At 31.4% G+C, this 114243-nt stretch overlaps 4 protein-coding genes and 2 long non-coding RNA genes across 7 annotated transcripts; all 6 read left to right on the forward strand.

Moving 5' to 3' along the window:
* The first annotated feature begins 5786 nt into the window (after nucleotides 1–5786).
* LOC132750341 (prion-like-(Q/N-rich) domain-bearing protein 25) lies at nucleotides 5787–16448 on the forward strand. Of its 2 annotated transcripts, none has more exons than XM_060740304.1 (9): nucleotides 5787–5905; nucleotides 8559–8640; nucleotides 9465–9590; nucleotides 12395–12526; nucleotides 12885–13010; nucleotides 13670–13798; nucleotides 14367–14486; nucleotides 14862–14946; nucleotides 15995–16448. In XM_060740304.1, exons 1-8 carry the CDS (start codon nucleotides 5903–5905, stop codon nucleotides 14942–14944), a joined length of 801 nt encoding a protein of 266 aa, XP_060596287.1. In that variant the 5' UTR covers nucleotides 5787–5902; the 3' UTR covers nucleotides 14945–14946; nucleotides 15995–16448. The 2 variants fall into 2 exon arrangements, with proteins under 2 accessions (XP_060596287.1, XP_060596296.1); XM_060740313.1 differs by lacking the exon at nucleotides 15995–16448 and adding an exon at nucleotides 15093–15892.
* A 7840-nt stretch (nucleotides 16449–24288) lies between these two features.
* On the forward strand, nucleotides 24289–29134 carry LOC132750369 (cysteine-rich with EGF-like domain protein 2-B). Its single transcript, XM_060740336.1, has 6 exons — nucleotides 24289–24398; nucleotides 26788–26869; nucleotides 27304–27426; nucleotides 28203–28328; nucleotides 28605–28724; nucleotides 29121–29134. Exons 1-6 carry the CDS (start codon nucleotides 24396–24398, stop codon nucleotides 29132–29134), a joined length of 468 nt encoding a protein of 155 aa, XP_060596319.1. The 5' UTR covers nucleotides 24289–24395.
* A 231-nt stretch (nucleotides 29135–29365) lies between these two features.
* Nucleotides 29366–31185, forward strand: LOC132750355 (uncharacterized). Its single transcript, XR_009628534.1, has 3 exons — nucleotides 29366–29474; nucleotides 30097–30181; nucleotides 30418–31185. It is a non-coding gene; the product is annotated as an uncharacterized LOC132750355 (long non-coding RNA).
* Nucleotides 31186–40592: 9407 nt separating this feature from the next.
* Nucleotides 40593–68517, forward strand: LOC132750321 (E3 ubiquitin-protein ligase DZIP3-like). Its single transcript, XM_060740281.1, has 5 exons — nucleotides 40593–40846; nucleotides 55420–55873; nucleotides 58214–58285; nucleotides 67027–67255; nucleotides 68504–68517. Exons 2-5 carry the CDS (start codon nucleotides 55463–55465, stop codon nucleotides 68515–68517), a joined length of 726 nt encoding a protein of 241 aa, XP_060596264.1. The 5' UTR covers nucleotides 40593–40846; nucleotides 55420–55462.
* A 3574-nt stretch (nucleotides 68518–72091) lies between these two features.
* Nucleotides 72092–80816, forward strand: LOC132750331 (uncharacterized). The gene is made up of 4 exons (XM_060740293.1): nucleotides 72092–72224; nucleotides 79105–79202; nucleotides 80140–80290; nucleotides 80743–80816. Exons 1-4 carry the CDS (start codon nucleotides 72092–72094, stop codon nucleotides 80814–80816), a joined length of 456 nt encoding a protein of 151 aa, XP_060596276.1.
* A 23458-nt stretch (nucleotides 80817–104274) lies between these two features.
* On the forward strand, nucleotides 104275–108735 carry LOC132750361 (uncharacterized). The gene is made up of 3 exons (XR_009628535.1): nucleotides 104275–104348; nucleotides 104999–105274; nucleotides 106245–108735. It is a non-coding gene; the product is annotated as an uncharacterized LOC132750361 (long non-coding RNA).
* The last annotated feature ends 5508 nt before the right edge of the window (nucleotides 108736–114243 follow it).

The raw sequence follows: 114243 nt of genomic DNA on the forward strand, positions 1-114243 counted from the left end.
TATATCTTAGAAGGGCTTTTTTTTTGGGAAGAGGAAAAAGAAAAACACATTGCAAATTTTGTTACGTTTCAAAAATTTTTATTTAACTCTTACAGTCTTTTTCAAAACTTTTTAAAAATTTTTACCCCTTTTCAGTTACAAAAAATTAATTTTTCTGTTTTAGATACAAATAGTTGTGCTCTACCTTCCTTTTAAGGGGAGCGGGAAAGGGCCCTTTTTTGCATTTTATTCCCCTTAAGAAAAACATTTAAATTACCTTTTTCAGTTTTCCCTTTTGTCCCTTCAAAAAATTGTTGTTTAAAGGAAAAACTTGAAAAAGAATTAAAAAGGGTATTGAAATTAAAAAATCACCCTTTTTTGCCAGGGAAAAAAAGATTTAAAATGCAAATTTAAGAACCATTAGCTATATTTTATTTACCCTATCTTATTAAATTTTAAAAGGGGTTTGCTTCTCACAGTTTATAGACATTTTTACGGGGGGAAAAAGGGGATAAAATTTTTCCGCGGAGTTTTTTTTGACATTTTTGGGATGCTGGTTCAGAATTCGGGTGAGAGGAAAATGTCGCACTTGACCCAATTGAACAAATTAAACCTTAATTCGTTGAACTTTTTGTTAATTTAATAATGTTTTGATAGATTAACGATATTGGATGACCTTCTTGCTTTGCAGTGTAGTAGGAGGGCATTTTGTCAAGATCAATGGTCAAGGTCAATGGAGTTTAAAATATTGGTTTTTTACGCTTTTGTTCCACAAAAACGAAATTGTTTTATTGACTGAAATATTTTCTCATGTTGTATGGTGGTCTTCTTTTGTATGGGGTAATTTTGCTTTTGATCAAGAGAAAGGCATGTTTTAAGCAGGGGAAATGTCGGGCAGCCTTTTCATGTCCTACGAAGTTTTCATTTCTTTTTATATATATCGTATCACCAATCATCTATGCATAAAAACTCAGATGAAAAAGATTATTTTGAATAATACTGGTAAAAAAAATAGACAGAATATAATAAATGACATTAAAAATCGTTTGTAGCAAAGATTTTGCGCTATTTAAGAAATTCTTTATTCAACTTCAAAACATTTTTAAGAAGAAAAAACACCGTCATCGTATCTTAATGAAAACCAATTTGTCTGTTGCAACATACTTCACACCTGTTCGCAAGTAATATTTTGAAAATATTTCTGTTTTATAAGTAAAGAACACTTGTATGGTATTTTTCCATCAGAAAGTAACATTTGTCAAAGGGAACAGTTGTCATTTTTTCTTTGTTATCGGTTTCTAAACTGGTCTGTTTTATCTTCATAAAGTTGGTGAAATAAGGTATTAATTCACTACGTATGAATTTACAGATACAATTTTTTTTTCGATAAAACAACTAATCTTGCAACGTATTGCAATTTAGTGATAAAAATGTTCGTTCTTTATCTAAGATTTGCAAATATCTTATTAAATGAGTTTTCTTTGAGGAAAAAAATGTAGGTTCATCGTTTTTAATATTTTAGATTTTTGCAAATGTTAAAAAAATAAAATAGGTATATCCTGCTAAATGTGTAATAAACTTAGAATATTGTCCCTTTAAAAAAATTAATTGGGCATCAGAACAACCTGATGGTGACGGAAACAAATACTTATTTAAAATTGTTTTATTTAAATTGCATATACGTGGCAAAACAGTTTTGATAGTATTTCTTGGATCTAAATAAGTAACATCTGAGTTTGAGAAAGGTAATTGTGGAAGCGCAACGTTATTTAATACGTAACAATTGATAATAAGAACATCGTCAATAATGTTTCTAGATACAATGATTAAATGATATTGTACAAAACTTTAATTTTACTTCATCAAAATACCATTTTAACATGAAAGAATTGTGTTTCTTGCATAGCAGACTGGCCTTTCCGTGTGTTTTACCCATGCCGGAAATTTCATCTGGCATGGGGGGTGCCAGATGAGTCGCGTGCTGTACAATGGCACGCTTTAGAATGACGTCATTTTACCGTTATGAATGAAGTTGCAATTTCATACGCTGTTGTAAGAAAATAGTTACCGCTATAATGATATAAATATCCATTGAAAATAAAGATAAATAATTTAAAATATTATGGAATATTGTAGAATATGCAAGAAAAAATATCTGACATATGTTTGCGGTTCGGATCGGAATATCCGTCCCTCGGTAACCCGCCCATGGGCGGTAACTCGGCAAGCCTCGTTACCGCCCAATGGGCGGGTCACCTCGGGACGGATATTCCGGTCCGAACCGCAACATATGACAGATATTATTATTCTAGCCTTACAAGTCTAACATATGGCATATTTTTATAGCAATTTATTGTATCAGCAAAGTAATATTACCAACAAAAAGCATTATAACTGTAGTTGAATTCCTCAGCCCTGACATAAGTACAGAAATTTACTACGACCGTCAATATGTGCTTGTTAATGGACAGGCTCAATGAAACCTATACTGCAACATTATCAATTTTGCCTTTTTGGACCTTCTTTAAGGTTTTTCAATCCTCTATATCTTAGCGAATTTTAGTAAAATGATATTGTGAATCACCAGTGACTTAATGTGAAGCAGGTTGTTTGTTTCAGTATTCTTGAAACTATTGACGTGCTGGTCAAGTATAGCTAAAATGAAATACACGTTTCCATTTCTATTGTTCATTTAATAAAGCGATTACTTGGCTAAGATTAAAATCCCCCCATATGCCAGCGAGACAGTTACTGTGGTATTGACGGAATATTTATCTGACACTTAATGAGCAAACGCTTGGTTCAAACAAAGAGTTGTAAATCGCAATAATCAGATATTGCATGCCTCCACGGAGTCAAAACTGAAGTGTTTCCATACAAAACGCTGCAAAAGCACTTCTCCTCAAGTTAGTTTATCTTTTTTGTCGCATTAATATTCAAAATTATACGCTTAACTGTTTATTGAAGGATTTGTTTGTGATTTAAAATGTTTGTGTAACAAAATAAATGACGATGTTTCAAACTTTATCACACTTCAGAAAAAAATAAAATACGATAATTCGTGCATGTTCAAATATAGAAAAGAAGAAGTAAAACAAACACAACAAAAACAGTGAAATAAATCTATATGATAAGAAAAAGTAGAAATTTATGTGTACAATTATTATGGATGTGAGTATGTCAAAATGTATTGATATGTCATGTGTATTGTATGTTTCATGTACACTTTGAAGATGTTGACTTAATATGTAAAGGTTTGTGAAAATATTTATCTACAAAATGCCTTTCTAAAAGGCAGCATGACACTTTTGCTTGTGTCCCTTGTTGTTTTCTCGTCTACGGTAAGTATCTTCCCCTTTGCCTCTAGTTTTTATTTCTTTGATTACCCCCCCCCCCCTTCCCCCGGTCTCCTGTCCCCTTCCCCTTTGTGGGCCTATTATTATTTTCTTTAAATTCCTAATGAGTTACAAATTATTTATCATTTAATGATTAACCTGTCCGTGCTCTGTCTTTGCCCTGTCCTGTTTTTGTTTGGGGTCCGCCTGGGCTCCTTGCCATTGATTCTTGTTGCTGGGTCATATGGGGGTTGCGTTCATTGAACGCCGCCTTTCCTTGTTGATCTTGTTTATCATACAGTATGTTTTAAATCTAAATAACAAAGATTTACTGAAATTGATTAGAAAAAAGGTTATTTAATACAATTGATAAGTATTAATTTTGTTTCTCCTTTGTACTAAGGTTGTGTTCATTATTTAGAACTAGATAGTAAACTGGTTTTATTTGCGAATTTCAGTTTAATGATATTAATGAACTATGAGAAACTTTTAATGAAAAATAATTTGATTGCTTGTTTCATAATTATTATACTGTAAGTGCGAGTACAAAAATGATTTACACATTCATAATTTTTTAATTGCTCATTGATGTAACCAAGTGAATTTTAAAAAAATATAAATAAAATACACTCCTACGTCAACAAGATAATTATTGTGTTATTTATCATTCAAACTCTCTTCGTTATTGTGTTATTATACACAAAAAAGATAAAGCCGGTGTTAAATTGCTAATAAACACTGCTTATTATGAAGTACATATATATATGCAGCTGTTTTTAATTTTATTTTTTTTTTTGGGGGGGGGGGGGTTCCCCTTAGCTAAGATTATTTACAAAGCCTTTTTAAGGCTACAATCACAACCAAATTATATTGATAATGTTGTATATGCCTTAGTGAAAGTCGGTGCGAAAAAGAACAGTGTTATATGAAAACCGGCAGCGGAAGTAAAATCCGCTTGAATAAAAAGCGTTTGTGATCTCCCTTTCGTGTCCTGTTAGAATCGAAATAATATCGATTTCAACGATGTTTATTGGCTTTGTACTTGATGCGTAGGAATTGACCGCGAAAGCCAATTTTATTTTTTTGCATCATAATGTGCTGATATGAAATAGCCAATAAACACCGTTGAAACAGATATTGATTCGAAATTGTATCTGAGAAAACCCTTGTTCAAACAATGTCACATGCAAAATGAATATATATAAAAAATATAAATTAAAGGAAACAAAGGTGGTGCAGGCAATATTAGAATTTTCTAAGCAGAAATTTTGGTACGAATTGTTAAAAAGCACTTCATCTCAAGTTAATTGTTTTTCTTTTTTGTCGCATTAATATTCAGATTTATACGCTTAATTGTTTATTGGAGGTTTTGTATGTGATGTAAAAAGTTTGTGTAGCAAAATAAATGACGTTGTTTAAAACTGTACAACACTTTAAGAAATTCCTTTTTACCATATAATGGGAGAGAATGAGCGTTCGTACAGCGCTATAGTATAAAAATACCTAACTATATTCGGCGTATAAAGGCTTCGATAGGCGTGTGCGTTAAATTAAAGCATCGAAACAAAAGGCTATCTGATTTGTACGAGAGGGGGGGGGGGTGAGTTTAAATTAAATTGTCGAGTATTTTGATTTTCTTTCTTTTTTATCATAGGCAAAAATAGAAATACTTTATCTGTCGTCAAAATATGGAACCCCAGAACCGATGTTACCAAGTACGAGCATCTGAATATCATGATCCCTTTGCCCCGTCTTTCTAAAAAGTAATCCCTTGACAAAATGTAGTATGCCCTGGTAAATGTACTGCAAGTACCTGCACTCCAGATAACGCTTTGTGCATGCAGGTATACGATTCAACTCTGACACATTTTCAATAGAAAGGTCTCTATTATAAAATGATTTACATATCGCAACAAAGAATAAAATGTCAATACGTATGTATTGTAAAGTGCCAAAAAATAGACCCATTGTTGATATGTGTTATATGCAAAACTTGAAAATGATGTCTTTTAATTTATAAATATAACATGTAAAATGGCAATTTCATATCAATCTGCAGAAGACTATTGGCGTAATAAATCTAATTACCACAAAATCATTATTCATTGGTTTATCGTAGGAAGTGATATCATATGAAATGTAGTTTGATGATGTTTTCATATGCAACGTTCAACTAAATATGATTTGTTGATACATGTTTGGTAACATAACACACAAGAATACCGTTCACTAACAACCATTTTTTTTTTAAATCAGGAAGAGGTAGTTTGAATTTTCGAAGTGTTTACGCTGGTTATCATACGAGTGTTTTACTTTTTTGTAAGGCTTAAATATTTTACACCTATGACCTTTATTTCAAAATCAGACAATTTATTACAAAAAAGAGAGCATTGATTAAGTACAAAATGCAACCTTGCTTAAAAAGGTACAGACAAATGAGTTTATCGTAAATAGAAGGTCGGTTGCTAACTGACGGACATGTCACGTGGCTAAAAAGATAAGAAAATCATATAAATAAATTCTAGCTGAATTTCAGCGTCCATTGAAAGACGGACGGCGGATTGAATTTTACACACTGAACAACAATCATGGTAAGAATTTATTTTGCATAATTGACAATTCTGTTATTTCTATTTCAATATAGGGGTTAGGAATGCTGCTATCTTTAAGTTATCTAGAAGTTCCTTAATACCATTAGCAAATATCAAGGTTGATTTCAAGGTACTAGCATATCAAGTTCTAGCATGGCTGACATCAGCTATAAGGTTCAGTAGAAGTGTTTTAATTGATCTATATGTCCATTTCCTCTAGAATAGATGATTAGAGATTGTGACTATTTCAAGTAAATTTTCGAAGTTTATTAATGTAGTACACCCCTAATGCACTTTGAAGAGTATTCAAATAGGCTACAATCACTGTAAAGTGTTTTGAAACTGAAGGGCGTAGGTTCAAACCCCAAAATGGGCAACTTTATTTTTCTTTTTATTATTTTTTGTTAATCTCTCATATCCCTAATGGAAGAAAAAAGTGTTTCATTTTAATTAAATAATTATTGTAGGTATTTATTTACTAAATAATGCCAAATTTAATAGCAAACATGATACCAGATATTTTCAAAGTTTAATAAAATAAAAACTTCACGGGAAAAGTATTTTATATTTTGCAAGACCAACCAATATATATTTAAAAAAAAATAGGCAAACTTTAAAAAAAAGCCACTTATTGTGGAACATTTAAGGGATATTTGTAATGAGGCTTTTGGTCAAATAAGAGTTAAAAGTGGGTTGGGTAATGTTACAATTTTATACATATTAAAAACATTTTGTTTAAAAACAATCAATTTGCTTGTTTAATTTGTTACCTAAATGTCACTATTTGTTTCTTAACAATGAGCAAAACAATGAAGAAAACATTTTTCATTATGATAATATTATAGATAATTTAAAGTTTCCTCATTAATGAAAAAAGCCCTTCTAATGGCAAAGTATAAGTTCAAAAAATGTCCATAACTTATAAACCACACGGTAAATTTTGTTTAAATTTTGTATACAGATGACATTTAAGACATTCAACTGTCCTATGTTGTCCTATGCTGTCAATTTTACAGTTCCTTATAGTACCCATTAGGAGTGTTCTACCTTAATGGATTTCTAAAAATGAAGGCATTTAAAGTGAATTGGTCAATAATGGAAGGGCTGTTATATATTTTAAATGACAAATTCCTACGGTTTTTATCAATATTTGAAATTATGGAAAATGTGTCCATTGAACAACAATCCACTTTCATTAAATGTCACAATTTACCTCGTTTGAAATATCTAATAAAAATTGTTAAAGCTTCTTTATTGTGTAAACTTGTCCGTTGCAGCTGATATATAATAGATGATTAATACAATTATCATGGAATTATATAAAAAAAACTGGATCACATCATTAGAAAAATCTAATTTCTTAATTAATAAACTATTTTATAAGCAATAGCTACATCTTCCTTTCGTCGATTGATATTACTTTATAAAATGTTAGTGATAAATAAATGTCGGGAACATCAAATTATTTTACTTTTTTGTTATTCTGTCAATATTAAGAATTATCTAACAATTCGAAATTTTACACCACCTTTTATTTTACAAGCATAATATTTAGACATTAAATGATTAAAGTAGTTGAATTTTGTCTGCTGAATTGAAAAGTGTTTAAAAGTGGGATTGAACAACACTACACTCTAGAGAAAATATATTTTGAAATAGACAAACATCTGTTTGTTTTCGTTGTTTCCCCTCGACTTTTTATGAAATGAACAGACAATTCAAGACAGTAGGACTGTCAATTGTCTTTTAAACATTTGTCCCCGATAGAATATTTCTCTTCTATCACGTATAAGCGTTTCAAAGCGATTAAATGGATTATGTTAAGTGCCGTACAGCCCTTTAAATACAGTGCGTCTTTTGCAAGCGGTTTGGAGCGCCTCGATATTTACGTTTGTAAAGGTTAAAGGTTCGTTAACGTTATCTTACATCTAAACTTTTGTAATTTTTGTAAAATCAGAAACAGTTTTAAATAATGTGATTATATTACTACATACTTCTTATGATATTTACAATAATAATTAGTTATGTTATTAAACAGATACAATAGAATCGAGCCTCCAGCATTTTCAAATTGGCCAAAGGGATTCTATTTATCTCTATTTTACTTGCTTCTCGGTAAAGTTCTAATGTCATGGTTCTAAAATTATATAAGTTTATTGTTGGAAAAGTGGCTACGCTTTGTTAAAAAATTTATCGATCTGAGTTGATAAAAATAAAGACAATTGAATACGCTAAAGTCAAGCAGCATAGAACCTGCTGCTCGAAAAAACATGTCCAAAATATTATGAGCCTGAAACACATGTATATTTGTATAGATTTTTTTCCAATTAATTACTTTACTCTTGACTAATATTTTGTTTGCGTTTTTAACAGTTATTACAAGTTATACATAAATGTCTACAGGCTGTGATAATGTTTTATTTTTATTGCGTGCATGTGAAAAACCTTACCGCTGATGGTGATCCGATTTTGGTAAATTGTTCTACAAAAATATCACGTAACAAAATGTGCTCGTAATACAACGTATATATATATGACTCAGAATTAATAAATAATATCCTGCTCTGCATACTTAGCAATAACGCAAAACTTACTTTGAAAAAACAAGTAAGATGTAATATTTTGTGTATCATTTTGTGTTTTTATTTTATAGGAGTATGCATATCTGTGTTTGCTGGTTTGTGTTATAGTTGTTTTTGTGGACTTTAATCAGTGCGATGCAGTTACAGCAGGAGGTAACTGATATTCAAAATTGTTCACTGCAATACCTTTATCACAATAAATTACTTTGGTAACCAAATTGTATCAAATGATTTTTTAGTGATGTAATGATTTAAATCTGGTAAATCAAGGCGTTTGAAGTCATATAGCCATTTGAGTCAAATTGTTGTAAGGTATCCTTGATTGGTCACCGGGTATATGTATTCCATAAGTTTGTTGCGCACGTTTAAAGAAAGCATGAATTGGGCTATTACGATCTCAACTAGAAGCTAGCATGCTTGTACTATAGCATGTGTACTTATAAGTATAACTTGCATACTTGTTGAGCATTACGTGCGCGCAATTCAACTATGACGTATTATTTATCACGTATTTAGGTGTTATCAACCATGATAATTGTCAGCGTGTTCACATTTATATGCGTGTACATACATGCTACTATTTAGGCATATGATATTTAATATGAGCATAAATACTATTGACACTTGGCATTTGATAGATTAAATAAATATTTCCACACCGTTGTCAGGTCAAAGATATGTGCTACATATATGATTTGGGTATTGCTTTTGTAATTTTCCTCCAGGATGTACCACCTCAAAATTAGGTTTGTTCTTGAGATTGAAATTCATTCATGACAGGTTATCAACTATTTAATATGTAATATTAGCTTCTTACAAAAGAAACCAGTCTTAATTAGGGAACGAGAAGTGGTGAACGAAACATTTTCTTGACAAATTAAGGTTATTGTTAATGTTAATTTTTGACAAATATTTCCTTGTGTGATATATTTGGCCCTGATATAAATAAATTTTATTTCTAAGAATGTTAATTTCAGCTCTTGGTTCAAAATGCACAGTGGCCGGCAACTGTTCGAGTGTTGCAAATTCAACTTGTGATACCAACAAAACATGTCAGTGTATACCTTCATATAAAGCCGTGCAGCAAAAATGTATTTTAAAAGGTAATATATTGAAACCTTCTTCGTCAGGACACTTAGATCAAACATGATTTAATGTATTTCGCTTACATTTCGTAACCACTGACTATAATGTAATTTACAGAACAACATCATGCTTCAAATTTCATAAATATTTTTATTTGTAGGATTAAAGCGACAACAGACACTTTCCGTGGTACTTACATAAATGTCATTTAAACCAAGTTATTTTAGTAATAATTGTTATTTATTTAATCTTTGTGCATTAAATGTCGTTGATCATCATAAAAAATAACATATTTGAAAAAAAATGCCTTGTAAATGATTGATTTTGAATAAAAATCCTAAAATTTTAAATCGTCATATCAAAGACATTTTTTATTTTTTTGTCATCAAACTTTTGGGAAAATAAACCCATACTTATAATATTTCATAGGGAACGGTGTCTCAAATTTTTTCTATCTTTTCTCAAAAAAATATTACGTAACGTCAAACATTTTCTGCGACTTTTTTCAACATACATATTACGTAATTAAAGATAATTAAGTCGCTGATTGAGCAAACAAAAATCCCTGACGCGGTTCCCTCCGTAAATGAATTTCCTTTCATGTGCTTTAAACTGCATGTTAATTGCTTGATTATCAAAAAAGTTATGCCGATTCAAAGTTAGTCCGACCCGCATCAAACGAAGTGTCATAAATCGGCTGTTCTGTCTCGGACCCCTACGTTTCATGCTGATTAATTGCATAATACACAAATATCGCACCAGAGAGGGTCACAAGTTGCGGTAACATACTCTAACAACATTTTATGACCCAGTGACATCTGACCAATTAAAAAGCTGCTTATTAATATCAGTTTATAGCCGAAATTTCTTCAATTCTTAACGTGATTTACTATCCGTCTGGTATCTGTCGCACATGTCTCGTGACTATCGGTAAAATTTGAGGCACTCAGTGGGGGGAAATGGAACGCATTTGCGCAAAGCTAGCGGGGTATTTAATTGTTTCTTTTTTGAAGTTTATTATTATTATCATCAGCATTATTTTTATTATATTATACCAGTGTCACTCTGCCTGTGTATTCGTGTCTGAAATTCCGTTAAAATATAGATTAAGATAACAAAAACTGAGCTTCTGACAGTCTTTTAAAGTCCATGGTAGATCTACAAATAAGAACGGGATATTATATATTTTTTCCACCAAATAGATAATGCTTCACATATTTTAATAAAAATAAAAGGTATTACTCGATCATTATGATCTGGCCTTCTTGACTTCTATTATCATGAATATCATCTATGCACGGCATAGAGATCCAGTTTCTACCGGGATAGACAATAATTTTTTATACTTTGTCCCAGGTTTATTAGTAGATCTACTGTGTCCGATTTACGAGCGAACAATTTATTTTCACTGACAATATATTTTAATATCTTTTTTTATTGATTCATAGAAAAATAATCATCCTTATACAATCTAAAATGGTTTTGAAATTTGTCAGGGACACCTTACCACAAGTCATATAGGCGTTCACATAAAAAAATGTTGTCTGTTTTTGTTGTTGTTTTACTTGACATTGTAAGAGTCAATTATCACTGAAAAAAACTAAAATGAGATTTTTTGCTTAGTAGATTTATCAACCATTTCTGAACACATTCGTGATTTAATTTTGGAAGCAGTTAGTCCAAAAAATGTGTTTTTAAAAGTTTTTAAACGGTACCTGTACCATTTTTATCTGCTATTCGCGTAACCTGTCAATTATCGATAACGCTCCGCCCCCTGTTGAGGCATCAATGAGGGAAATCGGTAGTTCCATATATCCGTGAATTACCGGTCCATACTGGTCCATACTACTCGTAATTCATGTATCGTACAAATACCGTACATCTTTTATGAATATCGTCTACCTTTTAGCATTTTATATAAAATAAGAAATTGTCGGCCAATGTACGTAACATAATGTATAAAACATAAACAATTAAGCATAGCGGCAAATCGCACGACCATGGGGTTGTTTAAAAATATGGTTGCTTAAATATCCATGTGTGAAAATAATTTATCTGTCCCGTTAATCTGATAGATATTACATTGAGATTATGGACTTTTGAACGGATTCAATGGCTTGCTTAACATTCAACCTCGTTTTCTAACAATGTCAAGTAAAACAACAACAAAAACAGACAACTTTTTTATGTGAACGTCTATATGACTTGCGGTACGGTGTCCCTGACAAATTTCTAAACCATTTTAGATTGTTTAAGGATGATTATTTCTCTATGAAAGGGAATTTATTTACAGAGAGAACCCTGTCAGGGATTTTTGTTTGCTCAATCAGCGACTTAATTATCTTTAATAAAGTAATATATATGGTGAAAAAAGTCGTATAAATTGTTTGACGTTACATCATAATTTTTTGAGAAAAGATAGAAAAAATTTGAGACACGGTTCCCCAGATATTATAAGTATGTTTATTTTCCAACAGTTTGATGACAAAAAAATAAAAAATGACTTTGATATGACGATTTAAAATTTTAGGATTTTTATTAAAAATCAATCATTTACAAAGGCATTTTTTACAAATATGTTATTTTTTATGATGATCAACGACATTAAATGCACAAGGATTAAATAAATAATAATTATTACTCAAATAAGTTGATTTAAATGACATTTATTTGAGTACCACGGAAAGTGTCTGTTGTCACCTTAAACATTTGCAAGTATTGAAGAATTAGATGAACTGTGTTGTTTAGAAAATCATTAAAACATCCAAATAATTTATAACAAAATTAACTCCTTAAAATACAATTTGACATAACATTTCAGTATTGGGTGACAATTGTACTAGTTCAACTGATTGTTCAAGCACAAGTCACTTGACATGCGATACAACAACTTCACACAAATGTAAATGTGCGAGTGGATACAAACCAGATAGTGGAGCGTGTGTTTTGAATGGTAACTCAGTAGATTCTATTTAAATATATTTTGTTAGTCATTAACCATAATTATCATACGAGGGTTGTTCAAAAACAAATACGACTGAAGCTCTACTGTTCAAATTTCACAAGAGACAAAATATGGGAACATGTCCCCTATATGCAAAGGAAAACAAACTTTCTCATATTAGCCCGTATTTTAAATATGCTGTGCCTTTAAATCAAGAAATAAAATGATAAAAGAAACATTTTCTATGAGTTTTACATGACAAAAAAGAAAATTGGTTTGAATAGTAACTGTTATCATATTCAAATCCCATCCATTTTGCTATTTATAGAATCAATAAAATCATTGACACCGGGTTTCATTTTTTCAGTTATTGGCAAAACATGCTCGAGCTCTACTGCATCAACTGTGTGCACACTGAAACACTCTGTATGTACTTCTACAAAATGTGCATGTAAAACAGGTTACAAGAACAAGGATGACCAGTGTTTGAAAGGTTAATTATGAAGTAACAATCGAATAATATATCATGATATTACGAGGAGGGAAATTGTATTTTGTACTTCATAAAACTTCTTCCTTATTAATATTTGAGCCGCGTCATGACAAAACCAACATAGTGGGTTTGCGACCAGCATGGATCTAGACCAGCCTGTGCCTCCGTGCAGTCTGATCAGGTTCCATGTTGTTCGCTATCAGTTTCTCTTCTCGTTATAGGGTTTGTAAGCGAACAGCATGGATCCTGATCAGACTGTGCGGGTGCGCAGGCTGGTCTGGATCCATGCTGGTCGCAGACGCAGCACGTTTGTTTTGTCATTGCGCGGCTTATATGTCTTTTGAAATAAAAAAATCATTTTATATATTTTACTATGTCTTACGTCTTATTCATCATCAGTTAGAATTAATCTATTAATCTGATATTAAAATATATTCTTAATTCACATCAAACCAGTGTAATAAAATTAGTTTGGTTCATTTCAACTTATATTATTTGATAAATGCTTAATATAAAAAATGTATGCAAATAACATTTATATTAGACCTTACAAAATAGAGGAAAAAATTTGATATTGTCTCAGCACATTTTAATGGAAAATTGTTTTACCTTGAAATAAACGTCAGTTTTCATTGTAATGATTATTTTCACCAATTTAGTTCTTGGTACATCGTGTGTCTCAGGGAGCGGATCTACTGTTTGTACAACGACAAATTCTGGATGTTCTGCAGCCGGCACGTGTTCCTGTAATGCGAAACATGTGGAAGAAGATGGAATATGCCTTAATGGTTTGTATTTTGTTGTATGGTAAAATAATATTTTGCTTTAAATCTGATTGAATGATTATACTTTATTCAGACGAAATCCTAAATATACATATACAAAATAGATACACATTAATAATGGAATAATAGAAAAAAAAATAAGTTTGTCTAAATGAACTTTAGGTATATTTTGTTTACAAAAACTTTATGACGGGAAGTTTGCCTACAAATGTATATATAGTGCTGTGTGTCCATGAAAGCCTATTAAAGGCAAATTGTCAACGCTTTTCTTAGTTCATTTTTCTAATAACAAGAATGAAAATTTCTTTAAAATTCAATTTCATAAACATTACGACGTTAATGAATAATAATTTCGTCATTTATTTATAGTTTTGCTTAAATGAATACTTTTTAGAATTAAAACTTTTAATTTGAACAAAAAGTATGTTAAAGACCTCTGAATCGTTAAAAATACAATAATTAAAACATTCACACATATGGTTTGTAAATAGGTTTCAAAACGAAATAAAACCTGCTGTATTTTACTTTGTTTTTTTTTCCCTATTTAAACGTTCTTTCATCATATTTTTAGCTTTGGGCGAAACGTGTAAAGCAGCCACGGACTGTGTATCAAATGCTGACTGCGATACAACGGCCAAGACTTGTAAATGCAAAGCGGGATTCGTTGATTCAAACGGATTGTGTGCAGAACGTAAGCAAAATATTTTACAATAGTTTTGATTCAGTGAAAGTCAAGTATCAGATCATTTTAAGATAGCATAGACGTACTCCATTGCTTTAATTAAACACAACTTAAATTGTGATATACTTTTAAATATCATTTTTAATGTTTTCATAAGTAGGTGAAAAGTTTCTGTAGGTGAAATGAGGTAGTTTGGGATTATACCTTTCTATGTTGTTGATTATTCAAAAGAAAAGTGCTCGCATAATATTATGTTCATATGATCAAATGTGACAGCGATCTTTAATTTAAGTGATATTCAAACTTGTGTACATTTGATTATCATACTACAATACACAGACAGACAAATAAAAGTAAATATTAGTATCATATAACTCTCTTCAGCGTCGTCCGCAGTGGCAATAAAGATTGCTATGAGTACTGTTGGCATTCTGATGTTGTTAAATGTCATACTGAAAGCGTTCTAAAAGTAAGATTTTCTTTATATCTTTATTAAATCTTCATATACCAAGATCATATTTTCTAAGGACCTTAACAATTTTATTCTAGTATAAATAAATTTTAAGTAACATTTCTGATCTGAAAGTCGATCTGATATTTTCATTTTTATTATAGGTGGTATAATAGTATGTGTGTTGGACCAAATACAGAAATATTTGTGTTTGTTCGATGCAGATATACAATAAAGTGACAAATAATTCTTCTGTGTGATAAAATAAATGCTTACTGTTGTTAATCAAGTGGTATATGACGTTATTTGAATGTGACGCCGATTATCACTTATGCCTCGAATCATGGAGGAAATAGCTGTGATAATTTAATTTATTAGTTTTGTTTGAAATAAGCGATCGTTAAACGGAAAACTGTTCACCGTCTACTATTGGTTATTGAGATTTGTTTCCCTATATGAAGTTTTTCCGTATATTTGGAGAAACTGACAGAGTTCTTGAACTTTTTTAATGTACTGTATTACTTTAAGAGCACTTACTTTGGCGGTTTTAAATTAAATATGACAAAAAGAAATAAGAAATAGTCCCCGCAATAATGCTTCTCCTTATCAATCAAAATGACATCATATACCAATTGGTTTGGTCACGCGAATTATTGTAGAACATTTAATGTTGAAAACCTAGTTTGCCTTATTGTCGAGTTGACCTTAATTAGATATCATGAAAGATCTTATATTAGAGGCCATATAATAAATATAAGTTTTCAATTACCGTGTTTAAGAAAGTGTTGTAATTACATTACTCAAAACTACTCTTGTTTTGACGTTTGACACACAATTTTCTACCCTTATGTAATATTACAAATATATACATCATTCAATATATCGTTATAAATTTATAGTTATTTTACTTGAAAATCAAGCGACGTAAAGTCATCAAGCATCTTTAATTGTTTTTTTACACTATATTGTACACGAGCTTATTTCAGTTTAATTGTTGAAGCTAAACATTTTACTCTTAAAGATAAATGTATGTATCAAACACCAATACTGCGTTTTAATTTTCCAGATTCTTGCTGAGAGGAAATACAATCTTACAACCCTCGTACAATATATAGTGTAGTGACAGGATCATCTTCTACTTACTCTTTCCTGCCTTTTTTGCCTTTTTTGTCGTTGTGTTTTTTTTCTTTGTAATGATAACTAATATGATGTGTAGATTTTCAGATATATTTAACTAAAAATTAATTTTGCTGTGATTATAATCTGTGCTTTTTTGTTTGTTTATTTTTAATCTTATAAAGCGTTTGAGCACTTTTATTACACTTGTTTTGTTATAAACTATATTGAACAATTGTTTTAATTTTCAAATGAACATCTTACTTTAAAATGTGAATTTGTTATTACAAATAATTCTAGCATTTATTTTGTATATAACATGCCCGAAGATGGTTTTCGAGTTTTGCCTTGTTATATGCTGAATTGATTCCTTTTCACGGAATGGCTTTCTTATTTCACATCATTTGAAATAAAATGTTAAAATCGGTTTTCGCATACAATATTGCAGTGTTGAAATAGTTTAAGATTGTATACGTTTTATTAAAGAAAGGAAGGAAGAACACCCCAACGAGCTATAACATAAAACAACAACAAGATAAACATTATGATACACATAACATCATCATCAACAACAACAATATGATTTAAATATTTTACCAAACATTAGTGTTATAGGTTATGGCAAAAATATCTTACAATATATGAGTTGAATCAACAATGAATAAACATGTCACAAATGAATGAGTGAATGTTTATTCATTATTAATCAATTCATTATCAAAGTTTATACAACTGTATCACTGTCCGCATATTAGGCTTTATTCCCGTCTGATTGGCATATGAACATTTTAAAGCATGTTGCTCATTTGAAAGTATGATCATGTTTTTTGGTATTATAAATTGGTATATGATTGATATGATGATAAATGTGAAAAATTATTAACCCTTTTTATTGGACATTCGTGCATCAACAACATATCATATTGTTTGTTCATTAGAAAAGTTAAATGTTGGAGGCCATTTGATATCAAATATTTTTTCTATGATCAATAAACAGTTGCTCGAATAAGAATGTTTGTTTTATTTGTATCCGAAAGGACGTTATCAATGTTATTTGTCATGATATAATCATCAAACTTTACAAGGTATTTAATAGCATCGTTGTGAGTGTGGCTCTGCAAAGATAACTGTCTTGCAGGTTTTTCTATTCGAGATAGACCTTACGTGACGTTGCCCTCCTGTGTGTGTTATAGACCCTTTCATTTAAGCGATAACAGTCAGTGAAGAGTTACTTCCCTTACCGGATGTGACGTAAATGGGGGATAAAACTATGCATGCCGCATAGAAAGATAGCTTATCGAAAAGTTAAATGCGTAAATACTGATCGTTCAGTTATGATTATAACATGTAAAAATTTACGCATGCATACATAAATTTAATATCAAGACAATAGAAAAAAATACAAAAACAAAGATTGAGATTAATTCTCGCTACGGAGTGAAACAGCGAAATTTCAAAGTGAATATATCTATTAGATCTAGATTTTCTCTAATGCCAGGAACTAAATCAAATTTTAATATTTTATAAACACCCATACACACTGAAATTGCCTATTATAAATTTAAATGGCCATTTTCTAGTTTTCTGTGTTATTTTCTATCATTTAGAAAATTCCGGCGTATTTGTGACAAACCTGAAAATAAGATTGCCAATGTCTTTTAACGATTGTTTTTCAAGCTTTAATAGAACAAAAGCAGAATGCATTCTGTCAATACTTCATTATGCCGTATGAAAAATATTTCAAAGAACCATGCAGTGAAGGATATAATTTTATAAATATTCCGGAAAGAACGAAAACCATGTGGCATTGACTTTTATAATATTAGATTCGCAACAGACGATAATAAGATAATTTTGATAATAAAATTCTATTCTTTAAAGACCTTTTCCCAGTAACTTATTTCATAGATAAATAGATGTGTATATTTAAGCGACACTGGGCCGTAACATATTAATTAACAGGGTGCATATGTTGTATATACAAGCGGCACTTGGCTGTGATATCATAAATCACCAGGGTGCATTTTTTAGAGTTATAACATTACATCAGATTACGTCACTTTTGTTAGTTGTCAAAATATTTATGGTCCGAATTTTGTTATGGATCATCCTAGGGACTTTATTGGTCATGCCTTACTGATTTGATACTCGATCCAGAGTCCTACCAACTGGCACAGTCAAAAATACGTAAAATTATAATTCAGTTAATAACGAATTTCTGTGAATGTGTTTCACAATTTGGTTTTTTTTTTTTTTTTTAATATTTGATAAGCAGAGTATGAATTAAAAGTATCAAGTTGAAAATATTACTTTACCAGCTTAAATATATTGGTGTGATGTACGATTTTTGAGAGTGCATTTTTTGCCGACACAAATAGTATACAGTCATGTACATTCAAAAGAATTTTTACTTTTTATGCCTTTACATTTTTTTTTAAATTACATAGATTTATATTGTTTTCTTCTCTTTGTCTTAGTAATGCTTAAATCAAAATGATTTTTAATAAACCAGTATCTTGCAATTAATAATTACGCAGCCGTTTTTCGAAACTACAGAATCCTTACATTTTTGAAACTGAAAATACTTTTTGGGTATTGTATATTAGCAGAGACATAGATACATTATCTATATCTCTGGTATAAGCAAGTTAGTACGATTTAACTGCCTGGTAAAATTTTCATTATTAAGAATCTAACGAAAATGGTAATCATGATCAGTTACCCAGGAATATGGTCTACTATTAAAACAAATTATAGTAAACATATTTATTCATTTCACCATCCGTTTTATGTAATATCTTATTCAATTACACAAAATTTTGGCAATTTCAATCTGCCAATCTTACAAGAGAAAGGATTAAGATCTTTATATCCCTCTATTATTGTACTTAATCGTATCGGCATTGTCCACCGTATCCCCCAATGACGTCATCCAAGGGCGACAACTTGAATACGGTCTTAATTGAAAGGGTCTATAACGAACAAATTGGTCATTGTATGCTGAATAGACAGATAAGATTATACTTGGATTTTAAGAATAAAACTATTCTAGACAGCCTTCCATTTTCTTAGCATTGTTGATATAAAAACATAATTATAACAACACATTACTCAATATAGCTTAATATAATTATCATCAATTTTCAATAATACAATAATGTGATACAATAATTGAAGCTTAGTATAACTTATCGAGATACATAATAACATACATTGTATATCGTATCATAGTTTGGAGATTCGTTAAAATGTTTGTTAATCGTACACCAATATATGTACAGTGCGTTAATTTGAGTGCGGGTATTATCATTAGTTACCAGCAGTCCAGTTACAGCACTGTCTATCGACAAACTGTGCATGCTCATTGACTAGATACAATTTCTTATTGTGACGTAAAAAGATAAAGATAAACTAGTTCATATGCTCGTATCTTGGTTGTTTTTTTTCTGGTTTAACATATCTTTATGACAGTGAAAGTATTTTCATTTTTGCCTTTGATAGAGTACAACAAAACACTCGGCAATCTGATTTATACTTGGGGGAAACGTCCTCTCGAACAAATAGAATAGCCTCGTGTTTTGGTGTTTTTCTATTTCGTTTACGTTTTTATTAATGTTTTCGGTCAAACATATTGCTTAAATGTTCATGGATGTGCTCTTCATTTAACTTTTGGGACTGAAAGCGAAGTTACCAATTTCTGACAAGAGATAGAAAATTATTAAAAAGTACAGATATTATTTAGATTTCCAGTTGTATATATATTAATTTTATAAATGTCATCTCGAGGCATGCATTTTTGGGTTGATCAGTAAGTGCATTTGTTTATTTTAGAAAATTACCAAGCGTTCAATACCATCCCTAGAGAGGTCTCATTCACAATAGTACACTCAATAATTTCGTTCCTATAAATATGAACTTGATATTGAATAAAATATCATTTGATATATTATCATCCGAAAATTTTGTCTCGAAGTCCAAAACATCAGTATTTGAATTTGTTACTAGCAACACCATATTGCACTCCAATTTAAAGTCGTTTGGAATCATTTGATACTATCCCTCTTACCCTGGTCCGTGTAGATGAATTTTTTGCTTATTTGCCTTCGCTATAGCCATCAAGTACGTTTGTTAAGGTGAAAGAAAATGTGTTATAGAAAAGTTTTTGAAATTATTATTTTTTGATGAGGTTACATGTAACATCGCTGTTATTTCTAAATTATTGGATTTTATTTTATCAAACAGTTTTACCTGTTTTAATACTTGGGACTGTTCCACTTAAAGGGAAAGACAAGGTTAGAATAAAAACTTGATTTCAGAAAAAGAATACTATAAATAATTAATCTGCAAATTTTCTGCAACCAAAATAATAATATTAAACGAATGATAACAAAATTTAAATCGATAAATCACCGATTTCTACAAATCAGTAAGCGCGGCCATGTTTGTGTATTGGCCGTATAAAAACAGGTGCGCGTGATGTCATTTCCCCACATCTTTAGATTTATGATAAATCTAGTTGAATCGTAGGGAAATATTAATATAATTAAGTATTGACCAGACAATTTAATTTTCACAGGAGGTAGAGAGGAGATTTTTTATGGTTCAAAATACGTAACAATATCAAAAAAAAAAAATGAATAAATAAAGAAAAAAAATCAACGTCTACCGGTCGCACCACATCAGGCCAGTGATGCCCGTTACTCCAAACAATGCTATGTTCATTAAAGTCTCATCTTAATGTAATTAAACAATATTTCACAGATTTAATAAATACACATGTTATTATCTGACAAAGTTTCACAATCAAATAATGCAATTAAATAAACAAACGCAGCAACGAATATTAATTATTGAACGGCGATAATTATCTTTATTATAAAAATCTTACTTAAACGTGTTCTTAATAGTACATGTAATTAAATTTTTGCAGTTTGATTCTGACTTTCAAATTTAAAGGTGTAACATATGTTATAATTGATGTACACATTTCAAAAATATAAGCAACTCTTTTGAAAAGTAAATTTTCAACATGTCTGTCAAGGTATGATGCTGCCGTCGTAATCGTAGCCTAATATGAACTGCAGGAAAAACATTTTTATTGGCTGCTCAAAATTCTAATATCTATTTTTTACGCATCATCGGTGAACTGAATGACCTTAGGGGAAATTAAGTTCCACACCATCGAATTATGCTGTAAATGACAGCATGTCATAAAATAGCAACACATTTTTTTTCTGTTACCAATAATCATTTTAAATATTAAGTAGATTTATGATTTTTGGTTTTATTGGATTAAATTTATGGTAGTAGAAATGCGTATCTCTGTGGGAAGTAGATAACGTGGAAAACTTCCATAGGGAACTGGATAAACCCGAGAATATGCGTAATAACAGGGGAATGGGCAATCTTTTGCTGTTGGTACCAGTTTTGACTGGGTGCCTAATTAACCTAACGGGCAGTTTTGTTTTCATACGATAATAGTCTGGCTGCCAATTTTCCTGCGCCATTATCACCAATCTCATTTTTAGCGTCAATGGCGGAAAATCGCGTCCTCAGTAGATCTCTGCATATTGGATTTAGTTGATATTTTAGAATAGAAGATACATGACCGGCGATGTACCCTATTCGGACAGCTTGTCTAGCGAAAATTAAGTACAAAATAAAAGGATATATCGTCAATTTGAAGAAGTTTCTCACAGTACCCAAATTAAATTAATGGTTTATCTTTGAAAATTAAGCAGTCATTGCTAAAACCATGTGGTGGGATCATCATCAAGCTTGAAAATCGCGGCGTCTTCAATCAATTCAGTTCCATATGATGTTTTCATAAATAATATATAATGTACGCAATAAGATTAATAAGTTCTTCATCAAGATATATTTCAGTTGTACCAGCGTGTACATCTAACCGGAAGTGGGTGTAACACGTCACTATCTCGGTCTCGTCTGTCTCGCGAGAATGACAGAACGCCAAAATGGCGGCGCCCATGAACTTATTTCTCATGTAAAAAATAGTGTCTTAAAACACAAATTTCTCACTTATAGGGTTGATGTCAACAGAAATACTGTCATGGTTCCTCTTTTTAAATGATGAATATTTATATTAGACAGACATAAATCCATCCATTCCTATTCCTTTAAGAATGTGCGAACGTTTCCCTCTTACATGTATTATCGTTCTAATGTCTAAAATGTTGCATTTTATTTCATCGAAACATTTGATGTTCTGTACAAGAGTTTTATTTTTAAGTGGAACACACTAGTCTGATAGGTTAGTTAAAAATGTTGGAAACTTGATAATGTTAGTCTCGCAAAATAATGTGATTCTTTTTCTTATTATTATTTATTTTGTTTAATAATGTTGTTTGCCTAAGCGACAGTAGGGTGCGGAAAAAATAGTGTTATATGATAATCTGCAGCAAATGTGATTACCGCTTGAACAAAAAAGTGTTAGTGATTTTCCTTATTTAACCGTGCTAGATTCCAAATAATATTGGTTTCAGTGGTTTTAATTGGCTATCTTACACCGGTTTGGTGTTTTGATGTGCATGGGTTGACCTCGAAGGCCGATTATTTTCGTATCATAACGACACAACCGGTGTAAAATAGCCTATAAACACCGCTGAAACCGGTATTATTTGGTAGAAATTATATCGGACATTTACAGAACAATTTCGTTTTAAAACAATGTGACTTTCTTAAATAAAAAAGGAAGAAGAAAACAAATTATTTAAAACCTATCTCAATCAAAGAGCAGGCAATATTAGATTTTCTTTATCAACACTTAAATGTTTCTACTCAAAACAGAGATGTGGGAAAATTGTTAAAAAAAAACACTTCATCTTAAGTAAATTGTTTTTCTCTTTTGTCGCATTAATATTCAGATTTATAGCGTAATTGTTTATTAAAGGTTTTGCATGTGATTTAATTGTTTGTATAAAAAAATAAATGGCGCTTTTTCACACTTTTAGAAAAATAATTAAATTACGATCAGTCATGCAGTTTAAGTATGTAACGGCACTTAATGAAATCCAAAAGAGAACAGTCAAATAAATCAAAATGAAACAAAAAAGAAGAAATGTATGCATACATTTATTATGAATATGGGCATGTCAAAATTAAATTGATATGCCATGTTTAATGTTTGTTCTATGTACAATTTGAAACGATTTTTAAATATATATACATGTGTAAGTTAGTTAAAACATTTACAACTACAAAATGCCTTTCTAAAACACTAGATCCCAATAAGGATACAATAATATTAATGACAATAATTGGGAAATAATAAACATTTATACAGCGCTAACGTATAAAATACTCAACTACATTCGGCGTATAAAGCATTCGACAGGGGTGTTTTAGCTAAAACAAGAGCATCGGAACAAAATGATATCAGATTTTTACGTGACGTCGCGGCAATTGTGTATAAATCAGATTGTCGAGTATTTTGATGTTCTTTCTTTCTTGTATCATAGGCAAAAATAAAAACACTTCTTGAGTAGTCACAATATAGAATCCGAGAACAGATGTTACCAATGTAAGAGCATCTGAATATTATGAACCCTTTGCTATCTGATAAAAAGTAAACCACAGACAATGTGTAGTATGTCCCGGCAAGTACCTGCACTACAAGTATCGAACTGTGCATTAATAGGTATATGAATTATATAAGCACAGCAAAGCATAAACTTTCTATTCGCGTGTATTGTGAAGTGCCAAACATTGACCCTATGTTGCGATTTGTAACATGCAAAACTTGAAGATGATGTCTCCTAATTCATATACTTGTAGAACATGTAATAAGAAAAAAAATTCTTTTCAATCTGCAGAAGACTGTAGGCATAAACAATCTTATTACAATTAACACATCATATCATCAATGTTCTATTTGTCCAGGTAGTGACATCATGTATAAAGCAGTTAAACGATTTTGTTATCACATACTTTCAACTAAATATGATGTGTTCATGCATGTAAGCGAACATAAAACACAGCAAAAGTAGTTCAGTTGACCTTTTATTCTATACAAGAATTATATTTGAATTTTCAAAGTTCTTACGCAGGTTATTATATGAGCGTCGTTTCCTTTTTCGAAAGCTTTAATATAATACACATATGACCTCTTTTTCAAGATCAGTCAATTCATTGCAACACAGAGCATTGATTAAAGACAAAATGCAACCCAGCTAAACAGGTACAGACACATGTATTAATTGTAAATAGAAGGACGGTTGCCAACTGACGGGCATGTCACGTGACAGAAAAGTTAAGCAAATCACATAAATTCTAGCGCATTGTCAACGTCAGTTGAAGGACGGCGGATTTAATTTATACACTGAACAACAATCATGGTTAAATATTTTTGCATAATTGACAATTCTGTTATTTCTATTTCAACATAGGGAATAAAATGTTAACATGTATGTGATTAATTTATTTAACACAGTACCCCGCAAACATTTTAAAACATAATAAAATCGTCTGAGGCAAAGTTACACATGTGTAATGTATATTCATTTTTTGTAATTATAGAAGATTTAAATTACTTAGATGCATGATATAATGTATTGTAACTATGCAATAATTATCACTTATGTGGACTTTTTATTTTTTCACAAGAGAGACATAAAGAATGTAGCATTGTAAATTTTTAAGGTTTTAAAAGAAAATTATCAGAAGTCTTTCAAGTAAGTGTTAACTTTTACGATAATATTTATATGTTTCAAAGCAAGAATATGTATATAATTATGGTTGATTATCTAACTATTTATCATGATTCTCAATAGCATTTGTACAAGTATTCCAATGAAATTTTTGTTTTGTTTCGGAGAAGGCATATTAATTAGTTTCAGTGAAACTTAGTGGTTGTAATCAAAATGCCCGGTAATTTATTTCAGAATATTTGAGGCTATGTCCCAGCTATTTTAACCTTCTATTGTTGGACAAAATGCTTGTTTCTCTTAAAAGCATCTGCTTGACTAAGTACAATACACAAAGATGGACAATTCTTACCCCCCCCCCCTTAACTCACCCAAATTGCTAATGTTTTGCTATGTCTGATCATTGTATGTGTATTTTTGTTGCCATGCCTTCGTTAAAGGCGTCGAGTATTTTTCATATGGTCATTAGGCAATAAATTTATGCTCCCTGAAAGGAGATCATATAGTCACTTGATTGTCAAGAGTCTACCGTATATCAACCACAATCTTGCTTTGAGAATAAATTGAAAAGGAAATTGATTATGCTTTCACATAGTGAAAGAGACCAGTGGCATAAAGTGAAGGCAATGAGAAAGCGCTGTAATTTGTATCACCTGATCAAAATTATGGCTTGATTTTATTGAAATTCATAAGTGTTAACAATAAAAACAATAAAATACATTTTCTGTACTATAAACTATACATTTTGCAAAATATAATTCTTATGGAACATTATCACACAAAATGTGATTAGTTTATCTTATCAGTCTTTTTAAATCGACCATTAATTGTCAAACTTAATGTAATTCACGAAAACAGATGTTCATGAGACAGTTACTGTGTTATTGATCATTTAATCTGACACGTGCTGATCAAACACTTTGTTCAAACAATGAGTTGCAGAACGCAAAAAAAGTGAAATGATTTAACTTTACAGAGAGGAAGCATGCATTTCAGATTTTAAAATCAACACTCAAATGTTTCTACATGAAGCGGTGCTGTTGGTACAATATAAAAAAATACTTTAACTCTATTTTCATTGATATTTACATTTATTCCCTAAATTATATATTGAAGGATTTGTGATTTAAAATGTTTGGCTAAGAAAATTGACACTGTTTCAAATTATAACACTCTTTGAGAAAGACGTATTTTAATTAAAATATTTCTGCGGCACAACTCGAAATCCAGACGAGCAGTCCAAACCAAAAAAAAGTAGAAATTTATGATCACATTTATTATGGAAATGAGCATGACAAAAAGGTATTGAAAGGGTAGGTTGATATTGGTGCCATATATACATGTATCTTTTTAGAAGTTTGTCTTATATCTGCCGATGTATTATGTAATACATTTACGAGCATTTCATATCAACAACAAATATGTAGAAGACTGTACATGCTATGCAATTAATCTAATTATATTTAACACACAATATCCTTGATTGTTTAAGGGGTATTAGTTATATTGTAACTAAAATATATAGATATTCCAATCATGGCAAATTGCAAAATGTACCGCTGTTATTCTATCCTCATAAATGAACAAATATATGTTTCTAACAGTAGCAACTGGAGTGGTTGCAATATTTGCTACTTAAGGCAGTCCTATGCAAGTGAAAGATCAGCAGTGATTAAGCCCTTGTAATATAATGAAAAGAATTATTTACTTAGCCCTGCAACAACAAATTCCTCATATAGTTATATTTTAAGTCTTATTTGCTTAAATGAACAAACATTTTTTCTGAACAGGAAGGAAAGCTGTTTAAAGTATTCCTTAATACATAACACGAAACGTAATATAAATAGATATTAAAAATTCAAGAAATTTTTATTTGTCTACTTTATCTATTTTCCCTTATTTTTTTTGTTCGAAAAGTGCAACCCCATTATTTTCAAGCGACACAATACTCAGATACAAATTAAATAGCAATGCTTGGAATTTTGTGCTTGGTATCTTGAATACTAAATATTGATTTATTTCGACTAAGTTGTTTTGTGTTTAACTTGCTGATATATTTTTGTGTATTTTAATATTATAGGAGTCTGTATATCTATGTATGTTGCTCTGTGTAATATGTGCAGTTGTAAACCTGAACACAGGCGCTGCGGCTTCATCAGGAGGTAATTGAGTTTAAGTTGCTCGTAACACCTCCTTGTATCATAATATGACGCTCCTTGCATAAACCGATATTCCTTTTAATTCGAATCAAGGTTTTATTAGTAGACCGGTATAGAAAAATCTTCAAGGAGATATCTTTAAAACAATTTTTTGTAAAATATAAAAATTAAATTCAAAGTATAAACAGATGGGCGCCTCATTAAAATGAAATTATGGCCATCAAAGGGTATAAAGTGAGTAATGAGGTGAAAATCAAAATAAGTTTACATTTTGCAATAATTCCTATTTTTTATTTATTTGAATATTGAAACTGCATTTAAACAATTAAAACAAGTATAATTAAATCTTTTCAGTTTAGGAATCCATTCGGATATTTCTTATTAAATTAGAATCTTTTCTTTCGAAATGTCAAATTTTGAATGCCTTATTATTTCAGTCCTCGGTTCCAACTGCACGGGAAAAGCAAATTGTTCGAGTGCAGGAAATGCCTCGTGTACATCAAAAATATGTCAGTGTGATGCCACCTTTAAAGATGTGCAAGGGAAATGCACCCCCATAAGTATTTTTTCATTATCATTTAACTCTGCTGAAACAAGCCCTAACTTAATAATTTAAAGCTGCATGCCTCCAGATGAGCAAAAATATTTCGATAAAATCAAACCTAAGAAAAATGTACTAAGATTTTAGGAAAAGTATAAATATTCAAAATTCTAGTGATAATTTGCATGTTATGTGCGATTTATGACCATTTTAACAGTATTTATAAATATATTTCTACTGCGTTACTAACGCAGTAAGGGCTTTTTTTGCATATTTCAACCTTGTAAAAGTAATTAACATGGGTTTGCATTGACATTGATAATGTGTAAATTGCATTCTTTTAGTTACTTCACAATGTTGTACTGTTGAAAACATTTTCAAATTTTCATGAAAATTAGCAAGAATCTGGAGGCTTGCTGCTTTAAAGCATACATTTATCAAAATATACTTTTGGGTGAAAACTGTGTGAGTTGTCTTTAATATAATGTGACACAATATTCTATTAACAATGTTATTTTAAGGAATGAATTTATAGATTTTAATTTTCTTGAAAGTTTTAAAAGTTTAAAAGTATACATCGAAGAAATAATATAATGTCAAATATTTCCATTTTTATAAGGTAGAACGGTTCACTTTTGTATTAAGTTTTTTAAACTGTTATTTACACTGTTTACGATGTTAAACTTTTGTACCAATAGACAAAATTTCGAAAGACATAATTTTCCTTCTTGTAAATTTCGTTTTATACGGTTTCTATACATAAAATTGATATTAATCACTGGTGATTTTTTTCAGTTATCGGCAAAACTTGTGATATTACAACTGAATCGACTGTATGCACACTAACGAACTCCAAATGCTTTTCAAAAAAATGTGCATGTAAAGCAGGTTACAAGAACAAAGATGACGCATGTGTGAAAAGTATTTACGTTCGATCAAAACCTATTTCGTATTCAATGAAATATTAAATTAACAAGTTTAAATAAAGTTGGATATTTACATTTTTATTTTGCATATTTGTTGTTGGCTAAAACATTGCATAAATTAATCCTTAATTATTATATGGTTTCAACACAATTCACTAAAAGAAATATCAAGTGAGACATATAAATTTGGACAAATGTAGCAAAACGATGAAGCTTGTCCTGTTTAACACGTTTTGAGTATACCCTGTTAATATTTAAATACTCCTTTCAGTTCTTGGAGCTTTATGTAGTACTGGATCAAATTGCACTGGCACGCCAAATTCGGATTGTCTCACAGGCAAATGTTCTTGCACTGCAACTTTTGTTGAGGAAAATGGGGTTTGTTCAAAAGGTGTGATTATTCTGTATAATTTTAGTATAATAATTATATTACGTGTATGTCAAAACTGAAAATATTTTAGTGTATTTTGTACAATCGGAAAGTAAGTTTTCTCATATATATTTACCTTTATTTCATAATTGGTAATATTCGGCATTACGAACTTTCATGACTTAGAAATATTAAGCTCAGGTTTTATTTAAACTCAAGTGATAAATATATTGATGAGTTAACAAAGATAATTCTACTCTTCTTAAACGTCGATCATATTGGGATATATCAAAACATATAATACTTTTCCATAAACGTTGAGCAAAAAATCCTGATGAACGTACAAAACAATCAAGGACCAGTGTCTTTTGTCCTCAATTGTTCTTCATAACATGGTATTAAAACTATAAATTAAAGCGTATCTTTGGTAATACAATGCTTGTAATAATCTCTATCATATATGAATGCGATCACTGTGAATGCTTGAATTAAAAGAAATTGTTCAAAAAAACCTATTCCAATTATTAACTATTTGACAATTTGACATGAATTTTTATAAGTCTGTCACTGGGACTTTCAAAAAGATTTCAGAATCATTAAACTTGTTTCAAATGTTTTTATTATCAATTAAAACTTTTATTTTAAATTCCATTTAGCGTCAAAACTGTACAAAGGTCTCGGATTGTAGTTTAAATGCTAGCTGTGATAAAGTTGGAAGTCCTTGCAAATGTAATGACGGGTTTGTTGCTGCAAGTGGATTGTGTGCGAAACGTAAGTCAATATTTTAATGATAAATTCACAACTTGGGGTGGATTTTTAATTCTGATAGCATTCAGTTCATTTCGACACTAACATTGTTTTAAAAGGAACTTAGTAGAAACTTTCATAACATATTGAATTTCGTTTTTCATATTTCGATGAATTTTTGCCAAACCTCAAATAATTAAATTCATTACTGTACTTGCACCTTGTGGGCAGACAATATTTCTGGCTTCAACTTAAAACCGTTTTCTGCTATTTATAAAGAGATGTCAATGTTCAGATTCAAAAAGTTTGGGAAACAAACTTTATCACTCTTAATGAAACTAATCAACGAAGTATATATCAATTTGTTGTTGTTTTTATCAAAAAATGGGCATTAATGTTAGTCATATAAATCACGGTTCACATAACACGTGGTATTTACATTTTTCTACGAAATTTTCAGTAATTTCATGTATGTAAATGTTACGTTTTTCCATGTGTATATAATCTAAGTTACTCTGTTCATTGTCCTTTGATTTTGTCAAATTGTGGATAACCATCTATGACATAAGTACATCATATCTTTCTTGAACTATATTAGATAGATATAGAACTTTAGACTCATCCGTATTACATTATTCTTCAACAGCGTCGTCAGCGGTATCATCCAGTGTAGCTTTGAGTACCGTATGTATACTGATGATGTTGAATGTTATCTATAAACTTTTGTAAAGGTACGTGTAAATACCCCAAAAACCTTTTTATATAATAAGACTTAAGTCTAACAAACCAAAACTACTTCCGTCTACAATTAAGCTTACACAGTGATGAATAAAAACATTCTCTAGAAACCTTCAATTCAATTCAATACAATTAAAAGTTAAGTTTTCTATTAACTTAATACCTCTTTGACTCTTTTGCAACCTTAGACATTTTCTTCACTTAAACACTTTAATGTTCTTTATTGTAGGTCATGCCGACAAAGATGGATAAAGGGAGAGTATTAAGCGCGTGTGTGTATATTCATTCTATTTTGTTTTTCTCTCTCTAAACTTAAGATAATTTCTGAATATTTTTTACAGTTTTGTTAGGTAGCGATTTATGACATTGCTCTTTAGGCATAAAGTACTTATTTCAATTAACTTGTTGTAGTTTCGTACACTACAATTATTTAGATACAGATGATGCTCAGATGAAGATTAAGGGACTCTACTTAGGTTGTTTAGACTAGACTACGTGACTAGAAATAATTATGTTTAATGCCGTTTAATAGAGGTTGATAACTATTCCGATTTTGAAAAGTTCAATATTATCTAAAAATGAAAAGCATTTAACCCATTACTTCATGAGCATTTTGTGAAAAATGGCTGTTTTCATTGAAAAGTCTCCCGTTACAAGTTCAAATTGCTATAATTCTATAAAAACTGCTTCAACACTAATCAAACTTGGCACAGATGTTTACTGGACCATTGCCCTTGAAACAACGTGCTCAGGCTTTAATTTTCTGTTACCATGGCAACAAGGGGACATCTCAAAATTGCCAAAAAATCACTATTTTGCGTTGATCTTTTCCATCAAAATTGATTTCAAAGCGCTGCAACTTCTCAATGGATTGAGATAGAGTCAAATGCTTTTCAGCGTTGGTTACACGTTACCTTATGATCAATCTAGGGTCATTTATAGCCTCTCACAAGTCCAAAATTTTCTTGGCGATGAGGGGGACTCCGCCCCTTCAACCCCCCCCCCCCCAAACAGAAGGGGCACATCCCTTCTGGCAACCCCCTGATGTATCTTTTGGTTGGGGGCCGCGCCGAAAAAGGGGTCACTTTTTTAACAACATTTCTCAAACAAAAACAAGTGTGTGGGCCTTAATAAGGCATTTTGTCACCATTAGAGACAACAAAAAGGGGGGGTGTGATAAACGGCGTTAAAAGGGGTGTATATAAAGTAATGGGTTAACGTGTTTTATTCAAATTGGAATGAGACTTGCATTTATCGATTTTTCAATTGCATTTTGAGTATATTTCTTTATTATTCTTTTCTGTCATTCCATTTTAAGTGCCCCAGTTAATCTATGTAATATTTTCAAATTTCATGTTTTCTTTTTTATGATTTTAACATTTGGTAGTGTTCCTTAAATACAAAATATGTTCCTATATTTAGACACTTATTGTTTTGTTAATGTTAAACGAGAAGTATAAATTTCTCTAATACAAATACTGTTTAAAAGAAAAATATTATCTGCGCATTGTTATATCTTAAGGCAACGCATTTGTGCAAACAAGTAAAATAGATAACTCAGTGTTTTCAACTCGCTCTTCCTGTAATTCTGATCTATTGTTAATCTGTTTTCCTTTTTTCAATATCTCGGATAAAACATTTTTTTGAACAATTGTTATATTTTCAAATGAGCCTCTTAGTTTAAAATGTGAAATTTGTTTTGTACAAATAATTTTGAACATTATTTTGTATCAAACATGCCTTAGGACGGTTTTTGAGTTTTGCCTAATTATGTGCGATGTGGATTCAATATTTCAATTGGATTTGTCTTTGTTTAAAACATTTTTATTCAGACTTTAAGAATGATCTATATCATCTGTTAGAAATACAATTGACTCCATTAAAGATGATTTTTGCGCATTATTCTTTGAACATCAGCAACAATAGCAATGCCTTTGCAATCGATAACGAAGACGACAACATCATCGACACTTCTACACTTTTTATGATTCCAGGTTACATGCACTGTAACAGCATGACCATTTATTGAAATGTGTAATATGTATGGGCAAAATCGAGGAATAGATATGGAGCAAAACAACCAATTCCCAGTTAGTTACACATGCACAGATAAACATATTAAAAGTGCGTGTGTAATCGGTACACTTATATACAATAACAGTTAATTCTTCATGTTTGGCATAATTCCCATCTGGTTGGCATATGAGCATTCTAATTAATGTTGCTCATTTGATAGTACATCTAATCTTTATAACTATATTCATAATTTGTTATAAACGATAAAAATAATCACGTAACATTCTGAACACTTATTTTTAACGTTATCAAACGATGAAATACATACATTTTTGTTCATTTGAATATTCAGATATTAAAGGCGAATGAATATGTAGTAAATGTTTTATTATCAATAAACAATTATTCTCATTTGACATGTGTTGTGATTTTAAATTTGGGACGTTAGCTAGGTGTTCTGACATATAACAGTGATGTACGTTTTTATATTATACGATAATACAGACTTTATTTTAGTTTGATTGTGTTTGAGGTTAAAATGTTTCAAAGAGGCACTTTTAAGCATGTTCATTGAATAAGCCAGTATTTTAGACAATGTGAAGTTTCTTGAAGACTCGCCTTTAACGGATTGGAACCCACGTGGCAGGCAATCTTAAAGTAGAAGTCTGATGAATTAACCACTCGGCCATGTCGTCAAATATTAATATATTGAATCGTATGTGGCATTAAGTATGACGTGCCAAACAAATTGTATTGGCAATTTAGTGAAAAAAAGATTTAAATGACTTCACGTTTAAATACGGATACGCACACATGACATGGTTGGGTTTTGGGTCAGTTCAGTTGGCGACTTGTCCAGTTTTACTGATAAACGGAATTTATTTAGCCACCCGCTTTGCAATATTTCACTAAAATCATTTAGGAAATAGATCTTGTTCTTGAATGCATTGTTACAAAATATTCTACGGTATGGAGTACAGATGCGCAGTAATATAATCACGAAGACCGTAAATCTGCGTGATTTATTACAAACATCTAAACGGCATTACGTCCAATATTTTACAACAACGCACTCAAAACTAAGATCTACTTCCTTTCTACTTCGTCACAAAAAAATATTGTTAGAATAAATCCACGGTGGTGATATTTGTTACGCCTCAGGGCCGTTGAAAGCAACGATGATTGCTCTTGCAATCGGCCGGAAAATACCGTCGATCATTCTTCCTTATACGTAAATATTTTTGAATTGAAAGTGTGGGACACGGAAATACCATTTTTTGTTTGTATTTATGTTAAACAAGAATTTAATAACAAATAAAGACAATAAGAAAAATGTTTCATTGTTGACGCGCATAACTGGGACAACGATTCTTTAAAAAAAAGTTCAACCACGACAACAATCTTGCTATGTTTACAATTTCATTAATTGTTACCCTGAATAAGTGCTGACAAATCTATGTCGGACGCATGCATATATAGTAATGAAACTATCAAATTATTCCATGTAAACGTATGTACTTGAGTGCTGCGTTCTGAAACCTGTCATTTCATTTAAACAATATAAGATACTAATTTGACTTGTTATTTTCAATACTATTAAGCTTAAAATGTAATGAACATTTTGCTTAATTTTATATATATTAAATTTGACCTTTTACACCATGTAAGTATATGTGACACCAAAATGTTCATGTGCACTTGATAAGTAATTGTTTTGATATATGTTTTATTTCCATTACACATATGTAACACATGTTACACAAGTAGTCTCCTTCGTGACTGGCGTTACAAATGTAGTTTAAATTGGCTACACTGTGTACGAGATAAGATTAAGAGCGGTTTTGTCTGCGTAGGTTTTGTTTAAAATAAAACCAAATGGTAAACAAAAGTTCGTTAAATTTGTAGCAAAGAGGATTATGCGCAAGAACATTATACATTTACATGGAAATAAGTTTTCATTATTGCACTTCTGAAATTCAATATCATCTTACTTAGTATAAAAATCTCTCTTACAAAAGAAATTATTAAGTATATAGATTCTATATAGACTTTGATTTTATTTATTATAAGGTTTCTTTATTTGATACAGTCATTTTATTGAAAATACGCAGATTCAACTAATGATATGGATCCTTTATGTGGTTTTCCTTCTATTAAGTTAAACATTAAATTATACAAACATTATTCTAGATATAAATTATATCAAAAAACAAGTGTTTCATACTCACAAAATACATTCGTTACAAATGTTTCGTCTCATGATTATCCAATAGGTATGCACCTACGTTCCCTAAAACCATATTACCTTTTACTGTGACATCGACCTTGGAAACAGGTATCTGAATGTTGCACTTGTTCATATTACACATTTCTGCAAATAATGACAACTATAACGTATTAATCATAGTTTCATCTGTACAGACATACAAACATACATACATACATACATACATACATACATACATACATACATACATACATACATACATACATACATACATACATACATACATACATACATACATACATACATATGCATACATATACATATAAAAAATGTGCAGCCTGACCGTTACTCGAACCCGGAAGCTTCGGAAAACAGTTCCGCGGCTCTACCGACTGAGCTTTCCGACCGCTTACACATCTTCTCCCTTAAATAGTGGACAGTTCTGAACCGTGACATACTGCGCCACAATATTGAAATTCGTCCTCGAATTTCACAAAGCTACAGAGCAATGCTCATTGAACTCTGAGCTATAAGCAGTCACGCCCAACCTTTATTTTTAAGGTTTTGCCAAGATTATTCCGAACAACTAAAGCATGTATTGTAACTGTGTAATATAACTAAAAAATCGGATGAATTGTAAAAAGTAAAGTTAAGATAAAAAATGTTAAAAACAATTATTTCTCTCATATTGACATAATGCATTTCTAAAATTATTATTTTCTAGGGACCTAAATGATCGCGTATTTATAAAATTTGGGTGTGGTTCTGATGCTTATGATTATTGTTACACTTAAACATTTAATCGTTTGGTCATACCATATCGTTTGTCCTAATGGTAATTTACCTTTAGATTATTTAATGAAAGCAATATTCACGTCAAACTTAACATGCTTAATGCAAATATCTGTCAATACAAAACTTTATTTTATTTTCATCCCTTAGATTCCCCCTAAATACCTGGTAGTAACGATACTTTGGCCCAAGGGACTGTAACTGGCGTATACTCAAAATAAGCCAAGGTATGCCCCTGCTATTTTTGAGTTGCTGATATTTTGAAAATGATAATCGCTTTTTATGACATCATTTAACTTCTTATTCCGGCATTGTTTTATTTTCTTGCTTTAACACGAATGTCTACGTTAGAAGAAAGACAAAAATAAAGACTTTTTTATTTGTTTTGTTGAAACAAAATTTTAATTAAATTGTTTTGTGTAAAGCGATATTCCTTAACGAACATAATGAAAACAGATCAAGACATTTGTATTGTATTTGCACTGCACATTATTTGCTAAAATTGATTATCTAATTTGCACTGTACAATACAACAGAAGCCAAAACTAAATGACATAGTGCTTAATTTTGTAAAAGAAAGAAAGAAAGAAAGAAATAGAAAGAAAACCAGAAAAAACATCGAAACAAAACAACACAATACAAAGACACTTTGCATGGCAGCGATTTTGTTTCAAGATGTCTTGTTTTCAAATGTTCATCTTAGTTTATTTAACATTAATATTCTTCAGCATATCTTAATACATGTCGGGTTGAAGCATGAACATGAGACTAAAAAACAATTTTTAAATACACGAATGATAAAAACTATTGTGTATGCCTCTATTTTATGTGGTAACAGTTCGTGAGCATTCCTTTCACAACTCCTTACTCTATGTGGAAACAACCATATAAATCAAAGAAATTATTTTCAAAAGAATGTTTGAAAATGCTGCATTTCTTTCATTAATGTATTTAAAATTCATGATAGTCTTAGAAAAAAGTATAGTTTATGATGAGTATATGTTGCATTTCATTCATTAAACAATACATGTATGACTGAAATTTGTTCTTGTATGGTAATATGGTAAGTATCTATGCATGTCCAATGCTGAAAACTGTTGTAACAAATACTGGACAATGAATTAATGAGATAATGAGATAATACTAGAGGTGTTAAATGAGTTTATATACGGTCAGAGAGAAAAGTTTATTTACCTTATCCGAAAGTTATAATATTGTATGATTCAGAGAGTTATGTATACGCAGACATGTACCAAATTCTCATAGAATATATGCGATTTAACTCAAACATCCTTAAAAATTTCCTTAAAATATGTCGAAACTTTACAAAAATATTACTTGCTTATGCAAAGGTTTAATAAATAAAACTTCGCCCAACGGGGCGCGGAACGAGATTAAAGAAATATAACGGCGAAACGCGGAGCGAAAACACGCTAATTAGGGGGAGGGGGCGAAGTTTAATAAATAAAACTTCGTTCCCCTTCCCGCTAATAAGCGTGGTTTCGCTGTGCATCCAGTCATTTTAAAGTGTTAATTCTCGACTTTTCGCCTTGTGGGGTCGCGAGGCGAAAACACGCAAATAAGCGAGGGAACGGGGCGTAGTCAAGTGAAACATATCAACCTTTAGGTCACAGTTATTTCGTTACGACTACAAATATATTAATGTGTTAAGACCCGTTTTTTGTTTCAAAATACCGGTAGCTTGAATAAGTTATAAATGTCAACGTCGGAATGGACACTTAACGGATTTCTCAACTATGTATTTTATCACATGCGTATCATTTAACAATTGTTTTTGCGTAAACCGGCGCTAATCAGAGACATGTACAATTAGATAAAGCTGCATTGAAAACTTAAATTTGAATAACTGGAATGTAAGGGATAATTCATAAACTCATGGTTTCTTTGATGGTTTTAGACAACCTTTAATTTGTGAAAATTAATGTCTTATCACTTACTTCATTGGAAGTATAATTATGTATATTCTATTCAAATAGGGAAGGTTGCCATCATGTGCCCATGGACATCATTTAAGCAATCGCGTGGTCCATATATTTACTGCTTGAAATAAAACATGATAAAAAATCATTGATTATCTTAAGGCTAATTTTCTATTATTTTCTTTTGAAAGATATGTTTTTCACTCACTCGACAAAAATTATATGTAGAATGGTACTCATTCGACAAAAAAATATATGTACATTGTACCTCCTCTATTTTCAGAACATATAAAAGTCTGCCAAAAGGCGAAAAACATTAAATTCTGACAAACCAGTATTAGCAAATGAAAAAATATAAGAGTAAACGATAATGTAAAAGGATTAACATTTTTAATTTTTAGAATATTGCAATACTCCGCTTAGATTTATCTACAGTATGATAAACAATGAATCTTGATTATGTTATATACTAAAGCAGTAAAAAAAATGGACAATGCGATATGTACTTGATCGCAGACAAGTTATTTGATCGATTGTCCTTTGTGACCGTCTACCCGCCGTGATATCATTAACGTTTATCAGTAACACACATACATCACACCGTACAATCAAATGGGCAGACAGCTGTTCCAGTGTCCACAGCTGTACCAGTATATACATGTCGGCGCGGGGAATACAATTGACGTACGATAAGTATTCATCTATTTTTAACATACTCGAACTGTTTTCGAGTAAATCAATGTTATGGATTCATAGTCAACATCCAAAGAAGCATGCTAACAAATTTCTGGCCCTGTGCAAGCTTTACTTCACATGAATTTTGACTCAAAATAACCACACTATCCGATGAGATGCAGTATTTTTAGTTTGAAGACACAAAAACTTATATTTTCTCATGATAATTTATCCTTTTTTCATACGATTCGTAAACGTCAACATTTTGTCATTAAATATTCCAAACCATACCTTCAAAAAAGCTTTTCTGTTAAAGTTATAAGGTATTTAAGTTTGTGTGTCATCAAAATTTAAGAAACGTTATCAGCTGTTCGCCTCTTTTTAACGATAACATCGACAGCAATTCATCGGCAGGGATGAATAACGCTGAAAGCTGTTCAAAGAAACAATTTTCAGAACTTTTGTCCTACAGTCACTAGGAAAAAGTAAAACTTTTTTTGTTCATTTAAAATATTACTTTATTCATGATACTTTCTAATTATATTATTTTTATTATTACTTTCTATCATTTGTTGTATCTTAGCTGAGAGGCCTATATCTCCATTTACCGCACTGTATTTCAATATTGATATTGTTCATATGAATGAATGAATGAATGAATGAGTGAGTGAGTGAAGTGAATGAATGAATGAATGAATGAATGAATGAATTAATTAATTAATTAATTAATGAACGAACGAATGAACAAACGAACGAATGATGCAATATACGTATATGTTAAAACAAATTGTCTGTAGAAAGTATATGAGTTGTAATATTCTAAAAATTACATATTATACATTCATTTTTCTTCCTATGCATGTCCTGTTGTTGTTGTTGTTGTTTTCTATTTCAGAAGGCCACATTGGAAATAAGATATATATGATTGTTATTGTATGTTAATAATGTATAACCTTCTTTAAATAAAGATATTATTTTTATTATTTTTATTATTATAATATAAAAAGGTAGCAAGATCTATTAATATGTTTCCGAAATGTTAAATTCAAAGAAAGTGAAGGCAAATTTAACGCTTAATACGAATACTCTGTATTATAACTAAATCCATCAAGTGTTATAATAAATAATGGCATATAGTAGACATGTCCCATGCAGTAAATTGATGTGTAACCCGAGATGTCTGCCATGTAAAATGATTTATTTAAAAAATAAAAATTTGTACATGTATAATTTTTAAGAATGGTTATTATTTCTATTGCACTATATATTAAAACAGATTTCAAGGATAAATAACAACATGTTTTTCCATGCACTCATAATTTTGGTTACACAGCCATTCACTGCATAGGACTTGTCCATTATATGAATTATATTTTATTTATAATAACACTTGATGGATGCCTTCATTTACAAGACTGAATATTAAGCGTTAAATATGCCTTTGCCTTTTGACTTAAACATTCCATAAACCTATTACAGGAACTCCACTGAGGTTTATAAGCCTAAAAACATGAAATTTTATTTTTAACTCATAAAAAACATGAGCACTAAAACATAAATATTAATAAAATATAACCAAGAAATATAGGAGAAATACATTGAAAATCATATGTTTGTGCTATTCATAGTCCGATTTGAGTGAAAAGCGTTTAAACTCTTTTCAATTTTGGGTCATTTTTTCACTTTTATAATATTCTAGAAAAACGGAGCAAGCTAATGATCGGAAATTTTGCATATAAGTTATTAGTATAGATCTACATCAAATGGAGAAATAATCTCAGAAAAATATTTCCAGTCCCGTCATGTCAAAAAACCTTAGTGGAGTACCTTTAATAGGTTTTGCTACCTTTTTATATTGAAATACAGTGCGGTAAATGGAGATCAAGGTCTCTAAGCTAAGATATAACAAATAATAGAAAGTAATAATAAAAATAATATAATTAGAAAGTATCATGAATAAAGTAATATTCTTAATTAACAAAAAAGTTTTACTCTTTCCTAGTTACTGTAGGACAAAAGCGCTGTTGTAAATACATGTAATTGTTTCTTTGAACAGCTTTCAGCGTTATTCGTTCTTGCCGATAAATTGCTGTCGATGTTATCGTTAAAAAGAGGCGAACAGCTGATAACGTTACTAAAATTTTGATGACACACAAACTTAAATACCTTATAACTTTAACAGAAAAGCTTTTTTGAATGTATGGTTTGGAATGTTTAATGACGAAATGTTGACGTTAACGAATCGTGTGAAAAAAGGATTAATTATCATGAGAAAATATATGTTTTTGTGACTTCAAACTAAAAATACCGCATCTCATCGGATAGTGTGGTTATTTTCAGTCAAAATTCATGTGAAGTAAAGCTTGCACAGGGCCAGAAATTTGTTAGCATGCTCCTTTAGATATTGACTATGAATCCATAACATTGATTTACTCGAAAACAGTTCGGATATGTTTAAAATAGATGAATACTTACCGTACGTCAATTGTATTCCCCGCGCCGACATGTATATACTGGTACAGCTGTGGACGCTGGAACAGCTGTCTGCCCATTTGATTGTACGGTGTGTACATACACACAATAATCGATTTAATAAAAACTACCGACAAAACTTCTTTTTAAAAAAATAGAATATCGACTTTGTATATAAATTTCTATAAGGTAAGTCTCTCGCCATGTTTTAAACGCTATCTCCTTTTACAACTGGTTTTATTTTGTTAATACGGATGAGTAAGCAGTGTTTTCACAATACAATGAACCTTTCCATCTATTAAGCAATCCGGAAGTATACTGCATAATATCATCGGGAGGACAAACAGAGGACACACATTTCTGTTTGGGATAGTATATTTGTCATAACTCTGGTGTAATTTGTTAATTTTCTTGTATTATATACATAAAACAGGAAAAGTGATATTCATGTGCGGGGTTTTTGATTTGGTTAAAACAAACTTTCACTCGATCAAATGGGAAAAAGAATGGATTGTAACATGGATTGGTGATTTCATGTAAGGATAATCTTTGTCTAATACAGTAAATTATTCTAAAAATATACGATAATCTATATAAATGTCATTATTTCTTTAGTTGGATTTTAAAATCTAAATGAAAATTATACTTATTTCTAGGACTAGGGTTTTCATACCTAAGGTTATATATTTGTTAAGCTTACTAATTCATTCTGTAAAGTAAGACGTTTATGTCTGAAAATATGACGTATGTTGGCGTGAACATTATGGGCCATTGTTTACTGAAGTGACAAATTAACTTATAGGTTGTTAACTTTAAACATTTTCTTTAGCTAACGAAATGCCAAAAATGAGTTTTTCAAAGCTATGCTAAAATTTTTGTTACTTAACGAGACGTTAAAGTGCTTAACGTCTAGTTCACTAATTACAAAAAAAAATCCCACAATGCAATGTGTTACTTTCCATTTTATAAAAAAACAAAATGGTCAATTACTCTCCAGTACAATAAGAGATATTCAGAAAATCAGCTGAGGTACATTACATGTATATGCAAATACAGCCTAGTCATAGAATAATACAAAATGAAAACTCATGTAATATGGTAAGTCTTTATAACTGTTTGGTCACGATCATAGTGTAACCAGTACCGAAATACAAACATGAACTGTGAATGTCTTGACTGACTTTGAGAGTTATTTATTTTATAGTGTGCAGTTTTTACATAGGCAATCATATCTCATGTTCTTTTACAGTTAATTTACCTGCTTAATCTTTGTGTAATGCCAGAATAGTATGCTGGTGACTTTGTGATCACTGTGCATTTTACATGTAGGCTTCACCAGACTTCATTCCAATTTGATCAAAATTCCATGGTCATATGAAGTATTTGACAATGTTCTATTCATTAAACATGCATTTTTATCTTATAAATATTAACCAGCCCGCCTTCATATAAAAACAACCAGTGCTTGCTATTAATCTTTTTAAAATGTTCCAGTGTTTACGCTACAACTTTCTCCTTAATGTATACTTCCCTTGTGTTTGTATCTTTATCGGTGTTTATTCCATATTGTTTGTTAAATCCATTGTAGTGAAGGATACTCAATAATAAGTCTCACTAAGTCATTTAACTTTGCTCCTATGTCTCAGTCTACGAAGACTGACTTTAAGAAGCGTGCAAAAGTACGTATAACATCCTCTGTGATTTCGATGTTTCTGAAATTACTATATATGAAGAGCCTCTGGTCTTATATGTTTCAATCGTTTTTCACTGACTTTAGTCATGTCATAATACTGATAGGATCATCGTCGTTTCTTTAGTTTTTTTGTAACCCGTTTCTCAACATCCCAATGTTTTCTATTTGCCCCTCCTCTCTGGTTTATGATGTTGTCATGAAGCTGTGCAAAATGTTTATCCAAAGCATCGTTTCTAGTTAACTCTTTAAGGCATTCTAGACAATGGTGTGCATTCATTTTCTGATGTTCTTTTTAAAAATATGTCTGTCCAAATTGTACTCTCTTGTAAAAGTCTTTTTACATCTAGGACACTAAATTTGCGCCAGTGATTATTTGTATTTTTTCTCATGTGCTACATTAACTGGTTTTGGAAAACTATCCACATATTGCTCACATTGATACCCCATCTTTACTGTCTATAAAATATAAATATAAAATTGATAAATACTCATAGTAAATATATGTAGTGTAATTTTTGTGTAAAATCGGTGAAAATGAAGATAAGCAAATACAATTACGAACAGATATTACAATGTAATTGAATACTTAAATCATTCATATAACTCCTCTTTAGGGCTTACAAATTAGGTTTCATATAACATAATTTTAAACCCATTCTAAACTTACGATAAATTACTATCGACTGCTGGTTTTAAATATAATAGTATTATAAAGTATTTCTAATAGCGTAGAAAGAATATCCCCACTTGCAAAGCAAACAATACGTCTGCTAGTAGAATTACTATATTACTATACTGCAAAACATAATGGTAAAACATCAGTTTTTATAGATTACGGCACGCGTATCCCAGGAGATATTATTTCATACCTTTTTAACTTCATATAAAACACGTTGCGAAGTAGAGTTTAAGGCCGGTATTTCAGCTATGCGGGAACGTGTAGCGTGAACGTGAAGCGCGAACGTGAAAAATCAAACAAACGATTTTCTATTGTATGTATTCCTTATCGGCGTGAGTGAGCGTGAAACGCAATTTATGACATCCGACTGTTTAACACGAGCGTGACTGAAATCCAAATTCATTCGTTTAATTAATGAATAAGAATGAGGCACACAGAAAAACCAGACGAGACACATCAAACTCCTTCTTAAATACGAATGCATGTTAAGGTAGTTAGTTGAAGTTGTGTGCGAAATACGATAATCTTTTCCTCTCTTTGCAATCCAAGATAGGAGACTCTATAACCTCTCGCTACATGTCCTGAAAAAATGTGCAGCATATCTGTACACCACCAATAGATTATAATCAAACTAAAAGAATAAAAGCTATTTTACTGGTTGGTTTGTGTACAAATGGTGCCATAGAACTTAATTGGTCAGATATTTTTGTAAAATTCTTTAAGATCAAGACATGAGTTTTCTTTCATTCATTATGAGTTTGGCGGATAAAGATGGATCATACACAATGTACAGATTGTTGTCACACATTTAACATTCTTTACAATTTGATGAGAATTAAAAAAATAGCACTTGAAAAATGTATCAGAAGAGAGCTATGGGGGATCAGGGACATTTGGAGCGCCGCCAACATTGCCGCCGCCGTCTCTGCAACTGCAATCGGGATGTTACCGAAGACACTAATGCACCTATGATTTTACTACATCCATTAACTATATTATAATGATATCGAGTCCTACAGGTATGAATGTTTAACTTTTTTATAAAATGACTTCACAATGCAATCGTGACATTTGACGTAACACAATCCATTGGACACATTATGTCCTACCTATTTTTTTCAATTCTATTTCACTGTTTGCACTGATTTCGTGATTGTCTTTTCACTGATAAAATGTATTTCTTATTTCAGCCTGTGGAAAGACGACCTTTGTTACAGACTTTCTGCGGAATCATACTGAGAATAGTATGGGTGTATAAACGATGGCAGCCTTTATACACTTTTATTAAGAGAACCGTTAATCTGAAAGTGGAATTTTAAGAGATTTCTACATAACTTGATAACGACGACTTCTTTGACTCAAAAATCAATAATTTGCTTATTCTGAACGATGTTATGTCAGAATCTGGAAAGAATAAATAATAACCGACTTGTTCAAAGAAGGTCTCATCATAGATCGTTTTCGGTGATTTTCAAATAACAAAACCTATACGCTATTAAAGATCCGACACAGAGTAAAAACTGTCACGACTTGTTTATGTTCAATAATCCGGCGGACAAAGAAACTATGGTTACATTAGCAGGAGAAATGTTCCCTGGTAAATCTGCATTCTAAATTCTACAAAGCAAATAGACGACTTTACGGCTAGATATGGGTGGATTTTAAATCATTTATACCGAAACATGCCATACTTAAATATGATTCAATGTGGATTGATGAAAAATCTGCGTACAGAGATAATTAAAAAGAACTAAACAATCAGATGGCAGAACCGATTGAAAACTGTATAAAAAGCAGGCATCGTTCAGTTTTAAATCGTTTGTCAGTTTGAATTTAAACGGATCACATCAACGAAATATAAAAGAAAAGTCAGAAAAAGATAACACTTTTGGCGATTATGGACTAATGTTTGATTCCCCCAATGACGTCTAGTGTCATGTGAAGCGTGGATTGATCCCTAAAATTAGAGGCAAACATCCAACAAAGAAGAGAAAATGAATGCCTCGGAGAGCGGGGGAAAACTATTGAGGAAAATGAAGACTTTTTGCGCTTTTGGGGCGTTGCTCAAACGAAAACAAGGCAGATTTAACAAATACTATGAGGAATATATAGATGGTGGAGGAAATGAAGACGATGCAGCAGAATAAGTAAAAGAACGTACACAGTTTTTCAAAATAAAATACTTTTTAAAGTCATAACTGGAATTAAATTGGCTGCTGACAAATATCATATATTTATTGTGGGAGAAATCGGATAATCTGCACAACAAAGGATATAGCTTGCCGATGGCAGTGAAACATGTTTTGAAGAAACATAAAAATAACTTTTAGGAAATATATAAAAGTGACAATGAAGTGGCAATGAATCAGAATAAAACCATGAGCCATTTGAAATCTCATTTATATATCGTTTGGACATTACACAGTCAACATGATACATTGGGAGGAATATTGAAAGAAAATATACTTTTATCCGTCGCATCTTGCAAGTGTCAAAGGCACACACAAACTATATAAAGTGGTGTAAAGCGAAGGACAATATGATTTCGAGATGCGCAGAATCCGAAAATTCTTACACAATCGAGAAGAATATAGTTGGCATAAGCTAGTGAGAAGACGCTTTCACAGAAATCATGTTATTAGCACTGGAATCGGTGATCTTTGGATGGCAGATTTAATTGGCCTGGTAAAATATCAAAAATAGAATAATGAAACCCGATATATTCTTTTAGTCATTGATACATTCAGCAAGTTCGTCTGGCTAAGACATCTCAAACAGAAAACTGGCCAAGAGGTGAAGACAGCTTTCGTTGATATATTCAAAGAAGGAAGGATACCGAAACGTTGAGTTGCAGATAAAGGTATGTTTAATTTTACCTTTTCTTTTAATGTTTTCTTCTCTTTTGCTTTCAATAAAAAAAGTGATAAAATTCAAACATCTGTATTCTTTTGTCAAAATATAGGTATTGCTATTATCATTACGTAAATGAAACATTCATTATCTTCAGGTCAGGAGTTTAGAGCCAAAGTGGGTACAAGCTATGATGAAAAGCACAAAATAATTTACTCTGCGTCACAGAATGAGACAAAAGCGAGCAAGAGAGAACGTGCAATATTGACCTTGAAATCGAGCATACTGCGATACTTTACCTACATGGACAATTATGCTTTTCTACCGGTGCTAGAGAACATAACCGACACTTATAAGGGTATTTTTAATAGAACGATAGGAATGGCACCACGGGATGTAAATGACACTTATCAAGAGGAAGTGAGGAGAGCAACATTCTATGCACAAAACAGGAATAGACAACATGTGAAAGGAGGGAGGAAAAAATGAGACGTTTCAAATTCAAAATCGGTGACTTTGTACTGATTACACATTTAAGAAATGTGTTGACTCCAGCATACGACCAGACATACAGTGGCAAAATGTTTTGTGTGTCTAAGAGCTGTTTCAAGGGCAATCTATGCGTTAACAGATCAGTTTATCTGCAAAAAAGTTGTATTAAATCTCCGGTTTCTTCTACGAAAGTGAACTACGGCAAGTAGACTATGACACAAGTGCCAGCTTCAAAATAGAGAAAATTTTAAAAACCAAGGGAAATACGCAAAATAAACGATATCTAGAGAAATTAAAATTTCATCCACATTCATTTAAAAGTTAGATAAAAGCTTCTGACATTGATTGAACATATTGTATATATCTTATGCTATATTTTGTGAAGATAACAATTGCTTTTTGCTTGTAAATAAAGTGTCAATACATATACGAAATATAAGTATGATGTGTTGTTGTGTTTAGAAGAAACATTAATAACCGTTCAGTAAAGACGGTAAAACTCAGCTTTAATACATGTATGAAGAAATAATACCTCAATAAAAAAAGTTGCGTGTGCCTTTTGTCACCCTAAAGTGTCTAATATATGGTATCTTTCGTACATCGTTTTAACAAAAATCCCTTTATCTTTTATTATCATCTGCATGCATAGTTTAGTTAAGATCAGTAAATCATATGTAGCAATGGCTAAATTTAAACTGTTAACAAACTAAAAATGTTAAATATGTTTACAATTTTTACCTGTATCTCCCCAATCGTACTGGAAAGTATTGTGTATAAACATAAAAAGTATTCTATCTCTTAATCAAAACCGGTTTATGATTCGCTGTTTGTTCAAGATAATATTACCGTGGTTTGCGTTTTCAACAATATTGTATTTAATGTATAAATTTGTCAGACAGCAAAACAATAAAATCACTTATTTTAAAATAAGTGAATGTACATTTTATCTTATACCCAGTTAAAATAAGATCTCGTACTCTTATTAAGGAGAGATTCATTTGTCAACAGTTCATATTTAGATTTATATTTGGAGCTACATATCAAATCGGGAAACGCTTATAAAGTGCCCGAGATAATACACTGACGACTGTATCTATTCATAATTTTATGAAAATATTTGTAAGTATTATTTGTTAATAAGTACATATTTTGATTCTTTTTAAATATCCTTATTTATGAGCGCAATTCAATCTATTAGTGTTAAAGCATTGTTATTTATTTGAAAGTTAAAAACACGAGTAATTATGATATTGAATATTGATAGGGTCGCGCCCGAATGTTTTCAATTCTTTCCTCTCAACTCTATTAAACAATCTCTACAGAATATATAGAAAAAAGGCCATCAAGGACATCTATACGTATACTTATAACAACATACACGGATGAACTGAATATAACTTGAATTTCCACTGGTCGTTTTAGAAATACAAACTGAAATCCAGGAATCTCATCGGCCATTCTAAAATTAGTTAAATAATATAAATGATTTTTTTGAAACGCAAAATATCTTAAAGTTAATAATCTTTAGGAGTGTCGACAATAAATTTCCCTGATATTTAAGATATGTGTATATGCTTCTTACCATTAAACATTTTACAGGGCTTAAACAATCTTATTTTTTATTGAAAAGCTTATTCCGTGTAACAATTTTCTGAGTTGTAAATGGCAATTTATAAGTTTGCCCACTAATATTTAACACTTAAGATCCCTGAAACTCATGTACATTGAAATACCGAAAGACGCCAAATAAACATCCCAACATTTCCGATGCATCCAATAGTTTATATTGTATGTTCTTTTATGATATTATATGATTATTAATGTGAACTTTATATCACTTCATACATCAGACAGTTAGTTGTTCTATAATACAACATTATTATTAATCAAATTTATTTTTCATACTGAATCATTTACACTTTTAAAATTATTAATAATAATTGAGCCGCGTCACGACAAAACCAACGTAATGCGTTTGCAACCAGTATGGATCCAGACCAGCTTGCACAGTCGTGCAGTCTGATTAGGATCCATGCTGTTGGCTTACAAACCCTATTACAAATAGAGAAACTGATAGCAAAAAGCATGGATCCTGATGCGCCGGCTGGTCTGGATCCATTCTGGTCCCAAAATTGTCGTGACGCGACTCAATTTATTTCAAACATAACTTGTTATTATGTCCAAGTTACATATGTCTATTGTTTTGATGAATATTTGAAATACTAAAGGAAAATGTGCCCATTGAAATATTGATCATTATACTTTTGGTCATGGCTATTTAAAGGAAGTCATGAACTATTGATACTGTAATAATAGATATAGTATAGGAAGCAAAAGTCATGCTTTCACGTTATGCAAATGTCATATTTTTACTAAAATGGCTAGGTCATATAAGGAAAAAAAATGTTAACGATCATTTTTGTCATTTAACCTGGCCTTTTAATTTTGACTTTTGTTACATATTTTGGTTACAAAGTATTTGTATATAAATTACACTTCAAAGAACATATAGAATTATATTATTAAATATAAATTAGTTGAACTAAAACAAAAATACGTAACAATATCCAATAAACACTGAAGCTGCCAACTTTAATTAAATTTCTTTAAAACACAGAGCAAATTTTTTACACTGTAATCTATCACGTGTAAAAGAAATAATGCAGTGAAATGTTGCAATAATTATTACCTTACATGAGCCAAAAGACAAAAACAAAGCAAATAAGTACCTACTAAACATGGTGCTATAACATTCTTTACCGAGCTTAAATTTAGCGTAAGAAAATGCTGTATTAAACAAACTGCAAAAACACACCATAATTTCAAGGCATGTATTATATACAAGGAAACGGAGATACTGACAAAATATAAGCAAAACCCACTTCATGCTATGCTTGATATTACACTTGTAAGTAGGGCCTCTTGAATGCTTGAAATATACAAAATAAAAACAAAACAAAATCTTCTGCTAAGAAACAAAAATCTAGAAGTTAGTTATTTAGCATAAAACATCTTATAATGGGTGTCAACCAAGTTTGTTCAAATAAAAGGCCTGATTTGAAATTGATCCCGCTCTAGGGGGTCATTGATTTTCCTTATAAATCGCTGTATAGTAAAACACAAAAAATATCTGCAATAATACTATAGCGACTTAAGCTTAGATATTTAGCATGACACAACTTTTGTTCGAATTGTAGCCTTTGGGTTAAAATTGACCTTGCCCATGGGAACGTCGATTTTCCTTGTATAAATTAAATACTTGATCATGAAATTTTTTCTGTGGTCATTCGCACCGTATTTCTGCTCTGGCATACACACAAGGTTCAGTTCCTTGCTAAAGTAGAGGCAATTAATACTATTCAACTGCTTGACAGCCTGCCCATGATCAGTGCGGTGGCTGAATTGTGCTCTTGAAAATTTATTAAAGTCGCTTTCTGTTACGAAACATTGTCAGGTAGGCCTCACCCCAATAAATGTTAACAATTATAGCCATAGGGTAGAAAAGTGCCTCCACTGGGAGGCGGGGGAGGAGCATAAATTTTCAATAATATATAAACATAGTGAAAACTTTATCTCTCAAGCTACAATACCTTAAGTTTGTATTTTACAAGAAACATTGTCAAGTAGACGTTTACAAGGTTTGTTCAAATTAAAGTCCTTTGGTAAAAATTGACACCGCCCCAGGGGTCATTGATTTTCCTTATATGTTTATATCAGAAACACAAACAAAACTTTTTTAGTTACTTCAAGAGGCTTAAGCTTAGATATTTGATATATAAAAAGTTTGGTGAACCTCTACAAAAATGTTCAAATTACAGCCATTTTGTAAAAGTTTGCCCCGTCTCAGGGGATCATTGATTTTCCTTCTATGTATGTTTATATAGAATAAAATCTGCTATTATACAATAGAAGTTTTATCTTAGATATTTTGTATAAAACATTGTCTGTTAGGCAGCCATATTTTTTTCAAATAATTGCCTTCAGGTCAAAAATGGACCCGCCCCGGGGAACATAGATTTTTCTTATATGTATGTATATAGTGAGTACTTCTTCTCAAAATCTACAAGAGCTAAAGCTCAATTTCCCTAGTAACCACCGATTGAATAGTTGCCATTGACTTTATAGTAAACTATTAAGTTTAAAGCAACCAGTGGCTTCCAATGCAAACCTTAACTTTCCATAGCAACGAGAGAGTCTACCGTTGAATTTCATTTTAGGCAGTGACCTCAAAAGAAACCATACGCTTTTTATAATAACAAGTGACTGTTTATATAACTGTTGTTTTCTCTTAACGATAGCATTCAGACTTTTTTTCACTTGTATTATTTCAGATACAAATATTTACTTTGTGATATTTGTTTATGATTTAGATTTTGTTTTCCTTTAAAGTTTACAATATAAGATGTTCCTTGTGATAGAGAGATATAATATTCAATGGAACGATATTAGGGCCATTATGCCCCTTTGTTTATACATGTTATGGAATTTTTCTAAAAAAATTCTAAAGATGGGAGTAAGTTAAAGGTAATGACATCTAGCAAGAAACATGTTTGCCCTTCAGAGATATTCATGAAATTATTAATTATTATGCAACACCTAGAACCCTACCTTTAAGGCAAAGTTACACTTGAAGGTCACAACTCAACATTGTCTGTTACAGGGTTGTTGTATCCAGTCCATAATCTGTCTTAAAGACCAATATATTTCGAAATTACTTGCCACAAATTTTTACAATAATGGGACGATGTGCAATGCGCAACATCAGGACTCCTAACCCCTACTTTTAAGTTCAAGGTCACACGTGGAGATCAAAGTTTAACACGTTGTGTTATATTGTATATTTTGTGTCCAGTATATAACTGTTTCATCAATTACGGATTTTTGAATCACTTGGCACAGATGATGCCAAAGACAACATGTCATCCGCATCATGACCCCTTCCTCAAAGGTGAAGGTAACACTGAGATCAAAGCCTAAAATTTCTTTATCTCCGTGAAAATGAAAAAAAAATAATGCTCTAGTTACATTGAAAGGTAACATTTTTCAATATTATTGATTCACATATTCTCAAATCGTGGAAATGAACATTGTCCTCCATCTAAACCGGGACTTACTTTAAGACAGCTGAAAAAAAATTCTAGTTTTTTTGGTACCAGCAGACAAGGCATCATTATTGTATGACTTATCCATAAAATAACGTTTAGCATAAGGAACTTAATATAACTAATGCGTTTTCTGAAACTTGTGCTACTGAAAAAGACATTGTTAACAATAATAACACTAATATTTCCAATTTTTAAATCCGAATCTATGGTTAAAACACTAAGACTTCCTATCATGTATTGGATTCCTAAATTACATAAACAACCTCAAGCCTCAAGTGTCAGTACATACGATTTGTCTACCCTTTATACTGTATTGCAACATGATTTAATCCACGATGAGTTCATTTCTCTCATTCAAAAACCGGAAAAAGTTACATTTTTGCATGTAACCCTCAAAAAGCCGTCTTTACAAACTGTATTCTTAAACAATATACGACCTGTGACGAAGTTTGTAGAACACCTTTTTCTTTAAGACAATATTTGTCAGGTCTGGTAATAACATATTTAAACAAATCATGGGAATGGCTATGGGTACTAATTGTGCACCCCTAATCGCCGATTTGTTTTTATATTGCTATGACAGAGTCTCTCTGAAAATACACAACAAGATGTCATATTAGCATTAAATAACACTTCTAGATTACCTGAATGCCATTTTTAATTTAGATAATTCTTATTTTGATCAAATGGTGTCAAAAATTCATCCTAATGAGCCAAAACTTAATACAACGAATTCTTGAAATTTTTTATCATATTTGGATCTTCATCTACTATCAACAATTTTATTCACACGAAGATAAAAAAAATATATGATAAAAGAAATGACTTTGATTTTTGATTTTAGTATAGTAAATAATCTTCTTTTAGATGGAAACGTACCTGATACAACATTTTATTGGGTATATGTTTCTCATTTAAATAAATTCACTAGAGCTTGTAACAACATAAAAGATTTAACGAGCAAATTATTTTCATAACTAGCAAGCTTCTTAACCCATTACTTCATGAGCATTTTGTGAAAAAAGGCTGTTTTCATTGAAAAGTCTTCCGTTACAAGTTCAAATTGCTATAATACTATAAAAACTGCTTCAACACTAATCAAAATTGGCACTAATGCTGACTGGACTATTGCCCTTGCAACAACATGCTCAGGCTTAAATTTTCTGTTACCATGGCAACGAGGGGACATCTCAAAATTGCCAAAAATCACTATTTTGCGTTGATTTTTTCCATCAAAATTTATTTCAAAGTGCTGCAACTTCTCAATGGATTGATATAGAGTCAGATGCTTTTCAGCGGTGGTTACAACGTTACCTTATGAACAATCTGGGGTCATTAATAGCCTCTCACAAGTCCAAAATTGTCTTGGTTTGGCGATGAGGGGGACTTCTGGTAACCCCTGATGTATCTTTTGTTTGGGGCCAGCGCCGAAAAAGTGGCCACTTTTTTAACAACATTTCTCAAACAAAAACAAGTGTTGGGGGCCTAAATAAGGCATTTTTTGACCATTTGAGACAACAAAAAGAGGGGGTGAAAAAGGCGTTAAAGGCGTGTATATCGCGTAATGGGTTAAACAGGACTACCTCTGTTATAGATTACGTAAATATATAAGTGAATAACAGAATTTTACAATCGTAAATTTGAATTAATTTCCAAATTCAGAAGTGGTTTAAAAACACTTCTGCGACAAGGGATAAGCCAGCATGATATTTATGGGGATAGGATTTACAAACAAGATCTTCGGTCATTGTTATTATTCTGTTGTCGTTACTAAAAGTGTATTAAACGTTTTATTAAAAGAGGTATGACCCTACTATTTTAACACATACCGCTTGCATAGTGTTCAACCCTTTTACAGTTGGACGATACGCTTTTCTCTTTTGATTACATCTGACGGACCAAGAAGGAGACTCTTTGATTGACAGTTCTCAAAGTCGTTTGAGACTGAATTGTCTTAATGTTCGTCTTATGCCTTGCTTTGTCGGACCTTTTTTCCATTTTCTTGTTACTCTTTCTTCCTTCAAGATATTGAGTACTTTTGTTATAATGATCGTAGGGTTTCCCGTAACACGTTTCTACATGATTATGTATGTGTTTAACTTATTTCACCTTTTGAAACCATTACAACTGTTAGAATTTTACTTGACGGGGATTCATTTTATCTAAATTATCTCGTATATAGGAACATGTTGGGGCTAAGAATGAAGTTTGGTGCACCATTACCGGTTTAAACACCCCAGCAGTACTTATGCTGCTGATCGGTTCAAGGCGGTTCTTCTCTTTGTTCCTCAGATGTATGTCTTTGTTGTTTTATACTGTTATGGTGATACTATTGTGTCCCTTTGTATTATGTTCCTCGTCTACGGTATCTTCCCTTTTGTCCTCAGTTTTGTTTTTAATTTTGCCCCTCCACTTCCCCGTACGTCAAGTACCCTAACCCTGTGTCCTTTTACTTTGTGGGCCTATTATTTATTCACTGGTAATTGATTTCTTGTCGGTTACTGTTATTTCGTTTATGTATAATAAACGTTAAATCCCTGTCCTGTTTTTTGTTTGGGTCCCCCTGGGCTCCTTGTCCCAGGTCCTTGTTGCTTGATCGTTTCGGGGTTGCGTTTATTAAACGCGGCCTTTCCTTGTTGATTGTGTTTATAATATTTTGTTACAGGGTATTGTGCCAAGCCAGGCCCATGCAAATAAAATTTCAGTTATGAAAGACCCACATACATTGATTGATACGGACTGGACATAAATACGTAACCTTGTAACAGACCATACTCTGTATTGCTTTTTAATTGTCACATTGTGTTGCTTTGAAATATTGACTATATAAATATAATATTTCTGTTGGTTCATGAACATGAGTTATTTTATGATTTTATTTTATGATAAATTATATTTGCTACTTGTATATGCATCTCTAGCATTGATCAATATTTTGTCTTGAAAGTCCAAATCAATGCCTCGATGTTTTTAAAATATCACAGTTTTTGCTTAATGTAAAACTTCCCTTAGGCGGGGACGTTGGAAACTCTGTTACAAATTCTTGTATCGATAAATGTAAGTGGAAGAGGTTGTCGGCAAAATGAAAATAAAGTTTAAAATGAAACTTTATTTTAATTTGTTTTGTTTTTCTAAAACGTGCACACGGCGATCCTGTTAAACATTTTTAAAAAAATGTGAAAAAATTATAAAAGCTTCTATAATTAGATGTTTAACTCCCATTAGTGAGAAACGAAAAAAAGCAGTTCAGAAAAATACAGGTAAAAAATAAATGAATGTGTTTGCATTACTCGTTGTTTTCAAATTTTTTCACTTTTAAAAACAACAAGTTGCTCACGTCTATGACAGGATGAGCAATTTCGAAATTGATTGTTCTTGATTTAAACTGATTGTCCAATTCCTTGTCTCCCTTTTGGTTTTCAAATTTGTCTTTAGTTATTTGTAGACATGTGTACATCATCACTTTGTACATCACGGGTTTTAACAAGTATAAAACATTTAAGTAACCTCAAAACTGGTAATATATATATATATATATATATATATATATATAGGATGTTAAAAATGCCGAATACCGAATACCCAGGTGACAATTATGTAAGTAAATGTTGTGGGAGAAAGTAAAAGTGCATCGAGAAAACTACAGGATAATGTCACTGTATTAAGGTGTCTAGAGAGTTTAATTTGATTTTAGATATAATTATTGTAGTCTTTGATTGAAAATTGATTATTTGCAGGAAACCCATTGCAGGGCTTGTAATTTGAAAGGGAAAATTGATTTAGAAAGCCTCGAATAGACTTGACTTTGGTTGACAGTTTAGTCTAAACATTTAACAACACTCCTTAATTGTAAACATTTACCTATGTGTGTGCAAAAAATATCATTGCGTTTTGTTTTTATAGCATATATCTTGATTTGAATGTCATTACCTAAAACATAATAATACTATATGTAATTAATCATATAATGTGTAGCTTTGCGTAGCCATTGAACATTTGACCCCCCCCTCTCTCTCTCTCTCTCTCTCTCTCTCTCTCTCTCTCTCTCTCCCTCTCTCTCTCTCTCTCTCTCTCTCTCTCTCACTCTCTCTCTCCCTCTCTCTCTCCCTCTCTCTCTTCTATTATTTGTAAATTGTCTTAAGTTGAATGGCTTTCTTATTAAATAATTGTTAATATTCTTTTCATCTTGCATTAATATGAATTCGTGTAACAATTTGCTAACTAGTACAGCATAACCCTTATAACAAATAGAAATGAAATATATTATATTTTTAATTGATTATTTAACAGATGTGGCTGTAACACAATTTAAACAAGTCAAAAAGTAAAGGAAATGGCAAGTGGTGGTGAGACCTTGTTTGCAGAGACGCTTAGTAATGATGTACTACTATACCGTTTGCAAATTCTCATATGTGATGGAGGCCTGCTGGTTCTGAGAAATATCCTAGACCAGACCCTTGCTGCTCAAGGCATAACTTTAAGAGCATGTTTGGATAGTGAAAAGTCAACAGTTAGACATTTAAAAAATCGGGGTGTTATTACGCAGGAACAATATGATATATTGTTTCCAGATTATGATCGAATACCAACTACAACAGATATGGACATCTCACTTGTCATTTGTCTTCTTAGAAACCTGAAGTGTTTTGGATTGAGTCAAAGGTTTGACTGGGATGCAACGCCAATATCAAGTGATGTATCGGTTGAAGCAGATATATGTCGTTTGAGGACTTTAAGAGATAAAGTAAGTATGTGATGAAAAACTTAGTTTTGAAATTTTTATTTGGCCAAGAAAAAAGTGTGTGGTTCAGGTAGCCCTATCGAATCTAATTTTATCGCCGACACTACAATTTTGTTTTATTGTTTTTTGTTTTTTTTTTTGGTTTTTTAATAATGTTCTCTAACCTGAGCGAAAAATATGAAGAACAAAAGCAGGCTTTTTACTATAAAACTATAACTACTTCCTCACCTTAAAAAATCTCATGAAGCTGAAAAAACGATTCTGTCTGAAAAAAATCACACCTATCATGACTTGTTTGCCTTTAAAAACACATTTTTGTTTAAATTGTTCAAAACACACACTCCGTTTCTGTTTCAGGAGAGTGTAAAGTATAAACTATGGGCGTCAATAGCATAATCGGTCATTTTGCTAAGTGGTAGCCACGTATTTTATACCAAACTCATTAGTAAATGGATTGTCTTCATATCTCGGCAACAACCTTTTTGTGAAGACCTTTTAAAAGTTTAACTTCTATTGACTTGAGTTTAAATGGCCTTGATCGTCAAGCTCAAATTGAGTTTCGATTAAATTGTCATAAAGTTATTGTTATTGAACGGATTTGAATTATATATTTGGGCAAAACAAACCTTGCTTCCAAACAAACATATTGAATGATTCAAATGTGACCTTGATCTTTGGATTAATGAAATTATCTTTGTTCTTTTCTTAACTGGCTATAACTTTGTTATTTGTAATTGAATTCACTTCATATTTAATCACATCATATTTTTTAAGGTTATTGCCTTCATAAACTCAAATTAGTCATAAATTTAATGGTCAATTATTAATATTCACGGATTATTGCTATAAGTGGCTGCTATGATTTGGTAATAATCAATGGATTATTGTCATACTTGGACAAAACAGCCTTATCAACAAGATCTACTAAAAGGTTAAACTGACTTAAAGCTTGAGAGTAAATAGACATTGACGGTCACAGACAAGTTATTGAGTTTTGTTTAAGGTGTGTGATTTTGTAATTCATATACGGATTTGATTCATATGTGGACAAAACAACACTTATGACCGATTGGACATGTTCAGAGATCCTCCTGAGTAACGAGTAACTTCAAAGTTCTACTAGTCCTGCATGCTTTGCGACTCGTCCTGTATTTTGTGCATGATTATTAAGATAAACCTTGCCAATGTAATACACCGCATGAATTCTCATAATCAAATTGTTTAACATTAATAAGGAAAACAAAAAACGAAGCTTGTGGCTTAAATTATATATAAATCGCGAACTATATAGAACGTTGCAGCCATACCCGTATCAAATTTATATTTAGAGCTTTTTAAAGAATGTGATATATACATTATCTGCACGTTAAATTTAAACAGAATAATTGTGAGAAATATAGCTGTCTATTGCACCGACGAATTTACGCTTGTCCTCTCTAGAACCAGCATACGTCAATTTTATTACCGCCTTGCCTCGATCTATACTCGTAAATATGATTGGCCGAGTGATATTTTCGATGTCTGCTGACATTTAATAATTTTGATATAACCTTGACAATTTATAGACCATGGTCGTCATGCTTCAAGAAACCGGAAAGATATTGACCTTCACTTATCAATGACATTGGCCTTGAAGGTCAAATTGTTGATTTTTGTCACAGGATATAAATTTGTTATTATTGAATTGATTGACCTTATATTATAACAGGACATTTCTTGGATAAGATATTTATGTATGTCAAGCTCAAACTGACATTGACTCTTTCATGACCTTGACCATAAAGTATTTCATTTTCACTGATTTTTGCTATAATTGACTTATTATAATTTGTAATAAATGGATAATTTTAAAACTTTAACAAAACACCATTTTGGACAAGACCTAAGAGTTTGAACTGACCTTTGACAAAAGAAGACGTGCTATCAAAGAATCATATTTAATTATTTAGTTGTCAATGCCAAAGTAACGAAGTTCTCTTGGTTCTTTCTGTAACTGACTCCAACTTTGATATTTAAAATTATATTTACTTTTTTATCATATTAAAATAAGCTAACCTTGCAATTCCAATAAAAATGTTTGTAACACTTACAATGGCTACTTGCGAAATGGTAGTTTTTTTTTCAATCATACTTGTACCAGTGTGAATGGATTTATCAATTTTACATTCAAGATTTTATCCAAAAATAGTCAAATAAGAATTTTTGCCAAACATTATAACTAGTTGTTGATGTTTTATAAACATACCTACTTTATATACATGAATTTATCACTTTTGAGTAATTGTATTTGTAAATATGTCCTTTTATAAATTACACATTTTGAGTGTATTGTTCCTATTTCAGATTTGTCACATGTCAACAACAAGTCGAATACAACCCACTGATTTTGCAACTGTGTGGAGTGACATTGAGGAGGTGAGCATAACTTATTTAGCCAATTGTTTAATACCTCCCTGATTTTTTGTACAGACCACAATATCAGAACTTTCCCCCCTATCACCAGGTACTGATGTAAGACCCTTTTTTCAGTTCAAATAGCCTTTCTTTTTTTCCTTTTTCGAAAATGAAAATTCCAAAGGCAGCCAAAAATCAACTGTTTAAGCTTCTGAGAAGAATTTAACCTTTTTTCTTGAATGAAACGACAGGTACATTATCATATAAAATGTTAAAAATCTTCAATGTAGTTTTATTTAGAATTTCTCAATTTTTCAATATTGCTGAAATATATTTCCAAAAACATGTTGGGGGTCTTTAACCAAAATAGTTTGAAAAAGATACTACGGATGGCGCTTTCATCCGTTCGTTGGTTTGTCTTATAATCTGCGCTACCGAGTTACGATAGGGGCCATCTTACTGTGAATAAAACAACATGTTTATTATGTAACAATTGAATCAGGGGCAATGACATTTTATTAAGCAAAATAATATTATAACAAAAAAAGAGGCCCCTTATGTTATGTCAGACACACTTCAAATCATTTTTGCTTACAAAAAACGGTACGTTTTCTTTGATATCATTATATCCCCAAAAACGAAATTTGTGGTTTTAAACTGGAGTTAGCTGGAGGTGGTCGGTGGTCGGTCGATCTGTCCGTTTCAGATTTATTGTCCGGGACATAACTCAGTATGTACAAGAGATATCAACTTTACATTTTGTATGTAGATATATGTCATTGAGTAAAAGTACAGTCAAAAAGAATCATAACTCTGTTTCCCTTATTTTTGAGTTATTGCCCTTTATTTATATTACACTTGAGAATTATAAAAAGGTATCAATATGTAACTTTGTTGGTAGATATATCTCACTTTGCAGAAGTTCAGAAATCTCAGCGATGTAGAATTTGTAGCCCGAAAAATAAGTCATGAAAACGTCAAATCCAAAGTTTAATTTTACCTTATTGATATAGAACAAATAATTAAAAAAATGAAAAAAATCTATAAACTACTGCATCTTCCCTATGTGCAACATTTTTTATAACACGCATGTTTTCTGACAAGCGCGTGTCATGCATAGTCGGCACTTGCGGCAATTTCTAGTTCATTCTGTATGTTGCTAAAATAACTATAAAGAAACGAAAATGAAGTAGCTACCAAAGTATCAAAATGTAAGCACATTTGTCTGCTCGTAGACAGTTTGTTTCCAAAGAATAGCTTCTGAAGGATTCCAATAATTGTTTTTATAATTGGCAGTATTCCGAACTCCGGATGTTTTTATGCCACTGTATCATATGCATTTCGATGGCAAATAGCAATTCTTCTCTTTGTGTATTTGTGTGGTCTATAGATTACAAAGTGAACTTAACAACAAATCCCCAACCCCCCTTAAAAGGTAAGTTAAAATTCAACCAAACTTGGCAAGATTGTTCCACATCAAAGGGATTCCAAAGTTGTTCAAATAACTTTATTCCATGCAGGAATTTGGTTGCCATGGCAACGAAATTGCAAAAGAAATCTTCTTTGAAAGAGACCTAGAGATATGATATTTTGCATAAGCATTGTCTTGTGAACCAATACCAATATTCTTTAATTTAAAGCCCTAGGACCATACCTGGCCCTGCCCCTCCTTTATGCATGCAGTAAAAGTAATTTTTTTTCGAAACTACAAGGTCTAGCATGAAACATTATCTAGTGAAGTAGTATTCACAAGATTCATATGTAATACCTTTGGGGCTAAACTTTGACTTTCCTTTAAATTATGTTTAATTTAAGCATGTTATATTTTTACAAAATGGTCGACGTAGATGACGTAATAATATTTGAGGATTCAGTCGTAAAACAGATTAGAAAATTCTAAATGGAAAGATTTAAAAATGTCATCGAGCAATCATTTCTGTACTAAAGTAATAAATTCCTTCAGATTTTCTCTCTGTTTGCTTGGAAAAATAGTCCGTTCATTAGCATATCAATTGTGTAAATTTTGTCTGGTCTAAAATAATGTGGCCTCTCTGCTACTCTTAAAGTTATCAAATATAAAAATGTATCCCATGTTCTTTCTACAGCTTGTTTTATAAAAAAAAATCATGTCCGTAAATCTTTGTATCACAGGCTCTCTGTTTTTCTTTACGGAAGTCAAAAAAGTTCATGCAATGTCTTCAATGAAAAAGTGAAATTAACTACAAATAAAGTGGAAACATGTTCATATGATATTTTCAAGACAAAATTTGCAACTGATAATGTTAAGTTACAAATCAATTCTTGTCGGTATCAACGTTCAGTCGATTTTTTTTCTTGTCGGTATATGTGTCTGTACCTATCTATTAAATTTTCTATATCAGATTGAAAAGAACGCTTTACAAATATTAAAGTAAACATGCCCTTCATGTATTACATACCACAAATTACATTTATATGTGTTAATTTTCAATATATAGGTTCTTGTCGGTACTTAGGGAGACCCTCAATGTTGCTAAATCTCCGTCGGTAGACCACATTGTTTCCACTGATTATCTTAAAAGCTATTTATCACAAAATTTTTATATTTTACATACTGATTGGCCATTAGTGGTCTATTGTTTTTGCGATCACTAGGTCATAGATCAAAGTCACATGGGCCTTAAAATTAATGTCAAAATGGTTTCCGTTCATTATATTAAAAGCTGTTCATCACTAAGTCTTGATATTTTACATACTGGTTGGAAATAACTAGTATGACCTATATTGCTTTATAGGTCACTAGGTCAAAGGTCAAGGCCATAGGGGTAAAACAATATGTTAGCATGGTTTCCGCTCATTTTTTAAAAAAGTTTTTCATTACAAGGTCTTTATATTTCATAAGTAAAATGGACATAATTATGTAGTACATGACACCTAGATATTTTGAGCTCTCTAATGCAAATGTCAAGGTCACAGGGGAATATGTGTTGTTCGATATTTCGTGTTGTCTTTTAATTTATTTAAGTTAATTCTTTTTTTTTAAAAAAATCGATCAATGTAGGTTCATGAAGGATTGTTTAAGGCTGTCAATGATCTAAACTATTACAAAAAATATTAAACCAGAGAGAACTTTTCTCTGACAAATTGAACGACGAATTTTTAAATTTCAAACTTCAATTAATGAAAGACAGAATCCCTAAAGAAAGCCCAACACGCCAAAATTGTAAAATATTGCAGGCTCGGTTTGATTGAGTTTTTCATGGACGGTACTGGAGAGTGCAAGTTACCGCCCAGGTACCAAAGGCTTATGCAGAATTTTGATTTAAGAAACATCCGCAGATGTGTTCATACAGGGGAAACTATGGAAAAGCTTTACAATTTGGATACCTTAAAAAAGTGTTTTAGAAAATTATAAACACGTAACAAGAACTTGTCTATAGTTAAAATTAAACTAACTCCTGGTGGATTTTTTAAATTTATATATCGATATATTTCGAAAGTAGGGAAGCCAATTAACAAAAGACGGAGCGAAAGCCCGGCTTTGACTGCAGGGCGATATTTAGTTGGCGTACAGAGCGTAGTCTGCGAATGTCTATAAAAAATCTTTCACAGTTAAAATTGACGTACTAAAATGTGAAGCCGGAAAATATGATACAAGTTATATATAATTTATAGTTACTTACACTGGGTCCATCAATTATTGATAATTTTCGTATGTTCACTGACTGTGCGTTATAATCATAGATACTCTGTGAATACACAAACTTTTTCTAATATTTGTTTTAATCTGAAATTAAGACCTGTACTGGAAATATACAGTTCTATTTACATTTTGAGAGAGGACAAATATAATCTTAACGACAATACTAAATAAGAGAGGAAGTATCTTGAAACATAACTGTAACACGTATTACATCCTAAGAACGACTGACACATTTTCAACCATTTTCACCAACCTCATAAAAGTCTTTCAATTTCATGTAAACGTGGCTTTTTGTGTTTGTGTCTGACCTGAACGTGTACGCTTGAGTTAGTGAGTAAAGAAAATCATAGTAAAATACACTTTTCATACTTAAAATGGTAGTAGTGATCCATTTAGTGTGCCTAGTGAATTGTATGACTTTGTCTCTATTCTGCTCTCTGAATATCTGACCTCTTCGAGAATCATAACATTTTGGCAGGAACAATCACGTTACACGAACATGCTAAGAAAACATTTGATTTTGTCGAATTTTCATGGACACACGTTATTAAATGTGAGTCATCTGAAAAATCATGATATAACTCGAATTAGTGGCATCCTGTATTATGCCATGCATATGATATCAATGTTGGGCCGCATCAAAATTTGGAACATAAATAAAGCCATAGGTAACATCTGTGCAATTACATTTATAACGCTATAGCCATTGAAGGATATCACGCTTTATTAGTTGTCTTTAAACATATTAAAGGTATAATTATATGTCGGTCTCAACACTTGATCATGTCTATTTTAACTTTCAATTGCTTTTATATATAGAAATTCACAGACAACGCTCCTCCTAATACGCTAAATTAATATCGCCTTACGCTCAACATCGAACCTTTTGCTCCATCTTTTGCCCCTTGGCTTCACTACTTATATATCAGGAGTAATTTATGTCGATCGAAGAACAAGTTTTATTACGGGTTGATACTTTTTCTAATAAACTTCGAAATAACATCCGAAAGGTGGAACATTTCAATGGTTTGGAAGACCAATATTCTACAAAAAGTCGTAAGCTTTGTCAGCGAAAGAGTTCTCTCAGGTTGAATATAATTTTGTTTTTATAACAGCTTAGCAGATCATTTATTTTAGAAGTCTTAATCAATTCTACACGGAACAAGATTTTTGTTTGCCCTGCCCTTTGAGCTTCAATATTTTGTATTTGATATCATCTGCAGGCTCTTTACTACAGTTGTTCAAGTTTGTCTCTAGTGTCAAAATTAGCTCCGCCCAGAGGGTCAAAGGTTTCCCATATTTGTATATAATGAAAATTTAGAAAATCTTTTTCTGTAAACTGACAAAGGTAACAGGTAAAATATTTGGCATGAAACATTGTGTATTTGACCTTTACCAAGTTTGTTCATATTAGGACTCTCGGGTCCGAATCCCCGCTTCAGGGTGCACAGATTTTCGTGACAAATAATTATAGTGAAATCTTACAGGAATCTTATCCCAGGACGCTTACAATACTAGAGCTGAGATAGCTGACATGAAACATTTTGAACCTTTCAAAAGTTTGTTCAGGTTATGTCCCTAGGGACAATAAAAGCTTCACCCTGCCTATGGGTACACTGTGTCCAACTATTTTGTCGCCTGGAATTTGAACTATGTTCAAAGTTTGAGATGTAAACTTGAACTTAAGCTGTCCTAGATTTTGATAAGTTACATAATTCCATTGTATTTGATGTACAATTAACTTTGATATCAGCTTACCTAGATTTTGCTGATGTGACCTCCTTTATTGTCTTTTGATAAACAGCTATGAAATCTGGACAATTATTACAGTTTTAGATGTTAAATTGTACCTTGGTATAAGCTTACCTAACAATTGATGAAGATACGTGCTTTGGTTGTTTTTTATCTCACCTGTGCTAGCTCAGTCCGTCGTCATCTTATTATATCACCGCATCTGCAATAGCATATAGCGATTCATCTGCGTGTGTGTGTGTATGTGTGCGTTGGTGCGTGTGTGCGTGCTTGCATGTGTGATGTATAAATTATATTATGAACTCAAAAATTCTTCTTGTGGAAAACTACAAGTCCAATTTCAACCAAACTTTGCAGAATTGATCCTTGGGTAAAGGGCTTTCAAAGTTGTTCAAAGAATTTGATTACATGCAGAAATCTGGTTGCCATGGCAACAAAAATGAATAAATTAAAAAATCTTCTTGTTAAGACCCACACAGCCCGAAGCTTAGATATTTTGCATAAGGCATTGTCTTGCAGACTTTTACCAAAATTGTTTAAATCATAATCCTGGGGTCAAAATTGACCCTGCCCCAGGGATCATTGATTTTCATTATGTACATATAGAAACCTTTAAAAAAATGTGTGAAAAAAAAACAACTTACATTGGAATGTTTTATACAGGTTCTGCAATGTCTAAAAATGTAAAATATTTAATAGCTTAGTCATGATTTTCAGAGATATTTATGAAATGATTCAGGTCATGAACTCTTGCAAGACAGTTGTGTGGTTTGTAGAGATGTGAAATGAAATAATTTGAGCACATAATAAGGACGTTATGATTTACACCATGTGTTTAATAATGATTGTTTTAAGAAATTGGTAGTGCTTTATTGAAAAGATGGTTTTAAAGAAAAAGTTACCGTACTTGCATTTCAAAGTGTACTACAGCTATGTTATTCAGTTAATACCTATTTTTTTGTCAATAAAAAATCTTTTATTTTTTAATCAACTATTGCACTATGGCCTTTGTATCTTAACATCTGGATATGTGTCGAATGATTTGACATGCTGAAATGTTACCTTGACCCCTAAATTCACTAGACACTTTTGCATTATTGCATAGTTCAATTGTATAGTGACAAAAAATCTACTTCTGTTATATTAATACGGTGGCATAGCATTTTTTCACAAATGCATTCTTGTATATTTTTCTAAATGACGTCATCTCAGAAACCACTTGGGGAAATGGGATCTTTCTGGCATAAAGTTCTACTAAAATTGTTCAATTGGTTATACTCAAATGAATTTCTGAGTAAGAAGGATGACTAATAGATTTTAAATGAAAAATTTAAAAATGTTGTCTTTAAATGTAAGGCCTAGGGAATTGATATTTTTGTGCTAAGCAAATCTTATAAAACTTTAAATTCAACTAAAAAATGTTAAAATATAGCCTTTGGGCCCCAGTGGGTCATAAATTTCCATTCAGATGTTTTGCGTGAAAAATTTTGTAGTGAACCTCTACCAAAATTGTTCAAATTATGCACCTGGAGTCAAAATTTGGCCCGTCACCGGGGTCATTCCTATTCCATTTGTAAATACAGTAAAACTTACAAAAATCTTCCGGTCAAAAGGTACAAACTTAACAGCTTTGATATTTAGTATTTGATATCTTATATTGATCGTCTGCCAAAGTTGTTCAAATTTTGCCACTTTTGTCAAAATTGGCCCCATTTTCCGGGATGGCCCATTTGTCATGTTCTATGGTAAAAGTTTAAAAAATGTTCTTCTCTAAATTGGCAAAGGCTAGAGGTTAAATAGTTTACATGTATCATTGTGTGGTGGTCCTCTACTGAGATTTGCACAATTTACAGCCCTTGTGACAAATTTAGCCAAGCCCCAGCGATTGATTTTTATTAAGTTTATATAGTAAAAACTGTAATCAATCTTTAATTGATAATAAAATGCTTAGAATTTTGATATTTTGTGTTTGATATCATCTATAATTTCTATACAAAGTTTCACTCTACCGTCCAAATGTGCCACTAGCCCATGGTCCTAGCTTTTTTATTATTTGTATTAGTAAAATCTTTAAAATGAACTTCATCTCTGAAATGACAAAAGTTACAGGTAAGAAATTTGGCACGAAACATTGGGCATTTGACCTCAACACAGTTTGTTGAACTTCTGGCCCTGGTGTTTTAAATGACCCTTCCCCGGAGGCGTATATTTTTCAACTTCAAACTTCCCAAAATTGAATAAAAAACCTTGATAACACTCTAGGGCTTATTGTGTTGGTCTTAATAACATGGGTTATCTGGGTCAAAAAATAGGTCATACAGTCTTAAATTTTGAAAAACCTTTTTTAAAACTCTAGAGGCTACTGTTTGGTTTACATGTTTTGGCCATTGGTGAGAAAGGTTAAAAAATGATTCATCTGTTGTAAGAAAAACTAGGTCACACAGCCGAAATAGAGTAGGACCCTGTTAGCTCTGTAGAGGCTACTTTTCGGCCCAAATGGCCTGGAAATTAATCAGAAAGGTTGTATAGAGGGTTTCTAGGATATGTTCAAATATGGCTTATCGACTGTTAATATCTAGATAACAAAGCCAAATTATGGAAACACTTTGCTTACATTCTAAGAGGTAATGATTATCCCGAATGTTTGTCAGAACGGTTATTTTGTTGAATTCTAGCTCAGCTTTTTTGGGTCCGCCTTGGTCAAAAACGAGATCACAGAACCAAAAAATTGAAATCTTTGTAAGGTCACATTTAACAGAAATAGCCTGAAAATTGGTCAAAAAGGTTGCTTTAATAAATATGGATCATCTGGGGCCACAGCACACAAAAAAGCATATATGGAAAACTTTCGTTAACATTTTCATTATTACACGTGCTTAAATGAATGTTCATGACTTTCTTTCAGACAAGAACTTTAACTCCATTTCAAAGTTTAATACAATTTTGTAATGCAGTTTATACCAAAATTATTATCAAGAAGTAATACTTCTATTTTTTTCCAATAATTATTATCCTATGGCCTTTGATTCTTAACATTAGACACATTAGTAGATTGTGTTTCAATTGAAATGCTTAAATATGAGCTGGTACCCCAAATTTACTAGACACAAGTGCATTATGGCAAAGATCAATTGACGTATAGAACAAAAAATATTCTGTTTCTAAAATAAGAGTTGTATAATTGCGGTGGCATAGCATTTTTCACAAATTTAATCTTGTTGAGTCTGTGTCTTCCATTGTAAAACGATAAAACATTTTCATATAAAACATAATTGAAAAACACAGTAGTAAAAGTAAGTTGACAAATAATTAATTTTTTTTTTTTAAGGTACTTGTTCGAAGAAGTTTCCCTGCTCTGAATATGCAACAAATAATTGCCGATTTCAAAAATTGCCCTCTAGATCCAGAGGAAAGTAAAAAGATTCAGAAAGAAGTAAAAAAGTGGAAGGACTATGAAGCTGATGTTGGTCGTTTGGAAGATGAAATGAAAGAAATATCAGCAAATGTTTCTGATGTGAGCAAGAAACGCGAGGAGATAAAAATACCACAATATCAAAGTTTGTTTCTGAATTTATATATAAAAATGTTTTACATGATTTGATTGAAAAACACTTTAAATATGGTTGTACATGTATATAAATGCTTTAAAGAAACAGCATAATATTGCGTCTGACGAATGGCTTAAAATGACATTCTGATAATGTTTTAGCGGTCAAGTTGAATTGACGTAACGTGATATATTTCAACTGCCTGTCTAATTAAATGATGATTTACAAATAATTGATATCGAAAAATGTTTTTCATACAATATTAAAACTACCCAAATTCACACTGTTCCAGATTTTAATACTTCACAACAGCAGGTGTCAAGTGCTGTGTGGCAGTTGTAAAATGTTGCCACGGACTTCACTTCAGTGCTTTTTATATATTTCTGGTCTTTCGGAATCATTGATGCCAACACTTTTAAGTGTTGGAAATTGAGTAGCGCTCTTGAGTACCGCTCAAGCCGGTGCTAGGGGCGTGTGGATGTTGCACGTTGCATTTTTCCTCTTGTGCAGACTAAATTAAAAAAGATCTGCAGTTTTCATGTAATTTTGTTGTGATTAATGGTTCCGAGGATACGCGCTTTCTCAAGAGTTTTTTTTATACTTCACAACAGCAAGTGTCAAGTTATTCTTTATCATACAATTACATTTTCCTTATAAGTATAAAGTTTAAAACTTAAAAAAATATTTTAATATACAAGAGCTAAAGCTTACTTTCCATAGCAACGAATGTCTTCCATTGACTTTAAAGATAAATGAAAAGTTTCAACACAACCAGTTTCTTCCATAGCAAACATTAACTTATTGTAACAACGAGTGAATCCACCATTGAATTTCATAGAGGGCACTGACTTGTCATGGAACCATTTATTTTGTATAGCAACTTGTGATTTTTGTGTAAATGTTGTTTTCATTTAGCAATAGCAACCAGTATTGTTTTTTACACGAGCACTATTTCAGATGCAAATATAAACTTTGTGATATCAGTTTTTGATCTGCTTTCGTTTATAGTTTACAATATTATTTATTCATTGTCAAGGAGAGTTTTTATATTCCAGTAAGCGATATTATGGCCACTATGGCGCTCTTTTGCAGTTATTGTAGCATTATTATCCCTCACTTAGTAAATATTTACAAATTTCAACTTGTGTTGCGCATAAACAAAATAAGATTTGACATAGAGTCAACTTTAAAGAAATGTTGTTCAGCAAGTGAAGTTGTGCAATTGTGGTATCCTGTTGATTTATTTATTATTTTTAGACCGACTTTTTTAAAGGTAAAAACTTGGACTTTGTTAAGTCATGGTGGTTGTAATATACTCCGGCTCTAAGCCGATATTCTTGGATAATCTAACTAATAATAAAAACACCATTTAAGGTCACGCCATTTATTATCCAACCATTTATCTCCAAATTAAAGAGTATTAAAGAACGACAACTATTGTACTTAAGTTTTACATACAAGACCGCAAGAGTTAACTTTCTTGATTACTTAATACACTACATTCCTCCCCTTATTAAATATGAAACCCTTAATTGTTTTTCAAGCATAACACATATAAATCTGTTACTATTAATTACAAAAGTTTGCCCGAGTTGGAATGCAAAACCTTATTCATTTATAACATAACACAAAATTCTTTAACATATAAACTTTTAAAACAAAATTCTAAACCTTTGTAATGTAAATACTTTTACAAATACAGTTAATAATACAATGTACCTCATTGTTAAAAAAACCCAAAGTTTAACTTTATGTATATGAACTTTCAGTTATTTCTTATCCATTACAAAGTCTTCATATCTCTTAGGCAATGTTTTTACTCTTAATGGTCTTGTCATCATCTTTGTAGGTGTTACACTTTTAGTTTTTATCGGAATTGCTTCCCTTGCTATAGACACATTTGGATTACTGTGAATTGAATCTTCTCCATTCTCTATCTCATTTTCAACTAAATTTTCTACACTCTCATTAATAAACTTTTCATTTCTCAAATCAACATTTCTCTGAACAGAATTTTCAAGCACATTTCTATTTTCTGATTGAACATATTCATTTTGCGACACATTTTCATCTATATTAGCACTACAACTTTCATTGATTTTTTTCACATGTGATACATTTCTTGAATATATAGCTCCATCCTTGGATTCTATCATGACACTATTCCCTTGCCTTTTGGTCACTAACATTGGCTTTGGATTGAATACTGTAGATAACTTATTTTGTTTCCTTTGTTTCACTAATACACTATCTCCTTCTTTGATATCACTCTCCTTAGCTTGTCTTTGTCTGTCCGCATATATTTTCCATTTTCCTTTATTTCGCTGTCTCGATCCCTTACTTCTTGATCATAATTCATAAATGAAAAATCTGAAATATCTGGAATTTTTGTTCTTATATTTCTCCAAAACAACATGTAGGCTGGCGAGACACCAGTTGTTCTATGTGGAGTTGATCTATACATCATCAAGTAAGTCTGTAGATCCTCTTGCCAATCTCGATTCTCTGCATGTGATATTCTTATACGTTTCATTATTGATTTATTCTGGAATTCGACTTCCCCATTTGCTTGCGGCCATAACGGTGTTGTGTTCCTATGTTCTATATTATGTGTTTCTAGATATTCATGTAGCTCTTTACTGTTGAAATTCTGAGCATTATTTGTTTGTATTTAAATTGGCAGTCCATGTACCGCCAAACTTTTAAAACACTTAATAATCTTGTCAGATGTTATTGTCTTAAGAATAAATATTTCAACCTAAAGCAAAATTTCATTTCGAAGTGCATTAGGAACAACGATTCTCGTACCGCGTAATATCAATTTTCCAAGAGCAGATAATTCATGTTTAATAGGTAAATAGTTCTTATTAGTGACTTCAAATCATCTACTTGTTTTCAGTATTTGTTGAATTTCATTTAGTTCAGGATCTTTTGCTGATTCTTCCTCAATCTTTCTTGCAGTCATAGCAATAGGTATGTCTTCAGACGTAACAAATCTTACATATGCCTCTGTTTGCAAAAAAACCATGATTATCTTCTGATATCGCTTTTTCCGGAATCAATTGTGACAATGAGTCAGCAATATTTCCTTTACCCGGTATATATTTTACTGTGTATGTAAATGCTTGTAATCTTAATACCCATCTTTCTATTCTAGCACATGGTTTGGACCTCCTTGAAAACAAGAACTCCATGTACCGACAAACTTTTAAAACACTTAATATTCTTGTCAGATGTTAACTTTCTTGAATACTTAATACACTACAATGGTGTTCCCGTCGTTTCTGTTGCAGTCAGAAACCTTGATTATGGTTTCACTGTTTCACTGTATTACAACAAGTTAATGTCTGTCTACAGCGATACACTGAAGTTTGAACAGTTGATTTTTAAACCTGTGCTGTGGTATAAACGTTATCTACGTGTAAATGTCAATTTTTTTTAGACATTTACATCAACTTAGGGAAGGTACACATGGAGTGGGTAGCGTTTACTTCATATGAGAAGAGAATGTGTTGTTTTGAAGGGAGTTTTGTTGATTTGTTGAATTTGGTTGAATGTAATTATGGTGATCTTAAATTGACCAGGGTTCATTGGTTATAATTAGTTGTTTTGGTTCTTGTATCTTATTTGGTTGTTGATTATATCCGTTTTGTAAAATATAATTGGTTGATATTAATTGAGTTGTATGCTATGATTTTATCTTGTCAAGATTATATTAGTTGATGCTATGTTTTTGAAGACACATGTTAATATTGGATACTTTAGTTAAAGTTGTTTTCTGATGCTGATTAGAATTGGTGAAGTTAATTAATTTGGTTGAATATTTGTGGTTTATACTGTTACCTAGAGTTGTAAAAATATTCATTTAGTGTTCTTCATTTTCGTGGCGATTTTAATATTTTGTTTGACCATAACTTAATTAGAGCTTGCTCCCGCCATGTGTCTTATATTATTCCTAATGAGAGACGTATACTTGAAAAGATATTAAGTGGTTGATTATTGATATATGTTTGTTTTGGGTGTGGATAAATATCAGAGTATTTTTTGGGGTGTAGATAATAATCAGAGTTTGTATTATGTATTGATGGATTTGAGATAGATAAAGATAAAAACTATCTGAAAAAAATAGTATTAATTAACAATTACATGCTTGTTTTCCAACTCAGAGTATTTCAATTTTAAGTCAGGCGGTGCTGCCCAGCATCTTGTTAATTGGTTCTTCGTTTTTTACTAAATCTTTTCTTAGATTGAATAACATCAAGGAGGTCATTTTCCTGACAATCATAACATTTTGAGTTCAAAGTGTATTTGTATGTTTTTTTTGTTTTTTTTTTTTTTTTTTTTTTTTGCTGATTTTCTTCTATAAGTGGCATTACCTTTGTTATTTTTGAATGGATTGTCTTTTAAACTTGAACAAAATAATTATTTAGGATATAAAATAAAGATAACCAGACTGATCATGACCTTCAATTAAAAAATGACATTTACATTTAAGCTATTACAAGGTCAATACCATCGATAAATGATTTCGTATTCGCATTTTCTTCGTACTTTTTTTTCAAATTCCGACTCAATGTATGTAAAACATTTCTTTTGAGATGCTGCCGTTTTTTAATTATTTTGTGGACTAGTTCTTCCATTGTTAGCTTGCCGACCGGGTATTTGTCTCCCTAGAGTATACAAGCTGGTTGACATGCCAAAAATCCCCATGGAATTTTACCCTTTCACAGCTTGGTTTCTCATAGTAACTTTCTTCACGTTAAGGTCCTATTTCTTCCTCCCCTCCGTTTTTTTGTGAGATGTATCCGATATCCCTGAACATGTGACGGATATCTTATCCATGGTATGGCTTTCTCAGATAGTTTTTGCTCTGGTTTGTTACCATGGGATGGAATGAGACCAGTCGTTTCCGCTTTCAGGAAGTTGATGGGTAATACTAAATTACAAGCAGTAGCGATTGTAATACATCGTTCAAAAGGTATTTTTCAGTAACGTCCATAAAATCGTCACGGATTTTACAGCAGTAACGTCGGATGATATCTACATCAGTTCTACAATTGAGTTCCTCCTCCAAATCAAAACTATGACTTTTGTGTCTTTCAAACCATTTCATAAACTGTCTGGATTTGTCTGCCTAAATGTCATCTTGATTTTAGTATTCTTTATCAGGAAGGGCGTCCAAAACAGCACCCTGTTTTTTCGGGACATCGAGTTTTGCCAAAGTCATTTGCAAAAAATTGATGCTTCATTTTGATGTACATCGTGGTACTATTATGCAAATCACTTTTGCCCCGTTTAGTACATTGTTAGGTTTGACCCATTGACCATATAAAAAAATGTAGAAAAGGATACGAGTCATACCATTGGAAATTATTGCAAATAACAATTGCGTTGTTATTCTCTACTTCAAACAATGAGATACAGAATACGTTTAGAGTATTTTTACCAACTAAGATGGATGTGCTCTCTTTGATTGCAGTTTTCACAGTCATGTTTCCTGACCCATGCATACTGACCCATGCACACTGTGCATACTTTTAACCGCCTCCGTGGTCGAGGGGTTAAGAGTCGATGACTTCTAATCCAGTGGGATCTGGCGTGGGATCGATCCCCGGGAGATGCTTTGGTAGTTAAGCGCGTAGGAAGGTAGTCTAGTACTGGTGTAACTCTCCAGGAACGATGGTTAGGAAACTACCCGCCTATATGACTGAAATTATGTTGGAAAAAGGCGTAAAATGAAACAAACAAACAAGCAAACAAACATACTTTTAGAACACATAGGTTTGGTCTATGTTCATAAACAACACAACCCGATTTTAATCGATTCTGACATCTTCGAAAGATATCTGGTTTGATTTAATTTCATATTCTAGAAAGTCATCCTGTGTACATTTAAAATCAAGGTAAGAAAATGTCTTTGCATTTTCAATATTGTCTACAAGTTTTCCTAAATTGATGTTGGTTCTTTCTGTAAGTCAAGTCGTTCTGGTGTCATGTAGCACCAAGTGCAACTGCGTCACAAAAGTTCTTCATGTGTTATTGTGGATTTGTCTGCATACGTGTATCTTCATTTGTTATGAAGATCAAAGCATTCCTGACAACGAAATAATCTGTGGCATGTTTCACATTCAATCCAAGCATCATTTACAACTGGATGAATTTTCCGGCATGCATGACATGCGTTGTTACAATTGTGATTTTCTTTACATGTGCATCCTTTTTGGCATAACGAATTATTTTTTTTATTGGAAGGCGGCAATGCTTGTTGTAACATCAAAGTGTTCGTCATGATAGTAGAGGTGAAGCTTGTTCTCTTATTCAGGACCTTGAAAGACAATGCCTTAAAAATGATCTTTCGACATCACGTTTATTAAGTAACCCGGTAACACTGTTTGAAACAACTTAATTTTAGCTTATCTGCATCTTTGAAGAAGCACTTGAGTATCATTATGAATCTTTTTGGTTAACTGTGTTTGAATGTCACACCCCATGCGAATGCTTTTCCATTATTCATGTTTATCTAGCCTTTGTAGTTATAATTGCTCTAGCACAGCACAACTCGTCACCATTTTGAATGCGTGTTATGCATCTTCGGCCAAGAACTTCTGTGTATCGACGTATCTGCAACGCTTGCCAAAACCTCCTTCAGGGATGTCAACAATAATTACTTCAATAATCATACACTCATCAAAGTCATTTTTGAAAAAAGACAGGCGAGACAACATAAAACTAGGCGAGAGTAAGATGACGCGAGGCGAGACTAAGAAAACGCCATGCGAGACTAAACAATTGACAGAAAAAGACTCAGAAAATCCAATTTTAACTCAAATTTACTTAAGAACCTCTCTGTTACCTCACTCAAAGAGAAATGATACAGTTCTGTACCGATCAGTTTAATATAGACAATAATCAAACTACTTGGCTTGTTGAAGTTTGTGCAGACAATGTCGTAGAATTTTATTTTATTCATGAACCATGACAAAACATTAATTTACTTCATTTTGATTTTGACATTGTGCAGTCTTTACAATTTGATGAGTAAGCAAAGAAAAAAAACATATTAAACAGATATTTCGTCAGTAGATCATGGAGCGCCGGGAGTGCATTTGCGAGCGCCGAGAGCTCAGTTTTTGAGCGTCGGGAGCACATTTGGGAGCACCGGGAGCGCAAGGAGCTCATTTCTGAGCTTCGGGGCGCATTTGGGAGCACCAGGACGCCTTTGGGAGTGTAAGGAGCTCATATGGGAGCATCCCACCCATACTCAGGAAGGGCCATGAGGAGCGCCCATGCCGGATATGTCATCACCAGAGCCAGAAATTGCACAAATAGAAGCAAAAGACACTATGGTCCTGATCCGTCCCTTAACGATGATGATAATTTGGCCTACAGGTACAAATGTTTAATATTAATTCAACTTTTTCTTGCATATCAGACAGGATTATCTACCGTTTTCACCGGTGCTAGAAAACTCTGTCTTACACCCCCCATGTAAGACAAGTCTCGTGTTTTAAATGACGTCATTGACGCGCGCCTTTTATGAATGAATCGCGTTCTTATGATGACGTCATTTTTCCGTTATGAATGAAGTTGTATGTTCATACGCTACTATAAGAAAAAAGTGCGTAATGAGAACATCAGTTTTCATAATTTCTGTTCCGAAAATAATTGACATGTATTATGCAAGAAAAAGAATCAAACACCGGCTGTTGGTACAGACGGGAGTATCTAGCTCTCGGGTAACTGTTTAGCGGAAACTCGGCAGAGCCTCGTTACCGCTGTAAACAGTCACCCTCGAGCTAGATATTCCGGTCTGTACCGGCAGCCGGTGTAAGATTCTTATAGTCTTCAATATGCATTTATAGGCTTTTACATGTGAAAGCGTATTTGAAATTCTGTCCATTTCTAAAGCACAGTTACATGATCTGTTCCACTTATAAAGTTGTATTTCATATTTCAGCTTGTGGAAAAACAACCTCTATGAAAAACTACGGAAAGAATTATGATTAAAAAATCAGCTCAGAATTCAAAGGATTGTGTGGTTTTATCGACGATGGCAACATTTGTATGACGTCATAAGAAGAACAGTTACTCCCATAGTGGAATTTGTTCAAGATTTACCCACATAACTTGATGAAGAGGACTTCTTTGATCCGCGGGTCAATGACTTGCTCAATAACTTGCTCATACTGGACGATCTGTTTTCGGAATCTGGGAAAAACAAAAGCTTGACAGACTTATTCACTGAGGGATAACATCACAGAACTCACAACTCAGAATTATATTTATTTTGAAAAATTGACAAACAACAATCATTTGTTAATTTGATTTCAAACCGTTCACTTCGGAGAAAACCAAGAAGGATATGTTGAAAGAAAAACGGAAGACATAATGGATAAAGTTGCTTGTAACAATTGTGGGCTCCTGTTTGAATTAACCCGCGATGTCCAAACAAAAGGCACATAAAGCATGGATGGTGTCGCGACAAAAACTATGAGCCTCTGGCGAAAAAGGCAAATGTAGACCAAACAGATGACGAAATCAAAGACGTAGAAGAAAAAAAAGCTTTTATCCATCTTTGGAATCCTGTTATAGCACAGTTCTAGGACAAATACAACACTCTATGCGATCAATATATTGAAGACTTACAAAAGGAATGAATTTTGCTGGAACCAAGGTTTCAAGTACATTATTGTTGGTGATAGACACCTTATCCAAGTATGTTTTGTTGCGACCATTCAAACAGAAAACTGGACAAGATGTTACTGATACACTCAAAGGCATCATGGTTGAATCTTGCCGGATACCTCCCCTTTTAATTACAATTACAGTACGAGTATATAACAATTCTTGATGACAGCGAGGAAAGTTATCACAAAAAGTTTCACAGAACGATTGTAATGAGACCCATTTAAGTAAAGGAAACAAACCAAGGGGAAGTTCGGTTATTCACGTTCTGTACACAAAACAAAAACAAAGGTAAAATGAACATTAAAATGAGATTTTCAAATTTAAGATTGGTGATTATGTACGGATCATTCATCATTTTCACACTGCATTTAATAGGGCGTATAATGAGACCTGCACTGGAGAACTGTTTAGAATTTCACAAACGATATCATAGAGGGGGTTTACCAATCTACTGTTTTTAAGATTTGCAAAACGAAAAAATCAAAGGAAAATTTTATGAGAGCGAGCTCCAGAAAATAAACTATAATCCTGATTAAACATTCAGAATAGATATAAGTTAAGTTTTAAAAATTAAAGGCGAAGGAAAAACAAGCAGTATCTTGTAAAATGAAAGTCCTTTTTTATCCAAAAACGTTTAATTCATGGATAGATGCCCGCGACATGCAGTAAGATTGCGTCTTATATGTTAAATAGTATTTATCAAGTTACTTATATATATTTTTATATTTTGTATTAATATAAATAGTATGGATATGTGTAATAAACACGAAAATATCTTATATTGATTTGTTCTTTTCGTTTGTTACAAGTTAGAGCTCCGATTGATATGCACTGAATCGTAGGCGTAGTCGCATGCCACAAATGCACCTGTACACCACGTTAACGGCTTCACACTCATAACTTTTAATTTAAACCAGCAATCTGTCAGTTTTACTATCACAACATAGTGTATCGTTTGAAGTTTATTTGTACTTTGTCGTCTGCTTTAAGATCTTGACGTGACGCTACCCGCCAAAAAATTATAAAATATTGAGGGAAAAAATAAAAGAAGGTATATGGTATCAAAAAATAATTTTTATTTGTTGATCATGATTACTTATAAAATGTTGTCGTAAAACGTGTCTTAACATTTTATCAGCGAAGACCTTTGTCTTTAAATATATCTAGGTTTCTCCATAAAATGATACTAATTTTAGTTTGGAAAACCCTCGATCCGTCACAAAACTCCCTAGAAACTACTAGATCTTTTCCAAACTTTACCAGAATGATCAGTACCAATTATAATTGTGCATATCGTCGGCATTTTTCGGTTCAATGATTTTGTGTCAGTGTTTTTTATTTTTAAAGTTTGTCCGGTCTATTTCTCCTATACCACTGAAGTTATTTCTATGAATCTTTAAAATATTTATTTGTTGTTCAAGTATTTGCACATATAACACGGGTTTTTCGGTGGAATGATTTTTTGCTGAGTTATGGCTGTTAAATAAAAAAAGGTTTTTTCTTGTGTGTTGCTAGCTACACGAAACCTTGTCCAAACTACTCCTGAGTAACTAATAGTGCAATGTTATCCAAACTGTTTAGGAATGATTAGTACCAAGACTAGTGGTTCACATCATCGGCATTTTATTGTTCAATAATTTGTGTCAGAGTTATGACCCTTTAATATCTTTTTTTTAGTTTTCAAGGTTTTTCGTGGCTACTTTTCTTATACTACTAATGCAGTTTCATGGAAACTTTACAGGATTGATTGGTAGCTCAGGTTCTTTGGCATATATCACGGGTTTTTTGATTGAATGATTTTTGGCTGAGTTATGTCTCTTTAATGAAAAGTGTTAAGAAAGACTGTCCGAAATACTCCTCTTATACCACTAATGCAATTTTATAGAAACTTTACAGGATTGATTAGTAGCTCAAGTGTTTGCACATATAACAGAGGTTTTTCACATATAAGATTTTTGGCAGAGTTATGGCACTTAAATAAAAAATTTCTTTTTCCGTGATTTTTGGACTGCCCTTCAGGAACTTGTGCATTTTCATCAAAACAGGTATAATCAATACTATGTTTAGTTGAGCATGTCATTAACATTTTTTTTATTTTATGATACTTGTTAGAGAAATGTCCTTTAAATATTTTTAATTATTAAGATTTTCCCGTACTACTTTCCCTTAATATACTACTTTTGCAATTTAATTGAAACTTTACATGATTTAATGGTCGCTTAAGAACTTGCACATATTATACAGGTTTTCAGGCGATTGAAGGAATTTCAGACGATTTATGGGACTTGAATAAAAAATATGTTATGTCCTGTTAATGATTTTTGGATCCCCTGATACACAATAGCTGTAATATGCAATTGGCTATCATAAGGAAACACACGTCATCACTGATGATCCTTGTTAACTTCTTTTGAAAGAGCAAACATAGTTTTTAAATTTTCAAATAATTGTTCCAGAACGTATAAAGATAATTTTTACCTGAAGAATGAAGAGCCGCCTAATATGAACTAAACCGTTATAAAAGTAGCAAATGTACACAAAGCTAAATCACTATAATTTATTGCCAAAAAAAAAAAAAGAAAAAAAAATGGTCCATATAATTTGCCACTTAAGCATTTTTTTTGAAAAACCAAAAAAGTGCATTAGAAATATAAAAAAATAAAGGCTTTTGAAAAAACAAACAAATAAAGAATGCCTGTGGCAAATAGGGCCGCCTTTAATTAAGTTTTTTTTTGTGTATCCATGCTTATAAAAAAATATGGATACAGATAATGAAAAACATATAAAAATGAATGAAGTCATAAGTAAAACAACAGCAGTAAATGCAGAAAGAAAGAAAAGCTAAATATGATTAAGGTAAATATCCAATAAGTCACTGTCTTGAAATTATGACAGAACATTCAATTTGAAACGAAAACCTTTTGTAATATGAAAATGGTGCATTTTTAATGTAGGAGCTTTGTAATATTTTGAGTATGAAAGTACTAAAATGTCATGTAATGACAACTTTATAACAAAAATATGATTATAAGAAAACAAAACAAGAAATAATACTTAGAATATTCATGAACAGTTTCTAGTTTATTTATCCAGGACAAGTTTCTTACATAGGTCACCAATAAACATTATATACTGTTATGAATTATTAACTTTGTTATTCATTTATCTAGGAACTCCTAAAGAACCTTTCATATTGCTTGTAAAAGGTCTTACTGGAGAAACTCTGACTCTGAGCGTGAAAAGTGACGCATCTATACTTGACCTAAAGGTACTTAATTTCATTTATTTTATCATTTGTTGGTTTTGATTATGATACATTAACTTGTAACCGGATGAAAGTATTAGCGACCAGTATAGAGCCATGCCAGTTCGTATTTCTGTGCGGTCCGACCATCTTCAAAACTTTTGGTTACTCAGTTTTGTGCTTAGATTCTTAAATACCTTAATATTTGAATAAATTGTTCAAAATTTAAACAATTTCAGCAGGTCAAGATTTATATGTTTGAAACCTTATATAAATTATGATTTTCCTATGATGTCTAACTAGTCTAAATCAGGTTTCAAATTGATTGAACATCCATGAAATCTGTTTTATTCAGCAATGTTGAACTTTATTGATATATTCTGTGGTTTTACATTGAAACCATGTCAAATAACGATAGGAGTGACTGCTAGTGGTTAAAATATTCACCTCTAAACCAAAGGATTGTTGGTTTAAATCCTGCTGGATAACAACCATATTTCTTATGACACAATTAACATACTTAGTTATAGGAAAATCTGAAACGAAAATCAAAGTGATCAAAATATACAACTGGCTTTATTTCTAAACAAATACTCTATATGCATGAATATTTGGTTTGAATTAAGCGTAAATATTATCTATATAATGTTGAACGAAAAAAAGGCTTCTTTAGGGTTTCTTATTTTCTCTATTTTGACAAAAATCGACCTTAGATAAAATATAAATTTTAAACGAAAGTACAAAGGACTGTTCCGATTCATATCATGGTCAGGCAATACACAAAGTAGTGGTTTAAGGTTGAATTATTCTCCTTTTTGATGAGAGAAATGACATTTGTTAGATTTCTAACATAAAGTTGGTCTCAACACAAAAAATCAAGAATTAAACAATGGTTTAGCTTTGTTATCAAAGAGATAAAAGTCAATCTGTTTAAACACCATTCATTTGTTGTACATTTAAGGTTTTGTTACAAGACGAAACTGGTATCCCTCCAGATCGACAGAGATTAATATTTGCTGGAAAAGTGATAGAAGACAAACATACATTAAAGGATTATAACATTCAAACAGAGTGTACGGTGCATATGGTATTGAGATTACGGGGTGGTGACGGTAAGTCTCTTTTATTTCTTGAATAATGAGTATAGGGGGAGGGGTGTTTGTTACACCTTGATGTGGATAAAAGGGGAGGTCAGAAATTTACACCATTATTCATTGTAAACAAATTGATTACAACTAATAATTATTTTGGAAACAAAAATAATTATTATTATTGAAAAATGTTTTACCAATTGATTGTTGGTGTAAAACTTGGGGGAGCATTGGCCTCGTGGTTAAGATGTCAACGCAGAGATCATAGGTTCGAGCCCTACTCGGGTCACGACCATGTTTCTTCATATGACACCAGTACTGGTTGTTTCCAGAAAGAGGACTCGAAAGTGATTAATATAAGTTGCAAGAACTTGTTTCGCAATCGAGCTAAATAACAGATGTTTAAACCAAAACTAAGGCATGTGGTATAATCTTCACATTACATAAATTAAATGGTTTTGTTTAATATTCAGAGAAAAAAACGATGACTTCAAGAACATTATTATTGAAGAAGATATCCCTCAATCAAAACACAATTTTAGAATAAAACTTAATATACATTTTGAGTCAACTCTTTAAGTCATTTGTCTTGTTATATGTCCTCTTTTAATGGTCAAACTAATGACAACAATATTAGAATGATCATACTATATGTTAATCATGCAAACATGTCCTTTTTAACACCCCAGCTTGAACTTCTGTATATGTTCTATATACATGTATTTCTGTAAAAAGTCTATATAGTACATGAATATTTTGTTTCAATTAAGCGTATATATATATGTTGACAGATTATATATATCTATATATATATATATATATATATATATATATATATATATATATATATATATATATATATATATATATATATATATATATATATATATATGTTGACAGATTATATATCTATATCTAATGCGTTCCAGAATAAAAAAGGAAATTCCAGATGTCCTTTTTCCGGGGGGCGACCTACAGACACTTTTTCAGCAACAAATTTACATGCAGAGAGAGATAGAGAGAGTGTATGTTGACATAGAGGAACAATTCCCCTATCTTTTAAACCTCCGACGAAACGCATTGCACCTGTTCGTTCTGTGGATAATATTCCACTATTTTCTATATGGATTTATTTTCTAAGGATAATGTTGGAATCGTTGCTCGGAGTTATTTGATGAATTGTCATAGAGCAAAATATTTCCCTTACTTTTAAACAGTAAACATTAATGCCTTATTAATAAATTGAAGACGACCAATACTTTTTTAAAATATGAAATAGGAGGGTTAAAAATATCTGATAATTTTTCGGTACATGCTTACATACTTTTATTTGAAAATATATAGTAGAGAAAAAAAATCATACAATAATAATTCACATAAAATAGATAAAATAATAATGGGCTATATAAAATATGATGACATTTATCTATTAAAAGGAACTCCACTGAGGTTTATAAGCTTAAAACATAACATTTTAATTTTTCACATAGATAAACATGAGCAATTTAAACAGAAATATTGATAACATATAACTAAGAAATACACCAGAAATACACTGAAAGTCATATGTTTGTGCTATCCTCAGTCCGATTTGAGTGAAAAACGTTTAAACGCTTTTCAATTTTGGGTCATTTATCACTATTATAATAATTATCCTAGAAAAACGGAGCGAGCTAATGATCTGAAATTTTGCACATAAGTTATTAGTATAGATCTACATCAAATGGAGTACTAGTCTCAAAATATTATTTGCAGTCCCGTCATGTCAAAAAACCTCAGTGGAGTCCCTTTGTCATCAAATTGTTAAGGACATAAATATGTGAATCAAATAACCCTTCACGTTTACTTAAAACTATAAGCATGTTTATCTTGATGCTATTGTTTATACTATATTAAACATGTAATGTAAAACATATTTTTATTTATTTTACACGTATGAATAAATCATTCAGAAATATTGACGAAATGTAATGCGTTTTTATCATTTTTCGTATTTTGTCTGTATAAGCTTTCTTTTACTGCAGTATTTTTCGTCAATATGCATATTACAAATAAATAAAAAAAGAGGGCTGTAATAGCTGCACTCATTTTAAAACAGAGGGAAGAATATATTTGACTGAAAATTTACTATTTATTATAATTACGGTATTTGAGCCGCGTCACGACAAAACCAGCATAATGGGTTTGCGACCAGCATGGATCCAGACTAGCCTGTGCATCCGCGCAGTCTGATCAGGAGACATGCTGTTCGCTTACAAACTATATAACAAGTACAGAAACTGATAGCGAACAGCAAGGATCCTGATCAGACTGCGCGGATGGGCAGGCTGGTCTGGATCCATGCTGGTCGCAAACCCATTATGTTGGTTTTGTCGTGACATGGCTCAATTTTATTTTCATTATGATTATCAATTTATCATATCTTATCCGTGTCTTCAACGACTGGTGAAATATTTATTTTCATACCTCTCAATCAAGTAAATAGTAGGGAAAAATACCTAAATATCCTCTTTTCATTATATTCTTAAATATCCTTAATATTGCATACATAAAATGCGTAGATTATTATTTTTCCTGTTTTTAAACTTTCAGAATTTATTTTTTACAGCAGGGAAACTTATTCCCGTATTTTCACTAGTGTCTTGCCAGACAACATTTTTCTGAAGTCAGCCACATCACAAAGTTAAAGCATTGTCTTTCAAATTTCAAAAAGTCGAACATGAGAAATTGTATATAATAAAATGATTTTTTTTTCTCTCTAAATACATGATTAATTTTCACATTGTTGCATGAAAGTTTTGATATTTCACTTGTCGTGAAATATCTATTTTCATACTAGAATTCCTGTATTTATAAAAAGAAACTTAACCATCACCTATTTAAATTGAATCATCTTTTATCTTCTATAGGAATCGCAAATTAAAAAACAAATGAAAATGATTTCGTCGTCACTTATTTATTATTTTATTTTTAGTGCGATACATGTGTAATTCATTGTCCAAGATATGTTTGTTAATTGCTGAAAAGTAAAACAACTAAAATAGAGAAGCATCACTTGGTGAAATCTAGGTATGGTGTGACATCTTGTTGTATTTTTCTATTACATCAGTTTCTTCACATCAAAGATCCTTTATCTGAAAACAAATATTGAAACAACGGTTAATCGTTGTATAATACAACCTAGGTTAACGTCATCATTTGTTTTATTGATCACAAACATTTAAATGAAATAGAAGAATAAACTAAGTAACTTCATTTTTGTATGGATTTATAAAATGTAAAACCAGATTCTTATATATATATATATATATATATATATATATAATAATATATATATATATAATATATATATATATATTATATATGTATTTATATATAAAAGCTTAAATTTTAACGTAAATAAGAAAATAACTCCCACAAAGTATTATTTTAATATTCTACAATAAAATGAAACAATAAGTGAAAATTCTTGCAACCTGCTGCATTAGCATAGTATAAAGGTGTCATAAATATAAAACAGTAAGGGAATAACTCCGCCTATTTTTTAAGCAAACGCTTGAATCGTTCTAGCTAATAAACCAGTAAGTTCCATTACAGCTGATTTAACCACAACTAAGAATTCATTAATAATTTATCGGCTAGTCGAAGTTCATGACCTCGTGTAAATTGTTTACAAGTGTCTGCAATTTGTAACAATTTTCAACATGGCTAATGAAGATACGACTTTCAGCGAACTTATTTGTTATTTTCTTCACATGGCCTATAATAGATACAAGAAAATACGCATTTAAAATAATTTTATTCTAAATGTTTTAATAATATCGTTTTAATCGCTTCATTATTATGTTTTTATCTTTTTTTGTATCTAAAGATATTATATCAATATTCTTACAATGTGCACAGATAAAGAAAATGTTACTAAATCATTTATATTTTTTAAAGAAACAACAGAGATTTCTTCTCAGTTTTTATTTCCTCATTCAAAAAAAGTATCCTTTTTCGTCTTTTGGGTCTTAATATAATCGATAATAGACATAAATTGATGTACAATGAACATATATTGCATAAAAAGTCAACTTATTAAATCATGATAATGATAAATATCATATCGCCTGAACAGAAAAACTGAAATTAATACCTTTGATTTGCATTTGATGATCGCATAATCTTTCGCTCTATTTAAGTGTAGTCCATTTGATTATAAAACAATAATAACACGCTACCACATCCTAATAAATGTTGTATACATGGTACTTCTGCACATCATGTTTTCCATTACGATGAGATAGCTATAGTGTCCGCTTAATTCGTTTCAGATATTAAATTACGCGTCAGAATGTTCCAGTAGCAAATTAGATGTAACACCGTAGTGTTAATTGCAGACATAGACGATTACCGCGATTATGTCATAAAAGGGGCAACATTCACTGCCGCGGCAGTGGGTATTTGTGGGTGTGAGTAATCAGTGATGTAAAAATGTCTGTTATAAACTCTGAACTATAAATAGCATGCAGTGTTAACCTGCAGAGAGAATGTAAACAAAAACAGCAGAGGTTTAATGGATGTTTTATATAACAAAGACATTATCAAGTCATCTTGTCCAGATATTATTTTTGAAGTCAGTTGTTTTTCTTCTTTTTTCACTGAAATGCTGTATGTGTCTTTCATCAAGTCAGACAATTATATCAAAATCCAAAAGATGTGCCTTACATGGGGCATTTCTTTTGAACAACCTGCTCAAAATGTTCTTGACAGGAATTAAAAATATTTTTAAACTGTTAATGTATAAAATTGTTATGCATATGCAACATTTATTTTGATTAACATTTGTGAAATGTAATTTTTGACTACAAGATATTTACAACAAAATATAGTGTAAATGAAATATACCTGGAAGTTACTTTTACTTTTCATGAAGTTTAAACCATTCAAATACAAATTAAATAAGTACTTTGAAATTTAAAAAAAATCATAAATTAATGGATTATTGTAACATTGTTGGATTTGATAAAGCAGGTCAGTAAAAAAGTATTGTTTTATTCAGCATTCCAATGTGTCGTCTGCCTCCCTGAAATATACATCGTCTGCTACAAATCTCTCTCCCTGAAATAAACACTGCCACGTGCTTCTGTTTACTACTGAAGGTTCATGACCTGTAATTATCACATGGCTCCTCCCAGGGAAATTCAAACTTCAAATTTGACAGCCAGTATTTTTTCCAGAAATACAAAGTTATATTTTGAATAATTTTGGTCAATCTTTATCAAAAATATCTATGCCTACAAACATGCCAAGTGTTGTTTTAATGCATTTGGTAATTAATCTTAAATCTTTGAAAAAGGGTCCCTGAAGTGAAACATGCATAAAATTAATAAGAAACCTGCCCTAGCACCATCTGCTGGCTTTTATAGTACAGTTCAATCTGATTATACAGATTGCAAACAAAACCATAGTTGCAGATAGCACATGTATATTACTATGAAAACTGTAACAATAGGATGAATTTATGACTTGCTCATCACGAGCTGTTATGTGTATCACGTGTACCGAAAACTAACAGTTTTAGGGCAATAAAATTGGTAGCATTTCTGATGCATATTTAGCCTTTATCTTATTGCAGAGTATATGTATTCATGCATATATGTCTAGATTAAATTTTAAGGAACATTGAAGTTCTATTTTTTAAAATGTTATAATTTACTCAGTATACAAATAAAGTCGCTGTGAGATAAATAACAACTGAAACAAACATTAAATGAATTAAGTGTCACTGATAGTTAAACATATTTTCTATCAAAGAGTTTCTTATATATATCAAACTATTAGTAAGAAGAAATACTGATATTTCAACAAGAAATTAGATTTATATTTCTTTAAGTAGCCAAAGTAAAGCATTTTGAAAATAGTGGAAACTTTCTCTCTATTCAGGTTGTTTAGAGTGCATATTGTCTATTCAGGGAAATGATGACTTTAGATTTAGACTATAATAAGGTCATTCATTCGCGGGCGATAAAAACTCTAATATTGTAATCAGCTGGAAACATATGAGCACGCGTTTTCCTTGCAAACAACATGCAGTTCCGCACAGTGATACGGGGTTATCCATCTTCAAATTAAATGTTACGTCTTTAGACGGGAAGATGCCATATAATTGACCCTCCGCGAAAATTGCTGATGAAATACATGTATGAACCGCCGTTCTTACATTCATAAAATAATAAGATAAAAATAAAATCTTAACCGTGAAACATAACAACCCGTTAAAATGTCCGATGATCCAACATACACGTATAATTGTTTGACCGACGTTCCTAAGAATAACGCTTAATGACTTGTAACCAAGGAAACTCAAAACAAACAATATACAGTACAAACTTGAGTAAAAAACAACGAAGTACGCATTACGCATTTCAAAATATAAGATAGGTACATATTCATTTAACACTTAAGAAACTAACATTTTATTGCAATTAGACTGTACAAGCACAATTAACTTATAAACCAAGATATACGTTGCTTAATATATTGTTCAAAACTTCGCTTTTTCAAATACATGTTCATTATGACCCGGATGCGCATAATTGACAGATATGTTATACGATGACATCTTATTTTCATCAGATTGCAGTATTAGCCCAAACCGAAGTTAAAACTAAAAGGTGACTCAGTACATAACTATAAGCATACTGCTATAAGCTATATCTTTTTAACTTTGTGATAATAATAGACATTTTTCTATCCCCATTAGCCCAGTTTAATACATTAAATGATTGCCGTATGTAAAATGACGTAAAAACATCGTCGGCCACGTAGCAGAATTACACAGGTACCCCCATATTACTACTGCGAGACTTATGGTCTTTACAATATGAATCATTGAAAGCAAGAAATAACGTTAACATTTATAGGTTGGTATGAATAAAGACGGCGTCAGGCTTCTAGAGATAAAAATTGTTTGTCACGCAGCGGAAAATCACGGATACCCCCAAAGTATTATAGTCAGGCTTATGGTTTCTACAATATGAATCATTATACTAAGCATGAAATCACAAACATGTATAAAGGTGCGTATGTATTAAGATGACACCAGACTTCCCAAGAATAAACGTATTCATAAAGGCAGAGTTTATTCCGCTGTCCAATCTATATTAAGCGAGGTGCTATGTCTCAGTCTCTCACTCAGACTGGGCACTAAATAAGTGATTTCCAACTTCCTGAAAATGGGGAATTCATGGTGTGAAAGCATAAACGCGTGTCATTTGATGGTTACACAACAACTTACAAAGAAATAAAATGTTTCTATTATGCCTAACTTTGATTCTCTTCTTTATCTTGAATATTTATCAATTTAAAAATAATAATATATTGGCGAAATATCTGGTAAGGAACATGGTGGGAGTAAAACTTAAGTTTACAATTTTGTCGTACGCCCATGGGAACATATTTTAGTAACAAGTTGCCCTTTACCTTGATCACGTGACATCCTGTATTGTGACATGTATTTGTATCAATATTGGGACAGCATCATAATTTGAAAAATCTATGAGGACTCTTCGATACCAAAAATATTCCGTCTTCGCAATTACGTTTCATTAGGCTTTTTTCGTGAATTTAGATGCAACATTTCATTTCGATCTATCAAGATAAAATAATCCAATTTTACATATACTTTATGGTTCAATATAAAAGTGTTCAAGATTAAAAGATACTCTAAATATACCATATTCATATAAGTAAAATTGAAAGTGACTTAAAATGATATCAAGAAACGAAATAGAACAACATCACTTATATTACCGCGGTAAGAGCTGTTTTGAACAGTGTTTCTAAGACGAATAATATAAAACAAAATGCACATAAAAACATAGGAACACAATCGTTGGGAAAAAAATGAAAATGCATGTAAAATTAATTAATTAAGATATCATACGTACCTATTAATTACATTATGTGGCATCGAATTTTATTTTGGATGATCAAGTGATCTTTACTTTATGCCTACTGACGTTTGACAGGATCGGACATTATACCAAAGTTATTTAATCCAAACTAGTTGATTTGTTAAATAAAAGCAAAAGTTTGTATAAGATAAATGTAACTGTAAGTATTACATGTTGTTATACACTTTCACAATAACTATAATGTTAAATGTATAGAATTAACGTAACATTATATTTTGCCGTCTAAAGCTACTGTATTTAGCGAAACGCGTCAATTAGTCTGGAAGATAAAATACGTTGTTGTTGAAAGGTGATGATTAGTTAAGGTATTAATAATAATTTACAAATATTTTGTAACTTTGAAATCAAAACAACGACATTAATAAATAGAAATATTAATATTTTTATGAACAAAAAAGCTATTGCTTTTAATGTGACTTAGCATATGCTTGAAAACAGTGATAGTTTAAAGAGTAGACTGTACGGTATAAACTTATGTCAAATAATGGTTAAAATGGCTTAATAATAACAAAACGAGATATGGCCTCGATTAACGCAGTTTTAGTAATCCATCAGAGGGTGATTTGCGAAAACAAATCACAAGCCTTTTGGAACTTGTATAAATATTATAAAAGATACATGTATGTTATAAGATATAGCTATATACACATAAGATGAATCAGCCTTACGAAACTTTCAAATCAAGAGATAAAATATGTTTCTTTCTCCACATTTTATGGATCTTATCGATTTTAACAGTACCAACCGCTTAATATTTAGAATGCCAACTATTCATGTAGGACGTTCTTTTGTGATGTTGTTTGGTGTACATATAATAATTAACATGCAATATATATACTTTATTCAGAAATAAGACATAATATGTCCATCATCTTACATAGTTAAACTCATTGATATACAAAAGATTGTAATATCTAAATTTCATAATCAAATATCATCACAATGGCCGTTTTTGAACAATATATACTTAGTAAATTATGAATAACAATTGTTATCATAAATTGATCTTATCTTCGGTTACCTGAAAAATATATATCTAAGTGATCTTTATTCACAAATCTTTTTTTAGAACAGGTGAGACTTTTTTACTTAAAAAATACAATTTTAAGAATTACAGAATACGATATATGCAAGATATAACAAATTTAAATGCTTGTACATGCACATGTATATATCAGAATAATTTACATAATTCGGTTCAAGTATTTTGTTCATAGTTCAAAACGTTTTAAGACATACAAAGATAACTTCTGAATAACGACTTATCATTGTTTAAAAGCTCATTAGCATTTCTCAAAATAAAAAAATCTTTTATATAACGTTTGCGTAAATCAATATACAGAGGACATTCTTACAAAAAGTGAAATTCGCCCTCTGATGTTTTACAGATTAAATATTTACGGTCTGAATATGGGATTTTTAAAGGTTTATGCCACCTTCCTGTTTCGACTTCTAATCTGTGAGCCGAAACTCTTAGCCTTGATAATGCAATTCTTATTGCATTTTTTGGATAATATCCAAATATGCCTGCAATTTACATGTTTCATATAAATTATATGTTCTTGCTCTAGATGACCCTTGTTATTGACTAATCCAATTTTGAATGAAACCATCAGTAAGTCTGCTTTTAAAATATTTCAAAAATAAAGTTTTATTTCCTACTCCCTGAAACAACCATACATAACTAAAACCTAAATGATCTAACAATTCTTTAACTGATTTAGCCCAGGAATTCTTTTGAGGATGCATACCTAAATCATTCAACATTTAGCCATATACCTTTTTAATATACGTATTTTCATCACTTTCATTCATTTTAAACAAATAACGTACAACACTTACTAACTGCTTATAAAATAAAATTGTTCGGCCCAAATTATTTTGTGTTTGGGGCCTTACTCCTAATAAATGTTTGCAAAATTGTAAGTGAACTCGTTCTATTTTTTCTGAATAATAGAAACCCCACACCTCACTACAATAACTTAAAACGGGTAAAATAAATTTAAACAATGACTTAACGTTAGACAAGGGAACTTCACAAAATACGATTCTAATTTGAATATACCTTTTAAAGCTTGACCACTTGACAGAATTTTTGTATATTAATTCTAAGTTTTGTCTTTTCTAAAAATCATAATATTTAGTTGATAGTGGCATAAAGCCTTTGTATATACAACGGCGCTTTAGATGATACCATTAATGAAAACTATCGCCAAAGCTTTTTTGTACATGCTGTTCGTTATTAAAATGGAGTCCTGCAAAAAACACAAAGTGCATAGCATTATGGATTAAACATTTTTTTGCCACAGAGAGAAACATGAACAGTTTATTTTTATTTAAAATATATAAGGCCGATGTTGACTGAAAGTTTGCATTTAGCGAGATTCACCTGTGGAACAACTCAAGAAATTGAACTAATGGCACTATGACCTGTTATTAACTGCGTAATCCGAGAGTTTATGAGATGTCAGGTAATTAAGATCGAATTGATCTGAAACTGGAAGATGTGGCAGCTAAATATTGTATGACATGTACTGGAAAAATGCTGAGAAAAGTTTTTGAATAAAAGAAACCCAGAAAATAAGCAAGTACTAGAGGTTACTGAAATACTCTGTCAAACGAGTGATGTGTAACTATCGATAAGCAGTTATAGATAGCGTTTTTATGTTAACATTTCCATAGATTATGTTAAAAACTGTTTCATGTTAAACAAGTAGAGATTTTGATGCTAAAGCATCAAGTCGCCGGATAGAAAAATGATTGTATTATCATAAATATAAGAAAATATAAGTTTAATGGTTCAAGTATAAAAATAAGAGGAACAATGAGTTGAGTAATGTTTGCCAGTGAGGCTTGTAAGGCAAATGCTATCCTGGTAATTCTTCTTGTAATTTATAATACTTTATACATATACTGTTGTACCATACTCCGTATAGGTTGCTACTTCAGATTCAGATAATTACAGACAAATAATTACCGATCATCGAATATTTGCAAAGTGACTATGAATATATATATATGTTTAATTATTACATGAAACAATAAATTTTACTGTAAAAGTGTTGTACATCATTATTATGTGCTATAGAAAAAATATATAATTTAGTTGAAATCAATACACGTATTCCAATCGTTACATACGATATATAAAATTAACGTTTAATTGCCTTTCAGTGCAATAAACTATCAACACAAAGATAGTTTATTATTTTTTTCTATGTATCTAATACGATTCCGGACCCCTAGCTGACGTCATACCGTTTTGGAAACATGCATGACGGAAACAGACGGAATATACCGAAATCAACGATTACCATTATATATTCTTAAGCATAACATTATTTTGGGATGTTTAACCTAAACTAAACAATTGAACTTTCTTGTCGAATGTTTGACAGAAAGGGCCAAGTTAAATCCTTTACCAAGAAGAAAGGAAAAGGTTTGGAAAATGTATTTTTAAAGTAAACAGGTTTCTCTAATGATATAAAGTATGAACCTGATTAATGAAAAATAACTTATGTAATTATCTGTACAAAATTACAATGATTTACATTCTTATCAGTTACCACCATTAACAAATTACCTGTCTTATCAGCAATCTGTTACTATTAATAGATTTTATAACGATATACAACATATATATAAACATGTAGTCACGTGATTCTTACGAAAGACCAGGGAGCATTTGTTTATAATAAGATAAAATAATGTAATATAAAAGGTCTCATAAAAATAAACAACCAAATAAATCTAAAGAGTCATTTCAAATATCATTCATGATTTATTTATTATAAAATAGCAATGCTTGACACATAGAAAAAAGTAATAGTATCTCTAATATTCAATGACTGATCCTTGGGAATACGTTATTGATTCATTTTATGAAAATTGTAATGTTGCTTTTTAAGACGTCAATATGTGCATATTTCATTCCACTGAGCAAAGTTATCATATGTTTGATTTTTTGTGATTACTGAAAAATAATTGTTGTCTTTAATTGTTCAATGATTGATATGCTTTTATTTTCAGATTTTAAGGGCTTCTCCTACCATAGGTATAATATTAAACTATTACAAATATAGTCGCCGGTAATAATATACAATGTACATGTAAGTTACATAAATATTTTTAAAAAGTCTTCAATCAACAGCAACATAAAAAAAAAAACTTTCAACGGATTAAGTTTCTGTGCAGAACTTACCGATCAATTAAAAAAAATATAAGAAACATAAATCTGACCAAAAGATAGGCATGTTGTAATGAAAGCAAACTATGCACAATAAAACATATACATTTCAATGTTGGAATGACATATGATATCGTGTGATACATATAAACATGATTATATTCATGATTCTATCATTGGACGGAGGTCGAAATTCATTACTGCATCATATAATAACGTGCCACCATATTTAAAGTCATATCTTTTACGGTGCAATCGTAGAAGAAATTGGAGAATATATTAGACACAAAAAGCTTCAAATTTATAACGGTAGCTAGCACGAAGGAAAGTAAACAAATATTAGTCATTAAACATAATTCATCAAAAGTAAATGTCTTCCACGGGTCCTTATATCAATCCTAAATATTAAAACACTGGCCTTAATAAGTTTTCACTTATATAGAGAAAATAAGAATCCCTAAAGAAAGCCCAACACGGATTAATTGAAAATGTTGCATGCATTTTCCATCTTATATGTTTCCATCTTATATGTTTATCTGTGGAAAAACATTCATAAACTTCTTATAAACGTAAATAATTGGACGAAGCTCATAGGGTTGATCCTTATTGTCTCTTTTTTTATCGCCACATCAACGTTGTTTGTGCCGTGTGCAGGCTATTAAAAGTCGCCCGTACATTTAATCAGAGATGTTATATTCACAATCCTTAAAGGTCGTTCTGAACGACATTATTGTTGTGCTTGTAGTAATTTAGTTCTTTCTACTTCGCTATTTTCTTATTGGTTGGTTCCAGTATTCCTCACTTGAATACTGTTTAATCACCCTTAGGATATGTGGCCGGCTTTGTCTTTTGACGTCTTATTTGTGATATGCGGGGTTTAAAGCCTTTGATCCCCTTTCATTGAAGGTTCCATGATAACCGCCGCGGATGTTTCTAACTTTAAAATTGTACCGGTTTATGTTAAATGTTAACTTCTGTTTAAGCCGGTGCTAGGGGCGTGGACGGTAGTTTGCACTTGACAATACCGTCCATGAACAGGCTCAATCAAACCAAGTCTGCAACATTTTCAATTTTGCCGTGTTGGGCTTTCTTTGGGGATTATTATTTCTCTATTTGATAATGGACTTCCCTCAAAAATACTTTATATATACAGTATATGTATAGTGATCTTAATTGAGGAATGTCAGCAATTTCATGAATTTGTTTTTGTTGAGAAATCAGAAAAAGAAATAAATAAATGAAAATAATATCCCCAGATAAATTGAACCACCAACATCATCATCTAATACTTAGTTACCTTATAGCTATTTATAAAAAGGAAGTTATTTGATGTGTTTTCGCTGCCGACAAAAGGAAAAACAATAGAAAAAAAGAAAGAAAGAAAAAGGAAAGAACAAGAATAAAGCAATATATGCAACCGTTGAAAATTTAAAGACGTCAAATGTTAAGAGACGGATTGTAAACTGATACTGATGGAGAAAGTAATATTGATTCAAAATAAGTGGAAATAATTTATTTAAAGGATAAACCTTTGATTTTAGCAGAATATGTTCATGTCATTGATTATCTTTGATTATATTATTCGGAATGTTCGTTACCGATGCCCCATCGGAGCCTCTATGAACAAAATATTTAAATATATAGCAGGCGCATAAAAATCTCAACTGTGATAAAATTATTTAGTGTTTTTCCTATATTGAATCCATGAAAACATTGCACTTATATTTCAATACAGTTTTCAAATGATATGCTCATTGAAGTGTACTGTATAATAGGTTTGTAGGTTCGAAACCATGCAATAATGCTATAATGCTAGTTATAACTTATAACTGTTATTTTCTGTCAGTGTTAACATACCAAACTGATCATACTCTCAATGTTTCAGTCCAATTAAAGTTTCAATGTAATTATATTTTCATTACAAATGAAACTGACTGTTCAAAATCCTGAAATGTTAATATTTGGACATGTATGTTTTTTCATTTCCTGTTACGTTGTACGTGTCTTGTCAGAATATTGAATACTCATATGTGCGATTTTGTTTATTTTTTTCCGACGTGTGTATGTAAAATACATTTAGATACTGTCTGTAATCAAACCTTTTATAGAGAGCGGTTGTGTGTTTCAAGTCTAGTGAATCGTGTCCATTATTATGCACATAAGTGACCAGTAGAATAAACACTTTTCACTTAGCGCTTTTCGTCGTCATTATATTGACAAAGTACTTATTAAAAGAAAACAAAAAAACAAAAACAAAAAACAAATATGATTTGTATATTTTATAATGCTTGAATCAGTTAAGTGTTTCACAACAGCTTGTTACTTTTCAAAACCTATGGTTTCAAACAAAGTTTATCATAATTTGTATTGAAAAAGGGATCGAACAACCTGCTTCAAAGGAGGGGTATGTAAATAAAAGAATTCATTTGAATTTCTACACATATACTACTGTTACTGTATGACATTAAAACTTTTATTGTTTATATGCATTCAAATAACGAAAATTTTCAAAATGATGACTTAGTCACATTTCTTAATATGGTAATAAGTACAATTAATATCTTGATTTTCTGTAAATAAGATAATCATGACCATGTTCTAAAGATTGAGTTTACTAAGCGTATTCTCATACTAGTTATTTATTTTAATATATGTTATTTATAACCGTTGGTTATTTAGCTGTCACAACATATTGCTTCCGTTATTTAGATGCCCACCTGTTTCCTATTGTACAAATAGATGTCGAACATACATGAACATACATAAAACGGTGTAATCATATTGCCATGGTTTTACATGGTGCATTGTAGCCCGTCTTCCCCATTTTTCTTAATGTGTACATGCATCTGTATAATACCTAACTTGTTATCATAGTTGTCTGGTATAGTATAAGCAATATTTGGTTTTAATCTTTAATCATTACCTTTATCAATCGCAACTTACTATTAAACGTATGTCCGTTATATGTATATTTATTGCACACTATTTGAAGAAAGTTTTGCGTAAGAAGCCGATACGGAAAAAAGTTTGTGAGAGAAACGTATGTGTCTACTGTTCGTGCAAACAGATAAATGAAAAATGTGTGTTGTTATAGAAAATGCATAACAGAATAATAGAGAGAGTAATCAGCAAAGGGAAACTAAATATTTAATATAACTGACTATGAAAACATGCCATAGTTCTTTTATGTATTAGATGCAGGTTACATATTACTAATACTCGAATTTTGTAAACCATATTTATATTACCAAAAGACGTCCAAACCACTATTGCAATGTGTAACTCAAATAAGGGGCCCAAAAAAATTATTTCACTATTTTTATATTTTAAATTGGGGTAGGATAACAGGGGTGTTAAAATAACTTTTAAAGGAAAAACTTTTACTGTTCAAAAACGGGTTAAGAAAAAAACAGGTAGTTTTTTAAACGGTGGGTGGCGGGAGAGAGAACAGGGGAAATTAAGGGGTGTTCCCCCTTAAAAAAAATTTGTTCACCAAAATTACAAAGACACTAAAACCCCCAAAGGGCGGCCTATCCCCCACAAAATTTTCCCCGATCCAATTTTCCAGCCCCGGCCCCCGGGGCCCCCGAAATATTTTTTCCCCCACCTTTAATTTTTCCAGAAAAACAATAAATTTCAAGGAGTAAAAAGTGCTAAGGGATATAGCCGTATTACTTTAATCCCGAAATAACGTGGGTTTAGCGTAAAAAAGGGGTTAAATTTTGAAATTTAAAACATTTTTTATACTTTCTTTAAAAAAAATAAAAAAAAATTACAAAGTTTTTTTATAAAAACAAAAAAAAAACAAGTAAATTTAATTAAAAATTTAAATTCCTTAAAAAAATCGGGTGGGAATCCTGCGGGCAAAGTAATTTTAAACCAAATTCTTAATTAATTTAAAATTAAAAATTAAAATTTTTTAATTTTTAAAACTTTAAAAATTTTTAAAACCCCTAGGATACGGGTTTTAAAATTTTTACCCTTAAAACAAAAATTTAATGTTTTTTTAACCCCTTAAAAACAATAATAAAGGGTAATTATTTTAGAAAAAAAAAAACTTATTTAAAAAAAATTTTTTTCCCCCCAACCCCCCCCCCCGGAAGGGGAAAAATTAAAAAAAAAAAAATTTAAAATTTAACAAAGGGTATCCGGTGCCCGAATTTAAAAAATTTAAAAAAAAATTCAAAAAAGTTTTTGTAACTTCACATTTCCCAAAATTTCTTATTTTAAACCCCTGCCCCTTTTGGAAAAAGGCCCGGCAAATTTTTTGAAATTTGCATATAATTTTTTTCTAGGGACATTTTTAAAACCAAACCCAAAAAATGCGGGGAAGCCCCCAAAAAAAAAGAAAATTTTTTCCATTTTTTTCTAAATAGGGGGGTTCTTTTAAAATTACTAGGGAAAACGCAGTTTTGGGAAAGGGCCCAAAAAGCGCACTAAAAAAAACACTGGGGCTGGCCCATTTGGGGGAATGATTTTTTTGAAATAAAAAACAATTATCTAAACATTTTTAAAGGGGGCCCTTTTGAAAAATTAAAACCCACACCAACTTGGGAGTTTTGGAAAAAAACCGGCCCTAAATTAAAAACCTTTTTTACTTAAGTTCTTTCTTTATTTTTTTAAAAGGGAAGACGAAAAAATTTAAAAAACCCCTTTTTTTTAAATAATCAAAAAAATTTCCCCAAAAAGTTCAAAGTTTAAAATAAATCTAGTTTGTTAACATAAAATCCCTTTTTTTAAAAATATCTTTAATGTTTAATAGCGAGGGGAAAAAGCCCGCTCTTTTAAAAGGGAAAAATTTAAATTCCCGACTTTTGTTTCATTTATTTGAAGGGTTTTTTCCCCCCTGTTCCAATAAATAAAATCGGCCTTTATTTTCACGGCCCCAAAATTTCCCTTGGCCCCTTAAAATCCCTTTTTAAAGTCCGTCTCTCCCTTTTTGGTTTCCCCTTCCAAAAACAGGCCTAATGGGCCTTTTGGGAAAAAGGGGAACCCAAAGGGGTCCGGACACATCCTTTGAATGTTATGCCATTTTTGTCTTACCTGTAAGGTCGGCAGATATTCTCGAACCCACCTTTTCAGAAACATTCGCTAGATACTGTACCCTTGTCGCCACCGCGTTTACATAAAATCTCGTTATCAAATAACTGGTGGGAACGAGCATTGGTCTCATAATCAAAAGTTTTATTTTGCGATAAGTGTCTGACACTACTTCCTGGGTAACGGTTTTTTCTATCATTGAGACTCTTTTCTATCTCTGTAACTAAAGTTAAACCAGAGGCCTCATCGTTGAGAAGTTGTTCTCCAATGACTGATTTTATAGCCCTTTTTGTGACCGATTACTAACCTGTCCCAAATACGCCCATGATGGACTTGCATTTTGGAAAGGTTTTTAAAAGGGCCTTTTTCTTTTTTTCTTCCTTTTTGGGCCCAAAAATTTTTTCCCAAAAGTCGATTTTTGTTTTAAAATTGCCGAATGCTTTTCACGCAAAACTCAAACCCTTTCCTGATAAAAATTTTTTTACCATTGTCACGAATTTTTTTTTTGGGGGAAACGGCCTCTTTTTTCCCCGACCTTACAAACCTTTGAAAAGGGGAAACGGGTTTGAAAAAAGTCCGTATTTTTAAGCAAATGAGAAATTTTTCAAGGGTTTGCATTTGGCCTTTGGGTGGTCAAGCACGAAAATATACGGGCCTTTATTTTTTTTCAGATGTCGTTTTTTCCCCAAGATTTTCAAAAGTCATGGGCAAAATTTAAATCGAAAACCCGACATACGAAAACCCGGTTTCCCTTATGGGGGTGTAAGCTTTCTTTTTTTTTTGGAAAAAGATCGCCTTTTCTTTTTGAAATTTCCCGGGTCGTTGTAATGTCTTTTTTGGCAGTTATGCACCAAAACCTTTAAAAAAACTTAACTTTTTTTCCCGGGCCCGGGGGATTTTTCCAATCCCTTTTGTCGCAAAAAAGGGCCAGAATATGAAACGGGGGCCCAAAATGTGCCATTCTTTTTATGACGTTTTTGTTATAAAGGTTTCCCTTTTTCCACTTGATGATTTCCCTGGGGCAAGAAAATTTTTAGCTTAGAAAATTACGTGTAGGTGGGACATTGGGCTGGGTCTTTCCGCCGACTCCCCAATTTACTTTTATCCTTCAAAAATAGGACATCCCCTTTTAAAAGGGCCTCGAACTCGGAACTCCCCTTAAAACCTTTTAAATTTTTTTTTTCACTTTTTTTTTTTAATTTTTAAAAACCCCGCCCCTTTTCCCCCGTTTGAAACTAATTTGAAGAGGTTTGGTTTGGGCCTTTTTTAAATTTCCCCCACACAAAAGGGGTTACAAAATTTACCTTACTGTAAAAGTCGTCTTTGGGGTAATTTTTTTTTCTCAATTTTTAAAAAAAAACACTTAAAAAAAACGTGGGGTACCCCAAGCAAAATCTTTTGAATTTTTATGCCAGGGGGGAAAAAAATTTATTTAAGTAACTTTTTTCAAAAAATTTAAAAATTTTTTATTTTACCATGAGTTTTAAAGGGTACACAACCCTGGGGTTTTGGGGGCTCAAATTTTTCATCCCCCTTTTTTAACTTTTTGGGCTTTTAAACTTACCTGCCCCCTTGGCCACCCTTGTTTTTCTTTTCCCTTTTTAAGGGAATTGGGGGCCCCTTTTTTAAAAACCATTTTGTAAAAGGCCTTTCCCAGTTTTGGGCTGATTAACTCCCCTTAAAACGAAATTTTTGGGGGGGCGGGGGTTATTCTTTGAGGGAAAAAATTTGGCCCCCAAATTTCTGTGGTGACGTTCTACCTCATAAATTATTGTAGTCTATTTGCAACGAAAGTCTTAAACCTTTATCGTTTCATTTCATTATTGTAACTAACACAATCATAGAGTCCGTCAAAAGTACCTTTCAGTAATTTTGACTCAAGCTCCTTCGTATTGACATATCTGATACAGTTTTTACAGCAACTACAGCTGCTGCCAAGTCGAAGTCTTGGTATCGAAATAGCCTTTATAGGTGCTAAACCAGACTACCTATAACTAGACTGCATTACTGTGCCCTTCGCGTCATACACTGTTAAGTACACGCTTCGATCCATTAGGCATACTCAGATGAATCACTAAAATATGTAGTTCAGCTTTCAGGTGACCTGTCCGAGCTCACCTTGTTATTATACAATCTATCTATACTTACCTTCGATATTTGGCGGGTTTGGGGGCGGGCAAACCCCACTGAAACCCTTTTTTTTAAAGAAACCCCCGCATTTTTGGAAATTTTTGTTCGTCCCCGGGCCCTGGGGTTTTTTTCTACAAGCAGGGTTGAAAGAATAAATTTTTTTGGTGAAAAAATTCACTGGTGCAAAAAAACCCCCCAAGCGGATCATACAATAAAACTGGAAAACCCCGACAAGAAAAATGACGTTTGCCCGTCCTTTGTAAAGGGGAAAAGTTTTTTACTTTTAAAAAACCACAAATAAATCAAATCTTAAAAATTCCCAACGGGTTAACCCCAAAGTTTTTCGCTCACAAAAAACGTTTTGTTGTCAAGGTCTTTTTTTTTTCCCCTTTGGGAACGGGACTCAAAATCCGTTTCCCCGGGGAAATAAAACCCCCATGCCCATTTTAAAAACAATTAGAGGGCCACTTTTTTTCCATTCTGAAGCCCCCCAAAAAGAAAGAAGTTTTTTTCCCATTTTTTCCGGGTTTTTCAAATTTTTCCCGGGAATTTAGTTAATATTATTTTAAGAAGGCCCAATAAACCCTTTAGAAAATTACGAAAAAAAACCGTACTTCCCCCTTTTTTTTTGGACTAAATTTTTATAAAATTTTTTTTTCTTTTTTTGGCCGTGCGTTTTAAAAAAAAAAAAACAAAAAACCCCGCAAAAATTGGTGACAAAATTTTGCCCCCAAAACAAGTGGACGTTCTTTACGATATTTCCTTTTGGGGTTTCCTCGTTCAAGTTCCCCCTTTTGGGCCCCCAAAAAGGAATTTTAAAAAAGAATCCCTATCATGCTCACATATTTCCTTACGTGGAAAAAAACTTGGGTTCAAATTTTCCGCCCCCCAATCCCTATTTCGGGGCCCTTTACCGGAATCGAAATAAGTAGGGCCAGTAAAAAAACTTTTTATTTTAGGTGGGGGCCCTTGTAACAGTTTTTGTATTCAAATGATGTGCCTCGATATTTTGGGCAGCACAGCCCAAAGAAACTTTTTTACCTTACCCGGCTTTTTTGGGTTTAAAAAAACGGGGAATGATGGGGTAAAATTACCAAATACCCCGGGTTCGAATCCCGTTCTGGTTTCTAATAAGGAAAAGAAAAAACCCTTTAAATTCAATAACCCTTTTCAGGGTTTCTTTAAAACCTTTATAAAATAACTTTTTATTCTCTTTGAATTTTTCGCTTTCCAAAAAATGAGATAGTCTTACCGTACCATCTTCACTTTTATTTGGAAGTTTTACGTTCTGGGTTTCTCCAGGGGAAGCCCCCAATTTTTAAAAATGACCTTTTTTCCTTTTTAACTGTTTTTTTTCATTACTGAAAGGGGCAGGGAACGGTCTTCCTGTGACATCCCGTGCCAAAAGTCTTGACATTTTTTGGGGAAAGCCGGTTCCCCCAATAACTTTATCAAATTTGAAAACTGTTTTATTTAAAAAGGCGAACTAAAAAATTGATCTCCTTTTTTCTTTTGCCCGTTTCCTTTTTACTTTTTGGGTTCCTAAAAAAACCCCAAAGCCAATATTGACCAAAATTTGCTGGGGCTCCCCTTTTATTCCCCTTCGCTTGCTTTCTCCCCCAAAAAGCGTTTTGGGGTGCGTTTCCCCCAAAGGCAACTAAAACTTTTTTTAAAATTTCTTTTTTTGGGAAAAATTAAATTCCCATTAAGGTTTTTTAAACTTACCTGCAAAAAAAAGGGGGTCTGGCAACGACTGCAAGGATATAGGCAGGGTTTTTACAGACCATACCTTTTGAAGGTCAATGACCTGACCCCCATTTAATGCACTTACCTGTAGTTTAACTTCTTTTGCCATTTATATTTTGACCAGACTTGTTCACTGTAGTTAACGTGAACTTACAAGGTTTACTTTCAACCCCAAGCCTTTTTACAAGGCTATCGCTACAAAGCGTTACATCGCTCCCTTCATCAAGGAGAGCATACGTTTCTACTTGCATAGTTTTCGTTCCGACGACGACAGGAACTATGCGTAAACTTACCTTGTTTTGTTTACACCTCGATTCGGAAGCCGCAACATATTTATCCTCAACATTTGTAAATTTGTTGATTTTACTAGAATCTCGGTGAAACATTGTAATATGTTTTCCGGTACAACCTGAAACCTCACAAAAATTATTTTGCCTACAATTTTCGGCAACATGTTTGAAAATACAACAGTTTTCACACATTTCATGCTCTCTGATAATCTTCAGCTTTGAATCAATATCAATGGAGCGAAACTCTGCGCATGCCCTTAATTTATGGGCCTTTTTACAATAAATACATGATAATCGTCCCTAGCGGATTTCTCTAAGGGAGATTTACCTGAATTTCCCTTATCAGAGCCAGTGGACAGTGTAAACTACTTTATTACGCTGAGGAGGGTTTATGTGGGAATTTTCTTTGCGAATTCACTATTTGTTTTGACTCATTCGCAAGGTCATGACCGTACATTGTATTGGCTACAATTGACCGTTCCCTCACAAAGGTTAGAAGATGGTTAAAACTTGGTTCGAGCCCCTGCTCTATCAGGCTACTTGCACGTTCGACCCACTGGGACCGAATGTGAAGTGGAAGTCTCCTAACTATTTTGCGTAGGTTTTCCGTATTATTCACATCGGACATAAAACCTAGCTGTGTCAAGGTCATATGACATTTCTCCATATGGAGTGACAGGTTCATTAGTCTCTTTACGTCATTACTTTTTATGGCACTGCCATTTACTAAACTATCTACATGGGACCGGGCCACTAAATGTGGTTTACCGTACCTAGATTTAAGGATTTCTTTAGCCCTTAAATAGCCTTCGTCCGGAGACAAAATTACACAATCTTCGATACAATATTTTGCTTCACCCTGACACAATTGAATTAAATAATTTAATTTTAATCTATTGTCACTTACCCTTGCCTCGATATTGGTTTCGAAAATTGCTGATGAATTTACAATAATCAGCAGGATTCCCACTAAATTTAATCAACTCCGGTTTAGGTAAACCATACACGTTTTGAGAATAAATTTGTCTTGATGGTATATTATCACAAAGATTTTCACAAATTGTATTGTCAGGTAAGTCCTTCACGTAATTTTCAACTCGAAAAATTTGGTTGTGGCTCGTTTGGGGAAGGAAAAAGCACTCCTCTTTTTCAATCGGAAAACTTCGTCTTTTAAAATTTCCCGCAAGTTTAGCTTCGTTTTCCGGGGCCCTCTGCAGTTTCGAGTCCCCGGGGAGCCTCCTCGCTTCCGCGCTTTTGTTTTTTTGTTTTTTTTTTTTCAGCTTTAAGGGAGGGGCAGTTCTGGCCCCCCCGCCCTTGGGGTGGGGTGTCGGCTAAAAATGTTACAAAAAAGGAAATTTTTTGCAAACTTCCCTTTCCCCCCGAATCTTTTCATATTTCCCCTTCAGCTTTTGTTGCTTGGGTTTCCCTTTACTTGGGCCCTCTTTTGAAAAGATACGGAATATTTTTACGAATATAATCCAAATAAATACGGTTTAAATTTTCCAAATTTAAATTTTCCCCCTTTTTGTTTAAAAGATTTTTAAATTCAATAACTGTGGGGGTAAACCAAAGGTGTTAATAAATTTAGGGAACTATAAATTTCAAAAAAACTGTAAGAACACCCGTGTAGATTACCCTTTGGGGGGCTGAAAAAGGGGAACAAGGGAATAAAAGGTGGGTTCCCCTTAAAATGTTTTTACCAAAAAATTCAAAGAAAAACTACGACACAGTTTGTAAAAGGGGGAGCTTCAAAATAAAATTTGGGCAACAAAAAAATGGGAATTCACGCGCTAAAAATTTTTTCCCCTTTTTTTTTTTTCCCGAAAAAACACATAGTCTAAGGAGTATATAGTGTATCTAACGTATATAGCGTATATAGCGTAGATAGCGTATATAGCGTAGATAGCGTAGATAGCGGTTATCTGAAAGTTAAACAGTTATACTTTCATTAATAACAAATAAAACAACATACAAAGAATTTATACATACTTACAAATAAACAAGTCACATATATAATTCATCCTTAACAAATACTGTGGGAATCCTGCTGCTAGTAATGTTAACAAATTCATTAATTGATAGAATTACAGATTATTTACTTTTACATCAAAATTTTAACTAGGATACAGTTTTATTTATCTTAACATAAAATTGTTAATGTATTTACCTTAACAATAATAAATGTAATTATTTTAGAACAAAACTTATTTAAACAATAATTTTCCCGAACGAAGGCAAATAAAAAACAAAAATAAACTTACTGAACAATGGTATCTGTGCCCGAAACTTAATAAATAAAAATTCACAAGATTTGTACTTCACATTCCGAAATCTTATTTTCAACTGCGCCTTGAAAGGCGGCAAATCTTGCATTTGCATATAATTATTATTTCTAGGGACAGTTTTGACCAACCAAAATGCAGGAAGCGCCCTCTAAGAAAATAAAAGTAAAATTTCATTTTCTAAATATGGGGATCATTAATTACTATGGAACGCTTAGTCTTGGCAGGGACCAGAGCGCACTAAAATAACACTGCGCTGGACAGTTGGCATGATTTATTGAAATCAAAACAATTATCTAAACATATTAAACCGGTCTCTGATAATTAAAACCAGCACCAACATTCGGAGTCTGGAACACTTATTAAATACTTAAATTTTTCCAGCACATTTCAAGACATTGAATAAGATAGTACAATTATCTTCCACAGGTACTCACCAATTAGGTATGTTATTTATGCTAATAATCATGAAAATATATTTGAATGTGTAATTTTGTGAAGTAACCTAATTGACGCGATTTACACATTATCAATGGCACTTTCAAACTACGAAAATTATCAAAATGTGGTCAAAATATGTATGAATAGCTTTTACTGCGTTAGTAACGCAGTAGAAATAAAGTTGTAAGTACTAAAAATTCGGTCTTTAATCGCACATAATAATTATATAAGATATTACTGGCATCTTAAACCTTTATATTTTCCTTAAATCTTATTACATTTTTCTCAAGTTTGTTTTTATTGAAATATTTTGACTTATCTGGAGGCATGTAGATTTAAACTTAACAGGATGTTAATTCTGCACTTATATTTATGTATTTTCCTACTTTATAATTAGGACACATGGAAAGTTTTTCTACTATGTCATAATTTAAATTCATTATTAATCTTAATAAAATAATCACGCTTTTATGCTTAATATTATAATAATTTACGAAAGGATTTTTGTCTAATTATTTCAAGTATATTTAAAATTACAGACAGACAAATAAAACATCTGATAATATTTGACATTAACAAAAAATATCTATTATACGACTATGCATTAGGTATTTTCACGTTTTGAAACGGATTCAGCATTTTTATAATCGCAGATTTAACCGAAGATTGACCCTAGGTTGAGGAAATTTCAATTAGAGTAGAAGAGAAAATCCGCCCAGACGGTTTCGGTTTAATAGAAAATAGTCTCAGGGAATAGTACATATGTGTTATGTAAAATGAGTAAGTTTAAGTGTGTACTAAACACTGAATGACAGTGATACGAACTTATAAGCAAAAAACAACAAACAATGAAAAATGGCTACTGAATCTTCAAGAAAAAAGTACATAATGGTGATCTGGAAGTGCTTGGTAATTTGTTTATTAATCAGGTATATATAATCTCACCATTTTCATATTTCAAATACATTGATTATAATATTTTCCTTTTCTTAATTGTATTAAGCATCGCATAATTTATACCTTTATTTCATAAGGCTTTAATAAAAAAGTATTACCTATGGTTTTAGCTTAGGTACCTCTCTTTTATTGTCATGCAAATGTGTGCCATGGATTTTAATTACGAATCATAACATATTAAGTGTAATGATAATTTAAATTGTTGTAATTCAATTGCTCTAAACGTATTATTATTTCAATTTTACATTTACTGTACCATACACAAACATTCTTTAAAATTAAACAAGCGTAATAATTTAACGCATGTTATAAAACTTTATAAAATATTTCTTATATATTCTTATGAAGTTTATTGTTAATGGTTGTTTTTCTTAAATATGATGATCCTTAAGTATATGTTAAAGTTTATTTGTACGTATCTACAAAAAGAAATTGGTCCGGCGCGGCGCCAATTTATTTTTGTAAATACTTACTAATAGATTTTAACCGGCCGTTTCTATTTTTTTACAAACAGTCGATTTAATGGACTGAATAACAGTGTCCGATTCACCAAAGTAAATGTGTTCCTTTGAAGCACTGCAATCCTATTGGACAAAAATAATTTCAAACACTATTTTTTTTTATTCGTTCCAATTTGTCCATAAATTAAAAGTAACATATCAAAATTAATCCTTGCAATTAATTACATGAATAAAATTACATCTACTTGAAAACCCCATTATGTATGTCAAATGTATTTATACGACTCATATCACACACAAATCATATTGAGTATGTGATACAAGCAAATGTTGTCAGTCCTAAAATGAGTGATAAGTTTCCAAATAAAATTTTAATCGTTTAAAACTATTGAATAAATGTTTGATTTATTTTATTACATTAAAGCAAGTAAAGAATTTGATGACGGAAAAATGCAATGAAATTGTTCATTTTATTTTACAGATAACAGAAGAAAGAAAAGTGATTTGATATAAAACAAATCAATTGGACGTATAATGGATATTAATATAAAACGGCGTTAAATAAGGAGTAGCAAAAAATATAATGGTTGTTTTGAGTGATGCATCGGAAAAACCGTGAACACTTTTAAATGCGCTATGAAGACATCAGGTATAACATTAAACATTGACGTTGCTGAATTAATATTAGTATTCTCAATTTATCATGTTTCAACTATCGTTGTTTTTAATTTGATTCCCGAAAATGTATAAATATTATGATTTGTCAAAAGGTGCTTTCAGATCTGTGTAATATAATATTGCGCCATATTTAATAGTTATTGATTTCTAAGACATATTGTGCCATAAACTTCTGTTTTTTTTCATAATCTTTGATATTAAAACTTAAAGTCACTATATGCCTCACAATGCTGTTAGTTTCATTTCTCAAACATTTTTGGTATCTTGTAAGATTTCTTAAAAATAGTGCTCACTCATTTTCTATATAGAACAATTTTGCGATTGAAAAGGTTATTGTGAATAAGTTTTCGTATGGAAGTCAAAATATTACTTTGTTTACATTTCCCTGCCTTTATGACACATTACTGCACATCAAGCGATACTTTCCTCATCTGTTAAAATATACCATGCTCTAAATCTATGATTTAAACATTATTGAACACATGTTTGTCATATCTAAAGAATTTAATAATTATGGATTTTAGAGACATATTGGGCCTTTAACCTTTTTAAAATTTTGATACTAGCGTTTAACACCCGATATCTTTCTTTGAAACATATCTTTTCCTTAACATGTTACAATGTTCAAATTGATTTTTATATGCGATTTTCGATAATCAGTTATAAAATTATATATGAGATCAGACTTCTTCATAAATAATTTATTAGTTACCGGTATTTCAATTAATTCGATGATTGTGTAACAGTAACCTCAACTTTGTCTTATTTTGGGTTTGTTACAGGAACAATGCATGAAACTTAAAAATTTAAATCTTTCTATGCATAATTTTTTATCGCAAGTTAAATAATTAAAAAAAAACAATAAAAAAACAAAGAAAACACATAATTAACATGGGGAAAAACGATCAAATAAAGCTTATCAGTAAAAATTCTTTTTAATATTATTATAATTGTAAGAACAATGTAGCCTGGTTGAAAACGGCCTAATATTTTTACGATACTTTTGTTTTTAGATGAAAATAATAGTTTCATTTCCAGTTATGTATTCATATTGTCTCCTCTGTTTGTATTTATTTAAGTTTAACTTGTGTCGCATAATAGTTATCATAATGTTAGAAAGGTATATTTTTATCATATTATTTTTAAAACGCCTTTATTCTTTTTTCTATTGATAGTGTAGACATTCTCACAAATTGTGTAACTAGTCAACTAAAAGTTTAACATTATTTCTCCGTTATGCGGCTTGACTACTAGAGGAATGATTAATGTGAAATCGACTGTCAGTAAAATGGACATTAATTTACAACTAGAGATTGTACGATTAGCCTCTAATGATAGCTCACAAGATTTGAAACTTCTTTGAGTAAAGATATTTTAGAACATTGAATCGGCACTTCTGGAACATGCATGCATAGCTAACAGTTATCTGTTAAATGTCTGCATAATTTTGAATACTATATCAAAAGTATTAACAGTTAAAGAGATGTGTCATATTACTATAAAAATCTTTTGAAATTAAACTTTGGTTGAATTTTATTTTTTATTTATTATATAATTAAGATATTCACTCAGCAATAAAACAATAGATTTTCATGACACCAATCAATCACATTATTGCATATATAAATAATATTGATATACAGCATTTTTATTACTTTTTAACAATTTGATGTTTTTAATCACATTTCAATTACTTTATATTTCATCAATAATTTATGTATTTTTTATTTATTCATTTTAATCAATCAATTTAATTAATTCGTTCTTTTTGTTTAATTATTGTTTTATTATCTACTATTAATTAAAACATAAATAAATAAATAAATTAATTAATTAATTTAATTAATTAATTAATTTATTTATTTATTTATTTATTTATTCATATAGTTATTTACTTATCTTAACTAATTTATTCATCCCTTTTTTTATTTGTTTATTTATTACTAATTTAAAAAATAAGTAAAACTTTAAAATCTTCCTATCATTAAATGCTAAATTAAATGCTATACATGTATTTTACGAGTAAATTACATGTTTATTTTTTTAAGAAAGCAAAGATGATTATCTTTCACCTATCTCCCACTTCAAACAACTTTTCTTTGCCCATACTGAAGTAATGGGTAATTTGGAAACACATCCCGGTAAATATAACAGTTATATTGTTAAAGCGGAAAATGTTATATGATATTTTCGTTAAGATTTCTAAGCATAGTATTAAAATGAGAAAAAAGGTAAATGTAAGTTATATTTTAGTATATTATACATGAAATTATTTTTTCTCATTTTAATAACATCCGGACAAATAAATATAATATTTTTTAATGAAAAAAAAAAATTGATGTCAGTATTTGATATTTATATGAACTGTGAAGTTTTATTCTTCTTCTTCTTTTTTCTTCTTCTTCTTCTTCTTCTTCGTATTATTATTATTATCATTATTATTATTATTATTATTATTATTATTATTATTATTATTATTATTATTATTTGTTTATTGTTGTTACTTTTTATTTCATTTATCACAATAAAAATTATATTTTTTCACTAGTTTTATTTTTCTAAAAAAAGGTGATAGTTAATGTAAGATAGCTTTTAACTGTTTTTTTTTTCTTCTTATTTCTGTTGTCTATTTACTATATATTTTCATTATAACAATATGATGTATGATGGAAAATTCTAAATAAAGAAACGAATTGTCCCATTAAACCAAATGTTTGCGTTATTTTACTACACTCCATTTTGTCATTGATCATATCTTCTTCATTGAAACAGGTGTAAACCATATATCATGAAAGTATTTTCTACAACATATTAAATAACAATTTTAAATAGCATAGACCATACTAACGCATGAGGAATGTGGAGAAAAACGTTTCATGTATATTCATTTTATTGAACAGTACTAGACAATTTGAGGACACTTATACTGATTCCGGAGAATAAACTGCAAAATGACAGCATTGCTTACCATTTTAAGAGGATAAGAAATATATTCTTCTATGTATACATGTATTAATCAAATAACTCCGAACAACATTTTTCATCATTATCTTTCGAAAATAAATCCATTTAAAAAGATAGAGGACTACTATCCGCAAGACGGACAGGTACAATGCGTTTCGTCTGAGGTTTAAAAGATAGGAGAATTGTTCCTCTATGTCAAATCTCTCTCTCTGCATTTAAATTTGTTCCTGAAAAAGAGCCTGTATGTCGACCCCCGGAAAAAGGACATCTGGAATTTCCTTTTATATTCTGGAACGCATTATCTATATATCACTCTATATATGTTGACAGAATCACCGAGTAGTTTTTAAACAAGTCATGTGACTTGAAAAAACCCTGGAAATTACAATAACAGATATAACGTGTACAGATCAGATGATTATTTATTTAGTGCTACAAAATAAAATTTTGATATCATTAAATAATATATATATTTTTTAATTGGGATGCTGATCCGAATTGATTTGAAAGATTTCAATACTATTTTTTCTTGTGGATTCTTAAACGTTTCATTATCAACTTAATAAAACTTCTAGAAATAATAAAATGAAAAATAACAATCTTAAAACTAATTCCTAAATTATCCGAATTATATATTTTAAGAAACAATTAAACAACATATTTTCAAACAATAACTTATATTCTTAAACCTATCACTTATTTCACACTTCAAAAATTTAAAACAAAGAACCCTTATCTTAATACTATACCCTCATAATCAACGTTCAAATGTATATCCTTAAAATACTATCTTCGAAATAAACTATTCCATATCAAACATTTACTTAAGAGGTTTTACTGTAGCAATGAAGTATTTTAGCACCAGCTATCTAAGGTGTAATTACAACTTCGATTCTAACCGTACGGAGCCAAAACCAAACCTAAACACTCAACACTGCGAGACCTCTTATATATACTTGCGATGCATCATCCCCACCATGAATGAAAGAATGATTTTGATAACGTTTCCAGAGTTCACTGTGACAACTCTTGTGAAATCTTTAAGCTCTAAACTAAGTTAGGAAACAAGCATTTTATTTCATATAAATAGTAAAGTTTTGTTCCAGGACATGTGTCTGGTGTATTTATTTGAGGACATTTACAGATTAAATAATGAAAAAATTAAAATAAAGAAATGAAATGTTTGCCTGTGTCTCCCTTTAACCGTCCATTTGTAAAAAGAATAACAATAAGTGAGATTAATGTATAATTTTACTTTGCTCTTAAAAGTTACATTTTAAAGTCATCTTACACAAAAAGGATCAATGCTTATTAGATCAGTGATTAAAACAAATATGTCTGTCTTTCGATCTGTACAAAAAACAGAGGTTCTTGTGTGACAAGGGGAACAATAGGTTACGGTACATAAGCTTTGTCCCGTTTTTAGCTCGATTTTTTTAAAAAAAAAGGCATTGTTACAGTCATGTCGGCTTTGCGGTTGTCGTTCATGTAGCCGTTTACGTTGCTGTTGCCGTCCGCATACTTGTATCTTGATCATACGTTTTTAAGTTATTGGTGTATTTTTTTTATACATGGCCACAACAACCGTAGGGACAAGGCTCCAAGAAAACCAGACTAATCTTGAACTTTATTTAGCAATGACATTGACTTCAAGGTCAAATATCAATACGCGTCTAGTTTTTATTATGTTTATGCCCCTGGTAATATAGAAATCAAACCGTCCGTCTGTCCGTCCGTACGATGTAAACCTAGAACGGCAAGTTTAATTGTTCTTAAGCTTTACCTTTACAAATCGCTTTATAGTTTTCACACTTACTAATCAATAAAATGTACATAATCTGGACAAGTTACATAACTATGGCTTCCATATTTACCAAGATATTGGCCTACGAAGCAAGCACAAGAATAATTGTTTAACTTAATCGGCAAATTGGATATATCTAAAGTTCTATCTATACCAATGGCTTCATAATTTTCACACTTACTGATCAATAAAAAGTACAGGACATTTCTAATTTATATAAATGTGCATCCATTACATGGCGTATGGCCCAATCTTTTCGGCACGTGTCCATTATTTATAAACACGAGCGACACTTAATAATTCCTTGTAGAGTTTACTGTTTGCATGGTTTGTGCTTTGAAATAATATGTTTTAGTTAGATTATATTACTTCGTATGTGCATTATCATGTTTGGTATTGTAAACAATATAAATTGATTTTATTTCAATTTGTATAAACTCGAAACCCAACACGAATGATTTCTTCTATTTACTTTTGTATATTTTATCAGAGTGATTACGGTCTACGACACCGCTTATGCACAGTTTCATCAAGTGCATAAAGTAATTTCCCTTTAAGAAATAAATGTGGAAATAATTTCGAAGCGAGCGGAAAAAGTAGGCAGACAGCATATTGTTTAATTTGCTAAGTTTTGTAAAAAGAACGCATACATCGAAATATAAAATTGTGCGTGGAAGTGATTCTGTGTCAATATCAATGTCCTCGTTTCTAGTATGGGAAAAACGTAATTAACAGTACCATGATTACAGAAAGTTATTGCAGAAAAATTAAACTTATTTAAACACTTATTGAAAAAAATAAAGAAAAAATATAATTGAATTTGAAATTTGGTAGTGGAAAAATCAAGAAAATTAAACTAATTGCTTTACAAATTATCTGCAGCTCTGTCGTAAGTCAATAGGCTCTTCAGGCTTTAAATTCCCAGTAACCTCTCTTTTTCACTTTGCCTGCTAAATCTTGTTCTACAAATTGGTTTTATTAAAAGGTTTTCCTAATTTATTCAATGATATCTTTAATTTGTTGTATGTGGATACCTCAAATGGTCCTCTCACTTGTTGTGGTGATATGCGTCTCAAGGATCAAGGTCAATATCAATGTTGTAAGAAATAAATTTAGACTATTCTGCTCATACAATATTTATTTTCAAGTTGATATCTTTCAAGTTTAATATAACCGTGGCAAGGGAGTTTCTCCTTCTTAAGGTAAAGTAAATGGTCATTTTGGTCGAGATTGAAAGCACCAATGTCACAATTGCCAATGTCAAAAATAGACTATTTACACATTTACAGGTATATATGTAATCTATGTTTGATATGAATATAAAACTGTTTTGTTTTCCTTTGGATGAAGTTAGGGGTCAGTTTTGGCAAGGTCACCAATGCTAGAAAAATATTGTTATTAAACCTTTGCTCATACTGCCTTTATGTAATCGCAGATATATTTCATATTTGATGGGAAGATAACGTGCATGGAATTTTTCCATAAGATTGAGTAAGGGGCCAGTTGATTCAAGGTCACTAGTGCAAAATATAGATATTTACACTCTTGTTCATACAGCCTTTATTTATTTACATATATGTTTCATTTTTAAAAGAAAGATAACTTGCATGTTGTTCTTACTTAAGATTGACTTAAGGGTCAGTTTAATCAAGGTCACCTATTCTAAAAGTAGATATTTAACAGTTTTGCTCAGTCAGCCTTTATTTATTGACAGATGTATTTCAAATTTAGTAGGAAGATAACTTGCATGATATTCTTTCTTCTGATTCAGATGATATTTTTAGGTCAAGGTCACTTGTGCTAGTCATAGATTTTTTATCTTTTGCTCTTACAGCCTATGTTGATTGACAGATGTATTTCATATTTGGTAGGAAGATAACTTGCATGATATTCTTCCTTTGTATGGAGTTAGGGGTCCGTTTGGTCGAGGTCACCAGAGTGCTAAAATATATTTTACACTTACCCCATACAGCCTTTATTTTTTGACAGATTTATTTCATAGTTGGTACAGAAAGAAAGGTAGGAAGATAACTTGCATGGTACTCTAACTTAAGATGGAGTAAGAAGTCAGTTGAGTCATGGTTACCAGTGCTGAAAATATGTTTTACACTTTTGCCCATACAGCCTTTACTTACTGACAGATGTATTTCATATTTGGTAGGAAGATCACGTGCATGATATTCTTTAATTAGATTGAAGTAAGGGTTAATTGGTCAAGGACAATGGTGCAAATACTAGATTTCCACATACATGTATTGGCTTACTAGCTGATATCTTACATATTTGAAAGGTTAATAACTTGAATCCTCTGAATTGAGTTAGGGGTCAGTTCGATCCAGGTGGTGCAAATAAATTGTTTACAAATTTTGTAACCAGCCTTTTTTGTTACCAATGTCTCATATTTTAAACGAACATACATTAGGTTTGAGCACATGGTTTAAAGTAAATACTTGCATTTGTATATATTTGATAAAAAATAGATTTTTTTTCAAAATTACAAAACGCCATGACTCTGTCAAGTTATATCACTGTTTACATTTTTTTGGCTATTTTTCTGTCCATAACTGAGTGAATTGGTAAACATTATTAATTTTTTGAAATATTGTTATCAACTAGAATTTATTGGGCATTTCTGTTTTAAGTTTACAAACACATTTTTGTCGCTATTAGTGGCTTTGAATTAAATTGTCTTCAAACTTTAAGATAACTATCTTTGAGATAGACCTTTAAGTTTAAAAAACAAAACAAACAAAAATCCAAACAACAACAGAACTTGACCTTCATTCATAAATGATCTTGACCTAGAGTAAGGTCGAAATACTGATTTTTTTTCAACTGTAAATAGTTATTTCTTTATTATCATTGAATGGATTGACTTTAAATAATCACAAAACATTCTTTAGGATGAGGCCTTCATGCATATCAAAAATCAAATTGGTCTTGGCTACCTTGGAGGTTTAATTATTGAATCTTCACTGATTATCCTATAATTGACTTTAACTTGGTAAAAGATTAATGGACTATTATTATACTT

Source organism: Ruditapes philippinarum, unplaced genomic scaffold (genome assembly GCF_026571515.1).
Source record: "Ruditapes philippinarum isolate M1 unplaced genomic scaffold, ASM2657151v2 ctg3389_1_1_1_1, whole genome shotgun sequence".
NCBI lineage: Eukaryota > Metazoa > Mollusca > Bivalvia > Venerida > Veneridae > Ruditapes > Ruditapes philippinarum.

What these genes read in the sequence shown, in the direction of transcription:
- LOC132750341 (XM_060740304.1), top strand. An exon ending in GGATGACCAGTGTTTGAAAG is followed by an intron (nt 13,011 to 13,669) that starts GTTAATTATGAA and finishes TCACCAATTTAG; the next exon opens with TTCTTGGTACATCGTGTGTC. An exon ending in AAACGGATTGTGTGCAGAAC is followed by an intron (nt 14,487 to 14,861) that starts GTAAGCAAAATA and finishes AACTCTCTTCAG; the next exon opens with CGTCGTCCGCAGTGGCAATA.
- LOC132750369 (XM_060740336.1), top strand. An exon ending in CGCTGCGGCTTCATCAGGAG is followed by an intron (nt 26,870 to 27,303) that starts GTAATTGAGTTT and finishes TTATTATTTCAG; the next exon opens with TCCTCGGTTCCAACTGCACG. An exon ending in AGATGACGCATGTGTGAAAA is followed by an intron (nt 28,329 to 28,604) that starts GTATTTACGTTC and finishes TACTCCTTTCAG; the next exon opens with TTCTTGGAGCTTTATGTAGT.
- LOC132750321 (XM_060740281.1), top strand. Translation starts at nt 55,463, where the DNA reads ATGGCAAGTGGTGGTGAGACCTTGTTTGCAGAGACGCTTAGTAATGAT. An exon ending in TGAGGACTTTAAGAGATAAA is followed by an intron (nt 55,874 to 58,213) that starts GTAAGTATGTGA and finishes TTCCTATTTCAG; the next exon opens with ATTTGTCACATGTCAACAAC. An exon ending in TGTGGAGTGACATTGAGGAG is followed by an intron (nt 58,286 to 67,026) that starts GTGAGCATAACT and finishes TTTTTTTTTAAG; the next exon opens with GTACTTGTTCGAAGAAGTTT.
- LOC132750331 (XM_060740293.1), top strand. Translation starts at nt 72,092, where the DNA reads ATGGCTTTCTCAGATAGTTTTTGCTCTGGTTTGTTACCATGGGATGGA. An exon ending in TGTAATACATCGTTCAAAAG is followed by an intron (nt 72,225 to 79,104) that starts GTATTTTTCAGT and finishes TCATTTATCTAG; the next exon opens with GAACTCCTAAAGAACCTTTC. An exon ending in GAGATTACGGGGTGGTGACG is followed by an intron (nt 80,291 to 80,742) that starts GTAAGTCTCTTT and finishes TTTAATATTCAG; the next exon opens with AGAAAAAAACGATGACTTCA.